General features: G+C 53.7%; 7 protein-coding genes across 17 annotated transcripts; 5 read left to right on the forward strand and 2 right to left on the reverse strand.

Moving 5' to 3' along the window:
* Window positions 1-1,126: 1,126 nt before the first annotated feature.
* KCNK3 (potassium two pore domain channel subfamily K member 3) lies at window positions 1,127-24,087 on the forward strand. Its single transcript, XM_054653007.2, has 2 exons — window positions 1,127-1,478; window positions 21,507-24,087. Exons 1-2 carry the CDS (start codon window positions 1,196-1,198, stop codon window positions 22,373-22,375), a joined length of 1,152 nt encoding a protein of 383 aa, XP_054508982.1. The 5' UTR covers window positions 1,127-1,195; the 3' UTR covers window positions 22,376-24,087.
* Window positions 24,088-30,364: 6,277 nt separating this feature from the next.
* SLC35F6 (solute carrier family 35 member F6) lies at window positions 30,365-39,521 on the forward strand. Of its 2 annotated transcripts, XM_077176427.1 has the most exons (6): window positions 30,365-30,520; window positions 31,854-31,926; window positions 33,443-33,650; window positions 33,748-33,963; window positions 37,011-37,121; window positions 38,397-39,521. In XM_077176427.1, exons 1-6 carry the CDS (start codon window positions 30,444-30,446, stop codon window positions 38,864-38,866), a joined length of 1,155 nt encoding a protein of 384 aa, XP_077032542.1. In that variant the 5' UTR covers window positions 30,365-30,443; the 3' UTR covers window positions 38,867-39,521. The 2 variants fall into 2 exon arrangements, 1 of the variants encoding a protein (XP_077032542.1); XR_013181709.1 differs by lacking the exons at window positions 30,365-30,520; window positions 31,854-31,926; window positions 33,443-33,650; window positions 33,748-33,963 and adding an exon at window positions 34,127-34,507 and having other exon boundaries at window positions 34,554-37,121; window positions 38,397-38,434.
* Window positions 39,522-40,957: 1,436 nt separating this feature from the next.
* Window positions 40,958-61,601, reverse strand: CLU (clusterin). 5 transcript variants are annotated; one of them, XM_077176423.1, is made up of 10 exons: window positions 61,478-61,595; window positions 54,331-54,350; window positions 54,171-54,244; window positions 52,795-52,943; window positions 48,415-48,585; window positions 44,059-44,476; window positions 42,660-42,773; window positions 41,613-41,839; window positions 41,194-41,375; window positions 40,958-41,116 (listed from the first exon to the last, which is right to left on the reverse strand). In XM_077176423.1, the coding sequence occupies exons 1-10, from the start codon at window positions 61,481-61,483 to the stop codon at window positions 41,110-41,112; spliced, it is 1,368 nt and encodes a 455-aa protein (XP_077032538.1). In that variant the 5' UTR covers window positions 61,484-61,595; the 3' UTR covers window positions 40,958-41,109. The 5 variants fall into 5 exon arrangements, with proteins under 5 accessions (XP_077032538.1, XP_077032539.1, XP_077032541.1 ...); XM_077176424.1 differs by having other exon boundaries at window positions 54,171-54,238; window positions 54,325-54,350; window positions 61,478-61,591; XM_077176426.1 differs by having other exon boundaries at window positions 54,171-54,238; window positions 61,478-61,590.
* A 12,066-nt stretch (window positions 61,602-73,667) lies between these two features.
* On the forward strand, window positions 73,668-82,469 carry LOC143693767 (uncharacterized). Of its 3 annotated transcripts, XM_077176430.1 has the most exons (3): window positions 73,681-73,786; window positions 75,544-75,665; window positions 75,798-82,469. In XM_077176430.1, the coding sequence occupies exon 3, from the start codon at window positions 76,315-76,317 to the stop codon at window positions 81,067-81,069; it is 4,755 nt and encodes a 1,584-aa protein (XP_077032545.1). In that variant the 5' UTR covers window positions 73,681-73,786; window positions 75,544-75,665; window positions 75,798-76,314; the 3' UTR covers window positions 81,070-82,469. The 3 variants fall into 3 exon arrangements, with proteins under 3 accessions (XP_077032543.1, XP_077032545.1, XP_077032544.1); XM_077176428.1 differs by lacking the exon at window positions 75,544-75,665 and having other exon boundaries at window positions 73,668-73,786; XM_077176429.1 differs by having other exon boundaries at window positions 75,544-82,469.
* An 8,485-nt stretch (window positions 82,470-90,954) lies between these two features.
* CCDC25 (coiled-coil domain containing 25) lies at window positions 90,955-115,454 on the reverse strand. 4 transcript variants are annotated; one of them, XM_054653912.2, is made up of 9 exons: window positions 115,221-115,450; window positions 111,557-111,604; window positions 110,462-110,501; window positions 107,473-107,524; window positions 106,001-106,076; window positions 103,000-103,103; window positions 97,325-97,527; window positions 95,496-95,541; window positions 90,955-91,144 (listed from the first exon to the last, which is right to left on the reverse strand). In XM_054653912.2, exons 1-9 carry the CDS (start codon window positions 115,243-115,245, stop codon window positions 91,115-91,117), a joined length of 624 nt encoding a protein of 207 aa, XP_054509887.1. In that variant the 5' UTR covers window positions 115,246-115,450; the 3' UTR covers window positions 90,955-91,114. The 4 variants fall into 4 exon arrangements, with proteins under 4 accessions (XP_054509887.1, XP_077032546.1, XP_077032548.1 ...); XM_077176431.1 differs by having other exon boundaries at window positions 111,493-111,604; window positions 115,221-115,236; XM_077176433.1 differs by lacking the exons at window positions 90,955-91,144; window positions 95,496-95,541; window positions 97,325-97,527 and adding an exon at window positions 97,914-98,046 and having other exon boundaries at window positions 115,221-115,454.
* A 5,502-nt stretch (window positions 115,455-120,956) lies between these two features.
* LOC143693670 (uncharacterized) lies at window positions 120,957-125,310 on the forward strand. The gene is made up of 4 exons (XM_077176330.1): window positions 120,957-121,990; window positions 122,743-122,797; window positions 122,930-122,981; window positions 125,197-125,310. Exons 1-4 carry the CDS (start codon window positions 121,430-121,432, stop codon window positions 125,300-125,302), a joined length of 774 nt encoding a protein of 257 aa, XP_077032445.1. The 5' UTR covers window positions 120,957-121,429; the 3' UTR covers window positions 125,303-125,310.
* Window positions 125,311-126,629: 1,319 nt separating this feature from the next.
* ESCO2 (establishment of sister chromatid cohesion N-acetyltransferase 2) lies at window positions 126,630-136,957 on the forward strand (the record flags this gene model as incomplete). The annotated part of the gene is made up of 7 exons (XM_077176369.1): window positions 126,630-126,647; window positions 128,337-128,468; window positions 130,110-130,199; window positions 132,095-132,262; window positions 135,062-135,084; window positions 135,169-135,330; window positions 136,792-136,957. Coding segments are annotated over exons 1-7 (759 nt in total), but the record flags the coding sequence as incomplete, so codon positions are not given.
* Between the last annotated feature and the right edge of the window lie 3,350 nt (window positions 136,958-140,307).

The following is a 140,307-nucleotide window of genomic DNA, read 5'->3' on the forward strand; positions in this document are numbered from 1 at the left end:
GAGCTGGGAGAGCTGGGAATGTGCAGCTGGATCAGGGGAATCCTTGGAGCCGCTTCCCCATCCCAAAGGGGCTCCAGGAGAGCTGGGATTGGGGCAAGGGCTGGAGGGGCAGGAGCCAGGGAATGGCTTCCAGTGGGAAAGGGGAGCTTGGGATGCTGGGATCCTGGGAAGGGATTCCTGGCTGGGCTGGGATTCCCAGAGAATCCCTGGTAGCATCCCAGGAAAGGTTGGATGGGTTGGGATAATGGGATGGGATAATGGGATAATGGGATGGGATGGGGTGCAGGTGGAGACACGGCCCTGGAGCAGGGTTGGGATTTGGAGTTTGGGATCTGGGGTTTGGAATTTGGGGTTTGGGAGCTGTTCCCAGGGCTGGGGTTGGGATCTGCGGTTTGGGAGCTGTTCCCAAGGCTGGGATTTGGGGTTTGGGGTTTGGAATCTGTTCCCGGAGTTGGTCTTTGGGGTTTTGGGAGCTGTTCCCAGGTTTGGGAATTGGGATCTGTGTTTTGGGAGCTGTTACAGAGTTGGGCTTTGGGGTTTGGGGTCTGGGAGCTGTTCCCAAGGTTGGGCTTTGGGGTTTGGGAGCTGTTCCCAAAGTTGGTCTTTGGGGTTTGGGAGCTGTTCCCAGGTTTGGGAACTGGGATTTTAGCTTTAGGAGCTGTTCCCAGAGTTGGGAGTTGGGATTTGGGGTTTTGGGACCTGTTCCCAGGTTTGGGATTTGGGGTTTGGGGTTTGGGAGCTGTTCCCAGGGTTGGGATTTGGGGTTTTGGGAGCTCTTCCCAGGGTTGGGATTTGGGACCTGAGCTTTGGGATCCATTCCCAGAGCTGGGAATCGGGATCTGGGCTTTGGGACCTGTTCCCGGCGCGGACTCGGCTCCCGGCACCGGGGAGGTCACCGGGGGTCACCCGGCCCCGTGCGACGCTCGGGGGCTCCCCGGGGGCGCCGGTGCTGAAGGACAGCTCCGCCCCCTCCCTCCTCCTCCTCCTCCCCCTCCTCCTCCTCCTCCTCCTCCCTCTCCCTCCCTCTCCCTCCTCCCGCTCCTCCGCCGGCCCCGCCGCCGCCGCGGCCGCCGCAGCCGCGCCTGGGCCGCCTCCCCCGGCCGCCCGCCCGCCCGCCCGCCCGCCCGCCGTGCCCGGGCGCTGCCGCCATGCCCCAGCCGGCCCCGCCGCGCCCCGCAGCCGCCGCCGGCGCACCATGAAGCGGCAGAACGTGCGGACGCTGGCGCTGATCGTCTGCACCTTCACCTACCTGCTGGTGGGCGCCGCCGTCTTCGACGCGCTCGAGTCCGAGGCGGAGACGGCGGAGAGGCGGCGGCTGGAGGCCAAGAGCGACGAGCTCAAGAGAAAGTACAACCTGAGCGCCGAGAGCTACGGCGAGCTCGAGCGGGTCGTGCTCAAGCTCAAGCCGCACAACGCCGGCGTCCAGTGGAAATTCGCCGGCTCCTTCTACTTCGCCATCACCGTCATCACCACCATAGGTACCGGCTGCCCCCGCCCCGCCCGGCAGATCCCGGTTCGGGTTTTTTCCCGGTGGGATCCACGCGGGAAGCACCGGGAAAGCCCCGCCTGTCCCCGAGGGAGCGGGGGGAAATCGAGAGCTCGGGGCTTTCGCCGCCCGGAGACCCCCCCGCCACCGCTGCCGCCGCCCGTCCCGCTGGGACCGCGGCGATCCCTCCGCTCGGTTCCTCCGGCACCAGGAAAAACCTGCCCGGACCCCCCTCTGTCCCATCCCTTGGGATCGGTGCGGTCCCCCTGCCCGGCTCCCCTTGTTTTCCATCCCTTGGGATCGGTGTGATCCCTCTGCCAGGACCCCCCTGTTTCCCCATCCCGGTGTTTTCGGTGCGATCCCTCTGCCAGGACCCCCCTCTTCCCCATCCCGGTGTTTTGGGGGCGATCCCCCTGCCAGGACCCCCCTGTTTCCCATCCCGGTGTTTTTGGGGCGATCCCTCTGCCCGGACCCCAGTGTTTCCCATCCTGGTGTTTTTGGGGCGATCCCTCTGCCCGGTGCCCCCTGTTTCCCATCCCTTGGGATCGGTGCGATCCCTCCACTCGGTTCCTCCAGCACCGGGAAAAACCTGCCCGAACTCTCCTCTCTCCCACCCCTTGGGATCGGGGTGATTCCTGTGCCCGAACCCCTCTCTCCCATTCCTTGGCATCGGGGCAATCCCTCCCCGGCTCCTCTAGAACCGGGAAAAACCTGCCAGGACCCCCCTGTCTCCCACCCCGGTGTTTTGGGGGCCATCCCCCTGTCCGGTCCCCTCCTCTCTCCCGTCCCGGTGGGATCCGGGCGATCCCTCTCCGGCTCCGGGAAAAACCTGCCCGGTCTCCCCTCTCTCCTATTCCGGTGGGACCGGGGCCATCCCCCTGTTCCCCATCCCGGTGTTTTGGGGGCGATCCCGCTGCCCGGTCCCCCCTGTCTCCCATCCCCTGGGATCGGGGCGATCCCCCTCTCTCCCATCCCGGTGTTTTGGGGCCATGCCGCTGCCCGGATTCCCGTTTGCCATCCCGGTGGGATTGGGGCAATCCCTGTCCAGCTCCTCCAGAACCGAGAAAAAAAACCCGGACCCCTTTCTCTCCCATCCCGGGGTTTTCGGGGTGATCCCCCTGCCCGGAATCCCCTGTTTCCCATCCCTTGGGATCGGGGCGATCCCCCTGCCTGGATTCCCATCTCTCCCATCCTTTGGGATCGGGGCAATCCCCCTTTTTCCATCCCGATGTTTTTGGGGCCACCCCCCTGCCCTGATCCCGTTTCCCATCCCGATGTTTTTGGGGCCACCTCCCTGCCCGGATTCCCGTTTCCCATCCCGATGTTTTTGGGGCCATTCCCCGCCCAAGCCCCCCCAAATCCCCGATCCCGCCGTGCCGAGGCTCCGCCCCACCCTTCTCCCACCGGGAAACCCGCGCGGGACCCCCGGGACCGGGGAACGCTCCCGGCCGGGACCCTCCCGACCCTGGGATGCGTCCCCAAGGCGCTGTCACCCCCCCCCGCCCGGTGGCTCTGCTGGCCCGGACCCCCCTGTGGGACCCCCAGCAGCCCCATAGGGACAGGGACGTGTCCCCGTAGGGTCCCCAGCCCCATGGGGACAGGGACATGTTCCTATAGGGTCCCCAGCCCATGGGGACAGGGACGTGTCCCTGTAGGGTCCCCAGCCCCATGGGGACAGGGACGTGTCCCCGTAGGGTCCCCAGCCCCATGGGGACAGGGATGTGTCCCTGTAGGGTCCCCAGCCCCATGGGGACAGGGGTGTGTCCTTGTAGGGTCCCCAGCCCCATGGGGACAGGGATGTGTCCCTGTAGGGTCCCCAGCCCCATGGGGACAGGGGTGTGTCCTTGTAGGGTCCCCAGCCCCATGGGGACAGGGGTGTGTCCTTGTAGGGTCCCCAGCCCCATGGGGACAGGGATGTGTCCCCGTAGGGTCCCCAGCCCCATGGGGACAGGGACGTGTCCCTGTAGCGTCCCCAGCCCCATAGGGACAGGGACGTGTCCCTGTAGGGTCCCCAGCCCCGTGGGGAGGGGACAGGGACGTGTCCCTGTAGGGTCCCCAGCCCCATGGGGACAGGGATGTGTCCCTGTAGGGTCCCCAGCCCCACGGGGACAGGGGTGTGTCCCTGTAGGGTCCCCAGCCCCATGGGGACAGGGACGTGTCCCTGTAGGGTCCCCAGCCCCGTGGGGACAAGGACGTGTCCCTGCAGTGTCCCCAGCCCTATGGGGACAGGGACGTGTCCCCGTAGGGTCCCCAGCCCCATGGGGAGGGGACAGGGACGTGTCCCCACCCTGCCAGGCTCTCCCAGGGGGTGTCACTGCTGTCCCCCACTCTCAAGGATGTCCCCAGCCCTGTCCCCACCCTGGGAGTGTCACTGGGGGTGCCTCCTTTGGGACCCATCCCTCTGTCACCTCCATTGTCACCCTCTGTCACCCCCATTGTCACCCCTCTGTCACCCCCATTGTCACCCCCTGTCACCCTCACTGTCACCCTCACTGTCACCCCCATTGTTGCCCTCCTGTCACCCCCATTGTCACCCCTCTGTCACCCTCACTGTCACCCCCTGTCACCTTCACTGTCACCCTCTGTCACCCTCATTGTCACCCTTCTGGCCTTTGGGTCCCCTCCAGGGGTGGCTGGGGTCACCCAATGTCCCCTGCTCCCCAGCTGTCCCCCAGACTCAGCCCTAGGGAGGGCCTGAGGGGTGGGGACAGCGAGGGGACATGGCGGGGACAGCAGTGACACAGGGCCCTGGCCGCCATTTCCATGGGTCCCATGGGGAGAGGGGAGGGATGGGATGGGATAATGGGATGGGGGACACCGGCTTAGGGACAGATTTTGGGGTGTCCCTGGTTCCCCAGGGCTGTCACAGATATTTTGGGGTGTCCCTGATTCCCCAGAGCTGTCACAGGGATTTTGGGGTGTCCCTGGGTCCCCAGAGCTGTCACAGGGATTTTGGGGTGTCCCTGGGTCCCCAGGGCTCTCACAGGGATTTTGGGGTGTCCCTGGGTCCCCAGGGCTCTCACAGGGATTTTGGGGTGTCCCTGGGTGCATTCCCAGGACTGGGACCGGGACTTTGGGGTGTCCCTGGGTGCATTCCCAGGATTGGGACCGGGATATTGGGGTGTCCCTGGGTGCATTCCCAGGATTGGGACCGGGATATTGGGGTGTCCCTGGGTGCATTCCCAGGATTGGGACCGGGATATTGGAGTTCCTCTTTGTTCCTGGGGCTCAGATCCGGGTATTGGGGTGCTCGTGGCTTCCCAGATTTGGGGTGTGGATGCTGGGAGGTTTCACAGGCCCTAAATCCCGGTGTGTGGAGGCAAAAGAATTCCCGGAGCTGAAACGCTGGGCTCGGGGTGCTCGTTATTCCCGGAGTTTTTATCCCGGTGTTTGTCATTCCCAGAGCCGTTATTCCAGTGTTGGTTGTTCCCAGGGCTTCCATCCCAGGTTTTTTTTTTATTCCCAGAACTGTTATTCCCACCCTCAGGGCGTTCATTATTCCCGGGGCTTTTATCCCTGTGTTTTACACTCCCACCCTCAGGGTGTTCGTTATTCCCGGGACTGTTTTCCCAGTGTTTGTTATTCCCATTATCCCGGTCTCAGGCTCTATGTTATTCCTGGGGCTGTTATCCCGGTGTTGTTATTCCCGGAGCCGTTATCCCAGTGTTTGTAATTCCTGGAGCTGTTATTCCCACTTTCTGGGTGTTCCTTATTCCTGGGGCTTTTATCCCGGTGTCAGGCTGTTATTCCAGGGCTTTTATCCCGGTGTTTGTCATTCCCACCCTCAGGGCATTCATTATTCCTGGAGCTGTTATCCTGCTGTTTCTCATTCCCAGAGTGGTTATTCCCACTCCCTTATTCCTGGGACTTTTATCAGGCTGTTATTCCAGAGCTGTTATCCCGGTGTTTGCTATTCCCTCAGGGTGTTCATTATTCCCAGAACTGTTTTCCCAATGTTTATTATTCCCCGTGTCAAGGTGTTTTTTATTCCCGGGGTGTTTATCCTGGTGTTTGTTATTCCCGGGGCTTTTATCCCGGTGTTTTACACTCCCACCCTCAGGGCGTTCCTTATTCCCGGGGCTGTTTTCCCAGTGTTTGTTATTCCCATTATCCCGGTCTCAGGGTGTTTGTCATTCCCAGGGCTTTTGTCCTGGTGTTTTTTATTCCCAGGGCTTTTATCCCGGTGTTTGTCATTCCCACCCTCAGGGCGTTCATTATTCCCGGGGCTGTTTTCCCAGTGTTTATCATTCCCAGTGTCAGGGTGTTTTTTGTTCCCAGGGTTTTTACTCTGGTGTTTGTTATTCCCGGGGCTTTTATCCCGGTGTTTGTCATCCCCGGAGTTGTTATTACCACTCTCAGGGTGTTCCTCATTCCTCGGGCTTTTATCCCAGTGTCAGGCTGTTATTCCCGGGCTGTTATCCTGGTGTTTGTCATTCCCATTATCCCGGTGTTGGTGTCAGGGTGTTCATTATTCCCAGGGCTTTTATCCCGGTGTTTGCCGTTCCCACCCTCAGGGCGTTCATTATTCCCAGGGCTGTTTTCCCAATGTTTATTTATTCTCATTATCCCAGTGTCAGGGCGTTCATTATTCCCAGGGCTGTTTTCCCAATGTTTATTTATTCTCATTATCCCAGTGTCAGGGCATTCGTTATTCCCAGCATTGGTATCCCAGAGTTTGTTATTCCCAGAGCTGTTATCCCGGTGTTGCCATTCCCAGTATCCCATTATCCTGGTATTCACTATTCCCGTTATCCCAGTGTTTGGTATTCCCTTTATCCAGGTGTTTATTATTCCTGTTATCCCGGTGTTTTCAATCCCATTATACTGCTGTTTGTCATTCCCATTATCCCATTATCCCATTATCCCATTATCCCATTATCCCAGCGTTTGCCATTCCCATTATCCCATTTTGCTGGTGTTTGCCATTCCCATTATCCCATTATCCCATTATCCCAGTGTTTGCCACTCCCATTATCCCGTTTGCCTGGTGTTTGCCATTCCTGTTATCCCGGTGTTTACCATTCCCATTATCCCATTACCCCATTATCCCAGTGTTTGCCATTCCCATTTTTCCAGTGTTTGCCATTCCCATCATCCCAGTCTTTTTCAATCCCATTATCCCATTATCCCAGTGTTTACCATTCCCGTTATCCTGGCTCCGGCCTCTCCTGGCTGCCAGGAGCAGCTGGAAAAGCTCTGGAATTGCGGCCGATCCTCCAGTGTTGGACAGGATGGGAGGAACTGGGAATCTCCAGTGGGATCCAGCAGGATCCAGTGGGATCCAGCCCATCCCAGGAATCCTGAAATGCCGGAGAGGGGCACAGATCCACTGGGATCCATCCCAAGGATCCCAGGATTCCCAATCCCACTGCCAGGAGCTGGGAATGCTGGAGCGGGGCTGATCCCAACCCAAAGGTTGCATCCCAAAAATTCCAGCCACTCCCAATGCTCCAAACCTTAAATCCTGGAGCTGGGCTCCACATGGGAGCCGCTTTGGGATTGGGACGAGGATTCCCAGTATCCCAAATGTTGGAATTGCAGAGGGAATGGCCCCAAATGGCTTTCGCTGTATCCAGCCTGATTTTCCTGGAATTTCCAGTGGGGAAGGGGCTGGGATGCCCGGATGTGCGGGAAGATCCCAGAATCCCGCAATCCCACAAAATCCATGATTTGGGTGGCTGCATATGGCAGCAACACTGGGATGGGGCTGGAATGAGAAGAGACCCCTCCAAATCCAGGGAAAAGGGGGAGAAAATCCCATTATTCCCATGGAATTGGATTTTCCAGGGCAGGAAAAAAAAGAGGGATTTTCCCAGGAATTCACCAGCCAGCTCTTGGTGGGACAGGGAAAAGCCAGACTGGGATTGGGAAGCGGCTCCTGAGGTGGGGGAGATCCCGGTGGGGGAAAATCTGGGATTACAGATCCTGGTGGGATAGGGGGAGGAAAATCCGGGATTACAGATCCTGCTGGGAAAAGTTCGAATCCATTTGGGGTTTGGGGTTTTTTTCCTTTTATCCTTGAAAAAAAAGCCGGGAGAGGAGCAGCTCCCGTCGCTGCTCCAAAGCTTTCCCGCGGCTCCCGAGAAATTCCCGGGGCTGGGATGTCCCCTCTGTCCCCATCCCGCAATTCCCGGGGCTGGGATGTCCCCTCTGTCCCCATCCCGCAATTCCCGAGGCTGGGATGTGCCCCCTGTCCCCATCCCGCAATTCCCGAGGCTGGGATGTCCCCTCTGTCCCCATCCCGCAATTCCCGAGGCTGGGATGTGCCCCCTGTCCCCATCCCGCAATTCCCGAGGCTGGGATGTCCCCCCTGTCCCCATCCCGCAATTCCCGGGGCTGGGATGTGCCCCCTGTCCCCATCCCGCAATTCCCGAGGCTGGGATGTCCCCGGGGTGGTGGCAGTGTCACCGGCAGTGTCCCTTGTCACCCCTGCCGCTGTCCCGAGCCAGGGCGGGCTGCTCTGGCTCTGGATGCCTCCCAAAAACCCCGATGCCAAAAGTGCCAATCCCAAAAACCCCGATCCCAAAGTCCCAATCCCAAAAACCCCGATCCCAAAAAAGCCAATCCCAAAAAAAACCGATCCCAAAAGTCCCAATCCCAAAAGTGCCAATCTCAAAAACCCTGATTCCAAAAACCCTGATCCCAAAAGTCACAGTCCCAAAAATCCCAATCCTAAAAGTCAGAATCCCAAAAACCCTGATCCCAAAAACCCCGATCCCAAAAATTCCAATCCCAAAAAACCAGATCCTAAAAAACCAGATGCTAAAAAAGCCAATCCCAAAAAACCCGATCCCAAAAGTCCTAATCCCAAAAACCCCGATCCCAAAAACCCCGATCCCAAAAATCCCGATCCTAAAAGTGCCAATCCCAAAAGTGACAGTCCCAAAAAACCTGATCCCAAAAACCCCGATCCCAAAAAAAACAGATCCTAAAAAAACAGATCCTAAAAAAGCCAATCCCAAAAAAACCAATCCCAAAAGTGCCAATCCCAAAAACCCCGATCCCAAAAAAACAGATCCTAAAAAAGCCAATCCCAAAAACTCCGATCCCAAAAACCCTGATCCCAAAAAACCCTGATCCCAAAAACCCCACTCCCAAAAACCCCGATCCCAAAAAACCCCGCTCCCAAAAACCCTGATCCCAAAAACCCCGATCCCAAAAATCCCGATCCCAAAATCCCGATCCCAAAAACCCCGATCCCAAAAAACCCGGATCCCAAAGTCCCGATCCCAAAATCCCCGCTCCCCAAGCCCCGATCCCCGCCCCCGCCGTCCCCTCGGCCGCGCGCAGCGGGAGCAGGTGGCGAATGTCCCCGCGGTGTCACCATCTGTCACCGCCGCCCGCCCCTGCCCCTGCCACGGGAACAGCGCCCGGCGGGAGGCCGGGCCCCTCTGTCCCCGTTTGTCACCTGCTGTCCCCTTTGGTCCCCCCCTGTCCCTTTCTGGCCCCGTTTGTCACCCCCCCCTTGTCCTCCTTCTGTCCCCTCTGTCCCCTCCTGTCACTCACCGTCCCCCGCTCTGTCCCCTCAGACCCCCCCTCTTCCCTTCTGTCCCCTCCTGTCACCCCCTGACCCCTCTGTCCCCTCTGTGTCCCTGTCCCCCCTTGTCCTCTCCATCCCCTCTGTCCCCTCTGTCCCCTCCTGTCACTCACCGTCCCCCGCTCTGTCCCCTCAGAGCCCCCCCCCTTCCCTTCTGTCCCCTCCTGTCACCCCCTGACCCCTCTGTCCCCTCAATCCTCTGTCCCCTCTGTCCCCTCTGTCCCCTCTGTGTCCCTGTCCCCCCCTTTTCCTCTCCGTCCCCCCTGTCCCCCCTGTGTCCCTGTCCCCCCCTTGTCCCCTTAATCCCCCTTGTCCTCTCCGTCACCTCTGTCCCCTCTGTCCCCTCTGTCCTTCTTGTCTCCCTGTCCCTCCTTGTCCCCTCTGTCCCCCCTGTCCCCTCTGTCCCTCTGTCCTCCTGACCCCCGTGTCCCCTCTGTCTCTTCTGTCCCCTCTGTCCCTCCTGTCACCGCCTGACCCCTCTGTCCCCTCAATCCCCGTGTCCCCTCTGTCCCCTCTATCCCCCCTGTGTCCCTGTCCCCCCTTGTCCTCTCCGTCCCCTCTGTCCCCTCAATCCCTCCTGTCCCCTCTGTCCCCTCTGTCCTTCTTGTCTCCCTGTCCCTCCTTGTCCTCTCCGTCCTCCATCTGTCCCCCCCGTCCCCTCTGTCCCTCTGTCCTCCTGACCCCCGTGTCCCCTCTGTCCTGTCCCTTCTGTCCCCTCTGTCCTCTGTCTCCTCTGTCCCCTCTGTCCTGCCCTGTCCCCCTGTCCTGCCCTGTCCCCCTGTCCTTCTGTCCGCCCTGTCCTTCTGTCCCCTCTGTCCCTCTGTCCCCCTGTCCCCTCTGTCCCCAGGCCGGTGACACCGCCCCTGTCCCCAGTCCGTGGCCGCCTCTGGTGTCGGGAAGGGTTTGGGGACAGCGCTGTCACCTCCTGTCACCCCCGGATGGTGGGAAAGGCACCAAACTCCCAGGATTTGTGGGGGAAAATCTCTGGGAATTGTTGGGAATTGCTGGGATAAGGAGCTCTCTCTGTCCCCTCGGGACATTCCTGCTCCCATTCCACAGAAAAAAAAAAAAAACATTTCCATGGAAATTGCTCCTTGGGATCAACAGGGAAAGGGGAAATCCAGGGAATTCCTGCCCCAGCTCCAGGGTTGGAATTCCTCCCAACCCCTTGGGACATTCCTGCTCCCATTCCACAAAAAAAAAACATTTCCATGGAAATCCATGCTGGCACCTCCCGAACCATCCACAGGCTTTGGAATTAGCAGCAGGAAAAGGAGAATATTCCTGGAATTCTCTCTTGGGTTTTCCTGAGAAAGTGATCCCGGCCATCCCAGGGGCTGTTGGAGCATCCCATCTATTGTTGGAATTGTTGGAAATTGTTGGAAAATTGTGGGAATTGTTGGAAAATCTGGATCGCTTCCCTCCCCTGTTCCACTCTGGGATTCCTGGATGTTCCTCCTGGCTCCTCTGCATCCAGGGGTTTTCCTGCTGGGAATGAGCAGGAAGGGGCTGGATAAGGATGAGGAGAATTCCCATTGGGATCAGAGCCGCTTCCCACTGGGATGGGGATTTAGGGGCACAATCCCAGCCCGGGTTGGATCTGGCGCCTTTTCCTGGGAATCTCTTCCCAAGGAGCCTCCGGCAAAACCCGAGGTGGGCAGGCCTTGGGGTTGTTTCCATGGGATTCAGGTCAGGGATTGGGATTGGGATCAAGATTGGGATCGGGATTGGGATCAGAATTGGGATTGGGATTGGGATCAAGATTGGGATCGGGATTGGGATCAGAATTGGGATTGGGATTGAGATTGGGATCAGGATCATGGTTAGGATCAGGATTGGGATCGGGGTCGGGATCAGATCAGGACTGGGATCAAGATTGGGATTGGGATTGAGATTGGGATTGGGATCAAGATTGGGATTGGGATTGAGATTGGGATCAGGATCATGGTCAGGATCAGGATTGGGATCGGGGTCAGGATCAGATCAGGACTGGGATCAAGACTGGGTTTGAGATCCAGATCAGGATCATGGTTGGGGTCAGGATTGAAATCAGCATCAGAGTTGGGATCAGGATCAGGATCAGGATTGGGCTCAGGATCAGGATTGGGATCAGGATCAGGATTGGGGCCCCTCTGGATCCTCCCTCCCCATCCCCCTCTCCTGCCCAGGCCATAAATTCCCGTCTTTTTTCCATCCAGGAGCGACACCATTAATTAATTCCCATTAATTCCCGCCCCTGGCCTTTCCCAGCTGATTCCTCCCAAAATCCCAGCAAGTCCCGACCAGGAGCGAGGAACGAGAACCGTGGGCCAGGGGGATCAGCACCAGGGAAAGTCACCCCACATTTCTGGAAGTTTGGGAGTTTTTCCTGTTTTTTCCCAAGCACCAGGCCTGGTGGCTCAGGCTCAGGGTGGATCCAAGAGCCTGGAATGGGATTTCTGGGATGGATGGTTGGAATCAGCAGCTCCCAGGGAAAGGGACTGGATCCATTCCTCTTTTCTGTCCTGCATCCTCATTCCCACCCTGAATTCCCACCCCATATCCCTGTCCCCATTCCCACCCTGAATTCCCACCCCATATCCCTGTCCCCATTCCCATCCTGCATTCCCATCCCATATCCTCATCCTGCATCCCCATCCCACATCCCAATCCCATCCTGCATTCCCACCCCACATCCTCATCCCATAATGTCCATCCCTCATCCCACACCCCCGTCCCCATCCCATAAAATCCATCCCAATCCCCATTCCATATCCCCATGCTACATCCCCATCCCATAATCTCCATCCCATCCCACATCCCCATTCCCATCCCACATTCCCACTCCACATCCCCATCCCATAATCTCCATCCTAGTCCCCATCCCATAATCCCCATCCCTCATCCTCATCCCAAATCCCCACTCCATATGCTACATCCCCATCCCATATCCCCACTCCACATTCCCATCCCCATCCCATAATCCCCATCCCCATCCCAAAATCCCCACCCCACATCCTCATCCCCATTTTCCCGGGAAGGGATTGGACACCCATCCCTGACCATTTTGGGACACAAATCCACCCCAAAATCCACCCCTAAATCCACCCCTAAATCCACCCTAAATCCACCCCAAATCCACCCCTAAATCCACCCCTAAATCCACCCCAAAATCCACCCCCAAATCCACCCCAAACTCCACCCCTAAATCCACCCCTAAATCCACCCCTAAATCCACCCCTAAATCCATCCCAAAATCCACCCCTAAATCCATCGCAAAATCCACCCCTAAATCCACCCCTAAATCCACCCCTAAATCCAGCCCAAAATCCACCCCTAAATCCATCCCTAAATCCACCCCAAATCCACCCCAAAATCCACCCCCAAATCCACCCCAAACTCCACCCCTAAATCCACCCCAAAATCCATCCCAAAATCCACCCCTAAATCCTTCCCAAAATCCACCCCTAAATCCATCGCAAAATCCACCCCTAAATCCACCCCTAAATCCGGCCCAAAATCCACCCCTAAATCCATCCCTAAATCCACCCCAAATCCACCCCAAAATCCACCCCAAAATCCCTGAGGGGTTTTTATTCGTGCCCCCTTTCCCGCTGTGGGCCCCCCCTTTTCCAGGGCCGGGCGAGGGCCGGCACGGGCGGGGGGGGCGGGAAGGGGCCTGGCGGGGCCCCAGAATCCAAGGAAAAATTGCCAGTTTTGGCGCAAACAGGGAGCTTGGCCGGCGCCGGGATTTTCCATGACTCCATCCCGACCCCCCCGGCCGCGGGAGGCGCTGGGGGAGGGGGAATCAGGCACCCCCCACACCCCAAAAAATCCCGGGGGAGGCGGGGGGGGATCCCACTGAGGAGCCAAATCCCTTTGGGAATGGCGCGGGAATGTGGGGGGATGTGGGAATAAAGGGGGGAGATCAGGGTCCGGCCCCACATCCAACCCCCCCACACACCCAAATCCCACTGGGAATGGGGGGTCCTGGGGGTCCCTGATCCTTGGGATCACATGGGGGGGATCCTGGAATGTTCCAGCACCCCCACCATGGAATGGGATCCCGATTTTCTGGGGGGGAATGTGGGAGAAGGAGGGAGATGGAGCAGAGGGGATTTGGGGATGGGGATGGATGGATGGATGGATGGATGATGGATGGATGGATGGATGGATGGATGGATGGATGGATGGATGATGGATGGAGGGATGGATGGATGGATGGATGGATGGATGATGGATGGATGGATGGATGGATCCATGGAACCATGGATGGATGGATGGATGGATGGATGGATGGATGGATCCATGGAACCATGGATGGATGGATGGATGGATGGATGGATGGATGGATGGATGGGATGGATGGATGGATGATGGATGGATGGATCCATGGAACCATGTCTCCATGGATGGATGGATGGATGGATGGATGGATGATGGATGGATGGATGGATGGATGGATGGATGGATGGATGGATGGATGGATGGATGGAGGGATGGATGGATGGATGGATGGATGGATGGATGGATGGATGGATGGATGGATGGATGGATGGAGGGATGGATCCAAGGAAGAGCTGGAACACGGGCAGTCAGAATTTTGGGAGTCCCAGGGGCCCCTCCAGCTCTTCATTCCCAGTTCAGCCCATCCCAGATCCCATCCCACTGCTCTGGCTGCAGGAGGTGTCCCCATGTCCCTTCCTGCTGCCCCCAGCCCCATCCAGGGATTTTGGTGTCCCCATGTCCCCTCCTGTGTCCCCAAGCCACACCCAGGGATTTTGGTGTCCCCATGTCCCCTCCTGTGTCCCCAAGCCACATCCAAGGATTTTGGTGTCCCCATGTCCCTTCCTGTGTCCCTCAGGCCCACCCAGGGATTTTGGTGGCCCTGCAGGACCCAGGAGTCCCCTGTCCATGTCCCCCTGCCTGTGTCCCCTGTCCACGTCCCCTGCCCGTTTCCCCTGCCTGTGTCCCCCTGCCTGTGTCCCCTGCCCATGTCCCCTGCCTGTGTCCCCTGCCTGTGTCCCCCTGCCCGTGTCCCCTGTCCGTGTCCCCTGCCCGTGTCCCTGGTCCGTGTCCCCTGTCCACGTCCCCTGGCCATGTCCCCTGTCCATGTCCCCTGCCCGTGTCCCCCTGCCCATATCCCCTAGCAATGTCCCCTGCCCATATCCCCTAGCAATGTCCCCCTGCCCGTGTCCCCTGCCTGTGTCCCCCTGCCTGTGTCCCCCTGCCTGTGTCCCCCTAACCATGTCCCCCTAACCATATCCCCTGCCCATGTCCCCTGGCCATGTCCTTCGGTGCCAGCTCCATGTTTTCCAGGACAGGCTGGAATTCCGCTGTCCCCAGCACCTGCTGCCATTCCCAGCCGCCATCTCCAGGCGCGTTTGCTCTTCCCGGGCACGCGGGGGTCTCTGGGCACAGCTGCGTCCCCTCCCCCGGCCTGGGGACAGCTGGGGTGGCCCCAGCACTGGGAACTGCAGGATCCTTACTGGGAGCAGCGGGATCCTTACTGGGAACAGTGGGATCATACTGGGAGCAGCGGGATCCTTACTGGGAACAGTGGGATCATACTGGGAGCAGCGGGATCCTTGCTGGGAGCAGCGGGATCCTTGCTGGGAACAGTGGGATCCTTGCTGGGAACAGTGAGATCATACTGGGGACAGTGGGATCCTTACTGGGAGCAGCAGGATCCTTCAGGATCCCTACTGGGAACAGCGGGATCCTTACTGGGAGCAGTGGGATCCCTACTGGGAACAGTGAGATTATACTGGGAGCAATGGGGCAATGATCTCTACTGGGAACAGTGGGAACATACTGGGAACAGTGAGATCATACTGGGGACAGTGGGATCCTTACTGGGAGCAGCAGGATCCTTACTGGGAACAGTGAGATTATACTGGGAGCAATGGGACAATGATCCCTACTGGAAACAGTGGGATCATACTGGGAACAGCGGGATCCTCACTGGGAACAGTGGGGTCCTTACTGGGAACAATGGGATCCTCACTGGGAACAATGGGATCCTCACTGGGAGCAATAGGACAATGATCCCTACTGGGAACAGTGGGATCCTCACTGGGAACAACGGGATCCTCACTGGGAGCAATGGGACAATGATCCCTACTGGGAGCAGATGCTGATCCTTACTGGGAGCAGTGGGATATGGGGAAGGGCTGCCACGAGGAGGCTCCTTCCATGCCCTTCCCCATTCCCTGCATCCCCTGCCCCATTCCCTGCATCCCCTGCCCCATTCCCTGCATCCTCTGCCCCATTCTCTGCATCCCCTGCCCCATTCCCTAAATCCCCCTTCCCCCTTCCCTGAATCTCCCTGAATCCCATCCCCTGCTTCCCTGATTTCCCTGTCCAGGTTCCCTAAACCCCCCCCCCCCATTCCCAAAACCCTCTGCCCCATTCCCAAAAGCCCCTGCCCCATTCCCTGCCCCATCCCCTGCCCCTCCCGGAGTCCCCATCCCCATCCCACCCTCCCCATCCCCATTCCCGCAGATCCTTCCCAGCCCGTTCCCGCAGCTGTCCCGCTAATCCCGGCCATCCATCGCCCCGACAGCCGGGATCCGCTCCAGGCCCGGGGCCAGCCCTGCACCTGCTCCGGGGCCGGATCCAGCCCCGCTCCTCCGGCCCTAAAAAGGCCAGGATCGGCCGCGTTCCTGCGGGACGTGTCATCCTCCCTCCCTGGGGACACGATCCCTGCTCCCGGCCCTGCCCGGAGCGGGATCCCGGCTCGTCCCGGCCCCGCTCGGCTCCAGGGACACCCCTGGGAGCTGGGAAGGGCCGGGGGGCAGGAGGTGGGGAACGAGCCGGAATTCCAGGGGTTATTCCCGGCGGATTTCCCGGCTGGGATGTGCCTTCCTCTCCAACACAATTCCTCGCCGCCCGCGGGTCCCGGAGGGATTTGGGGGTCGCCCCTTGGGCCGTTTTCCCGGGGTTTTCCCTCTCCTGCCATTCCCGACCTTCCCCCCACCCTCAGACGTGCCGGAGCTCAGGCAGCTCCTGCTAAAACCGGGAACGGGGGGGGATCGGGGGATTGACCGACGCTTGGAGAGCTCATAAACTCCCTTCCCTCGGGAAAGGGCGCTAAAAATAGCTCCGGGAGGCCGGGGAGGGATGGAGAGGCTGGAGGGGGCAGGAAAGGGCAGGAGGATGCTCAGGGAGGCTTTTGGAAAGGCACCCGTGGGCACTGCGGGAGGCTCCGTCCCAAAATCCATCCCAAACAGCCGGAACGGGGGATTGGGGAATTGCTGGGGAGGGGATGGGGAAGGGCAGGGTGAGGGCTCGGGATGTGGGACTGGGGGGAGAATGAGGGGCTGGGAGAGAGGGACACAGGGGTGGGACAAGAGGAGCAGGGAGAGAGGGACACAGGGAAGGGACAGAAGGAATTGGGAGAGAGGGACACAAGGGGCTGGGAGAGAGGGACACGAGGGGCTGGGAGAGAGGGACACAAGGAACAGAGAAGGGACAGAAGGAATTGGGAGAAAGGGACATGAGGAGCTGGGAGAGAGGGACATGAGGGGCAGGGAGAGAGGGACATGAGGAGCAGGGAGAGAGGGACGCAAGGGGCTGGGAGAGAGGGACATGAGGAACAGGGAGAGAGGGACACGAGGGACAGGGACAGAGGGACACGAGGGACAGGGACAGAGGGACACGAGGGGCTGGGAGAGAGGGACATGAGGAGCAGGGAAGGGACAGAAGGAATGGGGAAGGAACAAAAGGAACAGGGAAGGGACGCAGGGAATGGTCACGAGGAACAGGGATTGGCACAAGGAATAGGGAAGGGACATGAGGAACAGGGAGAGAGGGACACAGGGAACATGATGGGATATGAGGAACAGGGGAAGCGACACAGGGAACAGGGAAGGGACACAGGGAAGGGACACAATGCACTGGAAAGGGTCACAAGGAGCAGGGAATGACATGAGGAATAGGGAAGGGACACGAGGAATGAGAAGGACATGAGGAACAAGGAGAGAAGGACACAGGGAACTGGATGGGACATGAGGAACAGGGTAGGGACACAGGGAACAGGGAAGGGGCATGAGGAACAGGGACAGAGGGACACAAGGGGCAGGAAGGGACACAGGGAACAGGGAGGGGGCACACAAAGCAGGGATGGATCAGGGGATGCTCTCAGGTAATGCTCCAGTGATGCTGCAGTGATGCTCAGGTGTTTCTCAGGTGATGCTGCCAGGTGCTGCTCCAGTGATGCTCAGAGAATGCTCAGGTGATGCTTTCAGGCAATGCTCAGGTGTTTCTCAGGTGGTTCTCTCAGGTGATGCTGCCAGGTGATGCTTTCAGGCAATGCTCAGGTGATACTCTTAGGTGATGCTGCCAGGGGATACTCCAGCGATGCTCAGAGAATGCTCAGGTGATGCTTTCAGGCAATGCTCAGGTGATACTCTTAGGTGATGCTGCCAGGGGATGCTCCAGCGATGCTCAGAGAATGCTCAGGTGGTGATGCTGCCAGGTGGTTCTCTCAGGTGATGCTCAGGTGATGCTGCCAGGTGATGCTTTCAGGCAATGCTCAGGTGATGCTTTCAGGCAATGCTCAGGTGATACTCTTTGGTGATGCTGCCAGGGGATGCTCCAGCGATGCTCAGAGAATGCTCAGGTGATGCTGCCGGGTGGTTCTCTCAGGTGATGCTCAGGGGATGGTTTCAGGTGTTGCTCTTCAGCAAGGTCCAGATGATGCTCCCAGGTGATTCTCCCCAGGTGTTTCTCAGGTGGGGCTTCAGCGAGGCTGCAGTGATGCTCTCAGGTGCTGCTCAGGTGATGTTTTCTGGCGCTGCTCAGGGGCTGCTCAGGTGCTGTTTTCTGGTGATGGTCTCCGGCGTTTCCCAGGTGTTTCCCAGGTGTTTCCCAGGTGTTTCCCAGGTGCTGCTCTGTGATGCCCCGGTGATGTTTTTTGGTGATGCTCAGGTGTTGCTCTCCAGACATGATCTCAGGTGCCAATCTCAGGTGTTGCTCTCTCTCCCATGAGTCCCTTTCCATCAATTCCCTCCCATGGACTCCCCCTCCATGGACTCCCCCTTTGTGGATTCCCTCTCCATCGATTCCATCCTATTGATTCCCTCTCCATGTATTCCCTCTCCATCAATTCTATTCCATGGATTCCCTCTCTATCAATTCCCTCCCATGCATTCCCTCTCCATGGACTCCCCCTTTGTGGATTCCCTCTCCATCGATTCTATCCTATTGATTCCCTCTCCATGGATTCCCTCTCCATCAAATCCATCCCATGGATTTCCTCTCTATCAATTCCCTCCCATGCATTCCCTCTCCATGGACTCCCCCTTTGTGGATTCCCTCTCCATCGATTCTATCCTATTGATTCCCTCTCCATGAATTCCCTCTCCATCAAATCCATCCCATGGATTTCCTCTCCATCAATTCCAACCCATGGATTCCCCCTCCATCAATTCTATTCCATGGATTCCCTCTCCATGGATTCCCTCCCATGGATTTCTTCTCCATGGATTCCCTCTCCATCAATTCCATCCCATGGATTCCATCCTATCAATTCCCTCTCATGGATTCCCTCTCATGGATTCCCTCTCATGGATTCCCTCTCCATGGATTCACTCTCCATTGATTCCTCCAATTAATTCCCTCTCCATGGATTCCCTCTCCATGGATTCCATCCCATGGATTCCTTCCTATCGATTCCCTCTCCATGGATTCCATCCCTGTCTCCCACAGGGAGGATCCCACGGCAGCTCCTCCTTGTAGGAGATCCCACGATCCCGGTTTTCCCCTGGCTCCAGCTCCATCCGTGTCCCATCGAGGGTGGCAGTGAGGGGGACTCAGGACTGGGATTAGGGACGCAGGACCGGGATTAGGGACACAGGACCAGGATTAGGGATGGGAGGAGCTCCCCTCAGCATTCCAAAGGTTTGGGGACTGGTCTGGGATCACAGCTGGGATAGGCCTTGGAAAAGGGACTCAGGAATGCTCTGAGTCCAAGGGAAGAGGTTCAGACTCTCCTTCCTGTTCCTGTCCGCTCCTGGTTTTCCTGGGAAAGGGAAAGGGAAAGGGAAAAGGAGGAAAAGTTTAAAAAAATGAGAGGAAAGGGAAAGTAAGAAGAAGGAGGGAAAGAAGGAGAAAGAGGAAAATGTGAAAGAGAAGAAGGGAAAGTAGGAAAGGGAAGGTGAGGGAAGGTAAGAAAAAGAAGGAAAAGAGGAAAAACTTTTTAGAAAAGGAAAAGGAGGGAAAGGAAAATGAGAAAGAAGGAGAAACTAAGAAAGAAAAGGAATGGGAAAGCAATTGTAAGGGAAAAGGAAAAGGAAAAGGAAAAGGAAAAGGAAAAGGAAAAGGAAAAGGAAAAGGAAAAGGAAAAGGAAACGGAAAAGGAAAAGGAAAAGGAAACAGAAAAGGAAAAGGAAAAGGAAAAGGAAGAGGAAAAGGAAAAGGAAAATGAAAAGGAAAAGGAAAAGGAAAAGGAAAAGGAAAAGGAAAAGGAAAAGGAAAATTAAAGAAGAAGAAGAAAATAAAAAAAGATAAATTGAAAGAAAAATTATAAAGAAAGGGAAAGATAAAGGGAAAGGAGGAAAAGGAGAAAAAGGAAGAAATGGAGGAAAATATGGAAAAGGAAAAAACGAGAAAGAAGAGAGTGGGAAAGAAAGAGAGAAGGGAAAGAAAGGAGAGTGGGAAAGAAGGGAGAAGGAAAGAGAGAGGGAAGGGGACAGAACAAGAAAAGGAAAAGGAGGAAAGGGACAGGAAAAAGAAGAAAGGGACAGGAGAAGGAGAAGGAGAAGGAGAAGGAGAAGGAAAAGGAAAAGGAAAAGGAAAAGGAAAAGGAAAAGGAAAAGGAAAAGGAAAAGGAAAAGGAAAAGGAAAAGGAAAAGGAAAAGGAAAAGGAAAAGGAGGAAAGGGACATGGACAGGAAAAGGGACAGGAAAAGGGAGCAGCTGTTCCTGCCACCCCCATCCAAGGCCCATGCTGGCCCTGCCCGTGGCATCCCGGGATCCATCCGGGAGAGCCGATCCGGGGGCACGGGGCGGGATAAATCCCATCGGAACGGCGCGGGATTACGGGAGCGCAGCTGTTCCCGGGCTGGATGCGGATGCAGCCCCCGGATGGTGGGAACTGGGGCACCAGGACAGGGGACGGGGGTGACAGGGGACAGACGGAGCGCTCGGCCCCGGTGACCACCAAAATCCCTGATTTCCCCATCTACAGGGAGTCTGGGATGGGAATTTTGGGAATTTTCCCAAACCCAGGCATGGGGAAGGCGCCCCCATCCAAGGCTCCAACCAAGAGTTGTCACTGGCGCAGCATTCCCAGAGAAGCTGTGGCTGCCCCTGGATCCCTGGAAATGTCCAAGGAAATGTTGGAGGGAGCTTGGAACAACAACCTGGGATGGTGGAAGGAGTCGGGGTTGGAAGAGGATGGGATTTGAGGTCCCTCCTCACCCAAACCACCCCATGATTCCACGATGAAGGACACTCAGAATCCATTCAGAGGGATTTTTATGGAAAAGGGAGGAAAAGGGAAGGGAGACCCTTCCTCGAGTCCTGAGACTCCAGGTGAAGCCCCTGATTCCTAAAACTCTTTCTGGGAGAGGAGTTGGGATGGGGCTGGATCCAATGCCAGGCTGGGAGAGCAGCTGGGAATGCGCAGCTGGATCAGGGGAGGATCCAGGGAATCCTTGGAGCCGCTTCCCCATCCCAAAGGGGCTCCAGGAGAGCTGGGATTGGGGCAAGGGCTGGAGGGGCAGGAGCCAGGGAATGGCTTCCAGTGGGAAAGGGGAGCTTGGGATGCTGGGATCCTGGGAAGGGATTCCTGGCTGGGCTGGGATTCCCTGAGAATCCCTGGCAGTGTCCCAGGGTGGATTTGGATCACCCTGGGATGGTGGGAAGTGTCCATGGCATCATGGGATTGAGGGTCCGTGGATCCCATCCCAAACCATTCTGGGATTCTGGGATCAGGGACACTCAGGATCCATCACGAGGGATTTTTATGGAATTTAGGGATGGAAAAGAGAAGAGAGACCCTTCCTGGAGTCCCCAATTCCCAGTGAAGCCCCTGGATCCCGAAATTGCTTCTCAAGGAAGAATCAGGATGGGGCTGGATCCAATGCCAGGCTGGGAGAGCAGCTGGGAATGTGCAGCTGGATCAGGGGAGGATCCAGGGAATCCTTGGAGCCTTTTCCAGAGGGAAAGGAGAGCTGGGATTGGGGCAAGGGCTGGAGGGAGCCAGGGAATGGCTTCCAGTGGGAAAGGGGAGCTTGGGATGGTGGGATCCTGGGAAGGGATTCCTGGCCGGGCTGCAATTCCCAGAGAATCCCTGGATCCCTGGCAGTGTCCAGGGGTGGATTTGGATCACCCTGGGATCGTGGGAGATGTCAGGCTTGGGACGGGATGAGCTCTAAGCTCCCCTCCCACCCGAGCACTTTGGGACCCCGCACCCCTCCCGCCCTTCCCGCCGACATTCCCCACTCCCGATTCCCACCGGGAGCGCTGATCCGGCCCCGCTCTCCCTCTCTCCCCGCAGGCTACGGGCACGCGGCGCCCAGCACGGACGGCGGGAAGGTTTTCTGCATGCTCTACGCGCTGCTGGGCATCCCGCTGACCCTGGTGATGTTCCAGAGCCTGGGCGAGCGCATCAACACCCTGGTGCGCTCGCTGCTGCGCCGCCTCAAGAGGCGCCTGGGCATGCGGCGGCCGGAGGTGTCCATGGCCAACATGGTGACCATCGGCTTCTTCTCGTGCGTCAGCACGCTCTGCATCGGCGCCGCCGCCTTCTCGCACTACGAGAACTGGAGCTTCTTCCAGGCCTACTACTACTGCTTCATCACCCTCACCACCATCGGCTTCGGCGACTACGTGGCGCTGCAGAAGGACCACGCGCTGCAGACGCAGCCGCAGTACGTGGCCTTCAGCTTCGTCTACATCCTCACGGGGCTGACGGTCATCGGCGCCTTCCTCAACCTGGTGGTGCTGCGCTTCATGACCATGAACGCCGAGGACGAGCGCCGCGACGCCGAGCAGCGGGCGCTGCTCAGCCGGGCCGCTCGCCCCGGAGCCGTGGCCGCCGTCCCCGAGGCCTCCGCGGTGGCCCCGGCTGAGAGCGGCTTCAGGAACGTCTACGCCGAGGTGCTGCACTTCCAGTCGGTGTGCTCGTGCCTGTGGTACAAGAGCCGCGAGAAGCTGCAGTATTCCATCCCCATGATCATTCCCAGGGATTTGTCCAGCTCGGACACGGGCGTGGAGCGCAGCCACTCCTCGCCCGCCCGCTGCCCCGAGACTCCGGAGCACCGGTGCTTCTGCCGCTCCCGGCGCTCCGCCATCAGCTCCGTGTCCACCGGGCTGCAGAGCCTGGCGGCGTTCCCGGGATTCGCCAAGAGACGCAGCTCCGTGTAGCCCCCATCGCACCCTCCCATCCCAGACCCCTCCTGGAGCGGGAGGAAGCCGCTCTGGACTCGGGAGCGACGCCGGAGCGGGGCTGTGACGGTTGGCTCCGGAATGGATTTTAATTTAAAACCTCTTGGATTTGGATTTTAATTTAAAACCTCTTGGATTTTAATTTCACACACACACACACACAAGAAACCCAAACCACTCCTTGAAAATGTGAAACTTGGGAGAGCGGGAGAGCCTCGGAATCCGGCGGGGATTGAGGGGAGCACCTCCCGCTGTGGGCAGCCTCTCCACGCTCTGGATCCTCGGGAATTCCCCGGGAAGCGCAGAGGGACCCGGCGGCCGCAGAAATCAGGCTAAGAGGGGCTTAGCCGGAGCTTTTCCACATCAGCCGCCCGGAAAAGCAGCCGGGAGTCACGTAGGCTGCTCCAAACCCTGGGATTTGGGGCCGTCTTAACCCAAATTCGCGGCGGGGCAGAGCTGGGAGTCGTCGGGATTTAGCGGGAATCATCCGCGGGAGGCTGGCTGATCCCACAGGATTTCTGTGTCCGTCCACGCCGAGGGTCTGGGGATGGCATTGCTCCCCTCAGGAAGGTGTTTGGGGAAAATCTGGGATATTTTCCCCTGGGATCCCCCATCTCCATCCTCCCCAAGGCTCCAGGGATGGAATTATTTCCCTCAGAGTGCTTTTGTTGGGGATAATCGGGGTATTTTCCCCTGGGATCCCCATTTCTGTTCTCTCCAAAGCTCTGGGGATAGAGCTGTTCCTCCTGGAATGGTATTTCGGGGAAAATCTGGGATATTTTCCCATGGGATCCCCGTTTCCATCCTCTCCAAAGCTCTGGGGATAGAACTGTTCCTCCTGGGAAGGTATTTTGGGGAAAATCTGGGATATTTTCCCATGGGATCCCCCATCTCCATCCTCCCCAAGGCTCTAGGGGTGGAATTATTCCCCTCAGGGAGGTTTTTTTTTTGGGATATTTTCCCCTTGGATCCCCATCTCCATCCTCACCAAGACTCTGGGAATGGAATTTTTCCCTCGTGGAGGAATTTTAGGGACAATTATCCCCCCCGGATCCCCATTCCCATCCTCACCAGGGCTCCGGGGGTGGAATCTTTTTCCCTCAGAGAGAAATCTGGGATATTACAGCACTCCTCCATGCTTTCCTCCACACCCCTTCCCACCACCACCCTCACTCCCGGGACACTCCCGGAATTCCCTGGGATACCCCGGGGGTCACCTCTGTCACCACCGCCCCAGCAGGGGAGCAAAACTTCCCTCCTTTCCCATTCCCGCCCTTCCAGGTTGGAATTTTCCCCTCCCAGCACCCAAAGCCCCTGCAGGGGACACGGAGGGGACACAGAGGGGGGACCCTCCTGGAGCGCTGGAGGTGGCACTTTGGGGATGTTCCGTCACCTTTCCAGAGAGGAAAACAAACAAAAAAAAATCCGTGGATTTCTGATCCTCGAGCTGTGCATTTGTGAGATTCCTGAGGGTATTTATTGCCAACGGCGCTGTCCACGGAATTCCAGGAATATCCGTCGGAGAGGAGGCTCGGGAGACGCTTCCCGACGATTCCAGGGAGGAATTTCTGCATCTTCCTCGCCCAGGGGCGCCCGATTCCTACCAGGGAGGGGTCCCTGGTTCTCATGCCAAAGCCGGTTCGTCCCGCGGGGTTCGATTCCTTGGAGAGAGAAATAAAGGATTGTTGGAAGCTCGGGAGCGTCTGGGATCTTCCCGGGGGATCTGGAGAGGGAGGGAGGGCTGGGAAAGGAGGATCCCGATCCTCTGGAATCCTGGCTTTGCTTCCCATGAGGATTGGGAAAGGAGGATCCCGATCCTCTGGGATCCTGGCTTTGCCTCCAGAAATTCCCTTGGGATTGGGAAAGGAGGATCCCAATTCTCTGGGATCCTGGCTCTGCCTCCAGTAATTCCCTCAGGATCTAGGAAAGGAGGATCCCAATCCTCTGGGATCTTGACTTTAACTCCTGTAATTCCCTCGGGATCTGGGAAAGGAGGGTCCTGATCTTCTGGGATCTCAGCTTTGCCTCCCGTGAGGATTGGGAAAGGAGGATCCCAATCCCCTGGGATCTCAGCTTTGCCTCCAATAATTCCCTTGAATCTGGGATCTGGGATTGGAGGACCTCAATCCCTGGGACCTCAGAGCCTTCCCTTGGGATCTGGGAAAGGAGGATCCTGATCTCCAGGTTCTTGGCTCCTTCCCTCGGGATCTGCAGAGGTGGAGGGCTGGGAGAGAAGGATCCATCCATCCATCCCTCCATGCTTGGATCCATGGATCCATCATCCATCCATCCATCCATCCATCCATCCATCCATCCATCCATCCATCATCCATCATCCATCCATCCATCATCCATCCATCATCCATCCATCATCCATCCATCCATCCATCATCCATCCATCATCCATCCATCATCCATCCATCCATCCATCCATCCATCCATCATCCATCCATCCATCCATCCATCCATCCATCCATCCATCCATCCATCCATCCATGGATCCATCATCCATCATCCATCCATCCATCCATCATCCATCCATCATCCATCCATCATCCATCCATCCATCCATCATCCATCATCCATCCATCCATCATCCATCCATCATCCATCCATCCATCCCTCCATCCATGGATCCATGGATCCATCATCCATCCATCCATCCATCCATCCATCCATCCATGGATCCATCCATCATCCATCCATCCATCCATCCATCCATGGATCCATGGATCCATCATCCATCCATCCATCCATCCATCCATCCATCCATCCATCCATCATCCATCCATCCATCCATCCATCCATCCATCCATCCATCCATCCATCCATCATCCATCCATCCATCATCCATCCATCATCCATCATCCATCCATCCATCATCCATTGTCCCATCCATCCATCCATCCATCCATCCATCCATCCATCCATCCATCCATCCATCATCCATCCATCCATCATCCATCCATCCATCATCCATCCATCCATCATCCATCCATCATCCATCCATCCATCATCCATCCATCATCCATCCATCCATCCATCATCCATCCATCCATCATCCATCCATCCATCATCCATTGTCCCATCCATCCATCCATCATCCATCCATCCATCCATCCATCCATCCATCCATCATCCATCATCCATCCATCCATCCATCATCCATCCATCCATCCATCATCCATCCATCCATCCATCCATCCATCCATCCCTCCATCCATCCATCATCCATCCATCCATCCATCATCCATCCATCCATCATCCATCCATCCATCCATCCATCCATCCATCCATCCATCCATCATCCATCCATCATCCATCCATCCATCCATCATCCATCATACATCCATCCATCATCCATCCATCATCCATCCATCCATCCATCCATCCATCCATCCATCCATCCATCCATCCCCCCCACCCTTTTACCCCATCCCATTTTCCATTCCTCAATTCCCGATGGAGCAGAGGACAGAGCCGGTATTGTCCCAGCGCCAGGACACCAAGCTCAGCCCCCTCCAGCATTTGGGAATACAAAACATTCCCGAGGGATCCAGAGGGATCCACAGGGGCTGATCCAGGGATTCAGAGGAGTCTCCAGGCAGATTCCTGAGGGGTTCAGGGATCCTGAGTCATTTTTTTCCCTCTTAAAGCAATTAAATGTTCCCTGTCAGCCAATTCCCAAATATTTACAATCCATGGGACCGGCTCCAAATTCCAGCCTGGCGTTGGGTGGAAGCTCATCCCAGGGCTCATCCCAGGAGCGGGAGGGAGGTTGTTATCCTGGTGGGAAGGGGGGAAAAATTGGGGAAAAATCGGGGGAAAAATCGGGGGAAAAATCGGGGGGAAAATCGGGGTAAAAATTGGGGGAAAAATTGGGGAAAAATCAGGGAAAAAATCGGGAAGAAAATCAGGAAAAAATCGGGGAAATCCAGGGATTATTGGGGAAAAACCAAAGGAAAAATGGGGCCACATTTCCATCCCCTTCACCACGTCCCTCCTCAGGGCCACCCTTATGCCCCCCCCTAGGGCCACATTTTGGTGTCCCCCAAGGCCACATTTTTGTCCCCTTTAAGGCCACATTTTTGTCCCCTCCGGGTCACATTTTGGTGTCCCCCAGGGTCACATTTGGGTCCCGTCCAGGGTCACATTTCTGTCCCCATTTAGGGCTATGGCCTTGTCCTCTCCAGGGCCACATTTCTGTCCCCCAGGGCCACGTTTTGATTTGACACTCTGTCCTCCCTCAGGGCCACACTCTTGTCACCTCCAGGGCCACATTTCTGTCCCCCCCAGGGCCACATTTCTGTCCCCCCCAGGGCTACATTTTGGTGTCCCACCCTTAGGGCCATGATCTTGTCTCCTCTCCAGGTCACATTTTGGTGTCCCCCAGAGTCACATTTCTGTCCCCTCCAGGGTCACATTTCTGTCCCACTTAGGGCCATGCTCTTGTCACCTCCAGGGTGACATTTCTGTCGCCTCCAGGGTCACATTTTGGTGTCCCCCATGGTCACATTTCTGTCTCCTCCAAGGCCACAATTTGGTGTCCCCCAGGGTCACGTTTTGATTTGACATTCTCTCCTCCCTTAGGGCCACATTCTTGTCACCTCCAGGGTCACATTTCTGTCCACCTCAGGGCCACATTTTGGTGTCCCCCAGGGTAACATTTCTGTCCCCCAAGGTCACATTTCCATCCCTCCCCAGGGTCACATTTCTGTCCCCTCCAGGGTCACATTTCTGTCACCCCCAGGGTCACATTTTGATGTCCCCCCCTTGCCACACTCTTGTCCCCTCCAGGGTCCCACTTCTGTCCCTCTTCAGGGTCACATTTCTGTCATCCTCAGGGTCCCACTTCTGTCCCCCCCCACGGTCACATTTCTGTCCCCCAAGGTCACATTTCCATCCCTCCCCAGGGTCACACTTCTGTTCCCCCCAGGGTCCCACTTCTGTCCCTCTTCAGGGTCACATTTCTGTCATCCTCAGGGTCCCATTTCTGTCACCCCCAGGGTCACATTTCTGTCCCCCCCCTCAGGGTCCCATTTCTGTCCCCTCCAGGGTCCCATTTCTGTCCCCACTGCCCCCCGAGGTCACTCTCCCTTCCCCACTCTGCCCGACATCCCCAGCCATGGGAAGGGTTAATCCCAACTCAATCCCATCCCGATCCCATCCTGATCCAAACCCTTGGATTGGGAATTTCCATCCCAATCTCATCCCAATCCCAGCCTTGGCAAAACCCTTGGATTGGGAATTCCCATCCCCGGGCATGGGAAGGGTTAATCCCATCCCAATCCCATCCCAATCCCATCCCAATCCCATCCCAATCCTTGGCTGAGCCCTTGGATTGGGAATTTCCGCCCCCTGCCACGGGAAGGGCTGGAAAAAGGCTGGGAAAGGGCTGGGAAAGGCATGGGAAAAGGGGTGGAAACGGTGTGGGAAAAGGGTGGAAAAGGGAAAGAAAGGAGCGGAAAAGGAATGGAAAAAGGGGTGGAAAAAGGGATTGAAAAAATGGGTGGGAATGGGGTGGGCATGGGGTGGGAATGGGGTGGAAAAAAGGGGTGGAAAAGCTGCCTGGGATTATCCCGGGCAGGTTCATCCTGGGTTTATCCCAGGTTTATCCCAGGCAGGTTTATCCTGGTCAGGTTTATCCCGGGTTTACCCTGGTCAGGTCTTTCCAGACACATTTATCCCAGGCCGGTTTACCTCAGGCAGGCTTGTGCCAGGCAGGTTTATCCTGGGCAGGTTTATCCCAGGTTTATCCCAAACAGGTTTATCCTGGGCAGGTTTATCCCAGGTTTATCCCAAACAGGTTTATCCTGGGCAGGTTTATCCCAGACATGTTTATCCCGGGTTTATCCCAGACAAGTTTATCCTGGGCAGGTTTATCCAGGGTTTATCCTGGGCAGATTTATCCCGGGTTTATCCCAGACAGGTTTATCCCAGACAGGTTTATCCCAGACAGGTTTATCCCAACAGGTTTATCTCAGGCAGATTTATCCAAGACAGGTTTATCCCAGACAGGTTTATCCTGGTTTATCCCAGGAAGGTTTATCCCAGATTTATCCCAGACAGGTTTATGACAAACAGGTTTATCCCAGACAGCTTTACCTCAGGTTTATCTCAGGCAGGTTTGTCCCAGGTTTATCCCCGGCAGCTTTACCCCATGCAGGTTTATCCTGGGCAGGTTTACCCCAGTTTTATCCCAGGCAGGTTTATCCCAGTCAGGTTTATCCCAGTCAGGTTTTTCCCAGGTTTATCCCAGTCAGGTTTTTCCCGGGTTTATCCCAGTCAGATTTATCCCAGTCAGGTTTATCCCAGTCAGGTTTTTCCCAGGTTTATCCCAGTCAGGTTTTTCCCGGGTTTATCCCAGTCAGATTTATCCCAGTCAGGTTTATCACAGTCAGGTTTATCCCAGTCAGGTTTTTCCCGGGTTTATCCCAGTCAGGTTTATCTCTGGTTTATCCCGGGTTTATCCCAGTCAGGTTTATCCCAGTCAGGTTTATCCCGGGTTTATCCCAGTCAGGTTTATCTCTGGTTTATCCCGGGTTTATCCCAGTCAGGTTTATCTCAGTCAGGTTTTTCCCAGGTTTATCCCAGACAGGTTTATCCCAGTCAGGTTTATCACAGAGAGGTTTATCTCTGGTTTATCCTGGGTTTATCCCAGTCAGGTTTATCTCTGGTTTATCTCTGTTTTATCCCAGTCAGGTTTATCCCAGTCAGGTTTATCCCAGTCAGGTTTATCCCATTCAGGTTTATCCCAGTCAGGTTTTTCCCGGGTTTATCCCAGTCAGGTTTATCCCAGCTAGGTTTATCTCTGGTTTATCCCAGTCAGGTTTATCCCAGTCAGGTTTATCCCGGGTTTATCCCGGGTTTATCCCGGGTTTATCCCGGGCGGGCGCTGCGGGTCCCGAATGCCGGGAATGGATCCCGGCCGCGCTCCGACAGCGCCACCTGCCGGGAACCGGGGAGGGACACGGGGGGGACACGGGGGCGGTGGGGCCGGGACGGGAATCACCGGGATGGGAATTCCTGGGATAGAACTCCCGGGACAGAAATCCCAGGACAGAATCCCCAGGACAAAATCCCTGGGACAGAATCCCCGGGGCAGAATCTCGGGACAGAATCTCCGGGGCAGAATCCCCGGGACAGAATTCTCAAAATAAGATCCCCGGGACAGAATTCCCGGAACAAAATCCCCGGGACAGAATCCCCAGGACAAAATCCCTGGGACAGAACTCCCGGGACAGAACTCCCGGGACAGAATCCCCGGGACAGAATTCCTGGAACAGAATCTCAGGACAGAATCCCCGGGACAGAATCCCGGAACAGAATTCTCAAAATAAAATTTCCGGGAACAGAATTCCCGGGACAGAATCCCCGGGACAGAAATCCAAGGACAGAATCCCCAGGACAAAATCCCTGGGACAGAATTCCCGGGACAGAATTCTCAAAATAAAATTCCCGGGGACAGAACTCCCGGGACAGAAGTCCCCGGAAGAAAATCCCCGGGACAGAATTCCCGGAACAGAATTCCCGGGAGAGAATCCTCAAAGTAAAATCCCCGGAACAAAATCCCCGGGACAGAATTCCCGGGAGAGAATCCTCAAGACAGAATCCTCGGGACAGAATTCCCCGGATAAAATTACCTAGACAGAATTCCAGGGATGAAATCCCGGGAAAGAATTCCAGGACAGAATTCCCGGAACAGAATTCCCAGGATAAAATTCCCGAGACAGAATCCCCAGGACAGAACGCCCGGGACAGGATTCCCAGGACCGGCAGCATCAGAGGCTAAGGGCGTGGTTATGCAAATTAGGGGGCGTGGCGTCACACATTCCTTCCCATTGCTGCGCGGCCAGCAGAAGTAGGGGCGGAGCTTTTTCTTTAGGGGGCGTGGCCAGGGGGCGTGGCCCACATTCGGCTGACGGGGGCGTGTTCGATGGGCGTGTCCCTGTCGTGGGCGTGTCCCCTCGGTGTGGGCGTGTCCGGGGGCGTGTCCGCTCGGTGTGGGCGTGTCCCCGCGGACGGCGGTGCCGTTTTTGGGGGGGCCATGGCGTGGTCCCGGTACCAGCTGGGCCTGGCCGCGCTCATGCTCCTCACCGGCTCCATCAACACCCTGGCGGCCAAGTGAGTCCCCCAAAATCCCCCAAAATCCCCCAAAATCCCCCGGGCCCCGCCCCCCCGGTGTCGCGGTTGTGTCCCCGTGAGTGGCCTTGGGGACCCCCCCCCCGCCGAGGCTTTGGGGTCACCTCGGTGTCCCCACCCCCACAATGGGGAGGGGGGGATCCTTTTGGGGGGGATCCGGCTCCTTTTGGGGTCGGGGACGGAATTTGGGTTCCTCCAGCCCATTTTGGGCTGGAGCCCCGCCCCGGGTGCCCGTGCGGCTCCTCCCGCACCCCAAAATCCCGGGAAGCGCGGCAGTGACGTCATTGCCAACCGGCGGCGATCCCCAAAATGTGCCCGGGCAGGGCGGACCTGCCAGGCCGGCTCATCCCGGCCGATCCCAGCTCCGGAAGGGGAAACTGAGGCCGAGGGGACACGTGAGGTCCCAAAAAAGCCTCTTGCGACACCCCGGGAATGAGTCAGCCCCGAATCTGCCGGGATTGGCGGAAAACCGGGAGGGGAGGGGTCCCCTGGGGGTCGGGGATGTTCCCGGCTGGATTCGGGGGGACATTCGGGGTCTGTGGAATGGGAAATCCGCATCCAAAGGGTCCTGCTTTGGCCAGAGGGTGGTTGGAGCAGCCCAAAAAAAGGGGGATTTACCCCAAACTGGGGCTGGGGCCTCCAGCGATTTTATGGATCCGGTGTCCCTCGGGATCCGGAGTTTTGGGACAGGGGGTGTCCCATTCCCGGTGTCCCATTCACTCAATCCCGGGATCCCAGATCCGGATTTTTGGGACATGGGGTGTCCCATTCCCGGTGTCCCATTCCCGGTGTTCCGTTCCCGGCTGTCACTCAGGATCCAGATTTTTGGGACATGGGGTGTCCCGTTCCCGGTGTCCCGTTCCCGGTATCCCAATGCCGGTGTCCGGTTCCCGGCTGTCACTCAATCGCGGGATCCCAGATCCGGATTTTTGGGACATGGGGTGTCCCGTTCCCGGTGTCCCGTTCCCGGTATCCCGTTCCCGGTGTCCCGTTCCCGGCTGTCACTCAATCCCGGCATCCCAGATCCGGATTTTTGGGACATGGGGTGTCCCGTTCCCGGTGTCCCGTTCCCGGCTGTCACTCAATCCCGGGATCCCAGCCAGGGCTGCTCAGGCCGGGACAGCCCCGGCGGTGTCGCCTTCCCTGGGGACGTCCCGGCCCCGGCGCTGTCACCTGGGGGCGCTGCTGTCCCAGGGCACGGCCCGGTCCCGATTCCCCCATCCCGATCCCGATCCCGATCCCGATCCCCCATCCCCATCCCGATCCCGATCCCGATCCCGGTCCCGATCCCGATCCCTGCCCTGATCCCTCCCAGGTGGGCCGACAACTTCAGCGCTCCCGGCTGCGATGGGACGGAGGAGCACAAATTCCAGCACCCCTTCCTGCAGGTGAGATTCCCGACCCCAGCCCCATTCCCAATCCCAGCCCCATTCCCAATCCCAGTTCCATTCCCAATTCCAATCCCTTCCTGCAGGTGAGATTCCCAATCCCATCCCCATTCCCAATCCCATCCCCATTCCCAATCCCAACCCCATTCCCAATTCCAGTCCCATTCCTGATCCCAGCCCCATTCCCAATTCCAATCCCTTCCTGCAGGTGAGATTCCCAATTCCAGCCCCATTCCCAATCCCAACCCCATTCCCAATCCCAGCCCCATTCCCAATCCCAGCCCCATTCCCAATTCCAGCCCCATTCCCAATCCCATCCCCATTCCCAGTTCCAGCCCCATTCCCAATTCCAGTCCCATTCCTGATCCCAGCCCCATTCCCAATTCCAGTCCCTTCCTGCAGGTGAGATTCCCTGTCCCCGCCCCATTCCTGATTTGAGCCCCATTCCTGATCCAAACACCCCTTCCTGCCAGTGAGATTCCCAGTCCCAGCCCCATTCCCAATCCCAGCCCCATTCCTGATTCCAGCCCCACTCCCAATTCCGGCCCCATTCCCAATTCCAATCCCATTCCAGCTTCCAGCCCCATTCCTGATTCCAGGCCCTTTCCCCATTTCCAGCCCTATTCCTACAGGTGATTCCTCATTTCCAGCTTCCAGCCCCCATTCCTACAGGTGAACCCCATTATTCCCATTTCCATTCTCATTCCTACAGGCAAACCCCATTATTCCCATTTCTAACCCCCATTCCTACAGGTGATCACCCCATTCCAGTTTCCAGCCCCCAATCCTACAGGTGAACCCCATTATTCCCATTTCCAGCCCCATTCCTACAGGAAAACCCCATTATTCCCATTTCCAGCCCCCAATCCTACACACGAACCCCATTATTCCCGTTTCCAGCCCCATTCCTACACATGAACCCCATTATTCCCATTTCCAGCCCCATTCCTACAGGTGATCCCCATTATTCCCATTTCCAGCCCCATTCCTACAGGAAAACCCCATTATTCCCATTTCCAGCCCCCATTCCTACACACGAACCCCATTATTCCCATTTCCCGCCCCATCCCTACACACAAACCCCATTATTCCCATTTCCAGCCCCATTCCTACAGGTGATCCCCATTATTCCCATTTCCAGCCCCATTCCTACAGGAAAACCCCATTATTCCCATTTCCAGCCCCCATTCCTACACACGAACCCCATTATTCCCATTTCCAGCCCCCATTCCTACACACGAACCCCATTATTCCCATTTCCAGCCCCATCCCTACACACGAACCCCATTATTCCCATTTCCAGCCCCCAATCCTACACACAAACCCCATTATTCCCATTTCCAGCCCCATTCCTACAGGTGAACCCCATTATTCCCATTTCCAGCCCCATTCCTACAGGTGATCCCCATTATTCCCATTTCCAGCCCCCATTCCTACACACGAACCCCATTATTCCCATTTCCAGCCCTCACCCCCCCTCCCAGCCCCACATTCCCACATTCCCTGTGTCCCCCAGGCCGCCGGGATGTTCCTGGGGGAATTCTCCTGCCTCCCGGTGTTCTACCTGCTGCTCCTGCGGGATCGGCGCCGCGCGGATCGGGATCGGGATCGGCATCGGGATCGGGATGGGGATCCAGCCCCGGCCCCATCCCGACCCTTCAACGCCCTGCTGTTCCTGCCCCCCGCCCTGTGCGACATGGCCGGCACCAGCATCATGTACGTGGGTGAGTCCGCCGCGCAATTCCCGCTCTTCCCGTGAACCGCGGGATTTCCGGAAGTTTCCGTCGGGCCCTGAGCGCTTTTCCCGCCGTTTTCCCGCAGCTTTGAACATGACCAGCGCCTCCAGCTTCCAGATGCTGCGGGGCTCCCTCATCATCTTCACCGGGCTCCTCTCCGTGGCCTTCCTGGGCCGGAGGCTGGAGTGGAGCCACTGGGCGGGAATTGTGCTCACCATCCTGGGGCTGGCGCTGGTGGGAATGGCGGATCTGCGCGGGAACCCCGGCGGCGCCGGGCACGGGCTGGCCGACGTCATCACCGGTATCCCGGGAATGCCGGGGCATCAGGGATATCCCAGGGAATCCCGGGAATGCCGGGCAGGGGGCACGGGCTGGCTGATGTCATCATGGGTATCCCGGGAATGCTGGGGCATCCCAGGGAATCCCGGGAATGCCGGGGCAGTGGGACACGGGCTGGCATCGTGGTAATGCCAGGGCAGGGGGACACAGGCTGGCCAACGTCATCACCGGTATCCCGGGAATGCCGGGGCATCAGGGATATCCCAGGAATGCCGGGGCAGTGGGACACGGGCTGGCTGATGTCATCACGGGTGTCCCAGGAATGCCGGAGCATCCCATGGCATCCCAGGGAATCCCGGGAATGCCAGGGCAGTGGGACACGGGCTGGCTGGTGTCATCACAGGAATCCTGGGAATGCCGGGGCATCCCATGGCATCCCAGCGAATCCCGGGAATGCTGGGGCAGTGGGACACGGGCTGGCTGATGTCATCACAGGCATCCTGGGAATGCCGGGGCATCGCGGGGCATTGCGGGAATCCCGGGAATGCCGGGGCAGTGGGATACAGGCTGGCATTGCGGGAATCCCGGGAATGCCGGGGTGGTGGGACACAGGCTGGCATCGTGGGTATCCTGGGAATTCCAGGGCAGTGGGACATGGGCTGGCATCATCACAGGTATCCCAGGAATGCCAGGGCACTGGGACACAGGCTGGAATCCCGGGAATGCCGGGGCAGTGGGACAGTCTTGGGATGGCAGGGTCACTCTATAGGATGATGGCGTCACTCGTTGGGATGGTGGGATTATTCCTTGGAATGGCAGGGTCACTCCTTGGGATGGTGGGAAAGGTCCTTGGAGTGGCAGGAAGACTTCTAGGAATGGGGGGATCACTCCATGAAGCTGGTGGGGGAAATTTCTTGGGATGGGGGAATTTCTCCTTGGGATGGGGGGATCACTCCATGGAATGATGGGATCACTCCATGGAATGGTGGGAAAACCTTTTGGAATCTCTCCTTGGATTGGTGGGATCACTCCATGGAATGATGCGATCACTCCATGGAATGATGCGATCACTCCATGGAATGGTGGGAAAACCTCTTGGAATGGGGGAATCTCTCCTTGGGATTGGTGGGATCACTCCATGGAATGGTGGGAAAACCTCTTGGAACGGGGGAATCTCTCCTTGGGATGGGGGGATCACTCCTTGGATTGGTGGGATCACTCCATGGAATGGGGTAATCTCTCCTTGGATTGGTGGGATCTCTCCTTGGATTGGTGGGATCTCTCCTTGGATTGGTGGGATCACTCCATGGAATGATGGGATCTCTCCTTGGATTGGTGGGATCACTCCCTGGAATGATGGGATCACTCTTTGGAATTGTGGGATCACTCCCTGGAATGGGGGGATCGCTGAAGCACAGACGAACCAACTAAGGCTGGCAAGAAGGGAAGGAAGGGCGCTCATCACGCCAACGGGAGCAAGCGGAATATTGGAATTATTTCCCAAAGCCGTTCTTGGGCAGCCGCAGGCTCCCGCTCCCCGTTCATCCAAAAACGTCACACGGCTTTTAAGGCCACCTCATACATATTCATCACCCGTATTATAATCAGCTGAATATTCATTACGGCTGCGCAATTGCTCTCCCTTAATTGGGGTCGTGGGTGGGGTTTTGAAAATCATCTTCCTCACGGAGCTCTTCACCCGCGGCCAGTCCACTCACACCTCTTGGCCTGCTGGTCACCTTGGCTAAGCCTGTCCTAACTCTTGGGTTATTCTCAAGGCCAGGTTTTTTATGGCTCCTGCCCTCTTGCATGCTCCATCTCTCCCCCGTTCCCTTGGAATTTCACTTTTCCTGGTATTTCTGTCACTCTCGAACCAGAGTTTGTGATTCCTGCTAGCGGCATTCCTAACTTAACTCATTCATTTATTTAAAACCTTAACTAAAACGTGCGGTGTTTCGCCGTCTTAATTATAGTTCCGGCCGGCTCCCCGACTCTTCTGCACTTTTCAATTAGCCTAATTACATTTCCAGCTGGCCCCTGGGCTCATCACTCCTTGGAATGGGGGGAAAACTTCTTGGAATGGGGGGGGGTCACTTTTCCCCCATTTTCCTCCTCTCTTCCTTTTCCCTGTTGTTTTCCCTGTTGTTTTCCATGTTGTTATTCCTGTTTTCCCTGTCGTTATCCTGGTTTTCCCTGATCTTTTCCCTGTTTTTCCCTCTTGTTTTCCCCATTTTCCCTGTTGTTATCCGGGTTTTCCCTTTTGTTATCCCAATTTTCCCTCTTGTTTTCCCTCTTATTATCCCAATTTTCCCTCTTGTTTTCACTCTTATTATCCCAATTTTCCCTGTTGTTTTCCCTGTCGTTATCCTGATTTTCCTTGTTGTTTTCCCTGCTATCCCTGTTGTTATCCCTGTTTTCCCTTTTCTTTTCCCTGTTCTTTTCCCTGTTTTCCCTGTTCTTTTCCCTGTTGTTATCCCGGTTTTTCCTGTTGTTATCTCTGTTGGTATCCCTGTTTTTCCTGGTTTTTTCCCTGTTTTCCCAGTTGCTTGCCCTGTTTTATCCCTATTTTCCTTGTTGTTTTTCCTGTTTTCCCTGTTGTTATCCCAATTTTTCCTGTTCTTTTCCCTATTCTCTTCCCTGTTCTTTCCCCCATTTTCCCTGTTGCTATCCCTGTTTTCCCTGTTCTTTTCCCTGTTTTCCCAATTTTCCCCGTTCTTTTCCCTGTTTTCCTGGTTTTCCCCACATTTTTCCCCTTTTTTTCCTTGTTGTTTTCCTTGTTTTCCTTGTTGTTTTCCCTGTTGTTATCTGTGTTTTCCCTTTTCTTTTCCCTGTTCTTTTCCTGTTTTATCCCGATTTTCCTTGTTGTTATCCCCGTTTTCCCTGTTGTTTTCCCGTTTTTTCCTGTTGTTATCCCAATTTTCCCTTTTCTTTTCCCTGTTCTTTTCCCTGTTTTCCCTTTTCTTTTCCCTGTTCTTTTCCCTGTTTTCCCTGTTATTTCCCCTGTTCTTTTCCCTGTTCTTTTCCCTGTTCTTTTCCCTGTTCTTATCCCGGTTTTCCCTGTTTTCCCAGGTGACCTCCTGATCCTGCTGGCCCAGGCCATCGTGTCCATCCAGATGGTGCTGGAGGAGAAATTCATCTTCAGCCACGACGTGCACCCGCTGCGCGCCGTGGGCACCGAAGGTCCGCGGTTCCCCTGGAACCCCCGCCAGCGGGAATCCCACGGGGATCTCCTGCAGAAATCTGGGAATTCTCGGGGGTGGCAGAGGACAGGCACTGTCCCCCAGCAGGATTTGCCCTCGGGGATTGGGAATTGTCCCTGCAGGGAATGTCAGCCCGGGGTGGAGAGGCTGTGCCGGCTCTTCCCGATGGGATACGGACCCACAGCCGGCGCTCCCGGAGCTTCTGCCGCATTCCCAGGGGATTGGGATGGATTTGGGGCTGGATTGGGATTGGGATTGGGATCGGGGCCACAGCCAGCTCTCCCAGAGCCTCTGCCCCATTCCCAGGGGATTGGGATGGATTTGGGGCTGGATTGGGATTAGGATTGGGATTGGGATTGGGATTGGGGCCACAGCCAGCTCTCCCGGAGCCTCTGCCCCATTCCCAGGGGATTGGGATTGGGATTTGGGGTTGGATTGGGATTGGGATTGGGGCCACAGCCAGCTCTCCCAGAGCCTCTGCCCCATTCCCAGGGGATTGGGATGGATTTGGGGCTGGATTGGGATTGGGATTGGGATTGGGATTGGGATTGGGGCCACAGCCAACTCTCCCAGAGACTCTGCCGCATTCCCAGGGGATTGGGATGGATTTGGGGCTGGATTGGGATTGGGATTGGGGCCACATCCAGCTCTCCCGGAGCCTCTGCCCCATTCCCAGGGGATTGGGATGGATTTGGGGCTGGATTGGGATTGGGATTGGGATTGGGGCCACATCCAGCTCTCCCAGAGCCTCTGCCCCATTCCCAGGGGATTGGGATTGGGATTTGGGGTTGGATTGGGATTGGGACTGGGGCCACAGCCAGCTCTCCTGGAGCCTCTGCCCCATTCCCAGGGGATTGGGATGGATTTGGGGCTGGATTGGGATTGGGATTGGGGCCACAGCCAACTCTCCCAGAGCCTCTGCCGCATTCCCAGGGGATTGGGATGGGATTAGGACTGGATTGGGATTGGGATTGGGACTGGGGCCACAGCCAACTCTCCCGGAGCCTCTGCCCCATTCCCAGGGGATTGGGATGGATTTGGGGCTGGATTGGGATTGGGATGGGGATTGGGGCCACAGCCAGCTCTCCCGGAGCCTCTGCCCCATTCCCAGGGGATTGGGATTGGGATTTGGGGCTGGATTGGATTGGGATTGGGACCATAGCCAGCTCTCCTGGAGCCTCTGCCCCATTCCCAGGGGAATTCCATGGGAATCCCGCTCGGTCCGGTCCGTGATACAAGCAGGAATTCCCCGCAGGTCTTTTCGGCTTCTCCATCCTGGCGCTGCTGCTGGTGCCGCTGTCCTTCATCCCGGCGGGGCGGCTCTCGGGGAACCCCCGTGGCGTCCTGGAGGATCCCGCGGACGCCTGGTGCCAGATCCGCCGGGAGCCCCTGATCCTGGCGGCGCTGCTGGGGAACGTCGGGAGCATCTCCTTCTTCAACTTTGCGGGGATCAGCGTGACGCGGGAGCTGAGCGCGACCACGCGCACGGTGCTGGACAGCCTGCGCACGCTGCTGGTCTGGGCGCTCAGCCTGGCGCTGCGCTGGGAGCGCTTCCACGCCCTCCAGATCCCGGGATTTGCCCTGCTCCTGGCCGGGGCCGCGCTCTACAACGGCCTGCACCGCGCGCTGCGGAGCGCCGGGAACGCCGGGGGCAGCGGGAGCGACAGCCAGGAGAGGGAAGCGCTGCTGGGAGGGGACGGAGATGGCGGCAACATCCAGGGATGAGCGGGTGCTCCTTGGGATTGGGAATTGTCCCTGCGGGGAATGTCGGCTGTGCCGGCTCTTCCCAGTGGGATATGGACCCAGAGTTGGCTCTGCTGGAGTGTCTGCCCCATTCCCAGCGGGATTGGGGTGGAATTGGGACTGGATTGGGATTGGGAATGGGAATGGGATTGGGGTGGGATGGGGGCTGGGGCTGGATCCACCCATCCCCCAACCCATGTTCCCAATAAAGCCCCTCTGCCCATTCCATGGGGATCTCTGCGGGGATCCTGCAGAAATTCGGGAATTCTCAGGGAATTCTCTTTGGGATATCTCAGGGAGAGGACAGGGACTGTCCCCCAGGGTGTCCCAGCAGGATTTGCCCTTGGGAATATTCCCAAGGATTGGGACTGGGAATTATCCCTGCAGGGAATGTCAGCCAGGAGTGGAGAGGCTGTGCCGGCTCTTCCCGGTGGGATACGGACCCGCAGCCGGTGCTCCCGGAGCTTCTGCCCCATTCCCAGGGGATTGGGATTGGACTGGGATCGGTTTGGGATTGCGATGGGTTTGGAATTGGGATTGGAATGGGCTTGAGGCTGGATCCACTCCCTTCCCCAAATCGTGTTTCCAATAAAGCCCCTCTGCCCATGGCTCATTCCGTGGGGAGATCCTGCAGGAATTTGGGAATTCTCAGGAATGGCAGAGGACAGGGACTGTCCCCTAGGGTGTCCCAGCAGGATTTCTTCCCCAGGATCTCTTCCAGGGGGGATCAGGACCTGGCAGTTGCTTGGCAGGGAAGCTCTTCCCTGTCTCATGAGGGGCTGGAGATCCATTCCAGGAGGGATGGGGACAGGCCCTGGCACAGGGATCCGTGTCCATGGCACTGGGACAGGCCCTGGCACTGGGATCCGTGTCCATGGGATGGGGACGGGCCCTGGCACTGGGATTTGTGTCCCATGAACTGGGAGAAGCCCTGGCACTGGGATTTGTGTCCATGGCACTGGGATGGGGACAGGCCCTGGCACTGGGATTTGTGTCCCATGGGATGGGGAAAGGCCCTGGCACTGGGATCCGTGTCTGTGGCACTGGGACAGGCCCTGGCACTGGGATTTGTGTCCCACAGGATGGGGACAGGCCCTGGCACTGGGATCCATGAACTGGGACAGGCCCTGGCACTGGGATCTGTGTCCATGGGATGGGGACAGGCGCTGGCACCGGGATTTGTGTCCATGGCACTGGGATGGGGACAGGCCCTGGCACTGGGATCTGTGTCCATGGCACTGGGATGGGGACAGGCCCTGGCACTGGGATTTGTGTCCCATGAACTGGGACAAGCCCTGGCACTGGGATCCGTGTCCATGGCACTGGGAGAGGCCCTGGCGCTGGGATTTGTGTCCATGGCACTGGGATGAGGACAGGCCCTGGCCCTGGTATCCATGTCCATGGGATGGGGACAGGCCCTGGCACTGAGATTTGAGTCCCACAGGATGGGGGCAGGCCCTGGCACTGGGATCCATAAACTGGGACAGGCCCTGGCACTGGGATCCATGAACTGGGACAGGCCCTGGCACTGGGATTCGTGTCCATGGCACTGGGATCCATGAACTGGGACAGGCCCTGGCACTGGGATCTGTGTCCATGGCACTGGGACAGGTCCTGGCACTGGGATTTGTGTACCACAGGATGGGGACAGGTCCTGGCACTGGGATCCATAAACTGGGACAGGCCCTGGCACTGGGATCCGTGTCCATGGCACTGGGACAGGCCCTGGCACTGGGATTTGTGTCCCACAGGATGGGGACAGGCCCTGGCACTGGGATCCATGTCCATGGCACTGGGACAGGCCCTGGCACTGGGATTTGTGTCCCACAGGATGGGGACAGGCCCTGGCCCTGGTATCCGTGTCCATGGCACTGGGACAGGCCCTGGCACTGGGATTTGTGTCCCACAGGATGGGGACAGGTCTGCAATCCTGGGCAGCTCCTGCTGAATCAGATCTGGGACCGGATCCTGATTCCTCAACTCCACAATTCCGCAATGACGAAATTATGGAAAATTCCGAGGCTTGTTTTCCTTCTTTTTCCCACAGGATGATCCCAAAAACTCCGTAGGCAGTTCCAGGGTGTTCAACTCTACCTTTATTTTCCGTTTGGGGCCCAGCAGGGTCCTGGCAGCAGGAAGGGTCAGGAGGGGAGAGGTGGCAGCGATGCTGAGAATTCCCCCCGGGAAGGGGGATCCGGAGGGGCGGCAGCGGCGGCATTGCCCGGCTACTCTCTGGAAATGAGGGAAAATTCGGGATGAGCCCTCTGTTATCCCTCAGGGGGGGTTTGGGAAGGTCCCACAGGACTCACACGGCGTTTTCCTTGAAGTGCTGCAGCGCCTGCTGGGCCACGTTCTCCATGAACCGGGGGTCGTCCCAGGGGATGTCCCCGGGCACGGTCAGCGCCAGCGGCTCCGAGTCGAAGAGCTGCACGGTCACCTGCGTGTCCGGGGGCACCGAGGGGTCCTCGGGGTTCGGAGCCTTGGACAGCACCTGGAACGGACACCGGGGTCATCCCACGGGAAATTCTGAATTTCTGAGGTCGGAGCCGCCGCGGGAGAGCCCCAGGCGGGCCCCTGACCTTGGCTCCCATCCCGGCATCCGGCTCTGCCAAGAGATTCCCGGCCGGAGCACAAAGAGCCCTTTGTGGCCCTGTCCCACTTTCCGCCTTCCCGCCCCCGTCCCCGCTCCCATCCCGGCCCCATCCCGGCCCCATCCCGCCGGCCTCACCGTGGTGACCTGCAGGAAGCCGTCGGAGCCCATGGAGTGGTTGGCCAGGCGGGACACCCAGCCGAACTGGCGGTTCAGCTGGTCCAGCAGGCCGGAGGTGTTGAACATTTCCTCCTGGAATTCCCGGAGCAGGGAATCGTAGCGGCGCGTGAAGCGCTCGGCCACGCGCACGGCGTCCTCCAGCTGCTCCCGCAGCTCCTGCTGGGAGGGATCCTCCTGCCCGCAGTCTGGGACGGGGCGGGATGGGGTCAGCACGGCCCTGCGGGGTTCATCCCGCCCCATCCTATCCCCATCCCATGTTCCCCCACCCCAAAATGCACTCCAACCCCCCCCCGACCCACCCTGTGCACCCCAAACCCTGAATTGTGCCTCCCATCCCTGTTCCCATTCCCGTCCCCATCCACATCCCTGTTCCTGTTCTGTCCCCATTTCCATTCCCTTTCCCATCCCATTCCCACTCCCAGTTTTCCATCTCCTTTCCTGTCCCCATTCCTGTGTCCCCATTCCCATTCCTGTCCCTGTTCCCCATTCCCATCCCTGTTCCATCCCCATTCTCATCCCATTCCCATCCCCATCCCTGTTCCCATTCCCATCACCATTCCTGTCCCTGTTCCCCATTCCCATCCCTGTTCCATCCCCATTCCCATCCCCATGCTCGTTCCCATCCTTGTTCCTGTCCTGTTCCCGTCTCCATTCCCATCCCTATCCCTGTTCCCCATTCCCATCCCTGTTCCCTTCCCCATTCCCATCCCCACTCCCATCCTTGTCCCCATTCCTCATTCCCGTTCCCCCATTCCTCATTCCCATTCCCCCATTCCTGTTCCCATTCCCCCATTCCTCATTCCCGTTCCCCCATTCCTCATTCCCATTCCCCCATTCCTGTTCCCATTCCCCCATTCCTGTTCCCATTCCCCCATTCCCATCCCCACTCCCATCCTTGTCCCCATTCCCTGTCCCGATTCCCATCCCCGTTCCCATTCCCCCATTCCCAACCCCACCCCCATTTTTCCATCTCCTTTTCCATTCCCGTTCCCGTTCCCGGCTCACCCAGGGCCAGGATCTCCCGGCACTGCTCGCACTCATCCTTCATCCGCAGGCAGCCGGCCGAGTTCCGCCGGATCTCCCGGCAAACCATCCGGTCATTGCTGAAATTCCGGGATTCTGCGGGAATTCCGGGCCGGCCTCAGCTCCCCAAATCCCCCCCCAGCCCCGGCAGGTCCCCCCCAGGTGCCAGAAAAGGGATTTTTCCTTGGAATTTGGGCCCCTCCCGTCCCCAGGGCTGCGTTGGCAGACGGTGATGGCACCGGCTTCGACATTCCCAAAAAAAACAAACACCGAAAAGACATGAGCTGTAATCCCAAAGAAAAACAAACACCGAAAAAACATCGGCTGTAATCCCAAAAAAAAACAAACACCGAAAAAACATCAGCTGTAATCCCAAAAAAAACAAACACCAAAAAATCATCAGCACAATCCCAAAAACAACCTAACACCGGCAATATTCCCTGTAAAAACCACCTGCAATATTCCCATAAAAAATACCTGCATATTCCCAAAAAACCCAAATACCTCCAACATTCCTTAAAAAAACCTGCCTGCATTATTCCCAAAACCTCCAACATTCTCCCCCCCACAAAAGACCCATCAGCAGCATTCCCAAAAAACCCAAACACCTGCAAAATTCCCAAAAAAAAAAACCCATTCCCATGATGGCAGCCGGGATTGAAGTGGGACAACACCCCAAAATCCCAGCCCACCACCAGCGAAGCTCCTGATTCCCAGGTTTCCATGGGAACTCCCTTTAGGGAATCCTCCAACATTGCCAAGGATTTTCTGGGAATCTTTTCCCAGAATCCTCCAACGCTCCAAAGGATTTTCTGGGAATCTTTTCTCAGAATCCCCCAGATCCTCCAAAGTTGCCAAGGATTTTCTGGGAATCTTCTCAGAAACCTCAGAATCCTCCAAGATTGCAAAGGATTTTCTGGGAATCTTTTCCCAGAATCCTCCAACGTTGCCGAGGATTTTCTGGGAATCTTTTCCCAGAATCCTCCAACGTTGCTAAGGATTTTCTGCGAATCTTTTCCCAGAAATCCTCCAAATCCTCCAAAGTTACCAAGGATTTTCTGGGAATCTTTTCTCAGAATCCTCCAACATTCCAAGGGATTTTCTGGGAATCTTTTCTCAGAATCCCCCAAATCCTCCAACATTGCCAAGGATGTTCTGGGAATCTTTTGCTCAGAATCCTTCAAGTCCTCCAAATTTGCAAAGGATTTTCTGGGAATCTTTTCTCAGAATCCCTCAAATCCTCTAAACCTGCCAAGGATTTTCTGGGAGTCCTTTCTCAGAATCCCCGGAACTCCCGACGATTTCCTGCCACTCTTTTCCCCAAACCCCACCGGAATTCGGTGGATCCCCCACCCGCCGTCCCGCTCCCCTCCATTCCCACCTGTCCCGAACTCTCCGGTGGGATTCTCCCAGCTGCCCTGGGCGTCCTCCAGCATGCGCTGGGTCATCTGGAAGAGCGGCTGGAAGAGCTGCTGGAAGCCGCCGTGGCGGTGCGGGAAGAACGGGAAGAAGTCCCCGGAGAAGCGCCGGGAGCGGCGCGGGAGGCGCAGCCGCTGCACCGGCGGCCCCAGCGCCTCGCGGAAGCCGCCGAAGGGCACCTGGAAGAAGGGGTGGAGGCGGCCCTGGACCCGGGAGCTGTCGAGGAAGATGTCCTGGACGCCGTCCTCCATGAGGCCGAAGCGCTCCTCCAGGTCCTGCAGCTGCCGCTCCTGGCGCTCGTCGCGCTCCAGCAGCGAGTCCAGGCGCTCGCCGTCCACCCAGATGGAGATGGGAGACGAGTGGTTCAGGAATTCCTCCAGCTGGGAATGGGAATGGGAATGGGGTCAGGACCTGGGGTCTCCCCGGGCTATGTGGGATCCCCCACCTGAGACCCTCTGGGAATGGGAACAAAACCAGGGATCCCTGGGCCATGTGGGATCCTGCACCTGAGACCCTCTGGGAATGGGGTCAGAACCTGGGATCCCTGGACCATGTGGGATCCTGCACCTGAGACCCTCTGGGAATGGGATCAAAGCTTGGCCATTCCTAGGATCCCTGTGTGATGTGGGATCCCTCACCTGGAGACCTTCTGGGAATGGGGCCAGAATCCAGGATCCCCGGGCTATGTCGGATCCTGCACCTGAGACCCTCTGGGAATGGGGTCAGAACCTGGGATCCCCAGGCTGTGTGGGATCCTGCACCTGAGACCTTCTGGGAATGGGAACAAAACCCAGGATCCCTGTGTGATGTGGGATCCCTCACCTGAGACCCTCTGGGAATGGGATCAAAAGTTGGCCATTCCTAGGATCCCACACACGGAGACCCTCTGGGAATGGGATCAAAACCTGGGATCCCCGGGCCATGTGGGATCCCACAGCTGGAGACCCTCTGGGAATGGGGTCAAACCCCAGCTGTTCCCAGAATCCCACACCTGGAGACCCTCTGGGAATGAGGCCAGAATCCAGGATCCCCGTGCCATGTGGGATCCTGCACCTGAGACCTGCTGGGAATGGGATCAGAACCTGGGATCCCTGGGCAATGTGGGATCCTGCACCTGGAGACCCTCTGGGAATGGGATCAAAGGTTGGCCATTCCCAGGATCCCTGTGTGATGTGGGATCCCTCACCTAAGACCCTCTGGGAATGGGGTCAGAACCTGGGATCCCTGTGCCATGTGGGATCCCCCACCTGGAGACCCTCTGGGAATGGAACAAAACCCAGCCATTCCCAAGATCCCTGTGCCATGTGGGATCCCCCACCTGGAGACCCTCTGGGAATGGGAACAAAACCCTGCCATTCCCGGGATCCCTGTGCCATGTGGGATCCCACACCTGAGACCTTCTGGGAATGGGAACAGGACAAAATCCCCCTTTCTTGGTATCCCTGTGCCATGTGGGATCCCACACATGGAAACCTTCTGGAAACAGGATCAAAACCTGGCCATTCCTGGGATCCAGAACCTGAAACCTTTGGGAATGGGATCAAAACCCGGTGTCCTTGTCTGATGCAGGATCCCTCAGCTGGACACGCTCTGGGAACAGGATCAGGGCAAAATCTCCCTTTCCTGGTATCCCTGTGGGATTCCTCAGCTGCCAAACTTCTGGGAACGTGATCAAAACCCAGCCATTCCCAGAATCCCTCACCTGGAGATCCTCTGGGAATGGGGTCAAAACCCTGCCATTCCCGGGATCCCTGTGCCATGAGGGATCCCACACCTGGAGACCCTCTGGGAATGGGGTCAAAACCCTGCCATTCCTGGGATCCCTGTGCCATGAGGGATCCCACACCTGGAGACCCTCTGGGAATGGGATCAGGTCAAAATCCCCCTTTCCTGGTATCCCTGTACCATGTGGGATCCCACACTCTGGGAATGGGATCAAAACCCAGCCATTCCCAGGATCCCACACCTGGAGACCCTCTGGGAATGGGATCAGGTCAAAATCCCCCTTTCCTGGTATCCCTATGGGATGTGGGATCCCTCACCTGGAGACCCTCTGGGAATGCGATCAAAACCTGGCCGTTCCCAGGATCCCACACCTGGAGACCCTCTGGGAATGGGATCAGGGCAGAGTCCCCCATTCCCAGTATCCTTGTGGGATCCCTCAGCAGCCCAAGCCCTGGGAATGGGATGAGACCAAAGCCTGGCCCTTCCCAGTATTCCCGTGTGATGTGGGGTCCCTCCCGGGCAGTTTTCCAGTTAATGGGAACGGGAGTGGGGTGAGGCTGAGTTCCCCCTTTTCCCGTGTCCCGGTGCCCCTCACCTGCCTGGAGTCACTAACGGGAATGGGAATGGGAATGGGATCATCCCAAATCCCCTTTTCCTGTATCCCAGTGCCCCTGACCTGTGTGGGGTCACTAATGGGAATGGGAATGGGATCACCCCAAATCCCCTTTTCCTGTATCCCGGTGCCCCTCACCTGCCTGGAGTCACTAATGGGAATGGGATCAGCCCAAATGTGGGAATGGGATCAGCCCAAATCGCCTTTTCCTGGTATTCCTGTGTCCCTCAGCCGCTGACACTCTGGCTAATGGGAATGGGAAGGGGATCATCCCCAATCCCCCCGTTTTCCCGTTGTTTCCCTGACGTTTTCCTGGTACTTCCCCAGGATTTCCCCAGTGTTTGCCTGTTATTTCCCCATTATTTCCCCAGTGTTTCCCCATTGTTTCCCCTTTGTTTTCCTGGTATTTCCCCAGTGTTCCCCATTTTTTCCCCGTTGTTTTCCCCATGTTTCCCTGGTGTTTCCCCATTGTTTCTCTGTTGTTTCCCATTTTTTCCCCATTGTTTCCCCCAGTGTTTCTCTACTGTTTCCCCATTGTTTCCCCTGCATTTCCTCATTTCCCTGGTATTTTCCCATTACTTCCCTGTTGCTTCCCCGCTGTTTCCCCATTTTTTTCGCCGGTGTTTCTTTCCCCAGTGTTTCCATGCTGTTTCTCCATTGTTTCCCAATTGTTTTCTGGTTTCTCCCCACTGTTTCTCCACTGTTTCCCCATTGTTTCTCTGGTGTTTCCCTGCTGTTTCCCCATTGCTTCCCATTGTTTCTCTGTTGTTTTTCCAGTATTTCCCCAGCATCTCCTGTTGTTTCCTGGTTGTTTCCCCATTGTTTTTCTGGTATTTCCTCAGTGTTTCCCCATTATTTCCTGGTTTTTCCCTCCCTTTTCCCCACTGTTTCCCTGGTATTTTCCCAGTATTTCCCTGGTCTTTCCCCAGTATCTCTCCACTGTTTCCCTGTTGTTTCCCAATGTTTCCCCAATGTTTCCCCAATGTTTTCCTGTTGTTTCCTGGTTCTTTCCCCACTGTTTCCCTGGTATCTTCACGGTATTTCCCTGGTGCTCCCCCATTATTTCCCTGCTATTTCCCTGTTTTTTCCCATTGTTTCCCCATTGCTTCCACGCTGTTTCCCCATTGGTTCCCTGCTGTTCCCTTCTACGCTCCTGGTACTTCCCCATTTTTTCCCCTTGTTTCCCTGTTTTTTCCCTGGTACTTCCCCATTTTTTCCCCTTGTTTCCCTGTTTTCCCCCGGTGTTTCCCCAGTGTTTCCTCATTGTTTCTCGGCATTTCCTTGTTGTTTCCCTGTGTTTCCCCATTGTTTGTTTCCCCACTGTTCCCTCGTTATTTCCCTGTTGCTTCCCCATTTTTCCCTGGTGTTTCCCCGCTGTTTCCTCATTATTTCCCTGCTGTTTCTCCATTTTTTCCCCATTGTTTGTTTCCCCATTTTTTCCCTGGTGTTTCCCTGATGTTTCCTCATTATTTCCCTGTTGTTTCCCCATTTTTTCCCTGCTGTTTCCCCATTTTTTCCCTGGTGTTTCCCCACTGTTCCCTCGTTATTTCCCTGTTGTTTCCCCATTTTTCCCTGGTGTTTCCCCGCTGTTTCCTCATTATTTCCCTGTTGTTTCCCCATTTTTTCCCTGGTGTTTCCCTGCTGTTTCCTCATTATTTCCCTGCTGTTTCTCCATTTTTTCCCCATTGTTTGTTTCCCCATTTTTTCCCTGGTGTTTCCCCGCTGTTGCCTCATTATTTCCCTGTTGTTTCTCCATTTTTTCCCTGGTGTTTCTCCAGTGCTTCCCCGCTGCTTCCCCATTGTTTCCTGGTATTTCCTCATTGTTTCCCCACTGTTTCCTCATTATTTCCCTGTTGTTTCCCCGCTGTTTCCTTGTTATTTCCCCACTGTTTCGTCATTTTTTCCCCGCTGTTTCCCCGCTGCTCCCCCATTGTTTCCTCACTGTTTCCCCGCAGTTTCCCCGCTGCCGCGGCGGCTCACCTGTCGGCCCACGAGCCCGGCGCCGCTGCGGCAGGTGCGTGAGTAGAAGCGGAGGCAGCGCTGCCGCAGGCAGGGCTTGCAGCTCTCCCACAGCGCCTGCACCGAGGCGTTGCAGCGCTCGCCCCGCGCCGACAGCTCCTGCTCCTTCTGCCGCGCCAGCTGCACCGCTTCCTGCCGGGAATGCCGCCCTCTGAGCCGTGTGCCCGGGGCACCGGGGCCGGCCGGGTCCCAGCACGGCATTCCCAGAGTCCCGGGACACCCCAATCCCCGGCACGGCATTCCCAGATTCCCGGGACACCCCAATCCCAGCATTCCCAGAGTTCCGGGACACCCCAATCCCTGATCCCAGTATTCCCAGAGTTCCAGGACACCCCAGTCCCTGGCACGGCATTCCCAGAGTTTCAGGACACCCCGATCCCCGGCACAGCATTCCCAAAGTTCCAGGACACCCCAGTCCCTGGCACGGCATTCCCAGATTCCCGGGACACCCTGATCCCCGGCACGGCATTCCCAGAGTCCTGGGACACCCCAATCCCAGCATTCCCAGAGTTCCAGGACACCCCAATCCCCGGCACGGCATTCCCAGAGTCCTGGAACACCCCAATCCCCACATTCCCAGATTCCCAGGACACCCCAATCCCCGGCACAGCATTCCCAGATTCCCGGGACACCCCGATCCCCGGCACGGCATTCCCAGAGTCCTGGAACACCCCAGTCCCCACATTCCCAGATTCCCAGGACACCCCAACTCCCACGCAGCATGCCCAGAGCTCTGGGACACAGCAATCCCAATCCTGGCATTCCCAGATTCCTGGGACACCCCAAACCCCGGCACGGCATTCCCAGAGTCCTGGGACACCCTGATCCCCGGCACGGCATTCCCAGAGTCCCCGGACACCCCAATCCCCACGTTCCCAGATTCCCAGGACACCCCAAACCCCAGCACGGCATTCCCAGAGTCCTGGGGCACAGCAATCCCAATCCTGGCATTCCCAGGATGCCCCAAACCCCAGCATGGCATTTCCAGAGCCCTGGGGCACAGCAATCCCAATCCTGGCATTCCCAGATTCCTGGGACACCCCAAACCCCGGCACGGCATTCCCAGAGTCCTGGGGCACAGCAATCCCAATCCTGGCATTCCCAGGATGCCCCAAACCCCAGCATGGCATTTCCAGAGCCCTGGGACACAGCAATCCCAATCCTGGCATTCCCAGATTCCCAGGACACCCCAATCCCTGGCACGGCATTCCCAGAGTCCTGGGGCACAGCAATCCCAAGCACAGCATTCCCAGAGTCCAGGGAGCAGCCGAGTCCCGGCACAGCATTCCCACATTCCCAGAACACCCCAAACCCCAGCACGGCATTCCCAGAGTTCCAGGACACCCCAATATCCAGCACGGCATTCCCAGAGCCCCGGAACACCCTGAGCCCTGGCATGACATTCCCAGAGTTCCAGGACACACAATTCCCAAGCATTCCCAATCCTGGCATTCCCAGAGTCCTGGGATACACCAGTCCCCAGCACAGCATTCCCAGGTTCCTGGGACACCCCAATCCCAAGCACGGCATTCCCAGAGCCCTGGGAGCGGCTGAACCCCAGCATGGCATTCCCAGATTCCCAGATTCCCAACTCCTACAGGGCATCCCCTGTTCCCGGGACACAGCAACCCCTGGGATAACAATCCCTGTTCCTGGGACACCCCAAGCCCTGGGATAACATTCCCAATTCCCAGGACACCCCAAACCCTGACACAGCATTCCCTGTTCCCGGAACACTCCGATCCCTGACACAGCATTCCCAACTCCCATGACATCAAATCCCTGACACAGCATTCCCTGTTCCCAGGACACCCAACCCCTGACACAGCATTCCCTGTTCCCAGAACACTCCGATCCCTGACACAGCATTCCCTGTTCCCGGAACACTCCGATCCCTGACACAGCATTCCCTGTTCCTGGGACGGCATTCCCTGTTCCAGGACACATTGACCCCTGACACAGCAATCCCCATTCCCAGGACACCCAACCCCTGACACAGCATTCCCAGATTCTCGGGACGTTCCAGGACCCAGGACACACCATTCCCAGGACAGCATCCCCCATTCCTGGGATGGCATTCCCCATTCCCAGACCATCCCGTTCCCAGCCCATCCCCAGCCCAATCCCATTCCCATTCCATTCCCATCCCCAGCCCAATTCCATTCCCATCCCATTCCATTCCCATCCCCAGCCCAATCCCATCCCCAGCCCATTCCCATTCCCAGCCCAATCCCATTCCCAGCCCATTCCCAATCCCATTCCCGTCCCTTTCCCATACTGATCCCATTCCATTCCCATACCGATCCCATTCCTGTCCTGTTGCCATTCCCATCCCCATCCCTTTCCCATTCCCAGACCATTCTGATTCCATCCCCATTCCATTCCTGTTCCTGTTCCCATCCTCTTCCCATTCCCAGTCCCATTCCCATTCCTGATCCCAAATCCCATTCCCAAATCCCATTCCCAATCCTGACCCCATTTCCATCCCCAATCCCATTCCCGTTCCCACACCTCCTTCCCTCACCGCACCTGCTGCAGGGAGCGCAGCAGCTCCTGGGGCCCGCGGCCACTGCGCTCCACTCCCGTTCCTGTTCCTGATCCCAATCCTGTTCTCAAATCCCAATCCTGATCCCAAATCCCAATCCCAATCCCAATCCCAAATCCTGATCCCAAATCCCATTCCCAATCCCACACCTCCTTGCTGCGCTGGGCCTGCTGCAGGGAGCGCAGCAGCTCCTGGTGCCCGTGGCCACTGCGCTCCACTCCCATTCCCATTCCCGATCCCGATCCCAATCCCAATCCCAATTCCATCCCCGATCCCAATCCCATTCCCGCTCCCACACCTCCTTTCCGCGCTGGGCCTGCTGCAGGGAGCGCAGCAGCTCCCAAATCCCAATCCCGATCCCAAATCCCAATCCCGATCCCAATCCCAATCCCAAATCCCAATCCCAATCCCATTCCCACACCTCCTTTCCGTGCTGGGCCTGCTGCAGGGAGCACAGCAGCTCCTGGTGCCCACGGCCGCTGCGCTCCACTCCCATTCCCATTCCTGACCCCAATCCCGATCCCAAATCCCAATCCCAATCCCGCTCCCACACCTCCTTCCCTCGCCGCAGCTGCTGCAGGGAGCGCAGCAGCTCCTGGTGCCTGCAGTCGCTGCGCTCCACTCCTGTTCCCATTCCTGACCCCAATCCCAATCCCAAATCCCAATCCCGTCCCCGATCCCAATCCCAATCCTGTTCCCACACCTCCTTCCCTCACCGCACCTGCTGCAGGCAGCGCAGCAGCTCCTGGTGCCTGTGGCCACTGCGCTCCACTCCCGTTCCCGTTCCTGATCCCAATCCTGTTCTCAAATCCCAATCCTGATCCCAATCCTAATCCCAATCCCAATCCCAATCCCAAATCCCATTTCCAATCCCGATCCCAAATCCCAATCCCATTCCCGCTCCCACACCTCCTTTCCACGCTGCGCCTGCTGCAGGGAGCGCAGCAGCTCCTGGTGCCCGTGGCTGCTGCGCTCCACTCCCATTCCTGATTCCATCCCATTCCCAAATCCCAATCCCAATCCTGATCCCAAATCCCATTCCAAATCCCATTTCCACACCTCCTTGCCGCCCTGCGCCTGCTGCAGGGAGCGCAGCAGCTCCCAAATCCCATTCCCATTCCCAGTCCCATCCCAAATCCCAATCTGGATCCCAAATCCCATTCCCACACCTCCTTGCCGCGCTGTGCCTGCTGCAGGGAGCGCAGCAGCTCCTGGTGCCCGCGGCCGCTGCACTCCACTCCCGTTCCCATTCCTGACCCCAATCCCAATCCCGATCCCAATCCCAATCCCAATCCCAAATCCCAATCCCTCTCCCACACCTCCTTGCCACGCTGTGCCTGCTGCAGGGAGCGCAGCAGCTCCCAAATCCCAATCCCAATCCCAAATCCCATTCCTGATCCCAATCCCAAATCCCAATCCCAATCCCAAATCCCAATCCCTCTCCCACACCTCCTTTCCGCGCTGGGCCTGCTGCAGGGAGCGCAGCAGCTCCCAAATCCCAATCCCAATCCCAAATCCCAATCCCAAATCCCAATCCCAATCCCTCTCCCACACCTCCTTGCCACGCTGTGCCTGCTGCAGGGAGCGCAGCAGCTCCTGGTGCCCGCGGCCGCTGCGCTCCACTCCCGTTCCCATTCCTGATCCCGATCCCAATCCCAATCCCAATCCCAACCCCATTCCCTCTCCCACACCTCCTTGCCACGCTGTGCCTGCTGCAGGGAGCGCAGCAGCTCCCAAATCCCAATCCCAATCCCAAATCCCGATCCCAAATCCCAATCCCATTCCCGCTCCCACACCTCCTTGCCGCGCTGGGCCTGCTGCAGGGAGCGCAGCAGCTCCTGGTGCCCGCGGTCGCTGCGCTGCAGCAGCTCCTGCATCCTGCGCACGCCCTGCAGCGCCCGCTCCACCTCCGCGTCCACCACGCGGCTGCCGGCCGCAGACAGCTCTGCAGGGCAGGGAGAATATTGGGGCAAAATTGGGGAAAAGTGGGGAAAAAGCGGGGGGAAAGGTGGGGGAAAATTGGGGGAAATATCCGGGGGAAATTGGGGAAAAATTGGGGGGAAAAGTGGATGGAAAAGTGGAGGAAAAGTGGAGGAAATATCCGAGGGAAAGCGGGGGGAAAGTGGGGGGGAAATGGGGGGGAAAAATGGGGGAAAATTGGGGGGAAATTGGGGGTAAAGTGGGGGAAAAGTGGATGGAAAAGTGGAGGAAAAGTGGAGGAAATATCCGAGGGAAAGCGGGGGGAATGTGGGGGGGAAATGGGGGGGAAAATTGGGGAAAAATTGGGGGAAAAGAAGGGGGGAAATAAGGGAGAAACACAGAGAAAAGATGGGGAAAATTGGGGGGAAATTGGGGGGAAATTGGGGGGAAAGTGGGGGAAAAGTGGGGGAAAAGTGGGGGAAAAGTGGGGGAAATATCCAGGGGAAAGTGGGGGGAAAGAAGGGGGAAAAGAAGGGGGAAAAGAAGAGAGAAACACAGAGAAAAGATGGGGAAATTTGGGGGAAAAGTGGATGGAAAAGTGGAGGAAATGTGGAGGAAATATCCAGGGGAAATTGGGGAAAAGAAGGGTGAAAAGAAGGGGGAAACACAGAGAAAAGATGGGGAAATTGGGGGAGAAGTGGGGGAAAATTGGGGAGAAAATGGGGAAAATTCGTGGGAAAAGTGAGGGGAAATGGGGGGGAAAGTGGGGAAAATTGGGGAAGAGTGGGCAAAAGATGGGGGAAAATTGGGGGGAAAAGTGAGGGAAAATTGGGGGGAAAAGATGGGGGAAAAGTGAGGGAAAATTGGGGGGAAAATTGGGGGAAAAGTGGGGAAAATATGGGGGAAATACAGAGAAAATATGGGGAAAATTGGGGGAAAATTGGGGGAAAATTACCCCCCCTCCCCAAACCCCCCAAAATTAAAACCTGTGACCCCTCCCAGCATGCGACCCCCCCCAAATGAGACCCTCCCCAACCCCCCCAAAATTAAAACCCATGACCCCCACCACTGTCCCCAACCCCCCAAACCCCCCCAAATTTAACCCCAAACCCCCCAAATTTAACCCCAAACCCCCTAAATTTAACCCCAAATTTAACCCCAAACGCCCCAAATTTAACCCCAAACCCCCCCCAAATTTAGCCCCAAACCCCCCAAATTTAGCCCCAAACCCCCCCAAATTTCCCCTCCTCACCTCGGAGCTCCCCGGGGGGCAGCAGTGCCCGTGCCCCCCCCAGGGCCAGGAGCGCCAGCAGCGACAGCGACAGCGACAGGGACAGGGACAGCGCCATGGCCTGGGGACAGTGACAGGGACAGGGTGAGGGGACAGGGACAGGGACAGGGACAGGGACAGGGACAGGGACAGCGCCATGGCCTGGGGACAGGGACAGGGACAGGGTCAGGGGACAGGGACAGGGTGAGGGGACAGGGACAGGGTGAGGGGACAGGGACAGGGACAGGGACAGGGACAGGGACAGGGACAGGGTGAGAGGACAGGGACAGTGCCATGGCCTGGGGACAGGGACAGGGTGAGGGGACAGTGACAGGGCCTGGGGACAGCGAGAGGGACAAGGGTGAGGGGACAGTGACAGTGCCATCGCCTGGGAATAGGGACAGGGTGAGGGGACAGTGACAGCAACAGGGACAGTACCATGACCTGGGGACAGTGAGAGGGACAGGGACAGGGTCAGGGGACAGGGACAGTGACAGGGCCATGGCGTGGGGACAGGGACAGGGGACACTGACAGCAACAGGGACAGTGACATGGTCCGGGGACAGGATGAGGGGTCAGGGGACAGGGACAGCGCCATGGCCTGGGGACAGGGACAGGGACAGGGCCAGGGCCAGGGCCATGGCCTGGGGACAGGGACAGGGTGAAGGACGGGGTGAGGGGACAGTGACAGGGACAAGGACAGTGCCATGGCCTGGGGACAGGGAGAAGGACAGGGGACAATGACAGCACCATGGTCTGGGGACAGGGACAAGGATGGGGACAGGGGGGTCAGGGACAAGGGACAGGGGGCTCAGGAGGGGACAGCAACGGGGGAGACAGGGGGGGACAGGGACAGAAAGGGCCAGGGGGCCAGGGGACAGGAGGGGACGGGGGGACAGGAGTGACAGGGTGGGACAGGGGGCTCAGGGACACTGACAGGGATGGGGGACAGGGCCAGGAGGGGCTGGGGTGTTGGGGACAGGGATTGGGGACAGGGACAAGGGGGGCTGGGGTGTCAGGGACAGGGATTGGGGACAGGGACAAGGGCGGGGTCAGGAGGGGATGGGGACAGTGCCATGGTCTGGGGGAGGGGACAGAGACGGGCATGGGGGGACAGGGGGGGACGGGGGGGGGACAGCAACAGGGGGGTCAGGGGGGGACAGGCACAGGAAGGGACATGGGGGGGACAGGAGGGGACAGGAGCGACAGGGGGGGACAGGAGGGGACAGGAGTGACAGGGATATGGGGGAACAGGAGGGGACAGGGACAGGGACTGGGGACAGGAGGGGACAGGGGGGACAGGGGGGACAGGGGGGGACAGGGAGGGGACAGAGGGGACAGAGGGGATGGGGGGGACAGAGGGGACAGGGAGGGGACAGAGGGGACAGGAGGGGGACAGGGAGGGGACAGAGGGGACGGGGGGGGTCACGGGGGGGTCAGGGCCGGGCCTGCCCCTCCCCCACCCTCACGGGACTGTGACTCATCCCCTCCCCCCCCTCCCCGCCCCCCCCAAACCAAACAAAGCCGGGAGCGGGAAACGGGGGGGGAGGGGAGGGAGGGGGATTGGGGGGGGCATGGGGGGGGTTGGGGGTTTTGGGGGGGTTATGGGGGGCACGGGGGGGGATTTAGGGGTCCGGGGGGGGGGGAAGGGGATTTAGGGGCGTTTAGGGGCGCACTTGTGGGGTTCCTGAGCATGGGGGATCAGAGGGGATTTAGGGGCGCACTGGGGGATTTAGGGGCGCACTGGGGGGGTTCCCTGAGCATTGGGGGATCAGAGGGGATTTAGGGGCGTTTAGGGGCGATTTAGGGGGTTTAGGGGCACACTGGGGGGGTTCCTGAGCATTGGGGATCAGAGGGGGTTTAGGGGCGCACTGGGGGGGATTTAGGGGCGTTTAGGGGCGCATTGGGGGATTTAGGGGCGCACTGGGGGGGTTCCTGAGCGTTGGGGGATCAGGGGGGATTTAGGGGCGCACTGGGGGGGATTTAGGGGCGTTTAGGGGCGTTTTAGGGGGTTTAGGGGCACACTGGGGGGGTTCCTGAGCATTGGGGGATCAGAGGGGATTTAGGGGCGCACTGGGGGATTTAGGGGCGTTTAGGGGCACACTGGGGGGGTTTAGGGGAGCACTTGTGGGGTCCCTGAGCATTGGGGGATCAGAGGGGGTTTAGGGGCGCACTGGGGGGTCCCTGAGCATTGGGGGATCGGGGGGGATTTAGGGGCGTTTAGGGGCGCACTTGTGGGGTCCCTGAGCGTTGGGGGATCAGAGGGGATTTAGGGGCGCACTGGGGGGGTTTTGGGGGTTTAGGGGCGATTTAGGGGGTTTAGGGGCACACTGGGGGGGTTCCTGAGCACTGGGGGATCAGAGGGGATTTAGGGGCGTTTAGGGGCGCACTTGTGGGGCTCCCTGAGCATTGAGGGGTCCCTGAGCACTTTTGGGGGGGTCTCTGAGCATTGGGGGTGTTTGGGGGGGCCCTGGGGGTTTAGGGGGGCTCTGGGGGGGTCCCTGGGCACGGGGGGGGTCTCGGGGGGCTCTGGGGGGTTCCGGCCGTGCCCCCCCCGGGCCCGGGCACCGCGGGCGGAATTTCGGAATTTCCCGGGCGGGGCCCAAACCGCAACCCCCCCCCCCCCACACCCCCCCCAAAAAAAGGAGCGGCCCCGGTCCCTTCCCCTCCCCCCCCCCAAAAAAAGGAGCGGCCCCGGTCCCTTCCCCTCCCCCCCCCCAAAAAAGGAGCGGCCCCGGGTCCCCCCCCCGCCCCCCCCCTGGGAGCCGCCGCCGCCCCCTCCGGGATTGTGCAATTCCCAAATGAAACCCAAACACACCCAAAATAACCCAAATAAAACCGAAGGAATCCGGAATTTAACACCAAAAAAAAAACAACCCCGAATAAAACCCAAATAAAAACCGAATAAAAACAGAAATAAAACCGAATAAAACCCAAATAAACCCCGAATAAAACCCAAATAAATCCAAATAAGAACCAAATAAAACCCGAATAAAAGCCAAATAAACCCTGAATAAAAACCGAACAAAACCTGAATAAAACCCGAATAAAAACCGAATAAAAACCGAATAAAACCCAAATAAATCCAAATAAACACCGAAATAGAACCTAAATAAACCCAAATAAAACCCAATTAAACCCAAATAAAAACAAAATAAAACCCAAATAAAACCCAAATAAAACCCAAGTAAACCCAAATAAAACCTGAATAAAACCCGAATAAAAGCCAAATAAACCCTGAATAAAAACCGAATAAAACCTGAATAAAAACCAAATAAAAACCGAATAAAACCCAAATAAACCCAAATAAAAACCGAATAAAACCCAAATAAAAACCGAATAAAAACTGAATAAAACCCGAATAAAAACCGAAATAGAACCTAAATAAACCCTGAATAAAAACCGAATAAAACCCAAATAAAATCCGAATAAACCTAAATAAAAACCGAATAAAACCCAAATAAAATCCGAATAAAACCCAAATAAAGCCCAAATAAACCCAAATAAAACCCAAATAAAACCCAAATAAAAACCCAAATAAAAACGAAATAAAACCCAAATAAAACCCAAATAAAACCCAAGTGAACCCAGCTAAGCCCGGCCCAGCCCCCCCTTCCCTCCCCAGCCTTGTGCAATGCGGGCCCAGCCCGGGGGGGCCACTGTCCCCAACCCCCCCTGCAGGGTGACACTGCAGGAAAACAGCCCCGAAACCAAACAAACACAGCCTAAAACACAGCCCAAAACCCCAAAAACACACAGCCCAAAACACAGCCCCAAAACCCAAAAAAACACGGCCCAAAACCCCAAAAACACAGCCCAAAAACCCCAAAAACACAGCCCAAAACACAGCCCCGAAACCCAAACACAGCTCAGAAACCCAAAAACACAGCCCAGAAACCCAAAAAAACACAGCCCAGAAACCCAAAAACACAGCCCAAAACACAGCCCCGAAACCAAACAAACACAGCCCAAAAACCCAAAAAACACAGCTCAGAAACCCAAACAAACACAGCCCAAAAACCCCAAAAACACAGCCCAAAACACAGCCCCGAAACCCAAACACAGCTCAGAAACCCCAAAAAAACACAGCTCAGAAACCCAAAACCCCAAAAACCCAAAAACACAGCCCCGAAACCCAAAACCCCAAAAACACAGCCCCGAAACCCAAAAAAACACAGCCCAAAACCCCAAAACACAGCCCAAAACACAGCCCAGAAACCCAAAACACAGCCCAGAAACCCAAAAACCCCAAAAATCCAAAACACAGCCCCAAAACCCAAAAACACAGCCCAAAACACAGCCCAGAAACCCAAAAACACAGCCCAGAAACCCCAAAACCCCAAAAACCCAAAACACAGCCCAGAAACCCAAAAAACCACAGCTCAGAAACCCAAAAAAACACAGCTCAGAAACCCAAAAACACAGCCAGAAACCCCAAAAACACAGCCCAGAAACCCCAAAACCCCAAAAACCCAAAACACAGCCCAGAAACCCAAAAAACCACAGCTCAGAAACCCAAAACACAGCCCAGAAACCCTAAACACAGCTCAGAAACCCAAAAACCCCAAAAATCCAAAACACAGCCCCAAAACCCAAAAACACAGCCCAGAGACCCCAAAACCCCAAAAACCCAAAACACAGCCCAGAAACCCAAAAAACCACAGCTCAGAAACCCAAAAACACAGCTCAGAAACCCAAAAACACAGCTCAGAAACCCAAAAACACAGCTCAGAAACCCAAAAAAACACAACCCAAAAACACAGCCCAAAAACCCAAAAACACAGCCCAGAAACCCCAAAAAACACAGCCCAGAAACCCCAAAACCCCAAAACACAGCCCCGAAACCCAAAAATCCATCCCACAGCCCAAAACCAGAGCCCACGTCCCAAACCCACACCCTGCAGCCCAAACCCACTGGCCAAATCCCAAATACCTCCCCAAATACCCCCAAAATCCTAAAATCTCCATCCCACAGCGCCCCAAATCCCAAATAAACCCCCATCCCAAATAAACCCATCCCACATCCCAAATAATTCCCCCAAATCCCAAAAAAAACCCACCTGAAATCCCCAAAACCCCATCCCAAACAACCCCCGCAAATCCCAAATAAACCCCATTGCCACAGCCCCAAAACCCCATCCCACATCCCAAATAACTCCCTCAAATCCCAAAAAACCCAATCTGAAATCCCAAAAACCCCATCCCAAACAACCCCCGCAAATCCCAAAAAAAACCCCATCCCAAATAACCCATCCCACATCCCAAATAACCCCCCCAAATCCCCCCCAAAAAATCTGAAATCCCAAAAACCCCATCCCAAACAACCCCCCCAAATCCCCAAAAAAACCCCATCCCAAATAACCCATCCCACATCCCAAATAACCCCCCCGACACCCCAAAAACCCCATTGCCACATCCCAAATAATCCCCCCATTCCAAACGGCCCCCCCAAATCCCAAATAACTCCGTACATCCGAAATCCCGAACAACTCCCCCCAAATCCCAAACAAGCCCCACAAAATCACCCCCCTGTCCCAAATAACGCCCCCAATCCCAAATCCCAAAGAATCCCGCATATCCCAAATCCTAATTTACCCCCCATCCCAAAATATCCCCCAAATCCTAAATAAACCCCCCCCAAATCCCAAAACAACCCCACGTACCCCAAATCCCAAATCACCCCCCTGCAGCCCAAATCCCAAATAACCCCCCTCGAAATCCCAAATAAACCCCAAATCCCAAATAACTCCCCATCCCAAAAAAAACCCCGCAAATCCCAAATAACCCCCCTCGAAATCCCAAATAAACCCCAAATCCCAAATAACTCCCCATCCCAAAAAAAAACCCCGCAAATCCCAAATAACCCCTCCCTGCACCCCAAATCACCGCCCTCAAAATCCCAAATCCCAAATCATGGCCCCAAATCCCAAATCCCCGTTGGGTCCTGCCCGGCGCGGGGAATTGTGGGAAATTCCCGCCGAGCCTCCGCCCGCTCCACCCCCGCCCCCACCCCAAAAACCGCCCGGGGGGACCCCAAAACTGGGGGGGGGAAAGGGAAAAAAATGGGGAAAATTGGGGGATTTGGGGTTCAGGATTTGGGATTCGAAGATTTGGGGGTTCGGGGATTCCGGAATTTGGGGTTTGGATGTTTGGGGGGTTTTGGAATTTGGGGGTTCCGAGATTTGGGGGTTCGGGGGTTCGAGGATTTGGGGTTTTGGGATTCGGGGAGTTCTGAGATCCGGAAATGTGGGGGTTCGGGGATTTGGGGGGTTCTGGGATTTGGGGGTTCGGGAATTCAGAGTTTGGGGATTTGGGGCTTCGGGAATTTGGGATTCAGGGATTTGGGGGTTCGGGGTTCGAGGATTTGGGGATGGGAGTTCAGGGATTGGGGAGTTTAGGGATTCAGGGATTTGGGAATTTGGGGGTTCGGGGGTTCGAGATTTGGGGATTTAGGAATTCGGGATTCAGGGATTTGGGGTTTGAGGGTTCGGGATTCAAGGATTTGGGATTCGGGGGTTTGGGGGTTTGGGATTTGGGGGTTCGGGATTCAGGGACTTTGGATTCGGGGGTCAGGGATTTGGGGGGTTCAGGGATCCGAGGGTTCGAGTTGGGGATTCGGGGATTTGGGAATTTGGGGGTTGGGGGATTTGGGGATACGGGGTTCAGGGATTTGGGGGTTCAGGGGTTTGAGGGTTCGGGGATTTGGGGATACGGGGTTCCGGGATTTGGGATTCAGGGATTTGGGATTCGGAGGTTCAGGGGTTTGAGGGTACAGGGTTTTGGAATTCAGGGGTTCGGGGATTTGGGGATTCGGGGTTCAGGGGTTTGGGGATTCGGGGGTTCGGGGATTTGGGATTCAGGGGTTCAGGGGTGGGGTTCAGGGGTTTGAGGGTTCAGGGTTTTGGGATTCAGGGATTCGGGGATTTGGGAGTTCAGGGATTTTTCAGGGATTCGGGGATTCGGAGATTTGGGGGTTCGGGGATTTGGAGGTTCAGGGGTTTGGGGGTTCGGGGATTTGAGGGTTCAGGGATTCGGGATTCGAGGTTCGGGGATTCGGGGATTTGGGATTCAGGGGTTCAGGGATTTGGGGGTTCGGGGATTCAGGGATTCAGGGATTCGAGGGTTCGGGGTTCAGGGGTCTGAGGGTTCAGGGAATCAGGGGTTCAGGGATTCAGGGATTTGGGGATTCAGGGATTTGGGGGTTCGGGGATTTGGAGGTTCAAGGGTTTGAGGGTTCGGGGATTTGGGATTCAGGGGTTCAGGGATTTGGGGTTCCCGCAGTCCCGTACCCGCATTCCCGCTCCGGTGCCGGGGCCGGGGCCGCTCCGGTGCCGCTTTATCCTCGGGCCGGTCCCGGTCCCGCCCCGTTCCCGCTCCCGTTCCGCTCCCGGAGCTTTCTGGAACGGCCCCGGCACCGCCCCGGCCTGGCCGCGGGCCCGGGGCCCCGCTAATTAATTAATGCATTCATTAATTAACTCCCAGCACCGCCCCCGGCCCGGCCGGGGGACCGGGGCCCCGCTAATTAATTAATGCATTCATTAATTAACTCCCGGCACCGCCCCCGGCCCGGCCGGGGGACCGGGGCCTCGCTAATTAATTAATGCATTCATTAATTAACTCCCAGCACCGCCCCCGGCCCGGCCGGGGGACCGGGGCCTCGCTAATTAATTAATGCATTCATTAATTAACTCCCGGCACCGCCCCCGGCCCGGCCTGGCCGTGGGCCCGGGACTGCCCCGCCCCGGGGCTTCGCTAATTAATTAATTTCTTCATTAATTAACTCCCGGAACTGCCCCAGGAATTCCTGACCCGCACCGAGGAAGTTCGCAAATTAATTAATTTGTTAATTAATTCCCGACCTGGCCCGGTGAGGGGGAGGGGGGGTGTTTGCAAATATTAATGAATTTATTCATTAATTAACTCCCGGAACTGCCCCGGGGATTCCCGAGCCGGTCCGGGGGAATGGGGGGGGGGGGGGGGGGGGGTAGGGGGGGTTTCGCAATTAATTTAAAAATTAATTAATTAATTAATTAAATCCCGGAATTGCCCCGGGGATTCCCGAGCCGGCCCGGAGGGGGGGGAGTTGGCAAATATCAATTAATTTATTAATTAATAAATTTATTAATTAATTCCCGCCCCGGCCCGGGGGGTTCGCCCCGCCCCCTTCCTCCCCAGGTGGGCGTGGCCACGGCTGAGCCTCGCCCCGCCCCCAAAACAGCCCCGGATCCCAACCCGGGACCCCCGAATTGCCCGGGGGAAACTGAGGCACAACCCCGCCCCCTCCCTATACTGGGACCCCCCCCCCCAAATCCCCGCCCCCAAATCCCCGCCCCCCGAATTCCCGCCCCTTCCTGGAACTGCCGCATTCCAGGGGAAACTGAGGCACAGCCCCCCCCACCTCATTCTGGAAACCCCCGGAATTTCTCCCCGCCCCCCGCCAAAGCCCCGCCCCCAAATCAAATCCCCGCCCTCAAATCCCCGCCCCCAAATCCCCGCCCCCAATTTCCCGCCCTTTCCCGGAGCTGCAGAATTCCTGGGGAAACTGAGGCACAAAATCTCCCCCTCCCCATCCTGGGACCCCCCAAATCCCCGCTCCTTCCTGGAGCTCCAACATTCCGGGGGAAACTGAGGCACCAATCGCCCCCTCCTCATCCTCGGATCCCCCCGCCCCAAATTCCCGCCCCAAATTCCCGCCCCAAATTCCCGCTCCTTCCTGCAGCATTCCAGGGGAAACTGAGGCACATCTCACACACACCCCCCCCCCCCCATCCTATGACCCCCGAAATTCCCACCCCAAATTCCCACCCCAAATTCCCACCCCAAATTCCTTCTCCTTCCTGGAGCTGCCTCATTCCAGGGAGGGAAACTGAGGCACGAATCCCCCCTATCCTCAGACCACCCCCCCTCCCCCAAATTCCCCGCTCTTTCCTGCAGCATTCCGGGGAGGGAAACTGAGGCACAGACCCGACCCCACCCCCTCCCATCCTGGGATCTCCCCTATTCCCACCCCAAATTCCCACCACCAAATTCCCTCCCCAAATTCCACGCTCCTTCCTGGAGCTGCCTCATTCCAGGAGGGAAACTGAGGCACGAATCCCCCCCAAATTCCCACCTCAAATTCCTTCTCCTTCCTGGAGCTGCCTCATTCCAGGGAGGGGAAACTGAGGCACGAATCACCCCCATCCTCAGACCACCCCCCTCCCCCAAATTCCCGCTCCTTCCTGCAGCATTCCAGGGAGGGAAACTGAGGCACGAATCCCCAATCCCCCCCCCAAATTCCCACCCCAAATTCCCCCCTGTGGGAAAAACGCCATTCACTTGTGTTAACATTTTAGAGGTTTGATAGTAATGAAAATAATAATGAAAATTGTAATAAAAATGGTAATGAAATAGTAACAAAATGGTAATAATAGAGTAATAAAAATGGTAAAAAATTAGTAACAGAATAGTAATAAAATAGTAATAAAATGGTAATAAATTAGCAACAGAATAGTAATAAAATAGTAATAAAATGGTAATAAATTAGCAACAAAATAGTAATAAAATTGTAATAAAAATGGTAATGAAATAGTAACAAAATGGTAACGAAATAATAATAAAAACAGTTATAAAAATGGTAAAAAATTAGTAACAAAATAGTAATAAAATAGTAATAAAAATGGTAATAAATTAGTAACAAAATAGTAACAAAATAATGAAAATAGTGAATAAAATTGTAATGAAATAGTAACAAAATAGTAATGAAATAGTAACAAAATGGTAATAATATAGTAATAAAAATGGTAATAAATAGTATCAGAATAGTAATAAAATAGTAATGAAATGGTAATAAAATAGTAACAAAATAGTAATAAAATAGTAATACAATCATAATAAAATAGTAATGAAATAGCAATAAATTAGTAATAAAACAGCAATAAAAATAGTAACAACATAGTAATAAATTAGTAATAAAAATTGTAATGAAATAGTAATGAAATAGTATTAAATTAGTAACAAAACAGTAATAAAATAGTAATAAAAATGGTAATAAAATAGTAACAAAACAGTAATAAAATAGTAATAAAATGGTAATAAAATAGTAACAAAACAGTAATAAAATAGTAATAAAAATGGTAATAAAAGAGTAACAAAATAGTAATAAATTAGTAATAAAAATTAGGATGTTAAGAATATGAAAAGTACAATACAATATAAATAAACAATAAAACAATAGAAAGTAAAGAATTTTACTCAAAAATTGACTTTAAAATAGGAAACAATAAGAAGTTTTTTATTTGAAAATTTACTTGAAAATTTACTTGAAAACAGGAAACAATAAAAAGCTTTTTTACTTCAAAATTGACTTTAAAACAGGAAACAATAAGAAGTTTTTTACTTTAAAATTTACTTGAAAACAGGAAACAATAAAAAGCAAAGAATTCCGGCTCTCCGGGTGCCTGGGACTCGGCCAAAAAGGATTTTTACATCTTGGATAACAAAGGATTTAAAGGAATCATTTATTGCATCTTTATACATTTCTACATGATTTAATTTTTGTTTTTTTAACTAAAGGTGTTTCTGCTTAATTTCAGCCCCGCCCCATGTTGTAAATGAAGTTTTTGTTCCTCCAGGTCTGGGTGTTGCTGATAAGGAGAAAATGAATTCTTGTCTCAGGCCTTGGTGTCCGCTGCTGTTATCTCTGGCCAAGAGTGAAGAATTCTTGGTTATCTCATTAAATTTTCGTGCTCCTTACAGAAATTATCACAGAGCTCGGATGTTAATGGGATTTTATAGCCTAAAAACTGTACCCACCTCACTGCTTGAAAGAGATGAGTACAGCAAAACGCTCCAACAGAACACGGACAGCACTCGTGGTAATTACTATGCAATCCTAATTGAGTTTTGTTAATTGTAATGATTAATTGAATGTTTGCCAAGAGCCAATCAGATCAGGTGTGTTTTCCACACTGTTCATATGCTGGATGCTGAGAGATGTTCATCAATAGTGCCCTGTAAATCTGCTCCCATTTTCGGTTCTGGAAATAATCTATGCTGTACCATATAATATGTGCTGTAAAATATAAATGATGTAGAGTATGGAATGTACTACATATATAATGCATAATATGCTATATATATGTAATATACAACATATAATATATAATATATAATATATAATATATAACATATAATATATAATATATAATATATAATATATAATATATAATATATAATATATAATATATAATATAGAATATAGAATATAGAATATAGAATATAGAATATAGAATATAGAATGTATAATATATGTATAACATAAAATATTTAATAAATAATATATAATATATGTAATATATATGTATTACACTATATCCATAATATACAATGTATAGTATATATAGTATACAATATATATTATATATTATATATTATATATTATGCAATATATATTATACAATATATATTATACAATATATATTATATATTATATATCATATATTATATATTATATTACAGATTACAGATTACATATTATAGATTGTATATTATAGATTATAATACTATACTATATATACTATATATACTAAATAATATATAATACATAATATGTATAATATAAAATATTTAATACACGATATATAATATATGTAATATATATGTAATACACTATATCCATAATATACAATGTATATTATATATATAGTATATAATATATAATATATAATATATAGTATATAATATATAATATATAATATATTATATATTGTATATTGTATATTATATTACATATTACATATTACATATTGTATATTATAGATTGTATATTATAGATTATAATACTATACTATATATACTATATATACTATATATTATACTATAATAAAGTATATTATATACTAATTACAATACATAATTAAAATACGATTATAATAGTAATATATTATATATAAGATATAGTCTACTGTAATAGATTATATATAATATATAATATTATCATATATATAATATCATTTATTATCTAAATAATTAATTATATCTATAATATGCTGTATATATAATCTATTATGTACTATCTATAACATATCTAATCTACAATATACTCTATATATAACATATTATTTTTATAATATATACTATACTATATCTGTAACAAACTATATAATATATAATAGGCTATATATATAATATACTATTTATATAATATAAAGTGCTATATATAATACACTATCTGTAATATATATAATATTCTATATATAACAAACTGTACCCATAATCTACAATATATTATATATATAATGTACTATAAATATTATATACAACATAACACAACATATGTAATATGCTATTTATATAATATATAAGTGATTTTTCCTTTTGTTCTCTTCCTTTTCTAGTGAATTGCCTCAGCAAAACCTTTTCTCCTCTGTCGAATTAACAACTCCAAATTTCAAGTGAAATCGTGAAAGTCTCACTAATTGTCTTTTTTAAATCAAATTTAAGAAAGAAACCTCGGAGTTGTTTTCCTTTTTGAGCAAACAGAAGAGAATTCAGTCACTGCCTGCAAGGAGCACGGTCCTGCATCCTGGATTTTGGGGGCTCCTGGATTTTTGGGGAACCTGGATTTGGGGTGATCCTGGATTTTTGAGGATCCTGGAGTTTGGGGTCCATTCCTGCACCTGGATTTTGGGCGATCCAGGATTTTGGAGGTCCTGGATTTTTGGGGTCCAATCCTGCACCCTGGATTTTGGGGCTCCTGGATTTTGGAGGCTCTGGAATTTTGGGCTCCTGGATTTTGGGGCTCTGAATTTTGGGGCTCTGGAATTTTGGGCTCCTGGATTTTGGGGCTCTGAATTTTGGGGCTCTGGAATTTTGGGCTCCTGGATTTTGGGGCTCTGGATTTTGGGGACCTCGGATTTTGGGGAGTCCTGGATTTTGGGGCTCCTCGATTTTGGAGCTCCTGGATTTTGGGGTTCCTCGATTTCGGAACTCCTGGATTTTAGGGGGTGCTGGATTTTGGAACTCCTGGATTTTAGGGGGTGCTGGATTTTGGGGCTCTGGATTTTGGGGCTCTGGGATTTTGGGGCTCTGGATTTTGGGGATCCTGGATTTTGGGGCTCTGGATTTTGGGGACCTCGGATTTTAGGGTTCCTCGATTTTTGAACTCCTGGATTTTGGGGTTCCTCGATTTTGGAACTCCTGGATTTTAGGGGGTGCTGGATTTTGGGGCTCTGGATTTTTGGGCTCCTGGATTTTGGGGCTCTGGGATTTTGAGGATCCAGGATTTGGGGGGGATGCTGGATTTTGGGGTGTTTCTCTCCCTCGCTGCCCCCTGGATAACCTTTCCGGGCTGCGCATGCGCACTGAGCTCTGAGTTACGTAATTAAGCAATTATGCCCCAATCAAGCCTCATTATTTCAGAGATAAAATCACAGCTTGGATTCCAAACCCGGAATTGTCCCGACTTTGTCCGTCCCAAGGCCAGGATCAGAACTGGGATCTTGTTTTTCCCAATATTCCGTCCTGTGTCCTGATTTTCACACGAAACATCTGTGATTTTATTATAAGTAATAAAGGAAAAGTGTTTTTTATTTATATTATATTATATTATATTATATTATATTATATTATATTATATTATATTATATTATATTATATTATATTATATTATATTATATTATATTATATTATATTATATTATATTATATTATATTATATTACATAATTTTTTTCTAATATATCTATAATTATATTTTCCATAATGTATATTTTAATCCATATATAAAACAAATTTAATATATTATATATATATCTAATATATACATCTTAGAATACATATTTTTATATATATTTTTATTTTCTAAAATACTGATGTAGTTACAATTTAGTCAGCACGAATCATATCCATTTATCACACTAATTAATCCCATATACTTTTCCTTTTCTACTTTATAACAAGTAATAACAAAAAAGTATTTTATATATATTACATTAGAATGTATTTTAAAATATTAAAATATATATTTTAATATATCATATATTATATAATATATATTTTTATCTAGCTATAATATAGATAATATAGATTAAAATATTTCTGTTAATATGTATATAATAATACATATAAAATATATATTTCTTTATATTCTAAAATATTGATATAATTACAATTTAGCACGAATCACATCCATTTATCACCCCCGCCCCCTCCCTCCAAATTCCCACCCCAAATTCCCGCTCCTTCCTGGAGCTGCCGCATTCCTGGGTGTTATAAATGACCAACAAGTGTAGCCATGATATTTTCTGGAAAATCCTTTCCTTGGGATTCTTCGTCCTGAGAAGCTGAGAGGCCTCAGGAACAAACTGTGACCGTTGATTATCTGCTGCTGTGGGATGCAACAGGAACAAAAACTGTGACCATTGATTATCTGCTGCTGTGGGATACAACAGGAACAGAATGTGACCGTTGATTATCTGCTGCTGTGGGATGCAACAGGAACAGAATGTGACCGTTGATTATCTGCTGCTGTGGGATGCAACAGGAATAAACTGTGACCGTTGATTATCTGCTGCTGTGGGATGCAACAGGAATAAACTGTGACCATTGATTATCTGCTGCTGTGGGATGCAACAGGAACAGTGACCGTTGATTATCTGCTGCTGTGGGATGCAACAGGAACACAAACTGTGACCGTTGATTATCTGCTGCTGTGGGATGCAGCAGGAACAAACTGTGACCATTGATTATCTGCTGCTGTGGGATGCAACAGGAACAAACTGTGACCATTGATTATCTGCTGCTGTGGGATGCAACAGGAACAAAAACTGTGACCGTTGATTATCTGCTGCTGTGGGATGCAACAGGAATAAACTGTGACCGTTGATTATCTGCTGCTGTGGGATGCAACAGGAACAGAACGTGACCGTTGATTATCTGCTGCTGTGGGATGCAACAGGAATAAACTGTGACCGTTGATTATCTGCTGCTGTGGGATGCAACAGGAACAGAACGTGACCATTGATTATCTGCTGCTGTGGGATGCAACAGGAACAGAATGTGACCATTGATTATCTGCTGCTGTGGGATGCAACAGGAACAGAACGTGACCATTGATTATCTGCTGCTGTGGGATGCAACAGGAACAGAACGTGACCATTGATTATCTGCTGCTGTGGGATACAACAGGAACAAACTGTGACCATTGATTATCTGCTGCTGTGGGATGCAACAGGGGGATCTGGGATTGGTCCCATGTTGGATGTTTCTAATCAATGGCCAATCACAGCCAGCCACAGCCGCGAGCCATTGTTATTCATTCTTTCTTTTTCTATTCTCAGCCAGCCTTCTGATGAAATCCTTTCTTTTATTCTTTTCGTATGGTTTTAATATAATATATATAATAAAATAATAAATCAAGCCTTCTGAAACATGGAGTCAGCATTCTCATCTCCGCCCTCTTCCTCAGACCCCTGCGAACGCTGTCACAAACAAGAAATCCAAATTAATAAATGCAAAGGATTTGATTTTTGTGATTAAAATTTCAGTTCTCAAAAGCCCCAGCCAAAGGGGCAGCGTGGAGCCCGGAATCGGTGCTGGGTGAACCCAGATCCGACCTCTATATATAACATATTATTTTTATGTTATAAAACCTCTATTGCATTGAATCCCCCTCTGTTCATGTTATAAATGACCAATGAGAAATCCAAATTAATAAATGCAGAAGATTTTAATTTTGTGACTAAAAATACGGTTCTCAAAACCCAAATTCAGTTCTCAAAACCCAAATTCGGTTCTCAAAACCCAAATTCGGTTCTCAAAACCCACAGCCAAAGGGAAGCGTTGAGCCCGGGATAGGCCCTGCATGAACCCAGATCCAACCTCGATTGCATTGAATCCCCCTCTGTTCATGGTATAAATGATCAACGAGAAATCCAAATTAATAAATGCGAAAGATTTTATTTTTGTGACTAAAAATTCAATTCTCAAAACCCACAGCCAAAGAGGCAGCGTGGAGCCTGGGATCAGCGCTGGGCGAGCCCAGATCCGACCTGTATTGCATTGAATCCCCCTCTGTTCATGTCATAAATGACCAATGAGAAATCCAAATTAATAAATGCGAAAGATTTTTATTTTTGTGACTAAAAATTTGGTTCCCAAAAGGTGCAGCCAAAGGAACAGAGTTGAGGCCGGGATCGGCGCTGGGTGAACGCAGATCTGACCTCGATTGCATCGGATCTCCCTGTGTTCATGTCATAAATTATCAATCAGAAATCCAAATTAATAAATGTGAAAGATTTTATTTTTGTGACTAAAAATACGGTTCTCAAAACCCAAATTCATTTCTCAAAACCCAAATTCAGTTCTCAAAACCCACAGCCAAAGGGACAGCATGGAGCCTGGGATGGGCCCTGCATGAACCCAGATCCAACCCCTATCACATCAGATCCCCCTCTCTTCATGTTATAAATGATCAACGAGAAATCCAAATTAATAAATGCAAAAGATTTTATTTTTGTGACTAAAAATTCAATTCTCAAAACCCACAGCCAAAGGGACAGCGTGGAGCCTGGGATCAGCGCTGGGTGAGCCCAGATCCGACCTCTATTGCATTGAATCCCCCTCTGTTCATGTTATAAATGATCAACGAGAAATCCAAATTAATAAATGCGAAAGATTTTTATTTTTGTGATTAAAAATTCAATTCTCAAAAGTCACAGCCAAAGAGGTAGCGTGGAGCCCAGGATGGGCGCTGGGTGAGCCCAGATCCGACCTCTATTGCATTGAACCTCCCTCTGTTCATGTCACAAATGATCAGTCAGAAATCCAATTTAATAAATGTGAAATATTTTTATTTTTGTGATTAAAAATTCAGTTCTCAAAACCCAAATTCATTTCTCAAAACCCAAATTCAATTCTCAAAACCCACAGCCAAAGGGGCAGCGTGGAGCCCGGGATGGGCGCTGGGCGAACCCAGATCCGACCCCTATCACATTGGATCCCCCTCTGTTCATGTTATAAATGATCAATAAGAAATCCAAATTAATAAATGCGAAAGATTTGATTTTTGTGATTAAAATTTCAGTTCTCAAAAGTCACAGCCAAAGGGGCGGCGTCAAGCCCGGAATCGGTGCTGGGTGAACCCGGATCCAACCCCTATCACACAGGATCCCCCTCTGTTCGTGTTATAAATGACCAATGCGAAATCCAAACTAATAAATGCGGAAGATTTTATTTTTGTGACTAAAAATACGGTTCTTAAAACCCAAATTCAGTTCTCAAAACCCAAATTCGGTTCTAAAAACCCACAGCCAAAGGGACAGCGTGGAGCCTGGGATGGGCCCTGCATGAACCCGGATCCAACCCCTATCACACAGGATCCCCCTCTGTTCATGTTATAAATGACCAATGAGAAATCCAAATTAATAAATGCGGAAGATTTTATTTTTGTGACTAAAAATACGGTTCTCAAAACACAAATTCAGTTCTCAAAACCCAAATTCAGTTCTCAAAACCCAAATTCATTTCTCAAAACCCACAGCCAAAGGGACAGCGTGGAGCCTGGGATGGGCCCTGCATGAACCCAGATCCGACCTCTATCACACAGGATCCCCCTCTGTTCATGTTATAAATGATCAGTCAGAATTCCAATTTAATAAATGCAAAAGATTTTATTTTTGTGACTAAAAATTCAATTCTCAGAAGTCACAATCAAAGAGGCAGCATCGAGCCCGGGATGGGCGCAGGGCGAACCCAGATCCAACCTCTATTGCATTGAATCCCCCTCTGTTCATGTTATAAATGACCAACGAGAAATCCAAATTAATAAATGCGAAAGATTTTAATTTTGTGACTAAAAATTTGGTTCCCAGAAGTCGCAGCCAAAGGAACAGAGTTGAGGCCGGGATCGGTGCTGGGTGAACCCAGATCTGACCTCGATTGCATCGGATCTCCTTTTGTTCATGTTATACATTATCAATCGGAAAGCCAATTTAATAAATGTGAAAGATTTTATTTTTGTGACTAAAAATACGGTTCTCAAAACCCAAATTCAGTTCTCAAAACCCAAATTCAGTTCTCAAAACCCAAATTCATTTCTCAAAACCCACAGCCAAAGGGGCAGCGTGGAGCCCGGGATGGGCGCTGGGTGAACCCAGATCCAACCTCTATCAAACAGGATCCCCCTCTGTTCATGTTATAAATGATCAGTCAGAATTCCAATTTAATAAATGCAAAAGATTTTATTTTTGTGACTAAAAATTCGGTTCCCAGAAGTCGCAGCCAAAGGAACAGAGTTGAGGCCGGGATCGGCGCTGGGTGAACGCAGGTCTGACCTCGATTGCATCAGATCTCCGTGTGTTCATGTTATAAATTATCAGTCGGAAAGCCAAATTAATAAATGCGGAAGATTTTAATTTTGTGACTAAAAATACGGTTCTCAAAACCCAAATTCATTTCTCAAAACCCAAATTCATTTCTCAAAACCCACAGCCAAAGACACAGCGTGGAGCCCGGGATGGGCCCTGCATGAACCCAGATCCGACCTCTATCAAATCAGATCCCCGTCTGTTCATGTCATAAATTATCAATCAGAAATCCAATTTAATAAATGCGAAAGATTTTATTTTTGTGACTAAAAACTCAGTTCTCCGAAGTCCCAGCCCAAGGGGCAGCACCGAGCCCCGGGATCGGCGCTGGCTGAGCCCAGCTCCGGCCTCAGTGGCCTCGGATCCCGCTCTGTTCACCCGCGCCGTTTCCCCCAGGGCTGTTTTGATCCCGTTTCTCCTGCCTGGGCCGGGGGTGCCCCGGGTTCTTTTGTCCCCCCACGCACGATCGTGAATTTCCTTTCACCGGGCGGGGCTGGGCAATCGCTGCGTTATTTTACAGCCGCAGCGAACTCTGACGGTGTCGGGGCAAGGGGAATATTCGGATTTGTGCTCCTCACGACTTCTCTGGTCCCGATCGATGGCGTTTATCCAGCGATGATCGCCCTCGGCTGTTCCCCGATGGCTCCGAGCCCGTCCTTTTGTTATTAAATGAGGAATTGTTCTCCTGCCGCCCCCGGGAATTCGGGAATTCCACTGCGGCAATCTGTCCCTGGGCTGTCCGCGCTCAGAGGCCCGGTGGGTGTTAAATTTATTTTATAATTTTTATTTTATACATTTCCCGCCTAAGCATGGGTTACTTTACATCACGTATTACACTGGGATCCCCCAAATTCCTGGGGGGAAACTGAGGCACAAAATCCCCCCCACCCCTCATCCTGGGATCCCCCAAATTCCTCCTGGTTCCTGCGGGATTCCAGGGGGAACTGAGGCACAACTCCACAATTTACCCCCCCCATCCTTGGACTCCCCAAATTCCCGCTTCTTCCTGCGGTATTCCTGGGGAAACTGAGGCACGGCTCCCCCGCCCCCGGGTCCCGCCCGATCCGTCCGTCATTCCCGGAGAACGATGGGAACCGGGAACGCGGGACGGGGGCGGGGCGGCTCCGGGACCGCCCCCGGCCCGCGGGGACTCGGACCCGGGTCGGGGCCGGGATCGGGACCGGGACCGGGATCGGGACCGGGATCGGGATCGGGATCGGGGAGCCCCGGCCCGGCTGCGGACCCCGGAGCGGGTACGGGACACTCGGGGGGCTGCGGGATCCGGGAATGGGAACGGGAGTTCCGGGAATGTGGGGGGGATCCCGGGAATGGGAGCGGGACCCTCGGGGAGCTGCGGGACCCCGGGGATGCGGGAGGGACCCCGGGATAGGGGCGGATCCTGGGAATGCGGAGGGGGGACCCCGGGAATGGGAGCGGGACCCCGGGAATGGGAGCGGGATCCGGGAATGGGAGCGGAACCCTGGAAATGGGAGCGGGATCCCGGGAATTTGGGAGGATGCCGGGAATGCGTGCGGGACCCTCGGAATGGGAACGGGACCCCGAGAGTGCGGGGGGATCCCGGGAATGCGTGCGGGACCCTCGGGGGCCTGCGGGATCCGGGAATAGGAGGGGGAATTCCGGGAATGGGAGCGGGATCCTGGGAATGTGGGGGGGGGGATCCCGGGAATGGGAACGGGACCCCAGGAATAGGAGGGGGAATTCCGGGAATGGGAGCGGGATCCGGGAATGCGGGGGGGGATCCCGGGAATGGGAACGGGACCCGGGAATGGGAACGGGATCTGGGAATGGGAACGGGACCCGGGAATGGGAACGGGTTCCGGGAATGTGGGGGGGAATCCCGGGAATGGGAACGGGACCCTGGGAATGGGAACGGGACCCCAGGAATGGGAACGGGATCTGGGAATGGGAACGGGACCCCGGGAATGGGAACGGGACCCGGGAATGGGAACGGGATCTGGGAATGGGAACGGGATCCGGGAATAGGAACGGGATCCGGGAATAGGAACGGGACCCAGGAATGGGAACGGGACCCCGGGAATGGGAACGGGATCCGGGAATGCAGGGGGGGATCCCGGGTCGCGCTCCGCGGGGGCCATGTCGCGACACGTGTGTGGGGCCATGTCGGGACATGTCGGAACACGTCGGGCCGGGTTTCCCCGGCGTTTCGCGCCTTCTCCCGGGGGTTCCTTTTCCCTCCCCGCATCCCGGGGGTCGCTGCCCCCATTTTGGGGGGTCCCAGCCCCACAGGAAGGGGGGGGGGAGGGGAAATTTGGGGTGCAGCGCGGGGATGGGGGAGGGGCGGCCGGGGAGGGGGGGGGGTCACTGCCGGCTCTGCTGATTTATTAAAAATATAAAAATATGGATATGGATATGGATCGAGTACCGATATCCAGCGGGGAGGGACTAAAACTGACAGTGTGGAGTTAGAAAATAATTTTATCCATATTTGGGTCTCGAATACCCAAAATACAAACATTCATAGCTTTGGTAATTAGTTCGAAAGCCATTAAGCACGGTAATTAGTTCAGAAGCCGTTAATTCCTTAAAATGGGTCTGCGATCCCTTCCATGGGGAGGGGTCCCAAAATGAGGAAGTGAGTGAGGTTTTCTTCGTTGTGGCCTTTTCAATGCAAATGGGACAAACGAACCCTTGGCAGGACTCCCATTCCTCCTCCCCCCGTCTTCGTTTGGTTTCAGAACAGAAGAATTTGCCTTGTGCTCCTACAATTGTCTTACACTTATCAATTTACATTTATCAATATTTCTATTTATCAATTTCTATTTATCAATTTCTACTTATCAATTTCTACTTATCAATTCCTACTTATCAATCAAAAGCTATTTATCAGTTTCTAAATCCTTCATTATGAACCCAGCCGACCAAACATCGTGCTGACAAACAATCAATCAATTATTAGTTAACTACCAACTCTTAACTTCATCAAGGCCTACCCATTTATTTATTTTATTTTTTTTTTAATTAACTCCAGCAAAGCTTATCTGCGACTAAAAGCTCCTCTAAAACCTCGGAATTCATTGAAGTTTGTGTCTCGCTGCTCCCGCGGCTCCGGACATTCCCTGGGATCGGGAATCCCGGCCGGGAATCAGCGGGGTGGGCGCAGTGACCTCGGTGGCCCCAGAAAGGGCGCGCACCTTCCTCCTCCTCCTCCTCCTCCTCCTCCTCCTCCTCCTCCTCCTCCTCCTCCTCCTCCTCCTCGTGCCCAACTTCCTCTTCCTGCCCCAGGCACGGAACCGTCGGGCCCACGCTGCGGCGACACTGCGGGGACATCCCGGCACCGACACAGAATTCCTGGGACATCCCGGCGCTCACGGAATTCCCGGGACACTCCTGGGACTGAGAAAATCCCCTGGACACCTTTGGGACTGAGAAGGTTCCCAGGACACCCCCGGGACGCTTTTGGGACCTCCCCGGGACTACCGGAATTCCTGGGACGCTCTTGGGACTGAGAAAATTCCTGGGACACTCTTGGGACATCCCTGGGACATCCCGGGACACTCTTGGGACTGAGAAAATTCCTGGGACACCCTTGGGACATCCCTGGGACATCCCGGGACACTCTTGGGACTGAGAAAATTCCTGGGACACTCTTGGGACACTCTTGGCACTGAGAAAATTCCCTGGACACCCCCGGCACTGCCGGAATTCCCGGGCCGCTTTTGGAATTTCCAGGGCAGTTTTGGCACCACCGGCAGCCCCAGCGAGGTGAGGAGGCCCCGTTCCTGTCCCGCTTTCCGGGGCCATGTTCCGCTGCCTGTCCCGCAGGAGGAGGCGCCCTGAGGATGCCCCCGGAGCTGGGAATCGCGGAGCTCTCCCGGAGGGTCCCTCTGGAGCCGGGGATCGCGGAGCTCTCCCGGAGGGTCCCCCCGGAGCTGGGAATCGCGGAGCTCTCCCGGAGGGTCCCCCCGGAGCTGGGGATCGCGGAGCTCTGCCGGAGGGTCCCCCTGGAGCCGCGGATCGCGGAGCTCTCCCGGAGGGTCCCTGCGGAGCCGGGAATCGCGGAGCTCTCCCGGAGGGTCCCCCCGGAGCCGGGGATCGCGGAGCTCTGCTGGAGGGTCCCCGCGGAGCCGGGGATCGCGGAGCTCTCCCGGAGGGTCCCCCCGGAGCCGGGGATCGTGGAGCTCCTCCAGAGGAGTTTTCCACCCAGTCCTGGCACCGGCAGCCCGGGCAGGGCCGGGCCTGGCTGTGGGGTCAGGACGGGACGCGGCATTCCCCAGGAGCCGGGCACACCGGGAGAAACGCCGGGATACCGGGAGAGGCGGGAGACGGGCCCGGGTGTGCGCAGGTGAATGGGAAAGAGCCGGGGGGCCACCAGAACGGTGGAGCCCAGCGGGAGCAAACGGAGGTGGGGAACAGCCCCAGAGGAATCCAAGCCCTCGGGAAGGAGTTTGGGGACAAGGCTGGTGTCCCACGGCAAGCCAGGAATGGGAATGTGCCCAGGGAAGGGACGGATCGGCCTCGGCGTCGGGCCCCGCTCCCACCCCGGGCTGGGAACAGGGAGGATGAGGAAGGAAAGGCCAGTGGCAATTCCCAGAGCAGGGACACTGGCACTGCCACCCGGAATGGGAATGTGCCCAGGGAAGGGACCGATGGGCCCGTGTGCATTCCCACAGTCTGGGTGGCCAAAAGGGAGGATGAGGAGGGAGAGGCCAGCAGCAATTCCCGGAGCAATTCCCAGAGCCGGGACACTGGCACTGCCACCCGGAATGGGAATGTGCCCAGGGAAGGGATGGATCGGCCTCGGCGTCGGGCTCCGCTCCCACCCCCGCTCCCACCCCGGGCTGGGTGCAGGGAGGATGAGGAAGGAGAGCCCAGCAGCAATTCCCAGAGGCAGGAGAGGGACAAGGACAAGGACAGTGCCACCTGGAATGGGAATGTGCCCAGGGAAGGGACGGATCAGCCCGTGTGCATTCCCACAGTCTGGGTTTGCAGCGGGGAGGATGGGGAGGGAGAGGCCAGAGGCGATTCCCGGAGCAATTCCCAGAGCCGGGACACTGGCACTGCCACCCGGAATGGGAATGTGCCCAGGGAAGGGATGGATCGGCCCCTGCGCCTGCCCTCGGTCTGGGTTTGCAGCGGGGAGGATGGGGAGGGAAAGCCCAGCAGCCATTCCCAGAGCCAGGAGAGGGACATGGACAAGGACACTGGCACTGCCACCCGGAATGGGAATGTGCCCAGGGAAGGGACGGATCGGCCTCGGCATCCGGCTCTGCTCCCACCCCCGCTCCCACCCCGGGCTGGGCGCAGGAAGGATGAGGAAGGAGAGCCCAGCAGCAATTCCCAGAGCCGGGGGAGGGACACGGACAAGGACAAGGACACGGACACTGCCACCCGGAATGGGAATGTGCTCAGGGAAGGGACGGATCAGCCCGTGTGCATTCCCACAGTCTGGATTGTCAGTGGGGAGGATAAGGAGGGAGAGGCCAGCAGCGATTCCCGGAGCAATTCCCAGAGCCGGGACACTGGCACTGCCACCCGGAATGGGAATGTGCCCAGGGAAGGGACGGATCGGCCTCGGCGTCGGGCTCCGCTCCCACCCCCGCTCCCACCCCGGGCTGGCTGCAGGGAGGATGAGGTAGGAGAGCCCAGCAGCAATTCCCAGAGGCAGGAGAGGGACAAGGACAAGGACACTGCCACTGCCACCTGGAATGGGAATGTGCCCAGGGAAGGGACGGATGGGCCCGTGCGCCTGCCCTCGGTCTGGGTGACCAAAAGGGAGGATGAGGAGGGAAAGCCCAGCAGCCATTCCCAGAGCCGGGGGAGGGACACGGACAAGGACAAGGACACGGACAAGGACAAGGACAAGGACACTGCCCTCCGGAATGGGAACGTGCCCAGGGAAGTGATGGATCGGCAGGTGCGGCTGCCCACGGTCAGGGTTGTCAGCGGGAAGGATGAGGAGGGAGAGGCCAGAGGCTGTTCCCGGAGCCAGGACAAGGACAGTGCCACCCGGAATGGGAATGTGCCCAGGGAAGGGATGGATCGGCCTCGGTGTCGGGTCCCACCCCCACTCCCGCCCTGGGCTGGGAGCAGGGAGGATGAGGAGGGAAAGCCCAGCAGCAATTCCCGGAGCCGGGGGAGGGACACGGCCGCTGCCGCCACCACCGCTCCCAGAAGGGACAGACGGACGGAGCCTCCGTCGGGAGCGGAGTGCAGGGAGTGGCTCTGGCAGAGGCTGCTCCAGCTGGGAGAGGACATGCAGAGCTGGCAGGGGAGGCCCACGGCGGAGCTGGCGGCCGGGCTGGTGCGGCGCATTGCGGGGACCCGGCCCCTCTGCAGCGCCCGGCAGCGGGAGCGGGGCTCCGGAGCCAGCCCAAACCACGGCATTCCCAGCAGGAATTACCGGAACCTGCTCGGAATGCTGAGGGCCAGCGGGAGCACTGAGAACGTGGAGGAGGACTCAGGCTCCAGCTCAGGCTCAAGCTCGGACCAGGAGCAGGGCTCTGGGGCCATCCCAGATGGCGACATTCCCAGTGGGAATTATGGGAGCCTCAGAATGCTGAGGGCCAGCAGGAGCACTGAGAACATGGAGGAGGACTCGGGCTCAAGCTCAAGCTCCAGCTCCAGCTCAGGCTCGGACCAGGAGCAGGGCTCTGGGGCCAGCCCGAACCGCGGCATTCCCAGTGGGAATTACCGGAACCTTCTCGGAATGCTGAGGGCCAGCGGGAGCACTGAGAACGTGGAGGAGGACTCAGGCTCCAGCTCAGGCTCCAGCTCAGACCAGGAGCAGGGCTCTGGGGCCAGCCCAGATGGCGACATTCCCAGTGGGAATTATGGGAGCCTCCTCAGAATGCTGAGGGCCAGAGGGAGCACTGAGAACGTGGAGGAGGACTCGGGCTCAAGCTCAAGCTCCAGCTCAGGCTCAAGCTCAGACCGGGAGCAGGGCTCTGGGGCCAGCCCAGATGGCGACATTCCCAGCAGGATTTACGGGAGCCTCCTCAGAATGCTGAGGGCCAGCGGGAGCACTGAGAACGTGGAGGAGGACTCAGGCTCAAGCTCAGGCTCCAGCTCAGGCTCAGGCTCAGACTGGGAGCAGGGCTCTGGGGCCAGCCCAGATGGCGACATTCCCAGCGGGAATTACGGGAGCTTCGTCGGAATGCTGAGGGCCAGCGGGAACGCCGAGAGCGCGGAGGAGGACTCGGGCTCGGAGCAGGAGCAGGAGCAGGAGCAGCCTCCCAGCCGCCTGGAGCTGCGGTTCCCGGAGGTGTGGGCGCGCTCCCGCATGGACTGCGGGCGGGTGGCCCAGGAGGAGGATCTGGACGGGGACCCGGTGCCCTTCCAGCGGCAGCGCCGGCTGCGCCCGCACGAGGAGAGGCAGATGGCGGAGCTGCTGCAGGAGTACCTGGAGCAGGGAATCGTGGTGGAGGGCACCTCCCAATCCAACAATCCCTTGATTCTCCACCCGAAACCGCACGGGCGCGGCGTCTACCTGAGCCTGGACTGCGCCGCCCTCAACGACGCCACCCCCGCGGTGCCCCGGGAGTCGCTGGACCGGGACGGGCTCCTGACCTCCATCAACCCCCGGAGCCGCTTCTTCTCCGTGCTGGATCTGTGCAGCGCCTGCTTCGCCATCCCGCTGGCCCCCAGCTGCCGGCACCGCTTCGCCTTCACCTTCCAGGGCCGGCAGTTCCTGTTCACGCGGCTGCCGCCGACGTTCCGCGGCGCCAGCTCCATCCTGCACCGCCGCGTGGCCGCCATGCTGGCCCGGCTGGACCCCGGCGTCGCCCGCGGCGTCTTCCACTGCTACGACGACATCCTGGTCACCGGGAAGCGCCGGCGGCAGCTGCGGTTCCGGACCCGCCGCGTGCTGCGGCTGATCCAAAGCACCGGCTTCAAAGTGAACCGGCACAAGGCGCAGCTGGTGCAGCCCAAGGTGAATTACCTGGGCATGACCCTGAGCGCCGCGGGGCGCCGCGTGCCCCACGAGAAGCTGCTGCAGATCTGCCAGGAGTGCGACCCTGCCGGGCCCTGGGGTCCCGCCCGGCTCCGCTCCGTCCTCGGCAAGTTCAACCATTTGAGGGAATTCATCGCCGACTACTTGGAGCTGGCGCTGCCGCTGCAGAGCCTGGCGGTGCCGGAGAAGTGGGAAGGGCGGCGGGGACGGGAGTGGCAGCAGGAATGGGATCGGGAAGGCCGGGAGCGACTGCAGCGGCTGAAGGAGGCTCTGAGGACGGCGCCCACCCTGCTCCTCCCATTTAAAACCCGGCCCTTCGTGATCCGGCTGTCGGTGCACGAGCGCTCGGTGGGAGCCGTGCTGCTGCAGGAGAAGGCGGGCGCGCTGCTCCCGGTGCGGCACGGCTCCTTCAGGCTCAGCGGCCAGAGCCGGACCCTGCAGGACGCCTCGTGCCTGGCGGCCGTCCGGGCTGTGCAGGCCTTCAGGAAACTCACGGGGCCGGCTCCCATCTTCATCCAGGGCCCCGCCGGGCGTTACCTGCTCCGGGGCGAGCAGGGGCTCGATGGCTACACCGGCAACACCGAGCTCCCGGAGCGATGGTGACCACCAAGGGCCCGGGGCTGCAGGAATCCCAAACCGTGTCCATCCCAATGGCTCCAGGGCTGCAGGAATCCCAAACCGTGTCCATCCCAATGGCTCCAGGGCTGCAGGAATCCCAAACCGTGTCCATCCCGCTGGCTGCAGGAATCCCAAACCGTGTCCATCCCATTGTCTCCAGGGCTGCAGGAATCCCAAACTGTGTCCATCCCAATGGCCCCGGGGCTGCAGGAATCCCAAACCGTGTCCATCCCGCTGGCCCTGGGGCTGCAGGAATCCCAAACCGTGTCCATCCCAATGGCTGCAGGAATCCCAAACCGTGTCCATCCCAATGGCTCCAGGGCTGCAGGAATCCCAAACCGTGTCCATCCCAATGGCTGCAGGAATCCCAAACCGTGTCCATCCCAATGGCTGCAGGAATCCCAAACCGTGTCCATCCCAATGGCTCCAGGGCTGCAGGAATCCCAAACCGTGTCCATCCCGCTGGTCCCAGCGCTGCAGGAATCCCAAACCGTGTCCATCCCGCTGGCCCCGGGGCTCCGGCAGCTGCCTGCCGACATTCCCAAAGCCAAGGTTTGGCCGTGGAGAAGGGATCCTCTGGAAAACAGTCAGGCTGGAGGAGCGGTGGCGGCTGCAGGGGCTGCAGCGGGGCCCTGAGGAAGAGGAGGAGGCGGCACCGGAGGCGGCACCGGAGGCACTGCAGGAGCAGCCCCGGAGCTGCCGCCCGCTGCTCCTCTGCTCCAGCCGGAACGGATGCAGAACGCGCTCCGGCAGGAGCTGGGATCGGGAACCAAGATCTGGGAGCTGGGATCGGGATCAGGATCTGGGAGTTAAGGATCGGGATCTGGGAGCCGAGATTGGGATCTGGGATTGGGACCAGGAACCAAGATCAGGGAGCTGGGATCTGTGATCAGGATCTGAGAGCTGGGACTAGGGAGCTTGGATTGGGATCCAAAGCCAGAACTGGGAGCTGGGATCTGGGATGAGGATCTGAGGTCAGGAGCCAGGACTGGGAGCTGGGATCAGGATCTGGAAGCCAGGACTGGGAGCTGGGAGCTGGGATTGGGAGCAGGGATCGGGATCTGATCTTGGGATCCAGGAGCCAGGATTGGGATCCAAAGCCAGGCTCGGGAGCTGGGATCTGGGATTAGGAGCTGGGATCACAATCTGGGATTGAGATTCTGGATTCTGGATTGGGATCTGGGAGCCAGGATTGGGATCAGGAACCAAGATCTGGGAGCTGGGATCAGGAGTGGGATCTGGGACTGATATTGGGATCTGGGATCCAGGATTGGGATCTGGTGTCCAGAGACGGGATTGGGATCTGGGATCCAGGATTGGGGTTTGGGATCCGGGATTGGGATCTGGGATCCAGGATTGGGATCTGGGATCCAGGATTGGGATTTGGGATCTGGGATCCAGGATTGGGATCTGGGATCTGGGATCCGGGATTGGGATCTGGGATCCAGGATTGGGATCTGGGATCCGGGATTGGGCTGCACTGGATCGGGGCCCCACTGTGAGGGGCTGGGGGAGGTTGGGCTGTGCCGGGGGATTAAGGTGGGACGGGGGCTGGGTTTAAGCAGGGCTAGGAGAGGTTTTAGGCTCAACTGGGAGAGGTTTTAGGGCTGGTGAAGCTTTTAGGCAGGACCGAGAGGCTTTTGCGTGGGGCTGGGGCCTTTAGGGCAGGGCTGAGCAGAGCTTTGGGCCTGGGAGAGGTTTTAGGCAGGACCGGGGCTCTTTTAAACCGGACTGGGTGGGGTTTTTAGGTGGGGTTTGGGACCTTTTAGAACTGGTGAAGATTTAAGTCAGGACTGAGGGACTTTTAGGCCAGGGAGAGATTTTAGGTGGGACTGAGCGAGGTTTTGGGCCTGGGAGAGGCTTTAGGCTGGACTGAGGAGCTTTTAGGACTGCTGAAGCTTTTAGGCTGGACTGGGACAGGTCTTAGGCTGGGTTTGGGACCTTTTAGGACTGCTGAAGCTTTAAGCCAGGACTGGGGCACATTTAGGCCCGGGAGAGATTTCAGGCTGGACTAAGCCTGGCTCAGCCTCCTGCTCCGCTGGCAGGGAAATGTTTTTCCCCAGGAATGTTTTTTATGGAATGTTTTCACTGGAATTTTTCCCATGGAATGTTTTTTTTATGGAATGTTTTTCCCCATGGAATGTTTTTTATGGAATGTTTTCACTGGAATTTTTCCCACAGAATGTGTTTTTTATGGAATGTTTTTTTATGGAATGTTTTCCCTCCTTTTTCTACCTCTCGTTGCTTTCATTAAAACCGAGTTTAAACTCCGGCCTTGACTTTTCCTGCTTCTCCCGTCCCGCTCCCGTTGGCTCCGGGCAGGATGGGGTTAAATCCTTGGAGATGAGCGGGAATTCTTCGGGAATTCTTTGGGATATCTCCACAGCCCCAAGGTCCTTCCTCCCCTTCCTCCTCCTCACATTCCAGGGGGAGTTTTTAGTGAATCCATCCCCAGATCCAGGGAATTTTGGGGCCTGAATCCCAATCTTAAATCCAATTAAAATCCCAATCTGAATTCCAGTTAAAATCCCAATCTTAATTCCAGTTAAAATCCCAATTAAAGTCCCAGTTAAAATCCCAGTCTTAATTCCAATTAAAATCCCAATTAAAGTCCCAGTTAAAATCCCAATCTTAATTCCAATTAAAATCCCAATTAAAGTCCCAATACGAATCCCAATCTGAATTCTGATTAAAATTCCAATCTGATTTCAAATTAAAATCCCAATCTTAATTCCAATTAAAATCCCGATTTGAATTCCAATTAAAATCCCAATTAAAATCCCGATTTGAGTTCCAATTAAAATCCCAGTTAAAGTCCCAGACTGAATCCCAATTAAAATTCCAGTTTGAATCCCAATTAAGATCCCGATTTGAATTTTTCCAGGGGCTTTTCCCGAGGCTCCTTCCGAAGGTTCCGGATCCTCCTTTCCCATTTTTCCCACTTCAGGCTCCTGAGCCCCTCTGACCCCTGAGACCCCGGAATTCTGGAAAAAAATGGGGCGGGAAAAGAGCCCTGAGGGGTCAAAATCCCAGGAATCCCAAACCGGGATCCGCCAGCTGGGAAATCCCGGAGCGGGGATTTGGGATCAGCTCCAGGGAATTCCCAGGGATGGGGATGGGGATGATGAGGAGGAAGATCCCGGGATCCCCAAAATGTGGGAATGAGCTGGGGACACAGCCCGAGGGGGGCTCTGCTCCTTCAGATTCCCGGGAATTTTAAATTCCCTGGGTGGGATGGGGGGGCTGAGGGACCCCGGGATGGCCCCGATCCCGTGGGAATCCCATCCCTGCCCTGGGATCACCGGAACCGCCCCGGGATCCGGGAGGGACCCGGCCCCAGGTCCAGGGAATGTTCCCAGGATCCCTGATCCAAGGCCCAGATCCCTGTCCCAGATCCAGGAATCCCAATCCCAGTTCAGGGATCCAATCCCAGATCCAGGAATCCCATCCCAGACCCAGGAATCCCATCCCAAACCCAGGAATCCCAATCCCAGTTCAGGGATCCAATCCCAAACCCAGGAATCCAATCCCAAACCCAGGAATCCCATCCCAGTTCAGGAACCCCATCCCAGATCCAGGAACCCCATCCCAAACCCAGGAATCCCAATCCCAAACCCAGGAATCCCATCCCAAACCCAGGAATCCCACCCCAGATCTGTCTCCCACATGGGCTCCCAGGATCCACATTCCCAAATCCAGGGGTTCATTCTCAGCGTCCCCATTTTCCAACGCCTGCCCCAAACCCAGAGATCAGAGCGCGAATCCAGGGATCAGACCCCGAACCCATTCCCCATTCCCGCCCCAAATCCAGGGATCAGACCCCAAACCCATTCCCCATTCCCACCCCAAATCCAGGGATCAGATCCCAAACCCTTCCTGGCCCCAAATCCAGGGATCATCCCCATTTTCCATGGCCCAAATCCAGGGATCAGACCCCAGTCCCATCCCCTATTCCCGCCCCCAATCCCAGCCCCGTTCCCGATCCCGCCCCCATCCCAGCCCCGTTCCCAATCCCATTCCCAGGCCCGTTCCCGATCCCATTCCCGATCCCGCCCCCATTCCCAGGCCCGTTCCCAATCCCATTCCCGATCCCATTCCCGGTCCCGCCCCCAATCCCATTCCCGTTCCCGCCCCCATTCCCAGCCCCGTTCCCAATCCCATTCCCGGTCCCGCCCATTTGCCCTCCTTGGGGGCGGGCTCGGGCTCGGCCGCTCCTTTTCCAGCCCCGATCCCAAATCCCGGTTTTTGGTGGCCGCTGTCCAGCCCGGCCGGGCCGCGCTCCTCCGGCTTTTCCCACTTTCTCCTTTTTTCCTTCTTTTCCCTCTTTTCCAGCTTTCCCCGTTTTCCCTCTCTTCCCACTTTCCCCCCTTTTTCCACTTTTCCCGCTATTCCCGCAATTCCCGTTTTTCTTTCCCGCTATTCCCGGGGTTTTTTCCCCCGTTTTTCCCCCTGTTCCCTTTTTTTCCGGATTTTCTCGCTATTCCCAGTTTTTCCCGGTTTTTCCCGCTCGATCCCGCCGGGAATTCCGCGGGTTTCGGGGCCGCTGCTCCCGGAGCTGCTCCGGGCGGGGAATTCCGGGAATTGGGGGCGCTGAGCCCGGCCCGGGGGCCATGAGAGGTGAGCACCCGAAATCCCAACCGGAGCGGATCCCAAAAATCCCACTCGGGAATCCCAAAACCGAGCCGGGAGAATCCCAAAATCCCATTGGGAGGGGATCCCAAAATCCCACCCGGGAATCCCAAAATCCCACTGCGGGACAATCCCAAAATCCCACTGGGAGGGGATCCCAAAAATCCCATTCGGAAATCCCAAAACCCAGCGAGGAGAATCCCAAAATTCCATTGGAGGGGATCCCCAAAATCCACCCGGGGAGAATCCCAAAATCCCATTTGGAGGAGATCCCAAAAACCCCCAGGCGGAATGGGGGGGGAGAATCCCAAAATCCCACTGGGAAGGGAATCCCAAAATGCCAAGGAAGGGGAACCCAAACCCCAAAAACTTACAGGAGGGAATCCCAAAATCCCACTTGGGAATCCCAAAATCCCACTTGGGAAATCCCAAAATCTCACTCGGGAATCCCAAAATCCCACTCGGGAATCCCAAAACCTAGCTGGGAGTATCCCAAAATTCCACTGGGAGGGGATCCCAAAATCCCATTGGGGGGGGAGAATCCCAAAATCCCACCGGGGAGAGTCCCAAAATCCCATCAGAGGGGATCCCAAAAACCCACTTGGGGAGAATCCTAAAATCCCACCCCAGAATCCCAAAACCTAGCCGGGAGAATCCCGAAATTCTGCTGGGAGGGGATCCCAAAAAGGCACTTGGGGGGGAGAATCCCAAAATCCCTTCAAAGGGGATCCCAAAAACTTCCAGGAGGGAATCCCAAAATCCCGCTCGGGAATCCCAAAATCCCACCCGGGAGAATCCCAAAATCCACACCCGGGAGAGTCCCAAAATCCACACCCGGGAGAGTCCCAAAATCCCACCGGGAAGGGATCCCAAAAATCCCACTGGGGTGGGGAGGGAATCCTGAGCACGCGGGGAGCCCGGGGGACAGTGGGGACACTGGGGGACAGTGGGGGACACCAGGACAGCGGGGACAGAGGGGGGACAGACGGGGGGGGACAGAGGGGACACAGCGGGGACAGTGGGGACAGCGGGGACCCAGCGGGGACAGCCGGGGGACATTGGGGACAGCCGGGACAGAGGGGACAGAGGGGACACAGCGGGGACAGTGGGGACACTGGGGACAGAGGGGACACAGCGGGGACAGCAGGGACACAGCTGGGGACACTGGGGACAGCCGGGACAGCGTGGGGACAGCGGGGACAGTGGGGACACAGCGGGGACATTGGGGACAGTGGGGGACAATGGGGACCCAGCGGGGACACAGCGGGGACATTGGGGACAGCCGGGACAGAGGGGACAGAGGGGACAGAGGGGACACAGCGGGACAGCGGGGACAGACGGGGGGACAGAGGGGGGGACAGCTGGGACAGCCGGGGGACAGTGGGGACAGCGGGGACAGACGGGGGACAGCGGGGACACAGCAGGGACACAGCGGGGACAGACGGGGGGACAGAGGGGACAGCGGGGACAGCGGGACTGCCCGGGCCACCGGGACCATCCGGGCCACCGGGACTCTGACCGGGGACAGGGGACAGTGACAGGGACAGCCCGGAGAGAGGGGACCCTCGGGGACACCGGGACCGCGACAGGGACAGGGGGACAGGGACAGGGACAGGGGGACAGCCCGGAGAGAGGGGACCCCCGGGGCCACCCGGACACCCGGGACAGCGATGGGGACAGGGGGACAGCAGCGCCACCCCGGGGACCCTGAGCGGGACAGGGACACGGAGAGGGGGACACGGACAGAGGGACAGCGACACGGACAGGGACAGAGGAGAGTGGGACAGCAGCGCCACCCCCGGGACAGGGACGGCGACACAGGGACACGGCCGTGTGTCACACGGGGTGGCAGGGACAGAGCGACAGAGGGACAGAGGGACAGAGGGACACGGCCGTGTGTCACACGGGGACAGAGGGACAGGGACAGCAGGGTCCCAGTGCCACCCCCGCCGTGTCCCCGCCGTGTCCCCGTCCCCTCCCAGCCGCTCCCCGCCCCCGGGAATTCCTTGGGAATTTTTTTTGGGAATTTTTCGGGAATCCGAGGGGGTCCCCGCAGGCCAGGGGGTCCCGGGCGGGCCTTGGGGTGTCCCCAAGATGTCCCCAAGGTGTCCCCGAGGTGTCCCCGAGGTGTCCCCGGGGTGTGGTGGCTCAATAAAGGCCCCTGTGCCTCCTGAACTGGGAATCCTGGGAATTCTGGGAATTCCGGGAATACCGGGACAGCCCAGTGGGAACTGGGAATGCTGTGAGCCCCGGATCCCAAATCCCGGCTTGGGGGATCCCAAATCCCGGCTTGGGGGGATCCCAAATCCCGGCTTGGGAGATCCCAAATCCCAGTTTAGGGGATCCCAAATCCCGGCTTGGGGGATCCCAAATCCCGGCTTGGGGGATCCCAAATCCCGGCTTTGGGGGATCCCAAATCCCGGTTTAAGGGGATCCCAAATCCCGGCTTGGGGGGATCCCATCCCCTTTCCCAAATCCCAGTTTTAGGGAATCCGAAATCCCAGCTTTGGGAAATCCCATCCTGAATCCCAAATCCCACACCCTGGTTTTAGGGGATCCCGAATCCCAGCTTTAGGGGACCCCCCAATCCCGGTTTTAGGGGATCCCAAATCATCCTGGATCCCAAATCCCGGTTTTAGGGGATCCCAAATCCCAGCTTTGGATTCCCACTCCCCTTCCCTCATGCAGGATCCCAAATCCCAAATTTAGGGGCTCCCAAATCCCAAATTTAGGGGCTCCCAAATCCTGGCTTTAGGGGAATCCCATCCCCCCCTGTTCCCTTATCCCAGATTTGGGCAGGGATTCCCAAATCCCAAAATTCCAATGGAAGGAGCACAACAAGGCCCCAAATCCCGGCTTTAGGGGATCCCCAAATCCCGAATTTCGGGATTCCTGTTCCCCTTTCCCTCATCCCAACCCTGGATCCCAAATCCAGATTTCAGGGGATCCCCAATCCCAGCCACTGGGAAAACATCGGGGGGAGGAAATTTGGGAATTTTGGGGGAAAAATTTGGGGGATTTTTGAGGATTTGGGGGCCGGGATTTTCGGGGGTATTGGGGGGAGAATTTTGGAATCTTGGGGGGATTTTTTCGGGTTTTTTTGGGAACCTGGGGAGCGGTTTGGGAATTTTCAGGAATTTGGGGACATTTTTGGGAATTTGGGGGATTTTTGGGAATTGAAGGGGATGGGGGCATTTTCTGGGGGGGGATTTTTGGGAATTTGGGGTGGGATTTGAGGGGGGCTCAGACCGGGAACTCATTGCAGGGACGGGACCGGGTTGGGATCATCCCAATGGGATTTGGGGGAATTTCGGGGGGGGCTGAGCCCCGGGAAGGGTTGGGATCATCCCAATGGGATTTGGGGGGGAATTTCGGGGGAATTTTGGGGAATTTTGGGGGAATTTGGGGGGCTGAGCCCCGGGAAGGGTTGGGATCATCCCAGTGGGATTTTTGGGAATTTGGGGAGGATTTGGGGGAATTTCGGGGGAATTTTGGTGGGGCTGAGCCCCGGGAAGGGTTGGGATCATCCCAATGGGATTTGGGGGAATTTTGGGGGGGCTGAGCCCTGGGAAGGGTTGGGATCATCCCAATGGGATTTGGGGGAATTTTGGGGGGGCTGAGCCCTGGGAAGGGTTGGGATCATCCCAATGGGATTTTTGGGAATTTGGGGAGGATTTGGGGGGGATTTTGGGGGATTCTGGGAGAGCTGAGCCCCTGGGAAGGGTTGGGATCATCCCAATGGGATTTGGGGGAATTTTGGGGGAATTTTGGGGGGGTTAAGCCCCGGGAAGTGCCGGGACCATCCCAATGGGATTTTTGGGAATTTGGGGAGGATTTGGGGAAATTTTGGGGGCGCTGAGCCCTTGGGAAGTGCCGGGACCATCCCAATGGGATTTGGGGGAATTTTTTGGAAATTTTTGGGGAGCTGAGCCCCTGGGAAGGGTTGGGATCATCCCAATGGGATTTTTGGGAATTTGGGGAGGATTTGGGGGAGATTTTGGGTGAATTCTGGGGGGGCTGAGCCCCGGGAAGGGTTGGGATCATCCCGATGGGATTTGGGGGAATTTTGGGGGAATTTCGGGGAACTGAGGCCCTGGGAAGGGTTGGGATCATCCCAATGGGATTTGAGGTGATCCCAAAAGGGGACGTTGGGAATGGGGGGGGGAGGGGAACCCCCCAAAATCCCCCCTGGGCTGGGCTGGGGACCCCAAAACCTTCCTGAGTTTGGGGATGGGGGAAAAGGAGACCCCGAATCTCCCGGATCTTTGGGAATGGGGGGAGCTTGGGACACCCCAAGGATCCCAGGAAAGCTCCGGGAAAAATTCCGGGAATGCTCCCGGTCGGTCGGAGCCATGGACGGAGCGCTGGGAGGGCTCTTGCCCACATTCCCAGATATTCCCAAATATTCCCAGATATTCCCACATTCCCAAATCTTCTCCCATTCCCATGGGGAAGCAGCCCCGGTTTTCCCGCCCTTCCCAAATCCCAAAAATCCGGAGCCATCCAGGGATCCAGGGCAGCTCCTGAACCCCATTCCCGATCCCATTCCCGGCCCCATTCCCGATCCCTGGGATCTCTGGGAATCCTCTTTTCCCTGGAATATTCCTGGATTTCTGCCAAGCCCGCCAGGATCCCAGCCCTGGAGAGAACTCTTCCCTTTTCCCAGGGTTTTTCCCTCTTTTTCCCTCTTTTTTTCCCATTTTTCCCAGTTTTTCCTGTTTTTTTTTCCAGTTTTTTTCCCACTTTTCCCAGGTTTGCCCCCAGTTTTCCCGGTTTTTCTCGGTTTTCCCCCGTTTTTCCCAGCTTTTTCCCCGTTCTTCCCATTTCCCCCACTTCTTCCTGGTTTTTCCCACTTCTTCTGAGTTTTTCCCAGTTTTTCCCCCCTTTTTCCCCATTTCTCCCCCGTTTTTTCCCAGTTTTTCTCTGTTCTTCCCATCCCCCCATTTTCCCACGTTTTTCCCAGTTTTTCCCAGTTTTTCTCTGTTCTTCCCACCCCTCCCCATTTTCCCAGGTTTTTCCCGTTTTTTCCCAGTTTTCCTCTGTTCTTCCCACCCCCCTCCCCATTTTTCCAGGTTTTTCCCAATTTCCCCGTTTTTTCCCCCAATCCCCTCCCGCTCCGGGGATTCCCCCCCCCCCTCGCCTTCGGGAATTCCGCGCGATCCCGAAGGAAAATCCCAGAAATCCCAAAGCCCGGCCGGCTCCATTCCCGAATTTTCCCATTGGAAGAATTCCAGAGGCGGCCCCGGCCAATCCCAGCCTTTGTTGGCTCCGACATTCCCGGGAATTCCCCCCCCAAAGTCCGGGAGCGTTCCCGAGGTTCCCGCGGGGCCGGAGCCCGAGTTCCTTTTCCCGGGAATTCCGGTTTTCCTGGGAATTCCGGGAGGATCTTCCGGAGGGATCCTCACATGAAATCGTCGGAGTCGTTGCCGTCCTGCAGGGAACAGCGGGAATTCGGGAATGGGGGAATTGGGAATGCTGGGAATGGGGGAATTGGGAATGCTGGGAATGGGGGGATTGGGAATGCTGGGAATGGGAATGTGGGATTTGGGAACAGGAATTGGGAATGTGGGAATTGGGGGATTTGGGATTTGGGGAATGTGGGAATTGGGGGGAATTGGGGGGAATTTGGGGATGGGAATGTGGGATCTGGGAATTGGGATTTGGGAACAGGAACTGGGAATGGGAATGTGGGAATTTGGGAATGTGGGAATTTGGGATTTTGGGAATTGGGGGGAATTTGGGGAATTTGGGAATGGGAATGTGGGATCTGGGAATGGGAATTGGGAATGTGGGAATTGGGGGATTTGGAATGTGGGATTTGGGAACAGGAACTGGGAATGGAATGTGGGAATTCGGGAATGGGGGAATGCCGGGAATGGGGGAATTGGGAATTTGGGAATTGGGGGATTTGGGAATTGGGAATTTGGGATTTTGGGAATTGGGGGGAATTTGGGGAATTTGGGAATGGGAATGTGGGAATGTGGGAATTGGGGGATTTTGGGAATGTGGGATTTGAGGGAATTTGGGAATGGAATGGGCATTGCTGGGAATTCCCGCGGGCCGGGGTTTCCTGGGAATTGCGGCGATTCCCGGGAAATCGGAGCCGTGGGAACGGGGGATGCCGGGGTGGTTTGGGGGGGGGGAGGGGATTTCGGGATGTTCCCGTTCCAATCCCAAAATTTCCCGGGATCCCGGGGGGCTCCGGCCCGGCCTTTCCCTCCTGGGCACCTCGGGGTCTGCAGCTCCGGGAATTCCCATCACTCCCATCATTCCCATCATTCCCATCATTCCCAATCCCATCATTCCCATCATTCCCATCACTCCCATCATTCCCATCACTCCCATCATTCCCATCACTTCCATCATTCCCAATCCCATCATTCCCAATCCCATCATTCCCACCAATCCCATCATTCCCATCATTCCCATCATTCCCAATCCCATCATTCCCATCATTCCCATCACTCCCAATATTCCCAATCCCATCACTCCCAATCCCATCATTCCCATCATTCCCATCATTCCCATCACTCCCATCACTCCCATCAATCCCATCACTCCCATTCCCATCATTCCCATCATTCCCATCATTCCCATCATTCCCAATCCCATCATTCCCATCATTCCCATCATTCCCATTCCGTCCCCATTCCCAATCCCATTCCCATCTTTCCCATGATTCCCATCATCCCCAATCTCATTATTCCCATTCCCATTAATGGCATAACTCCCATAATTCCCATTCCAATTATTCCCAATCCCATTCCCACGAATCCCATTATTCCCCTTATTCCCATTCCAATTTTTCCCAATCCCATCATTCCCATCATTTTCAATCCCATTATTCCCATGCCCATCATTCCCATTAATCCCATTATTTCCATCCCATTCCCATCATTCCCATTATTCCAAATATCATTATTCCCATTCCATTCCCAGTCCCAGTCCCATTCCCATCATTCCCATTCCAATTATTCCCAATAATCTCATTATTCCCATTTTTACCATTCCAATTATTCCCAATCCCGTCATTCCCATCATTCCCAATATTCCCAATCCCATATTTACCATTATCCCCATTATCCCCATTCCTGTTAGTCCCAATCCCATCGTTCCCATTAATCCCATCATTCCCATCCCATTCCTGTCATTCCCAATTCCGTTATTCCCATCCCCATTCCCATTATTCCGAATCTCATTATTCCCATTCCATTCCCAGTCCCAATCCCATTCCCATCATTCCCAATCCCACTTTTACCATTCCAATTATTCCCAATCCCATCATTCCCACCATTCCCAATATTCCCACTCCCGTATTTACCATTATCCCCATTATCCCCATTCCCGTTAGTCCCAATCCCATCGTTCCCATCATTCCAATCCCAATCCCATCGTTCCCATTCCAATCATTCCCATCATTTTCAATCCCATCATTCCCATTAATCCCATCATTTCCATCCCATTCCTGTTATTCCCATTATTCCAATCGCATTCCCATCACTCCCATTCCCGTTATTCCCATCCCCATTCCATTCCCATTATCCCCATCCCTCCCGTTATTCCCATCCCCATTCCCATTATTCCGAATCTCATTATTCCCATTCCATTCCCAGTCCCAGTCCCATTCCCATCATTCCCATTCCCATCATTCCCAATATTCCCAATCCCATATTTACCATTATCCCCATTATCCCCATTCCCGTTAGTCCCATTCCCATCGTTCCCATTCCAATCATTCCCATCATTCCCAATCCCATCATTCCCATTAATCCCATCATTCCCATCCCATTCCTATCATTCCCAATTCCATTATTCCCATCCCCATTATTCCCATTCCAGTCCCAGTCCCATTCCCATCATTCCCAGTCCCATTTTTACCATTCCAATTATTCCCAATCCCATCATTCCCACCATTCCCAATATTCCCAATCCCATATTTTCCATTATCCCCATTATCCCCATTCCTGTTAGTCCCAATCCCATCATTCCCATTCCAATCATTCCCATCATTTTCAATCCCATTATTCCCAATCCCATCATTCCCATTAATCCCATCGTTTCCATCCCATTCCATTCCTATCATTCCCAATTCCGTTATTCCCAGTCCCATTCCCATCATTCCCATTCCCATCATTCCCATCATTCCCAATATTCCCAATCCCATATTTACCATTATCCCCATTATTCCCATTCCCGTTAGTCCCAATCCCATCGTTCCCATCATTCCAATCCCATCCCCGTCATTCCCAATCCCATCATTCCCATGCCCATCATTCCCATCCCATTCCTATCATTCCCAATTCCATTATTCCCATCCCCATTATTCCCATTCCAGTCCCAGTCCCATTCCCATCATTCCCAGTCCCATTTTTACCATTCCAATTATTCCCAATCCCATCATTCCCATCATTCCCAATATTTCCACTCCCGTATTTACCATTATCCCCATTATCCCCATTATCCCCATTCCTGTTAGTCCCAATCCCATCATTCCAATCCCATCATTCCAATCCCATCATTCCCATCATTTTCAATCCCATCATTCCCATTAATCCCATCATTCCCATCCCATTCCTGTTATTCCCATTATTCCAATCGCATTCCCATCACTCCCATTCCTGTTATTCCCATCCCCATTCCATTCCCATTATCCCCATCCCTCCCGTTATTCCCATCCCCATTCCCATTATTCCGAATCTCGTTATTCCCGTCCCATTCCCATCATTCCCATTCCAATTATTCCCATTCCCATCATTCCCAATATTCCCAATCCCATATTTACCATTATCCCCATTATCCCCATTCCTGTTAGTCCCAATCCCATCGTTCCCATTCCAATCCCATTCCCATCATTCCCATGAATCCCATCATTCCCATCCCATTCCCATCATTCCCAATTCCATTATTCCCATCCCCATTATTCCCATTCCATTCCCAGTCCCATTCCCATTATTCCCAGTCCCATTTTTACCATTCCAATTATTCCCAATCCCATCATTCCCATCATTCCCAATATTCCCACTCCCATATTTACCATTATCCCCATTATCCCCATTATCCCCATTCCTGTTAGTCCCAATCCCATCATTCCCAATCCCATCATTCCCATTAATCCCATCATTCCCATTCCATTCCTGTCATTCCCAATTCTGTTATTCCCATCCCCATTATTCCCATTCCATTCCCAGTCCCATTCCCATCATTCCCATTAATCCCATCATTCCCATGCCCATCATTCCCATCCCATTCCTATCATTCCCAATTCCGTTATTCCCATCCCCATTCCCATTATTCCGAATCTCATTATTCCCATTCCATTCCCAGTCCCAATCCCATTCCCATCATTCCCAATCCCATTTTTACCATTCCAATTATTCCCAATCTCATCATTCCCATCATTCCCATCATTCCCAATATTCCCAATCCCATATTTACCATTATCCCCATTGTTCCCATTATTCCAATCCCATTCCCATCATTCCCATTCCAGTCCCAATCCCATTCCCATCATTCCCAATCCCATTTTTACCATTCCAATTATTCCCATTCCCATCATTCCCATCATTCCCAATATTCCCACTCCCATATTTACCATTATCCCCATTATCCCCATTATCCCCATTCCTGTTAGTCCCAATCCCATCGTTCCCATTCCAATCATTCCCATCATTCCCATGCCCATCATTCCCATGAATCCCATCATTCCCACCATTCCCCATCCCATTTATCCCCACTATTCCCGTTTTCCCGAGGAATTCCCGGAATTCCGGGTTCCCGCTCACCTGGTTGGAGGACATGTTCTCGGCCTTCATCAGGGACGAGTAGCTCCTGCAGGGACAATTCCCAGAATCATCCTGGAATTCCCAGGGAATTCCCACGGAAAACCGGGAGCGGATCCCAGAATTCCCCCCAGGATTTTCCCCCTCCGGAATTCCGCCCCTCCTGGATTATCCCGGAATTCCTTTCCCCCCCCCCCCCCCCCACTCCGAGGTTTTTCTCTGGGTTCTCCCAGCTGGAAAATCCCAGGATTTGGGATCCCGATCCCAGATTTCCCAGCCTGGATCCCAGGAAATTCCCAGATTTCCTTCAATCCCAGATTTTGTGCAGCTCAGAGAGGCTCCCGAGGGAATCCTGGGAATCCCAAATTCCTTGGGCAATTCCAGAGGGAATTCCAGAGGGAATTCCAGGGAAATTCCAAAGGGAATTCCAGGGGTAATTGGGGCAATTCCAGAGACAATTCTAAAGGGAATTCCAGAGAAAATTCCAGGATCGTTTCCAGAGGGAATTCCAGGGAAATTCCAAAGGGAATTCCAGGGGTAATTGGGGCAATTCCAGAGGTAATTCCAGGATCAATTCCAGAGGCAATTCCAGAGGGAATTCCAGAGGGAATTGGGGCAATTCCAGGGGCAGTTCCAGGCTCTCTCCCCCAGCATTCCCAGCCCCCATTCCCTGCCCGAGGCCGAGGATTCTCCTTGGAAAACCCTCAGGAGTTCAGATCCCGGAAATCCCAAACATTCCAGGAATTCCCACCAAACATTCCAGGAATTCCCACCAAACATTCCCAATATTCCCTGCATTCCCAACATTTCCACCAAGCATTCCCAACATTCCCACCAAACATTCCCACCAAACATTCCTGGCACTCCCAGCAAACATTCCTGGGATTCCCAATATTCCCAGAAATCTCGCCAAACATTCCCACCAACCATTCCCAACATTCCAACCAAATATTCCCAGAATTCTCACCAAACATCCCCATCAAACATTCCCACCAAACATTCCCAGCATTCCCACCAAGCATTCCCACCATTCCCAGCATTCCCACACCCATTCCCAACATTCCAGCCAAACATTCCCAGAACTCTCACTGAATGTCCCCAGTTAAACATTCCCGGCATTCCCAACAAACATTCCCAACGTTGCCACCAAACATTCCTGGAATTCCCAATATTCCCAGAAATCTCGCCAAACGTTCCCACCAACCATTCCCAACATTCCAAACAAATGTTCCCAGAATTCCCACCAAACATCCCCATCAAACATTCCCAGCAAACATTCCCACAAAACATTGCCCAAATTCCCAGCAAACATTCCCAACATTCCCACCAACCATTCCCAGCATTCCCACCAAACATTCCCAACGTTGTCACCAAACATTCCCAGAACTCTCACCGAACGTTCCCACCAACCATTCCCGGCACTCCCAATTAACCATTCCCGGCACTCCCAATTGAACATTCCCAGCATTCCCAATTGAACATTCCCGACATTCCCAATTCAACATTCCCGACATTCCCAATTCAACATTCCCAACATTCCCAATTAAACATTCCCGGCATTCCCAATTGAACATTCCCGACATTCCCGGCATTCCCAATTAACCATTCCCGGCATTCCCAGCATTCCCAATTGAACATTCCCGCCATTCCCAATTGAACATTCCCAGCATTCCCAACTGAACATTCCCAACATTCCCAACTAACCATTCCCGCCATTCCCAACTGAACATTCCCGCCATTCCCAATTAACCATTCCCAATTAACCATTCCCGGCATTCCCGATTAACCATTCCCGACATTCCCGGCATTCCCGGCATTCCCGCCATTCCCACCTGAGCTCCTCCATCTCCTTTTTCCGCCGCTGCTCCTCGCGCTGCTCCCGGCGCTGCTCCTGCAGCTCCATCCGGCGCCGCCCCCGCTCCTCCCGGTCCCGGCATTCCCGCTCGGCCGCCAGGTCCGGGAACCGCTCCACGCGCGTCCGCTCCAGCCGCCGCAGCTGCTCCGCCCCGCGCCGCTCCACCGTCACCGAGCGCACCTGGAACATGGGGTTAGGCTGGGCTTAGACTGGGGTTAAACCGGGTTTGAACTGGGATTGAACCGGGGTTAAACTGGGATGGAACTGGGGATTGAACTGGAGATTGAACTGGGGTTAAACTGGGATTGAACTGGGATAACGGGAGTGCGCTGCTCCGCCCCGCGCCGCTCCACCGTCACCGAACACACCTGGAACATGGGGTTAAACTGGGCTTAAACTGGGGTTAAACCGGGATTGAACTGGGGATTGAACTGGGGTTAAACTGGGGATGGAACCGGGGTTAAACTGGGATTGAACTGGGATTGAACCAGGGTTAAACTGGGATAACAGGATTGCGCTGCTCCGCCCCACGCTGCTCCACCGTCACCGAGCGCACCTGGAACATGGGGTTAAACCGGGCTTAAACTGGGGTTAAACCGGGCTTGAACTGGGGATTGAACCGGGGTTAAACTGGGATGGAACTGGGATAACGGGATTGCGCTGCTCCGCCCCGCGCCGCTCCACCGTCACCGAACGCACCTGGAACATGGGGTTAGGCTGGGCTTAGACTGGGGTTAAACCGGGCTTAAACTGGGAATTGAACTGGGATTGAACCGGGGTTAAACTGGGGTTAAACTGGGATTGAACTGAGAGTGCGCTGCTCCGCCCCGCGCCGCTCCACTGTCACGGAACGGACCTGGAACACGGGGGGTTAGGCTGGGTTTAAAGTGGGGTTAAACCAGGCTTAAACTGGGGATTGAACTGGGATTAAACTGGGATTGAACTGGGATTGAACCAGGGTTAAACTGGGATAACGGGATTGCACTGCTCCACCCCGCGCCGCTCCACTGTCACCGAGCGCACCTGGAACATGGGGTTAAACCGGGCTTAAACTGGGGTTAAACCGGGCTTAAACTGGGATTGAACTGGGGATTGAACCGGGGTTAAACTGGGATTGAACTGGGATAATGGGAGTGCGCTGCTCCGCCCCGCGCCGCTCCACCGTCACTGAACGGACCTAAGGGAGGGTGAGGCTGGGCTTAGACTGGGGTTAAACCAGGCTTAAACTGGGGATTGAACCAGAGATTAACAGGGCTTAAACTGGGATAATGGAGGAGTTAAACCGGGATAATGGGAGTGCGCTGCTCCACCCTGCGCCGCTCCACCGTCACAAGAATGCACCTGGAATATGGGGTTAGGCTGGGCTTAAACTGGGGTTAAACTGGGATTGAACCGGGGTTAAACTGGGATTAAACTGGGGATTAGACCGGCGTTAAACTGGGAATGACACAGGGAATTACAGGGATTAAACTGGGATTAACGGGAGCGCGCTGCTCCACAACCCCCCCATGACCGGGAGCACCTGGAAACCAGGGAATGAACCGGGAGTGAAACCGGGAATTGAACCGGGAATTAAAGCAGGGATTGAACCGGGAGTGAAACCGGGAATTGAACTGGGAATCAAAGCGGGCATTGAACTGGGAATTAAAGCGGGAATTGAACTGGGAATTGAACCGGGAATTGAACCGGGAATTAAAGCGGGGATTGAACCGGGAGTGAAACCGGGAATTAAAGCGGGAATTGAACCGGGAATTGAACCGGGAATTGAACTGGGAATTAAAGCGGGAATTGAACCGGGAATTGAACCGGGAATTAAAGCGGGAATTAAACTGGGAATTAAAGCGGGAATTGAACCGGGAATTGAACCGGGAATTGAACCGGGAATTAAACTGGGAATTAAAGCGGGAATTGAACCGGGAATTGAACCGGGAATTAACGCGGGAATGGGGCTGCTCCCAGCGGGAGACGCGTCCCGGTGCTGCTCTCTGCTGGCGGTGGCGGGAATTGCGGGAAAAGCGGGAATTGCGGGAAAAGCGGGAATTGCGGGAAAAGCGGGAATGGGGGCTGCTCCCAACGGGAAAAACGTCCCAGTCCTGGTTTGTGTTGGGAATTGTGGGGAAACCGGGAATGCGGAATGTTCCTGGTGTTCCCATTCCCGGATTCCCAAGGTTCCCATTCCCACATTCCCGCTGTTCCCATTCCCGGATGGATTCCCACTGTTCCCATTCCCACATTCCCACTGTTCCCATTGTTCCCACATTCCCGTTGTTCCCATTCCCACATTCCCGCTGTTCCCATTCCCACATTCCCGCTGTTCCCATTCCCAGCTCCCGCTGTTCCCATTGTTCCCACATTCCCGCTGTTCCCATTCCCAGCTCCCGCTGTTCCCATTCCCACATTCCTGCTGTTCCCATTCCCACATTCCCACTGTTCCCATTGTTCCCACATTCCCACTGTTCCCATTGTTCCCACATTCCCGCTGTTCCCATTCCCACATTCCCGCTGTTCCCATTCCCACATTCCCACTGTTCCCATTCCCACATTCCCGCTGTTCCCATTGTTTCCACTGCCAGATTCCCAATGACCATTCCCAAATTCCTGAGGTTCCTATTCCCAAACTGATTCCCGATGTTCCCCCTTCCCAGTTCCCGCTGTTCCCATTCCTACATTCCCATTTCCAGTCCCACATTCCTCTGTTCCCAAATTCCCAGATTTATTCCCATTCCCACGTCCCTCACGTCCTTGCTGCGGTGGGAGCCGATCTGCTCCCATTCCCATTCCCACATTCCCAAATTCCCATATCCATTCCCATATCTCTCACTCATGTCCCATTCCCAATCCCAATCCCAATCCCACATTCCCAGATTCATTCCCAAATTCCCAGATTTCCCATTCCCTCCTCTCTCACTCACATCCTTGCTGCAGTGGAAGCTGATCTGTTCCCAATCCCATTCCCAAATTCCCATCCCCACATTCCCAGATTTATTCCCATCCCCACACTCCCATATCCATTCCCCATCTGTTCCCATCCCCATTCCTGCATTCCCATTCCCAGATTCATTCCCAAATTCCCAGATTCATTCCCAGATTTTCCATTCCCATCCCTCACATCCTTGCTGTGGTGGAAGCCGATCTGATCCCATTCCCATTCCCATTTTCCCAATCCCCACTCCCACATCCCCAATTCCCACTCCCACATTTCCCATTCCCAGATTTATTCCCAAATTCCCAGATTGATGCCCAGATTTATTCCCATATCCATTCCCATCACTCACGTCCTTGCTGCGGTGGGAGCCGATCTGTTCCCATTCCCACATTCCCAGATTTATCCCCAAATTCCCATTCCCACATTCCCTTACATCCTTGCTGCGGTGGGAGCCGATCTGTTCCCATTCCCAAATTCCCAGATTTGATCCCAAATTCCCAGATTTCATTCCCACATTCCCAGATTTTATTCCCACATTCCCATGTTATCCATTCCCATTCCCACTCACGTCCTTGCTGCGGTGGGAGCCGATCTGATCCCATTCCCAGATTCATTCCCAGATTCATTCCCAAATTCCCAGATTTTATCCCCATTCCCAGATCCCCTCACTCACGTCCTTACTGTGGTGGAAGCCGATCTGTTCCCATTCCCAAATTCCCAGATTCATTCCCATATTATCCATTCCCATTCCCACTCACGTCCTTGCTGCGGTGGGAGCCGATCTGATCCCATTCCCAAATTCATTCCCAGATTCATTCCCACATTCCCCCCTCACTCACGTCCTTGCTGCAGTGGAAGCTGATCTGCCCCAATTCCCAAATTCACAGATTTTATTCCCACATTCCCAGATGTTATTCCCACATTCCCTCACTCACATCCTTGCTGCGGTGGAAGCCGATCTGTTCCCATTCCCAGATTCTCTGATTTGATCCCAAATTCCCACATTTCATTCCCAAATTCCCAGATTTCATTCCCACATTCCCAGATTTCATTCCCAAATGCCCTCACTCACGTCCTTGCTGCGGTGGAAGCCGATCTGCCCCCATTCCCAGATTCATTCCCAGATTTCATTCCCAGATTCCCAGATTCATTCCCACATTCCCAGATTTTATTCCCACATTCCCAGATTTCATTCCCCCATTCCCAGATTCATTCCCACATTCCCAGATTCCCATTCCCAAATCCCCTCACTCACATCCTTGCTGCGGTGGAAGCTGATCTGCCCCCATTCCCAAATTCCCAGATTTTATTCCCAAATTCCCAGATTCATTCCCAGATTTTATTCCCACATTTCATTCCCACATTCCCAGATTTTATTCCCACATTCCCAGACTTCATTCCCACATTCCGAGATTCATTCCCACATTCCCAGATTTTATTCCCAGATTCCCTCACTCACGTCCTTGCTGTGGTGGAAGCCGATCTGCCCCCATTCCCGAATTCCCAGATTGATTCCCAAATTCCCATTCCCACATTCCCAGATTTCATTCCCAGATTCCCAGATTTTATTCCCACATTCCCAGATTTTATTCCCACATCCCCTCACTCACATCCTTGCTGCGGTGGAAGCCGATCTGTTCCCATTCCCAAATTCCCAGATTTTATTCCCCCATTCCCACTCACGTCCTTGCTGTGGTGGAAGCTGATCTGTTCCCATTCCCAGATTTTATTCCCACATTCCCAGATTTCATTCCCACATTCCCATCACTCACGTCCTTGCTGCGGTGGGAGCCGATCTGTTCCCATTCCCAGATTCATTCCCAGATTTCATTCCCACATTCCCATATTATCCATTCCCAAATTCCCAGATGTTATTCCCACATTCCCAGATTCATTCCCAGATTTTATTCCCACATTCCCAGATGTTATTCCCCCATTCCCACTCACGTCCTTGCTGCAGTGGAAGCTGATCTGTTCCCATTCCCACATTCCCAGATTTTATTCCCAAATTCCCAGATTTTATTCCCACATTTCCCCCTCACTCACATCCTTGCTGCGGTGGAAGCCGATCTGCCCCCATTCCCACATTCCCAGATTCATTCCCAGATTTTATTCCCAAATCCCCTCACTCACATCCTTGCTGTGGTGGAAGCCGATCTGTTCCCATTCCCACATTCCCAGATTCATCCCCACATTCCCAGATTTCATTCCCACATTCCCTCACATCCTTGCTGCAGTGGAAGCCGATCTGTTCCCATTCCCAGATTCATTCCCAGATTTCATTCCCAAATTCCCAGATTTCATTCCCACATTCCCAGATTTTATTCCCACATCCCCTCACTCACGTCCTTGCTGCGGTGGAAGCCGATCTGTTCCCATTCCCACATTCCCACATTCCCAGATTCCATTCCCACATTCCCAGATTCCATTCCCACATTCCCTCACTCACATCCTTGCTGCGGTGGAAGCCGATCTGCCCCCATTCCCAGATTCCCAGATTCATTCCCAGATTTCATTCCCACATTCCCATATTATCCATTCCCAAATTCCCAGATTTCATTCCCACATTCCCAGATTTCATTCCCACATTCCCATATTATCCATTCCCAGATTCCCAGATTTCATTCCCACATTCCCAGATTCATTCCCACATTCCCAGATTTCATTCCCACATTCCCATATTATCCATTCCCACATTCCCAGATTTCATTCCCACATTCCCTCACATCCTTGCTGCGGTGGAAGCCGATCTGCCCCACGTCCATGTCGGGCGTTTTGCGCAGGTTGCTCCAGGGCGTGTAAACCACAGTGACCGAGCTCAGCTTGCAGCCTGCAGGGAATGGGGAAAAACGGGGTGAAAATGGGGTAAAAACGGCTAAAAATGGGAAAAAATGGGGGGTAAACCACAGTGACCGAGCTCAGCTTGCAGCCTGCAGGGAACGGGGAGAAATGGGGAAAAAATGGGGTAAAAACAGCCAAAAATGGGAAAAAATGGGGGGGAAACCATGGTGACCGAGGTCAGCTTGCAGCCTGCAGGGAATGGGGAAAAACGGGCAAAAAGTGGGGTAAAAACAGCTAAAAATGGGATAAAATGGGGGGTAAACCACAGTGACCGAGCTCAGCTTGCAGCCTGCAGGGAATGGGGAGAAATGGGGTGAAAACAGCAAAAAATGGGAAAAAATGGGGTAAAGTGTGGTCACTGAGCTCAGCTTGCAGCCTGCAGGAAACGGGGTGAAAATGGGAAAAAATGGGGTAAAAACAGCTAAAAATGGGAAAAATGGGATAAAATGGGGGGTAAACCACGGTCATTGAGGTCAGCTTGCAGCCTGCAGGAAATGGGCCGAAAATGGGAAAAAATGGGAAAAAAACAGGTAAAAATGGGAAAAAATGGGGTAAAATCAGGTAAAGCACAGTGACTGAGCTCAGCTCGCAGCCTGCAGGAAACGGGGTGAAAACAGGGAAAAATGGGAAAAAAACAGCTAAAAATGGGATAAAATAGGGTAAAATCAGGTAAAGCACCGTCACCGAGCTCAGCTTGCAGCCTGCAGGAAATGGGGTGAAACCAGGGAAAAATGGGAAAAAATGGGAAAAAATGGGGTAACCACCTTCAGCAAGCTCAGCTTGGAGCCTGGAAATGGGGAAAAAATGGGGAAAAATGGGAAAAAATGGCATCAAATGGGATCAAATGGGATCAAATGGGGTAAACAGCAGTCACTGAGCTCAGCTGGCAGCCTGCAGGAAATGGGGTGAAAATGGGGGAAAATGGGAAAAAATGAATGAAATGGGGTAAAGCAACGTAACTGGGATCAGCTTGCAGCCTGGGAATGGGGGAAAACCAGGGGAAAATGGGAAAAAATGCATCAAAACAGCTTAAAAATGGGAAAAATGGGGTAAAGCACCATCACTGAGCTCAGCTTGCAGCTGGAAATGGGGGAAAATGGGCAAAAATAGGAAAAAATGGGGAAAATAAATGGAAAAGACAGGGAAAATAAATGGAGGAAAGAGGTAAAATGAGGAGAAAATAAGGGAAAAGTAGGGAAAAACAGGAAAACCCTGGGTTTTTCTGGGGTTTTCCCAGGATTTTCTGGCATTTCCAGGGGATTTCCCAGAAAATTCCCAACATTTTCCGGGATTTTCTGGGGCAGATCCCAACCCTTTTCCTGGGCATTTCCTGTGGTTTTTCCTGGTTTATTTTCAGGTTTTTTTCCCCTCAGAATTTCCTGTTTTTTTCCAGAATTTCCCATTTGACTTCTTGGATTTCCCATTTTTTTTTCCTGGGATTTCCCTTTTTTTTTTTTTTTTTTTTTTTTTCTTTTTCCAGGATTTCCTCCCTTTTTTTTTTTTCCTGGGATTTCCCAGAATTTCCTGGTTTTTTTGTTTTGTTTTTTTTTCATCTTTTTCCATGATTTCCCTTTTTTTGTTTTCCTGAGATTTCCCAGAATTTCCCTTTTTTCCCCCCAGAATTCCTCAGGCTTTTCCCCAAGAATTCCCAGGTTTTTTTTCCCAGGATTTCCCAGGAAATTCCCCAGTTTTTTTTCTGGGATTTCCCAGAATCTCCCATTTTTCTTCTTCTAGAATTTCCCATTTTCTTCCTGGGATTTCTCCTTTTTTTCCCCAGGATTTCCCAGAATTTTCCATGTTTTTTTTTGGTTTTTTTGTTTTTTTGGTTTTTTTTGTATTTCCCATTTTTTCCCATTTTCCCCCATTTTTTCCCAATTTTTTTTCATTTTTTCCCATTTTCCCCCCTTTTTTCCCATTTTTCCCCCATTTTTTCCCATTTTTCCCATTTTCCCCCATTTTTTCCCATTTTTCCCCATTTTCCCCATTTTTTCCCATTTTTTTCCATTTTTTCCCATTTTTCCCCATTTTTTCCCATTTTTCCCCATTTTTTCCATTTTTTCCCCATTTTTTTCCATTTTTTCCCATTTTCCCCCATTTTTTCCCATTTTCCCCATTTTTTCCCATTTTTCCCCATTTTCTCCCATTTTCTCCCATTTTTTCCCATTTTTCCCCATTTTTCCCAATTTTTTCCCATTTTTTCCCATTTTTCCCATTTTTCCCCATTTTTCCCAATTTTTTCCCATTTTTTTCCCATTTTTTTCCCATTTTTCCCCATTTTCTCCCATTTTCCCCATTTTTTCCCATTTTTCCCCATTTTTTCCCATTTTTCCCCATTTTTTCCCATTTTTCCCCCATTTTTTCCCATTTTTCCCCCATTTTTTCCCATTTTTCCCATTTTCCAAATTTTTTCCCATTTTTTCCCATTTTTCTCCCATTTTTCCCCATTTTTTCCCATTTTTCCCATTTTTCCCCATTTTTTCCCATTTCTCCCCATTTCTCCCCATTTTTCCCATTTTTTCCCCATTTTTCCCATTTTCTCCCATTTTTCCCATTTTTCCGCATTTTTTCCCATTTTTCCCCATTTTTCCCCCATTTTTTCCCATTTTTCCCATTTTTTTCCCATTTTTCCCCATTTTTCCCATTTTGTCCCATTTTCCCCCATTTTCTCCCATTTTTCCCATTTTCCCCCATTTTCCCCCATTTTTCCCCATTTTCCCCCCATTTTCCCCCATTTTTCCCCATTTTCCCCCATTTTTTCCCATTTTCCCCCATTTTCCCCCATTTTCCCCCCATTTTTTCCCCCATTTTCCCCATTTTTTCCCATTTTTCCCCATTTTTTCCCATTTTTCCCCATTTTTTCCCATTTTTTCCCATTTTCCCGGGTACCTTGGATGCTGTTGGCCTTCACCAGGTGGGCGCAGTCGCTCAGCACCTCCTTGGGGATGTCATCCATGCTCTGGCCCTGCAGGGAATTCCCAAATTCCCACCTCAGCCCACACTCACACCCCCTTTTCCCAACTGGCCCGAACTTTTGCCTGATTTTCCCAATTTTTCCTCATCAAAATCCCAATTTTTCCTGATTTTTCCTCATGAATGTCCCAATTTTTCCCCATGAAAATCCCAATTTTCCCTCATGAAAGTCCCAATTTTTTCCTGATTTGCCCAACTTTCCCTCATGAAAATCCCAATTTTTCCTGATTTTCCCAACTTTTCCTCATGAAAATCCCAACTTTTCCTCATGAAAATCCCAATTTTTCCTCATGAAAATCCCAATTTTTCCTGATTTTCCCAACTTTTCCTCATGAAAACCCAAATTTTCCCTCATGAAAATCCCAATTTTTCCTGATTTTCCCAACTTTTCCTCATGAAAATCCCAATTTTTCCAGATTTTCCCAACTCTTCCTCATGAAAATCCCAATTTTTCCTCATGAAACTCCCAACTTTTCCTGATTTTCCCAATTTTTCCTCATGAATATCCTGATTTTTCCTCATCAAAACCCCAATTTTTCCTGATTTTCCCAACTTTTCCTCATGAATATCACAATTTTTCTTCATGGAAGTCCCAATTTTTCCAGATTTTCTCAATTTTTCCTCATGAAAATCCCAATTTTACCTCACGAAAATCCCAGTTTTTCCTCATGAAAAATCCCAATTTTTCCCCATGAAAATCCCAATTTTTCCTGATTTTCCCAACTTTTCCTCATGAAAATCCCAATTTTCCCTCATGAAAATCCCAATTTTTCCTGATTTTCCCTGGTTTTCCTCAAGATAAATCCCAAATTTTCCTCATGAATATCCCAATTTTTCCTGATTTTCCCAACTTTTCCTCATGATTATCCCAATTTTTCCTCATGAAAATCCCAATTTTTCCTCATGAATATCCCGATTTTTCCCTTATGAAAATCCCAACTTTTCCTCATGGAAATCCCAATTTCCCCTGGTTTTCCCAAGGTTTTTCCCGAGGTTATCCCCATTTTCCTGCTGGTTTTCCTGAGTTTTTCCCAAGGTTTTTCCTGATTTTCTTGAGCTTTTCCCCTGCGTTTTCCCCAAGGTTTTCCCCACACTTTCCCTGGGGTTTTCCCTGAGGTTTTTCCCTGAGATTTTCCCCAAATTTTCCTGGGGTTTTTCCTGAGGTTTTTCCTGAGATTTTCCCAAATTTTCCTGGGGTTTTTCCCGAGATTTTTCCCAAGCTTTCCCCAAGGTTTTTCCTGTGGTTTTCCCAGGGGACATCCCGAATTTTTCCTGCTGTTTTTCCCGAGATTTTTCCCGAGATTTTTCCCTGAGGCTTTCCCAAGATTTCCCTGAATTTTCCCCAGGATTTTCCCGAATTTTCCCCCATGTTTTTCCCTTGGAATCACCTGGTGCAGCCGCAGGTAGACGTGGGCCGAGGAGAGTTTATCCACATGGAACCTGCGGGGACGGCGGGAATGGCGCTGGGAATCCCGGGAATTCCGGGAATTCCGGGAATTCCAACCCAGAGCCCAGCCCTGGGAATTCCCGATCCCGAATCCATGGGAATGGCGCTGGGAATCCCGGGAATTCCGGGAATTCCGGGAATTCCAACCCAGAGCCCAGCCCTGGGAATTCCCGATCCCGAATCCGTGGGAATGGCGCTGGGAATCCCGGGAATCCCGGGAATTCCGGGAATTCCAACCCAGAGCCCAGCCCTGGGAATTCCCGATCCCGAATCCGTGGGAATCCGGGATAATCCCAGACCCTTTCCCACAGAGGGGGAGAATTCCTGGGAATCCTGAGGGGAGGAGGGGGGGGATTGGGGAAAATGGGAAAAAAGTTGGGAATAAAGCGGGAAACAGGGAAAGGAATGGAGGAGTCAGGGGGGAAATGGGATCCAGGGGGATCCAGGGGAAGAAATGGGATCCAAAGGGGATCCAGGGAAAAACGGGATCAGGAAAACAAAAAAAAACCAAAAATGGGATCAGGGGAACAGAGGGGATCCAGGGAAATCCAATGGGATCCAAATGGGATCCAGGGGAATCCAAATGGGATCCAGGGAACAAAGAGGATTGGGGGAAATGGGATCCAGGGGAACAAATGGGATCAGGGAAAACAAACGGGATCCAGGGAAATCCAATGGGATCCAAATGGGACCCATGGGAATCCAATGGGATCCACGGGAAAAAAGGAGATCAGGGAAAAAGGGGATCCATGGGAATCCAATGGGATCCAGGGGAAGAAATGGGATCCAAATGGGATCCAGGGAAAAAAATGGGATCCAAATGGGATCCAGGGGAAGAAATGGGATCCAAATGGGATCCAGGGGAAAACGGGATCAGGGAAAACAAAACAAAACCCCAAAATGGGATCAGGGGAACAAAGGGGATCCAGGGAAATCCAATGGGATCCAAACAGGAGCAGGGAAACCAATGGGATCCGAATGGGATCCAGAGGGACCAACAGGATCCAAATGGGATCAGAGGAACAAATGGGATGTGGGGAAACAAACGGGATCCAGAGGAATCTGGGATCCAGGGGAAAAAAGGAGATCAGGGAAAAAGGGGATCCATGGGAATCCAATGGGATCCAGGGGGAAACGGGATCCAAATGGGATCAGGGGAACAAACGGGATCAGGGGAAATGGGATCCAGATGGGATCAAGGGAATCCAATGGGATCCAGGGGGACAAACACGATCCAGGGAAACCCAATGGGATCCAGATGGGATCAGGGAAACAAACGGGATCCAGGGAAAGGAACAGAGTCAGGGGGGAAATGGGATCCAGAGGGGATCCAGGGGAAGAAATGGGATCCAAAGGGGATCCAGGGAAAAACGGGATCAGGGAAAACAAAAAAAACCAAAACCCCCAAAAATGGGATCAGGGGAACAAAGGGGATCCAGGGAAATCCAATGGGATCCAAACAGGAGCAGGGAAACCAATGGGATCCGAATGGGATCCAGGGGAATCCAATGGGATCCAGGGGGAAACGGGATCCAAATGGGATCCAGGGGAACAAAGAGGATCAGGGGCAAATGGGATCCAGATGGGATCAAGGGAATCCAATGGGATCCAGGGAAACCCAATGGGATCCAGGGAAAAATGGGATTCAGATGGGATCAGGGAAACAAACGGGATCCAGGGAAAGGAATGGAGTCAGGGGGGGAAATGGGATCCAGAGGGATCCAGGGAAAGAAATGGGATCCAAAGGGGATCCAGGGGAAAACGGGATCAGGGAAAGAAAAACCCAAAATGGGATCAGGGGAACAAAGGGGATCCAGGGGAATCCAATGGGATCCAGGGGGACCCATTGTTTCCCTGGATCCCCTTTTTTCCCCTGATCCCTGGGAAAAACGGGATCCAAACAGGATCAGGGGAACAAAGGGGATCCAGGGAATCCAATGGGATGAGGGAAAAATGGGATCCAGGGAAACAAACGGGATCCAGGGGGACCCAATGGGATCAGGGGAATCTGGGATCCAGGGGAACAAAGGGGATCAGGGAAAAATGGGACCCAGGGGAATCCAATGGGATCCAGGGGGACCAACAGGATCCAAATGGGATCAGAGGAACAAAGGGAATCCAGGGGAATCCAATGGGATCCAAATGGGATCAGGGAAGCAAATGGGATCCATGGGAACAAAAAGGATCCAAGGGACAAACTGGGATCGGGGGGAAATGGGATCCAGGGGAATCCAATGGGATCCAGGGGGACCAACAGGATCCAAATGGGATCAGAGGAACAAAGGGGATCCAGGGGAATCCAGTGGGATCCAAATGGGATCCAAGGGACAAACTGGGATCAGGGGGAAATGGGATCCAGGGAAATCCAATGGGATCCAGGGAACAAACAGAATCCAGGGAAAAATGGGATGTGGGGAAACAAATGGGATCCAGGGGAGTCCATTGGGATTCACAGGAACAACCGGGATCCAAATGGGATCCAGGGGAAGAAATGGGATCCAGAGGAAAATGGGATCCGGGTAACAAAGAGGTTCCAGGGAAAAATGGAATTCAAACAGGATCAGGGAAAAATGGGATCCAGGGGGAAATGGGATCCAGAGGAACAAACGGGACCCAAATGGGATCAGGAAATCCAATGGGATCAGGGAAACCCAAAGATCCAGGGAACAGAGAGGATCCAGGGAAAAACGGGATTCAAATGGGATCAGGGCAAAATGAGAGCCAGGGAAATGGGATCAAGGGGAACAAACGGGATCCAGGGAACCCAAAAGGAACCAGGGGAAGCCAATGGGATCCAAATGGGATCCAGGGGAAGCCAATGGGATCCAATGGGATCCAATGGGATCCAGGATCCCTGCCCCCACCCCACTGCAGCCCCCCCGGGTCCCCATTCCCGTTTCCCGTTGGAATTCCGGGATCCCGGCGCTCACCAAACGTCCTCGGGCCACCCGTACTTGATCAGGTCCTCGTCTGCGGGAACGGGCACGGGGTCAGACCCAAATCCCGGGAATCCAACCCAAATCCAGCCCAAATCCCAGAATTCCAACCCCAAATCCAACCCCAAATCCCACAGTCCCCACCCCAAATCCCACAATTCCCACCCCAAATCCAGCCCAAATCCAGCCCAAATCCCACAATTCCCACCCCAAATCCCAGAATTCCCACCCCAAATCCAACCCAAATCCCACAATTCCCACCCCAAATCCAGCCCCAAATCCCACAGTCCCCACCCCAAATCCAACCCAAATCCCAGAATTCCCACCCCAAATCCCAGAATTCCCACCCCAAATCCAACCCCAAATCCCAGAATTCCTGCCCTAAATCCCAGAATACCCGCCCCAAATCCAACCCCAAATCCCAGAATTCCCACCCCAAACCCCACAATTCCCATCCCAAATCCAACCCCAAATCCCAGAATTCCTGCCCTAAACCCCACAATTCCCATCCCAAATCCAGCCCTAAATCCCAGAAATCCCACCCCAAATCCAATCCTAAATCCCAGAATTGCCGCCCTAAATCCAGCCCCAAATCCCACAATTCCCACCCCAAATCCAGCCCCAAATCCCAGAATTCCCACCCCAAATCCAGCCCCAAATCCCAGAATTCCCACCCCAAATCCAGCCCCAAATCCCAGAATTCCCACCCCAAATCCCAGAAATCCCACCCCAAATCCAGCCCGAAAATCCCACCCCAAATCCCAGAATTCCACCCCAAATCCCGGAATTCCCACCTCAAACCCAGCCACAAAATTCCCCCAAAAATCCCTGAAATTCTGAAAAGAGTCCTTGAAATTCCCATAACAATTCCCGCAATTCCCCAAAAACCCAGAAATTCCAAAAAACCCCTCCCAAACAATTCCCAAAATAAATCCCAAAATTCTCAAAACATCTCCATAGTTCCCAAAAAAAATTTCCCCTAAAATCCCCAAAATTAAGAAATTTCCCCAAATTCCTGAAATTACCAAAATAATTTCCAAACATTCCAAAATATTCCCAAAATTCCCAGAATTCCCAGCGGTCACTCACTCTCGTACTTGTCCTTGCCCATGTAGATGGTGTAGACAGCGGCAGCGGCTGCAGGGAAAACCAGGAATGGATCCATGAAAAACCGGGAAAAACCCGGGAATGGATCCATGGAAAACCCAGGAATGGATCCATGGAAACCCAGGAATGGATCCATGGAAAACCCAGGGAAAACCCGGGAATGGATCCATGGAAAACCCAGGAATGGATCCATGGAAACCCAGGAGTGGATCCATGAAAAACTGGGGGAAAAACCCGGGAATGGATCCATGGAAAACCCAGGAATGGATCCATGGAAAACCCAGGGAAAACCCAGGAATGGATCCATTAAAAACCGGGAAAACCCGGGAATGGATCCATGGAAAACCTGGGGAAAACCCAGGAATGGATCCATGGAAAACTCGGGGAAAACCAGGAATGGATTCATGGAAAACTGAGAGTGGATCCATGGAAAACCCGGGGAAAACCTAGGAATGGATCCATGAAAACCCAAGAATGGATCCATGGAAACCCTGGGGAAAACCCAGGAATGGATCCATGGAAAACCCGGGGAAAACCCAGGGATGGATCCATGGAAAACCCGGGGAAAACCTGGGAATGGATCCATGGAAAACCTGGAGTGGATCCATGGAAAACCCGGGGAAAACCTGGGAACGGATCCATGGAAAACCCAGGGAAAACCCGGGGAAAACTTGGGAATGGATCCATGAAAAACTCAGGACTGGATCCATGCAAAACCCGGAATAGAGCCAGGAGAACTGGGAGTGGATCCATGGAAAACCTGGGAAAAACCTGGAAATGGATCCATGGAGAACCAGGAGTGGATCCATGGAAAACCGGGAAAAACCCGGGAATGGATCCATGGAAAACTCGGGGAAAACCCAGGAATGGATTCATGGAAAACTGAGAGTGGATCCATGGAAAACCCGGGGAAAACCCAGGAATGGATCCATGAAAACCCAAGAATGGATCCATGGAAACCCTGGGGAAAACCCAGGAATGGATCCATGGAAAACCTAGGAATGGATCCATGGAAAACCCGGGGAAAACCCAGGGATGGATCCATGGAAAACCTGGAGTGGATCCATGGAAAACCCGGGGAAAACCTGGGAACGGATCCATGGAAAACCCAGGGAAAACCCGGGGAAAACTTGGGAATGGATCCATGAAAAACTCAGGACTGGATCCATGCAAAACCCAGAATAGAGCCAGGAGAACTGGGAATGGATCCATGGAAAACCTGGGAAATACCCAGGATTGGATCCATGGAAAAGCCAGGAATGGATCCATGGGAAACTGGGATTGGATGCATGGAAACACCCCAGGAATGGATGCATGGAAAACCTGGGAATGGATCTATGGAAAAACCAGAAATGGACCCACAGAAAACCCGGGAATGGATCCATGGAAAACCTGGGGAAAACCCAGGAATGGATCCATGCAAACACCTCGGGAATGGATCCACGGAAACCCAGGAATGGATGCATGGAAAACTGAGAGTGGATCTATGGAAAACCCAGGGAAAACCCGGGAACGGATCCATGGAAACCCAGGAATGGATCCATGGAAAACCTGGGGAAAACCCAGGAATGGATCCATGGAAAACCCAGGAATGGATCCATGGAAACCCAGGAATGGATCCATGGAAAACCCGGGGAAAACCTGGGAATGGATCCATGGAAAACTGAGAGTGGATCCATGGAAAAGCCGGGGAAAATCCGGGAATGAATCCATGGAAAAGCCGGGGAAAACTTGGGAATGGATCCATGCAAACCCCAGGAATGGATCCATGAAAAACTCAGGACTGGATCCATGCAAAACCCGGAATAGAGCCGGGAGAACTGGGAGTGGATCCATGGAAAACCCGGGAAAAACCCGGGAATGGATCCATGGAAAACTCGGGGAAAACCCAGGAATGGATTCATGGAAAACTGAGAGTGGATCCATGGAAAACCCGGGGAAAACCCAGGAATGGATCCATGGAAACCTAGGAATGGATCCATGGAAAATCTGGGGAAAATCCGGGAATGGATCTATGGAAAACCTGGAGTGGATCCATGGAAAACCCAGGGAAATACCCAGAAATGGATCCATGGAAAAGCCAGGACTGGATCCATGGGAAACCCAGGGAAAACCCGGGGAAAACTTGGGAATGGATCCATGAAAAACTCAGGACTGGATCCATGCAAAACCCGGAATAGAGCCAGGAGAACTGGGAGTGGATCCATGGAAAACCTGGGAAATACCCGGGATTGGATCCATGGAAAAGCCAGGAATGGATCCATGGGAAACTGGGATTGGATGCATGGAAACACCCCAGGAATGGATGCATGGAAAACCTGGGAATGGATCTATGGAAAAACCAGAAATGGACCCACAGAAAACCTGAGAATGGATCCATGGAAAACCTGGGGAAAACCCAGGAATGGATCCATGGAAACCCAGGAATGGATCCATGGAAAACCTGGGGAAAACCCAGGAATGGATCCATGCAAACACCTCGGGAATGGATCCACGGAAACCCAGGAATGGATCCATGGAAAACTGAGAGTGGATCTATGGAAAACCCAGGGAAAACCCGGGAACGGATCCATCGAAACCCAGGAATGGATCCATGGAAAACCCAAGGAAAACCCAGGAATGGATCCATGGAAACCCAGGAATGGATCCATGGAAAACCCGGGGAAAACCCAGGAATGGATCCATGGAAACCCAGGAATGGATTCACAGAAAACCCGGGAATGGATCCATGGAAACCCAGGAATGGATTCACAGAAAACCCGGGAATGGATCCATGGAAAACTGGGAGTGGATCCATGGAAAACCCGGGAAAATCCGGGAATGGATCTATGCAAAACCTGGGATTGGATCCATGGAAAACCCGGAATGGATCCGTGCAAACACCTCGGGAATGCATCCATGGAAATCCTGGGAAAAACCCAGGAATGGATCCATGGAAAACCCGGGAAAAAGCCCCAAATCCCCCAGAATTTCAGGAATTCTCAGCCCCAAATTCCCAGAAATTCTCTCCTGGAAACTTTTTCCCAGGTTTTTTGGAGAGCCCAAATTCCCTCCCTGGGCTTTTCAAGGGAAATCTGGGAATTCCCACGGGCTTGAATTCCCGGGAATTCTGGCACATTCCAGCTGGAATTCCCAAAATTCCCAAATTCCTCCCAAAATTCCCCAAATCCACCTTGCTCCTGCCTTTTAATTTGGAATGTTTGCATCATAAAATGCCCAAAATCCCAAAAAAAATCCTCATGGGAAAATGGGAATTGTATAGTCCCGGATTGGGTGAGAAAATGCAGGAAAAATCCAGGAAAAATGAAGGAAAAGTCCTGGAAAATTCCAGGAAAAGTCAGCTCCTGAAATTCGGTCCCAAATTGGGAATTCAAGGAGAATTCCCGGATTTTGTGGAGCCATTCCCGCTTTTTGCCAGGAACATTCTCTGGATTTGTTTTCCCGCGGGAATCCCGAAGACTCGCGGGAAAAATCCCGAAGGAAAACCTCGGGAAAAGGAGAAATCCCGGGAATTCGGAGATTCCAGGGGGGGATGCGGGAAAAGGGCGGGAACTTGGGAGAAGGGCGGGAATTGCAGCGGGAATTCGCGGGAAAAGGGGATTTGGGCGGGAATTCCCCGAGAATTCCCGGGAATTCCCTCTCTCACCGTTGGAGGTGAAGTAGAACACCATGGCTGCGGCGGCGCGGGCGCTGCGCTGATCCCGCTGCTCCCGGTTAGCCCGGGTTTATCCCGGGTTTATCCCGTTTTTCCCTTTTTTTCCCGTTTTTATCCCGCGTTTTCCCGGGCCCGTCCCGGGGCTCCGCCGCCTCTTCCGCAGGGAAGGCCCGGCCGCGAAGGGGCCGTGCGTGATGACGTCAGGGCTGCGTGCGGAGAATGCGCATGCGCAGAGCAGCTATGGAGCGGCGGGTAACGGCAGCGGCGCGTGTGCGGGCGGCCATGACACTGTACGGAAATCTCAGTGCGCATGCGCGATGGCCGTCATGCTGCGCATAAACGTCACTGCGCATGCTCAGAGCCGCCATGACAGCGTACGGATCATAGGACTGCGTATGAGAGGGCGGCCATGATATCGTACGGAAAATAGAACTGCGCGTGCGCAGAGCGGCCATGATGGCGTACGGAAAATAGAACTGCGTATGAGAGGGCGGCCATGATAGCGTACGGAAATCGTATTGCGCATGCGCAGTCTTGTCATGACACTACGGTAGTGTATCGCGCATGCGCAGTGCCATGGGAGATATCTAATTTTCTGGTTTTTCCTTTTCTTTCCTTTTTTTTCTCCCCTTGGCTTTTCCCCTCTTTCCTTCACTGTCTCCCCTTTTTTTTCCTTACCTTTTCCTCTTCCCCTTTCCCCTTTTTTCCGCTATTCCCTTCGGTTTTTTTCCCTTTCCCTTTTTTCTTTCTCCTTCCCTCTTTTTTCTTTCTCCTTCCCTCTTTTTTCGCCTCCTTCCCTTTCACTTTTTCCCTTTTTCCTTTTCCTTTTTCACCCCTTCCCTTTCCTCCTCCCCCTCCCCCTCCCCTTTTTTCCCTCTTTTTAGCCCCAAAACTGCAGGAAAACCAGAGGAACGATTAGAACCGAATGAACATCCCAGGCAAGGGATCGATCACCAACAGGGAACCAAACCGTCCCAGCTGGGCCATTTCAGAGCAATAAAGGAGAATTTGCTTTGGTTTTTTGGTGGATAAAATGTGAAAGATCCTTTCAAGAGACGCCTTTTCTCCTTTTACCCGTTTTTTTTCCTTTTCCCAGGCTGGCCATTGGTGCTTGGAGCACCCCGGGGCAGTGGAAGGGATCTCCGCCCCCGGAGCAGCTCCCCGGTGCCCTAATTAACACAAGAATCCTTAATTAGCACCTCGTTACCCGCCCATTAACTCCAACCCCTCTGCATTCTTTCCCTTCCCTCAGAATCTCCCGCGCCCGCCCGGGACGCGCGGAGGCGAGACTACAACTCCCATCAGCCCCCGCGCGCCGCAGAGCTCATGACTGGCTCTGTGTTCTCGCACAGCACGCTGGGAGTTGTAGTTTAATGGCGGACCCGCGCGGAAAGGCGCGCTCTCTGATTGGCTGCAAAGCAGCGGAGGCGGGTACAACCCGGAGCCGCGCGCTGTTCAACCAATGGCAAGGGAGCACAGCTGGATGACGCGGAGCTCAGCCAATGGGAGCGCAGGGCGGGCGGTTCGAAGGCGCGAGGCTGAAGGCGGGAAGCAGCCATGGCGGAGGCGGCGCTGAGGTGAGGAAGCGGCTCTGAGGGGGCTGTGAGGAGGCTGTGAGGAGGCTCTGAGGAGGCTGTGAGGGGGGCTCTGCTGGAGTTCTGAGGGGGCTGTGAGGAGGCTGTGAGGGGGGCTCTGCTGGAGTTCTGAGGGGGCTCAGAGGAGGCTCTGAGTGCATTCTGGTGGAGCTCTGAGGGGGCTCCGAGGGACCTCCAAGGGGGCTCTCTGCGGGAGCTCTGAGAAGGCTGCGAAGGCGCTCTGAGGCGGGAGCTATGTGGAGGCTCTGAAGGAGATCTGGAGGAGCTCTGCGGGGACTCTGAGGGAGCTCCAAGGGGGCTCTGATGGAGCTCTGAGCGGGCTCAGAGGGGGCTCTGATGGAGCTCTGCGGAGGCTCCGATGGAGCTCTGAGGGGGGCTCCGAGGAGGCTTTGAGGAGATTCTGAAGGGGCTCAGAGGAGGCTCTGAGTGGATTCTGGTGGAGCTCTGAGGAGGCTCCGAGGGACCTCCAAGGGGGCTTTCTGAGGGAGTTCTGAGAAGGCTGCGAAGGAGCTCTGAGGCGGGAGCTATGTGGAGGCTCTGAAGGAGATCTGGAGGAGCTCTGCGGGGACTCTGAGGGAGCTCCAAGGGGGCTCTGATGGAGCTCTGAGGAGGCTCCGATGGAGCTCTGAGGGGGGCTCCGAGGAGGCTTTGAGGGGATTCTGGTGGGGCTCAGAGGAGGCTCTGAGTGGATTCTGGTGGAGCTCTGAGGAGGCTCCGAGGGACCTCCAAGGGGGCTTTCTGAGGGAGCTCTGAGGAGGCTGCGAAGGAGCTCTGAGGCGGGAGCTATGTGGAGGCTCTGAAGGAGATCTGGAGGAGCTCTGCGGGGACTCTGAGGCAGCTCCAAGGGGGCTCTGATGGAGCTCTGAGGAGGCTCCGATGGAGCTCTGAGGGGGGCTCCGAGGAGGCTTTGAGGGGACTCTGAGGGAGCTCCAAGGGACTTTGAGGGGCTCTGAGGGAACTCCGAGAGGGTTTTGCGGGAACTCCGAGCAGCTCTGATGGGGACTTGGAGGAGGATCCGAGGCAGCTCAGAGAGAGCCCCGAGTGGGCTCCAAGGCACTGAGGAGCTCCGAGGGGGCTCTGACGGAGCTGTTGTTTTGCGGGGACAAACAAAATTCCACAACTTTTGTGAAAGTTGTAAACCCGGGGTGTTTATTATTATTTGTAAAGCCGGGGTGTTTATTATTACAGCGCTGGGCGCATGCGGAGATTACTCTCCTTAAAAGACACGCGTACCTCTGGGAACTCCAGATCCTTTTTTATCCCCCTCTTAAATACTTATGCACGCAATTTCACAATAGGTTCATGCATATTCATTTTTGCAAATTTCGCGTGACATTTGCCGCTCGCTCTTCTTTATCAGAAACAATTCCCAGCTCAGGCTGGCCTGCTCTCACTGCACTTTCTCTGTCTCTCTCTGATTCCCCCCCTTATCTCTGGCCTTCGGCTGAGGCAGTTTCTCCGAGCCTGGGCTTTTGACGAGAACAGGCAGTCAGACTAAAGACAGACTGAAAACAGACTCAGGCTGTGTTCAAACTGCAGCCTTAGCTCAAAGATTTCACCTGAGTTCACCTGCATTTCACCTGAATCCAAAGGGATTTCTACTCTGGAGAATTTCTGCTCTGTCTCACTGGGAGGGAACTCCAAGGGGCTCTGAGTGAGCTCTGTGTGGCTCCGAGGGGGCTCAGAGAGGGCTCCGAGGGAGCTTTGAGGAAGCTCTGAGGGGATCTGACTGGGCTCCAAGGGGCTCTGAGAGAGCTCTGATGGAGCTCCGAGGGGGGCTCTGATGGAGCTTCGAGGGCTCTGAGCTGGGATTTGGGGCTCTGGTGGAGCTCTGAGGGGGCTCTGATGGAGCTCCGAGGGCTCTGGGCTGGGATTTGGGGCTCTGGTGGAGCTCCGAGGGGGCTCTGATGGAGGAGCTCCAAGGGGGCTCTGATGGAGCTCCGAGGGCTCTGGGCTGGGATTTGGGGCTTTGATAGAGCTCAGAGGGCTCTGAGCTTGGATTTGGGTCTGTGATGGAGCTCCGAGGGGGGCTCTGGTGGAGGAGCTCCGAGGGGGGCTCTGATGGAGGAGCTCCAGAGGGGGGCTCTGATGGAGTTGCTCCGGGGGGGCTCTGCTGGAGCTCCAAGGGCTCTGAGCTGGGATTTGGGGCTCTGGTGGAGCTCCGAGTGGGGCTCTGGTGGAGCTCCGAGGGCTCCAGGCTGGGATTTGGGGCTCTGAGGATGGAGCTCCGAGGGGGGCTCTGATGGCCCTTCGAGGGGGCTCTGGTGAAGCTCCGAGGGCTCTGAGCTGGGATTTGGGGCTCTGATGGAGCTCCAAGGGCTCTGAGCTTGGATTTGGGTCTGTGATGGAGCTCCGAGGGGGGCTCTGATGGAGGAGCTCCGAGGGGGGCTCTGAGCTGGGATTTGGGGCACTGATGGAGCTCCGAGGGGGGCTCTGGTGGAGCTCCAAGGGGGGCTCTGGTGGCGCTCCGAGGGCTCCGGGCTGGGATTTGGGGCTTTGATGGAGCTCAGAGGGGGGCCCTGGTGGAGCTCCGAGGGGGCTCTGATGGAGCTCCGAGGGGGCTCTGATGGAGGAGCTCCGAGGGGGGCTCTGATGGAGCTCCGAGGGGGCTCTGATGGATGGAGCTCCGAGGGGGCTCTGATGGATGGAGCTCTGAGGGGGCTCTGATGGAGGAGCTCCGAGGGGGGCTCTGATGGAGCTCCGAGGGGGCTCTGATGGAGCTCCAAGGGCTCTGAGCTGGGATTTGGGGCTCTGATGGAGCTCCGAGGCCTCCGGGCTGGGGTTTGGGGCTCTGTGGGGAACTGGAACCCCTAGCTGGGGATTTGGGATTTTGGGGGGTTTTTGGGGGTTTTTGGGGTTTGGGTTTTTTTTGGGGGTGTTTGGGGGTTTGGGGTTTGGGGTTTTTTGGGGGGATTTTTGGGGGTTTGGGGTTTGGGTTCCCTGGAATTCCCTCCCAAGCCCTGAACTCCCTCCTGGATTTGCAGCAGCCCCGGAACGCCCCGGAAACGGAGCCGGGAGCCCGACAGGTGAGAGCCCAAAAAATCCCCTAAAAATCCACCCAGAATCCCAAATATCCCAAAATCTCAACGACCTGAAACCCAAAAAACCCCGAAATTCCCAAATCCCCAACAAATCCCCCCAAATCCCAAAAATCCCCCCCAAAATCCAAAAACTCCCAAAATCTCCCCCGAAACCTCAAAAAACCTCCAAAAATCCCCCCCCAAAAATCCAAAATTCCAACAAAAAAACCCCCAAAAAATCACAAAAATCCCTCCCAAAATTCCATAAAGTCCCCAAAGAAATCCTTAAAAAAAACCCCAAAATCCCGAAAAAACCCCACAAATTCCAATAGGATCAAAATCCCAAAAACTCAGGAAAACGCCCCAAAAAAATCCTTGAAATTTCCAAAAATCCCCAAAAACCTCCACAGCCCCGAGTCCGGAATTCCCGGAATTCCACCCCCGCCCTCATTCCCGGTTTTATTTTTCCAGCTCCTGCTCGGAATTCCGGACCCCGCTGCGCAAACGGCCCCGAGCTGCTCCGGGATCTGCATCCCAGAATTCCCAACATTCCCAAAATTCCCGGAATTCTCACAGTCCCGAGCTGGAAATCCGGGAGAAAGCGGCGCCATCCCGGAAACTGCGGCTCCCAGAGGGAAATTCGGGAATTCCAGCAGGAAATTTGGGAATTCCAGCAGGAAATTCGGGAATTCCCAGGAATTCCCACTTTTCCGTGGGGGTTTTCTATGGGCAGAGGAATTACCTGGATCCCCTGGAGAGGAAACGGCTGCGGGAGCTGCTGGGGGGGGAGGGGAAAATCCCGGAAAAATCCGGGAATTCCGGATCTGGGAATTCCAGGAATTTGGGATCTGGGAGGTTTGGTGGGAAATCCAACAAAAAATCCGGGAATTCTGGGGGGAAATCCGGGAATTCCAAGAAGAATTCCAAAGGCAATGCCAAGGGGAAAAGCAGTGGGAATTCCTGGAATTCCAAGGTTGGGAATTCCCAGAAATCCGGGAATTCCCGGAAATCTGAGCTCAGGAATTCCCAGATTTTCAATGGTGGGAATTCCCAGGATTCCAAGCTCAGGAATTCCCTGATTTCTGAAGTTGGGAATTCTGAGCTCAGGAATTCCCAGAATTCTGGGCTGGAGAATTCCCAGAATTCCAGGGACTCCGAGCTTGGGATTTCCCAGAATTCTGGGATTTCTGGGATTGAGAATTCCCAGATTTCCAACATTGGAAATTCCCAAATTTCCAATGTTGAGAATTCCCACAATTCCAGGGACTCCAAGCTTGGGATTTCTGGGAATGGGAATTCCCAGATTTCTGAGCATGGAAATTCCCAGAATGCCAAGATTGGCGTCAATTCCCGGATTTCCAACGCTGGGAATTCCCAGAATTCCCAGATTTCTGGGATTGTTGGGAATTGCGGGAATTCCCGGCCGGGCCCGTTCCGGGTGCTCCTGGCCGGGGTTCGGCCGCGCCTGCGCCTCCCCCGGGGCTGCGCCTTCTTCAGCAGAGCCCGGAAAAAAACGGGAAAATCCCAAAAAATCCCCGGGGAGGAGCCCCCGGAAACGGCGGGAACGGAGAGGGAACTTCCGGAAATGGGGAGGAAACTTCCGGAAATGGAGCTGAAACTTCCGGAAATGGAGAGGGAACTTCCGGAAATGGAGAGGGAACTTCCGGAAATGGAGAGGAAACTTCCGGAAATGGAGAGGAAACTTCCGGAAATGGAGCAGGAACTTCCGGAAATGGAGAGGAAACTTCCGGAAATGGAGAGGAAACTTCCGGAAATGGGGAGGAAACTTCCGGAAATGAAGAGGGAACTTCCGGAAATGGGGAGGAAACTTCCGGAAATGGAGAGGAAACGTCCGGAAATGGAGAGGGAACTTCCGGAAATGGAGGTGAAACTTCCGGAAATGGAGAGGGAACTTCCGGAAATGGAGAGGGAACTTCCGGAAATGGAGGTGAAACTTCCGGAAATGGAGAGGAAACTTCCGGAAATGGAGAGGAAACTTCCGGAAATGGAGAGGGAACTTCCGGAAATGGAGAGGGAACTTCCGGAAACGGCAGGAAATGAAGAGGGGAAGGAAAACCGGGAATGCTTCAAGGGATGGGAGCAGGGAAAAAACGGGAAAAAAGCCCAGGAATGCAACGGGAATGAGGTGAGGAAATGGGGGATTCATGGAAATATTGGGGGATTTCTTTGGGAATTTCTGGGGGAATTTCCAGGGGATTTTGGGGAATTTCTTGGGGAATTTCTTGGGGAATTTCTTGGAATTTCCTTCGGAATTTCCAGGGAATTTCTGGGAAATTTTCTTGGGAATTTTGGGGATTCTTTTGGAATTTCTTGGGAAATTTCCCCAGGAATTTCCTTGGGATTCCAGGGAGCTTCTGGGGATTTTCTGGGAATTTCCTCAGAATTTTAGGGAAATTCCAGGGGATTTTGGGGAATTTCTTTGGAATTTCCTTGGAGTTTCGGGGAATTTCTAGGAATTTTTCTTGGAATTTTGGGGGATTTCTAGAAATTTCTTTGGGAATTTTCAGGAATTGCTTTGGAAATTTCCTTGGAATTTTGGGGAATTTCTGGGAATTTTTCTTGGGAATTTTTGGGGAATTTCTTTGGGAATTTTAGGGAATTTCCAGGGGATTTTGAGGAATTGCTGGGAACTTCTTTGGGAATTTTGGGGAACTTTGGGGAATTTCCTTGGGAATTTTTCTTGGGAATTTCAGAGAATTTCCTGGGGAATTTCTGGGAACTTCAGGGAATTTTCTTGGGAATTTCCCTGGGGGGGATTTCAGGAAATTGTGGAGAATTTCAATGGATTTCTGGGAATTTCATGGAATTTCTGGGAATTTCTTTGGGAATTTCTGGGAATTCCCAGGACACCCCGCAATGGTTCCCATTTTCCCCCAGGCCCCCTCTGCTCCGTGCCCGCATTCCCCGGATGCCCCGGCCCAGCAGGACTTGGGTGAGTTGGGAAAACCTCGGGAATTCCCTGGGAATTCCTGGAATTTTCCTGCTGGGAATCCCTGAGCTCCCAATTCCGGGATTTTTCTGGGATTTTCCAGAATTTTTCCGGAATTTTCCCGTTGTTTTCCAGGCTCTCCGTGCCCGGCCGGGCTCTTCCCCATTTTCCTGCCCAGCAGGAGGAGGTGAGGTCCCAGTGCTGCTCTTCCCCCTTTTCCCACTTTTTCCCCATTTTCCCCCTTTTTCCCCCATTTTTTCCCTTTGTCCCCATTTTCCCATGTTCCCCCCATTTTTCCCTATTTTTCCTGATTTTTTTTCCTACTTTTTCCTTATTTTTTTCCATTTTTTTTCCCCTTTTCCACCCTTTTTTCCCCCTTGTTTTCCCCATTTTTTCCCAATCTTTTCCCCCATTTTTTCCCTTTTCTCCCTTTTTCCCTTTTTTTCTTTCCATCTTTCCCCACTTTTTCCCATTTCCCCCCATTTTTTCCCACATTTTCCCCACTTGTTCAATTTTTCCCCTTTTCCCCCATTTTTTCCCTTTTTTTTCATTTTCCCATTTTTCCCACTTTTCCTCTATTTTTTCCCATTTTTCCCCCATTTCCTCCCCCTTTTTCCCCCACTTTTCCCCAATTTTTTCCCACACTTTTTTCTCTTTTTCTCGCACTTTTTTCCCATTTTTCCCTTTGTCCCCATTTTTCCCATGTTTCCCCCATTTTTCCTGATTTTTTCCCTACTTTTCCCCCTTTTTTTTTCCCATTTTTTTCCCATTTTTCCCCCATTTCCACCTTTTTTCCCCCCTTGTTTTCCCCATTTTTTCCCAATCTTTTCCCCCCTTTTTTCTTTCCATTTTTCCCCACTTTTTCCCATTTTCCCCCTTTTTTCCCCCATTTTTTCAATTTTTCCATTTTTTCCCTTTCCCCCCTCTTTTTTCCCATTTTTCCCTTTTTTCCCCCACGTTTTCCCCATTTTCCCAATTCTTTCCCCCAATTTTTCCCCCAATTTTCCCCCCCTTTTTTCCCATTTTTCCCATTTTCCCCCATTTTTCCCCTTTCCCCCATTTTCTCCATTTTTCTCCATTTTTCCCATTTCCCCCCATTTTTTCCCATTTTTTCCATTTTTCCTTCCACTTTTTCCCCATGTTTTCCCCATTTTCCCACTTCTTTCCCCCTTTTTTCCCATTTTTCCCATATTTTTCCCCCATTTTTCCCAATTTTTTCCCTTTCTGCCCCATTTTTCCCTTTTTTTCCATTTTCCCCCTTTTTCTCCCTATTTTTTGCCATTTTTTCCCATTTTCCCCACTTTTTCACTTTTTTCCCATTTTGCCCCATTTTCCCCCTTTGTCCCCCATTTTTCACCAATTTTTCCCAATTTTTCCCTTTTCCCCCCATTTTTTCAATTTCCCTTTTTTTTCCCTTTTTCCCTGATTTTTCCCCTGTTTTTTCCCTGATTTTCCCTTATTTTTCCTATTTTTTCCAATTTTTCCCCTGATTTTTCCCAGTTTTTTCTCCATTTTTTCCTACTTTTTCCTCATTTTTTCCCCATGTTTTTCCCACTTTCCCCAGTTTTTCCCCTGATTTTTTCCATTTTCGCTGTTTTTTCCCAGTTTTTCCCCTGCTTTTTCCCAGTTTTTTCTCCATTTCTTTCCCAGTTTTTCCCTATTTTTTTCCCAGTGTTTTCCCAAGTTTTCCCCCTGATTTTTCCCATTTTTTCCCCATTTTTTCCATTGATTTTCCCCATTTTTTCCCCTGATTTTTCCCAGGTTTTTTTCTCTGATTTTTCTTATTTTTCCCCTGATTTTTCCCAGTTTTTCCCCATTTTTTCCCCAGTTTTCCCCCTGATTTTTCCCTTATTTTTCCCCAGTTTTTTCCCTGTTTTTTCGCAATTTTTCCCCTGATGTTTTCCACTTTTTCTTCATTTTTTTCCCCATGGTTTTCCCATTTTCCCCCTGATTCTTCCAGTTTTCCCCCTGATTTTCCCTTATTTTTCCCCTGTTTTTCCCCCTGATTTTTCCCTTATTTTTCCCAGTTTTCCCCCGATTTTTCCCTTATTTTTCCCAGTTTTCCCCCTGATTTTTCCCTTATTTTTCCCAGTTTTCCCCCGATTTTTCCCTTATTTTTCCCAGTTTTCCCCTTGATTTTTCCCTTATTTTTCCCCTGTTTTTCCCCCTGATTTTTCCCTTATTTTTCCCAGTTTTCCCCCTGATTTTTCCCTTATTTTTCCCAGTTTTCCCCCTGATTTTTCCCTTATTTTTCCCCCTGATTTTTCCTTATTTTTCCCAGTTTTCCCCCTGATTTTTCCCTTATTTTTCCCCTGTTTTTCCCCCTGATTTTTCCCTTATTTTTCCCATTTTTCCCCTGTTTTTCCCCCTGATTTTCCCCCATTATTTTCCCCCTGTTCCAGGCCCCTGGAGCAGCTCCCAGGTCCCTTTGGCCCCTCTGGAAAAGCCCCAGGGGCTGCCGGGAGCAGCAACAACAACAACAACAACAACAGCAGGAGCAGCAGCTGATCATTGTGAGCGGGAACAGTGGGAACGGGGATTCCGGAACGTTCCGTGGGGAACGGGGATGGGAAACGGGAATGGGATACGGGGGAGTTCTCCGGAACGTTCCATGGGGAACGGGGGAGCTCCAGAACGTTCAATGGGAAACGGGGAATGGGGGAGCTCCAGATCGTTCAATGGGAAACGGGGGAATGGGAAATGGGGGAGTTCCAGATCGTTCCATGGGAAATGTGAACGGGGGAGCTCCAGAAACATTCCATGGGGAACGGGGGAATGGGAAATGGGGGAGTTCCAGATCGTTGAATGGGGAATGGGGGAGCTCTGGAACATTCCATGGGAAACAGGGAATGGGAAATGGGGGAGTTCTCCGGAATGTTCCATGGGGAACAGGGAATGGGGGAGCTCTGGAATGTTCCATGGGAAATGGGAAATGGGGGGGCTCCGGAACATTCCATGGGGAACGGGGAACGGGGCAGCTCTGGAACATTCCATGGGAAACGGGAATGGGAAATGGGGGAGTTCCGGAACATTCCATGGGGAATGGGGAACAGGGGAATTCCAGAACATACCATGGGCTGGGAAATGGGGGCCTTCTGGAACATTCCATGGGAAATGGGAAACAGGAAACTGGGGAATTCCGGAACATTCCATGGTAAACAGGGAATGGGGGAGCTCCGGAACGTTCCATGGGAAACGGGAATGGGAAATGGGGGAGTTCCGGAACATTCCATGGGGAATGGGGAACAGGGGAATTCCAGAACATTCCATGGGAAATGGGGAACAGGGGAATTCCAGAACATTCCATGGGCTGGGAAATGGGGGCCTTCTGGAACATTCCATGGGAAATGGGAAACAGGAAACTGGGGAATTCCAGAACATTCCATAGGAAATGGGAAATGGGGGAATTCCGGAACATTCCATGGTAAACGGGGAATGGGGGAGCTCCAGAACATTCCATGGGGAACGGGGAATGGGGAATTCCAGAACATTCCATGGGATATGGGGGAGTTCCAGATCGTTCCATGGGGAACGGGGATGGGAAATGGGGCAGATCTGGAACATTCCATGGGAAATGGGGAATGGGGGAGCTCCGGAACGTTCCATGGGAAATGGGGGCTTTCTGGAACATTCCATGGGAAATGGGGAATGGGGGGAGTTCCCGAACATTCCATGGGAAATGGGAAATGGGGGAGTTCCGGAACATTCCATGGGGAATGGGGAATGGGGAAATTCCAGAACATTCCGTGGGATACGGGGGAGTTCTCCAGAACGTTCCATGGGAAACGGGGATGGGAAACGGGGCAGATCTGGAACGTTCCATGGGAAACGGGGAATGGGGGAGCTCCGGAACGTTCCATGGGAAATGGGGGCTTTCTGGAACATTCCATGGGAAATGGGGAATGGGGGGAGTTCCCGAACATTCCGTGGGAAATGGGAAATGGGGGAGTTCCGGAACATTCCATGGGAAACAGGGGAGCGGGGGAGTTCCGGAACATTCCATGGGAAACAGGGGAGCTCCAGAACATTCCATGGGAAATGGGGAAAGGGGGAGTTCCGGAACATTCCATGGGAAACGGGGAATGCGGGAATTCCAGAACATTCCATGGGAAATGGGAAATGGGGGAGTTCCGGAACGTTCCATGGGAAATGCAAACGGGGGCATTCCGGAACATTCCATGGGGAACGGGGATGGGAAACGGGGGAGCTCCAGAACATTCCATGGGAAACGGGGAATGGGGGAATTCCAGAACATTCCATGGGATATGGGGGAGCTCCGGAACGTTCCATGGGAAACAGGGAATGGGGGCGCTCCGGAACATTCCATGGGGAATGGGAAATGGGGGAATTCCGGAACATTCTATGGGAAATGGGAAATGGGGGAGTTCCAGACCATTCCATGGGCTGGGACATGGGGGCCTTCTGGAACATTCCATGGGAAATGGGGAATGGGAAATGGGGGAGGTCTGGAACATTCCATGGGATATGGGGGAGCTCCAGATCGTTCCATAGGGAATGGGGATGGGAAACGGGGCAGATCTGGAACATTCCATGGGAAACAGGAAATGGGGGAGTTCCAGAACATTCCATGAGAAATGTGAGAATTCCGGAACATTCCATGGGAAACGGGGAATTGGGGCAGTTCCCGAACATTCCGTGGGAAATGGGAAATGGGGGAGTTCCGGAACATTCCATGGGAAACAGGGAATTGGGGCAATTCCAGAACATTCTGTGGGAAATGGGAAATGGGGGAGCTCCGGAACATTCCATGGGGAACGGGGAATGGGGATGGGAAAAGGGGGATTTCCAGAACATTCCATGGGAAACAGGGAACGGAGGAATTCCAGAACATTCCATGGGAAACGGGAATGGGAAACAGGGGAACTCCGGAACATTCCATGGGAAATGGAGGAATTCTGGAACATTCCATGGGGAATGGGAAACGGGGAATGGCAGAGTTCCGGAACATTAGCATGGGAAATGGGAAATGGGGGAATTCCGGAACATTCCATGGGAAATGGGGGACGGGAAATGGGCTGAGGAAACAGGGGCGTTCCAGAACATTCCATGGGCTCTTGGCTTCTCCCATTCCCGGCATTCCCTGTGTTCATTCCCAGAATTCCCATTTTTCCCGTTTTCCCCCCATAGGACGCGGGGCAGCATTCCCTGTTTTCCCGTCAGTGCGGATCCTGCGGGATGCTCTTCCCAGCATTCCCATTTTTCCCAGCATTCCCGTTTTTCCCCCATAGGACGCGGGGCAGCATTCCCTGTTTCCGCAGTAGTGCGGATCCTGCGGGATGCTCTTCCCAGCATTCCCAGCATTCCCATTTTTCCGATCAGGACGCAGGGCAGCATTCCCTGTTTCCCCGTCAGTGCGGATCCTGCGGGATGCTCTTCCCAGCATTCCCATTTTTCCCAGCATTCCCGTTTTTCCCCCATAGGACGCGGGGCAGCATTCCCTGTTTCCCCAGCAGTGCGGATCCTGCGGGATGCTCTTCCCAGCATTCCCATTTTTCCCAGCATTCCCATTTTTCCCCCATAGGACGCGGGGCAGCATTCCCTGTTTCCGCGGCAGTGCGGATCCTGCGGGATGCTCTTCGCTCCCGGCGTTCCCGAGGATCGGCTCCAGCACCTGCGGCACCACCGGAGAATGCGGCAGAGCCTGAGACACGCGGTGAGCGGGGAAACGGGAATGGTGGGAATGGGAACGGTGGGAATGGGAGCTGGAATTCCAGGGGAATGGGAAAATGGAAATGGTGGGAATGGGAGCGGGGATTCCATGGAAATGGGAATGGTGGGAATGGGAGCAGGGATTCCAGAGAAGTGGGAATGGGAATGGTGATAATGGGAGCGGAAATTCCAGGGGAAATAGGAATGGTGGGAATGGGAGTGGGAGTGGGAATTCCATGGGAATATTCCATGGGAGTGGTGGGAATGGGAGCTGGAATTTCATGGGAAAATTCCATGGGAATGGTCGGAATTAGAGCTGGAATTCCAGGAGAATGGGAATGGTGGGAATGAGAGTGGGAATTCCAGAGGAATGGGAATGGTGGGAATGGAAGCTGGAATTCCATGGGAATATTCCGTGGGAATGAGAGCGGGGATTCCATGGGAAATGAGAATGATGGGAATGATGGGAATGGGAGCAGGAGTTCCATGGGAAAATTCCATGGGAATGGTGGGAATGAGAGCAGGGATTCCAGGGGAAAATTCCATGGGAATGGTGGGAATGGGAGCAGGGATTCCAGAGAAGTGGGAATGGGAATGATGGGAATGGGAATGGGAAGGATGGGAATGGAAGCGGGAATTCCAGGGGAAAGTTCCATGGCAATAGTGGGAATGGAAGTGGGGATTCCATGGGAAATGGGAATGATGGGAATGGGAGCTGGAATTCCATGGGAATGATGGGAGTGGGAATTCCATGGGAAATGGGAATGATGGGAATGGGATCAGGAATTCCATGGGGAATATTCCATGGGAATGGTGGCAATGGGAGCAGGGATTCCATGGGAAATTCCATGGGAATGGTGGGAATGGGAATGATGGGAATGGGAGTGGGAATTCCATGGGAATATTCCATGGGAATGGTGGGAATGGAAGCTGGAATTCCATGGAAAAATTCCATGGGAATGGGATCGGGAATTCCAGGGAATGGGAATTCTGGGAATGGTGGGAATGGGACTGCGGCACCCAGGGAAGGGAGAGAGGGAATTCCAGAGGAATTATGGGAATGCGGGAATGTGGGAATTGCAGGAATTCTGGGAATGGGGGAATCTGGGAATGAGGGAATGGAGGGTGTGGGAATTCTGGGAATGGGAAATGGGGGAATGATGGGAATGGGAATATGGGAATGGGAATATGGGAATGGGAACGGGAAATTGGGAATGGGAATGGGGGAATTGGGAATTCAGAATGGGAATGTGGGAATGCTGGGAATTGCCGGATAAATTCCTGCCCTGGACTCGTTTCTGGTATTCCCACCTGCAATTCCTGCCCGGGATTCCCCCCTGGAATTCCAGCCCTGGCCGGGCTCTCTGGGAAGAGCTGGGATTGATCCCAGTCCCCAGACCCGGAGCCCTGAGATTCCCCAAATCCTGGGATCCCAAATCCCCCAATCCTGGGATCTCCCAATCCCAGAATCCCTGAGATTCCCCAAATCCCCCATTCCTGGGATCTCCTAATCCTGGGATCCCCAATCCTGGAATCCCAGGATCCCGAGCTCCCCCAGTCCCAGATCCCCCACTCCTGGAATCCCAGGATCCCCCAATCCCGGGATCCCCCAATCCCGCGGTGATTCCCGGCATTCCCTCGGCAGGGCTGGAAGCAGGAGCGCGTGGTGGCGGAATTCTGGGATGGGAAAATCCTCCTGATCCTCCCCCAGGATCCCAAATACGCCCTCAGGAAGGTACCGGCACTTCCTGGGCTTTCCTGCGGGAATGGGAGCTGGAATCCCAAATCCCAGTGGGATCTGAGCCCAAAATCCCAACGGGAGCTGATCCTGAAATCCCAAATCCCAATGGGATCTGATCCTGAAATCCCAAATCCCAACGGGATCTGATCCTGAAATCCCAACAGGGTCTAATCCCAAATCCCAGCGGGAGCTGATCCTGTAATCCCAAATCCCAATGGGATCTATCTGATCCCAAAATCCCAAATCCCAATGGGATCTGATCCTGAAATCCCAAATCCCAATGGGATCTGATCCCAAAATCCCAGCGAGATCTGAGCCCAAAATCCCAAATCCCAAATCCCAATGGGATCTGATCCCGAAATCCCAGGAGGAGCTGATCCCCAAAATCCCAATGGGATCTGATCCCCAAACCCCAGCGGGATCTGATCCCGAAATCCCAATGGGATCTGACCCCAAAATCCCAGTGGGATCTCATTCTGAAATCCCAAATCCCAGCGGGATCTGATCCTGAAATCCCAACGGGGTCTAATCCCAAATCCCACTGGGAGCCAATCCCTAAATCCCAAATCCCAATGGGATCTGATCCCAAAACCCCAGCGGGATCTTATCCTGAAATCCCAAATCCCAATGGGATCTGAGCCCAAAACCCCAGCGGGATCTTATCCTGAAATCCCAAATCCCGGTGGGAGCCAATCCCTAAATCTCAAATCCTAATGTGATCTGATCCTGAAATCCCAACCCTAAATCCTAAATCCCAATGGGATCTGATCCCAAAATCCCAAATCCCAATGGGATCTGATCCCGAAACCCCAGCAGGAGCTGATCCCCGGAATCCCACCCCAATCCCTAAATCCCAATGGGATCTGATCCCCAAATCCTGAATCCCAGCAGGATCCGATCCCTGATTCCCACCCCGGTCCCTAAATCCCGATTCCCTGTGCAAACCCAGCCTTTCTTGGGAACAAATCCTCTTTTCCTGGGAATTCCCACCCCATTTCTCTGAGAATTCCCACCCCTATTTTCCCAGAATTCCCACCCCATTCTCCCGGAATTCTCCCCCCCCCCCCCCCCCCCCCCGTTTTCCCAGGAATTCCCCCAGTTTCTCCTGGAATTTCCACCCACCCCATTTCTCCCAAAATTCCCACCCCATTTTTCCTGAAAATTCCCACCCCGCTTTTCCAAAATTCCCACCCATTTCCTCAGGAATTCCCACCCCGTTTTCCTGGAATTCCCACTCTGTTTCTCCTGCAATTCCCACCCCATTTTCCCAGCAATTCCCACCCCATTTCTTCCAGAATTCCCACCCCATTTTCCTGGAATTCCCACTCTGTTTCTCCTGCAATTCCCACCCCATTTCTCAGGGAATTCCCACCCTGTTTTCCCAGCAATTCCCACCCCGTTTTCCCAGCAATTCCCACCCCATTTTTCCCAGAATTCCCCCCCTGTTTCTCCTGGAATTCCCACCCCATTTTCCTGGAATTCCCCCCCCCGTTTCCCCTGGAATTGCCATCCCATTTTCCCAGCAATTTCCACCCTGTTTTTCCCAGGAATTCCCACCCCATTTTTCCCAGAATTCCCACCCCGTTTCCCCAGGAATTTCCATCCCATTTTCCCGGAATTCCCATCCCATTTCCCCAGCAATTCCCACCCATTTTTCCCACCAATTCCCACCCCGTTTCTCCCCGGAATTCCCACCCCGTTTCCCCACCAATTCCCACCCCATTTTCCCGGAATTCCCACCCCATTTTCCCGGAATCCCCACCCCATTTCCCGCAATTCCCACCCCGTTTCCCCACAATTCCCACCCCATTTCCCCACAATTCCCACCCCATTTCCCCCGCAATTCCCACCCCGTTTCTCCCCACAATTCCCACCCCGTTTCCCCGCAGGCCGAGGAGGTTTTGGCCGTGGTGGATTCCGAGCTGGGTTTCCCGGAGCATTCCCGCGGTTTCCCGGAGCAGCGTTCCCGGATTTTCCCGGCGCATTCCCGGGTGTACCTGTTTGTCAGCCCCGGGCAGGGCGTGCTCGGCTGCCTGGTGGCGCAGCCCATCAGCCAGGTGGGCGATCCTCAGGGATCGGGGGCATTCCCGCTCTCCCGTTCCCACTTTTCCATCCCCAGTTCCCCCTTTTCCCACTCCCATTCCCATTCCCCATCCCCAAATTCCCAGTTCCCCATTCCCAGTTCCCCATTCCCAGTTCCCCATTCCCATCCCCATTTCCCAGTTCCCACTCCCATTCCCATTTCCCATCCCCAAATTCCCAGTTCCCCATTTCCCAGTTCCCGATTCTCATTCCCCATTCCCAGTTCCCCATTCCCATTCCCATTCTCAGGTCCCAATTTCTGTTCCCATCCCCATTCCCAGTTCCCGATTCTCATTCCCCATTCCCAGTTCCCATTCTCAGTTTCCCATCCCCACTCCCATCCCCATTCCCCATCCCCAAATTCCCAGTTCCCCATTCCCAGTTCCCCATTCCCAGTTCCCCATTCCCATCCCCATTTCCCAGTTCCCACTCCCATTCCCATTTCCCATCCCCAAATTCCCAGTTCCCCATTCCCAGTTCCCCATTCCCATTCCCATTCTCAGTTCCCAATTTCCATTCCCATCCCCATTTCCCAGTTCCTGATTCTCATTCCCCATTCCCAGTTCCCATTCTCAGTTTCCCATCCCCAGTTTCCCATTCCCAAATTCCCAGTTCCCCATTCCCAGTTCCCCATTCCCAGTTCCCCATTCCCAGTTCCCCATTCCCGTTCCCATTCTCAGTTCCCAATTTTCATTCCCATCCCCATTCCCAGTTCCCGATTCTCATTCCCCATTCCCAGTTCCCATTCTCAGTTTCCCATCCCCATTCCCATCCCCAGTTTCCCATCCCCAAATTCCCAGTTCCCCATTCCCATCCCCATTTCCCATTCCTATCCCCCATCCCAGGTTTCCCATCCCCATTCCCACATTCCCATCCCTATTCCCAGTTCCCATCCCAGTTTTCCATTCCCAGTTCCCCATTCCCACATTCCCATCCCTATTCCCAGTTCCCATCCCAGTTTTCCATTCCCAGTTTCCCATTCCCACGTTTCCATCCCCATTCCCGTCCCAGTTCCCATTCTCAGTTCCCAATTTCTGTTCCCATCCCCATTCCCAGCTCCCCTTCCTCATTCCCAGTTCCCCATTCCCAGTTCTCCATTTCCCATTCCCCATCCCCAAATTCCCAGTTCCCCATTCCCAGTTCTCCATTTCCCATTCCCATCCTCATTCCCAGTTCCCCATTCCCAGTTCCCCATTCCCAGTTCCCATTCTCAGTTCCCCATTCCCAGTTCTCATCCCCATTCCCAGTTCACAGTTCCCAATTCCTGTTCCCATCCCCATTCCCAGTTCCTGATTCTCATTCCCCATTCCCAGTTCCCCTTCCTCATTCCCAGTTCCCATTCTCAGTTCCCTATTCCCAGTTCTCATCCCCATTCCCAGTTCACAGTTCCCAATTCCTGTTCCCATCCCCATTCCTAATCCCATTCCCAGTTCCCAGTTCCGATCCCCATTCCCAATTCCCAGTTCCCCATTCCCAGTTCCCATCCCCAGTTCCCATTTGCAGTCCCCATTCCCAGTTTCCTATTCCCAGTTTCCCATCCCCATCCCCATCCCTGTTCCCATCCCAGTTTCCATTCCCAGTTCCAATTCCCACATTTCCATCCCCATTCCTGTTTCCCATTCCCAGTTCCCCATTCTCAATTCCCAGATTCCCATTCCCAGTTCCCAACCCCATTCCCAATTCCCAGTTTCCGATTTCCCATTCCCAATTTTGAGTTCCCCATTCCCGGTTCCCATCATCCCCAGTTCCCCATTCCCAGTTCCCCATTCCCAGTTCCCTATTCCCAGTTTCCTGTTCCCATCCCTATTCCCAGTTCCCATCCCTGTTCCATTCCCAGTTCCCCATTCCCAGTTTCCCATTTCCCATTCCCACGTTTCCATCCCCATTCCCAATTGCCATTCCCAGTTCCCCATTCCCATCCCTGTTCCCCATTCCCACATTCCCAGTTCCCCATTCCTATCCCAGCTCCCATCCCCAGTCCCCATTCCCAGTTTCCTATTCCCAGTTTCCCATTCCCATCCCCATTCCCAGTTCCCCATTCCCATCCCCATCCCCCATTCCCAGTTCCCCATCCCCATTCCCAGTTCCCATTCTCAGTTCCCCATTCCCAGTTCTCATCCCCATTCCCAGTTCACAGTTCCCAATTCCTGTTCCCATCCCCATTCCTAATCCCACTCCCAGTTCCCACTCCCCATTCCCAGTTCCGATCCCCATTCCCCATTTGCAGTCCCCATTCCCCATTCCCATCCCCATTCCCATCCCCATTCCCATCCCTGTTCCCATCCCAGTTTCCATTCCCAGTTTCCCATTCCCAGTTCCCCATTCTCAATTCCCAGTTTCCCATTTCCCATTCCCAATTTCGAGTTTCCCATTCCCAGTTCCCATCATCCCCAGTCCCCATTCCCACATTCCCAGTTTCCTGTTCCCATCCCTATTCCCAGTTCCCATCCCTGTTCCATTCCCAGTTCTCCATTCCCAGTTCCCCATTCCCAGTTCCCCATTCCCATCCCAGTTCCCATTCCCACTCCCAGTTCCCATTCCCTGTTCCCAGTTCTCCATTCCCTGTTCCCAGTTCTCCATTCCCAGTTCCCATTCCCACATTCCCATCCCCACTCCCAGTTCCCATTCCCAGTTCCCAGTTTCCATTCCATCCCCCATTCCCAGTCCCCCATTCCCACATTCCCAGTTCCCCATTCCCAGTTCCCCATTCCCACATTCCCAGCTCCCCATTCCCAGTTCCCCATTCCCACATTCCCATTTTCCCATTCCCACAGGCGTTCCGGGTGCTGCCAGAGCCGGGCTTGGCACCATTACCAGAGCCCCAGGACCCCCAGCATTCCCGGGACCCCCGGCATTCCCAAGATCCCGTTGACCCCTTCGATCCCGCCGTTCCCGCCATTCCCGGTGATCCCAGTGATCCGTCGCTGCGTGCCTGGCGCTGTTCCCTGGAGCCGGAGCCGGCGGCGTGCGGGATCAGCCGGCTCTGGGTGCTGGGGTCGCGCCGGCGCCGCGGCATCGCCCGCAGGATGCTGGACGCGCTCAGGTGGGAAACCGGGAATGGGAAAAGGGGGGAAACGGGATTGGGGAAAGGAGGGGAATGGGATTGGGGATGGAGAACTGGGATTGGGGATGGGGGGAAATGGGATTGGGGATGGGGAAATGGGATTGGGGATGGGGAACTGGGATTGGGGATGGGGAAATGGGATCTGGGGATGGGAAATGGGATTGGGGATGGGGAACTGGGATCTGGGGATGGGGAACTGGGATTTGGGATTGGGGATGGGGAACTGGGATTGGGGAAACAGAAATGGGATGTGGGATGGGATAACAGGAAAAGTGGGATTTGGTTTGGGGGAAAACTGGGATTGCCAGGTCTGGGAGTGCTGGATGTGCTCAGGTGGGAAACTGGGAATGGCCGGGAATGGCGGGGGGAAAATGGGGAATGGGGATGGGGAACTGGGATTGGGGAAACAGAAATGGGATTTGGGGAATGGGGAACTGGGATTGGGGACGGGGAACTGAGATTTGGGATGGGATAACAGGAAAAGTGGGATTCGGTTTGGGAAATGATGGAAAACTGGGATTGCCAGGTTTGGGGATGCTGGATGTGCTCAGGTGGGAAACTGGGAATGGCCGGGAATGGGGATGGGGAACTGGGATTGGGGATGGGGGAACTGGGATTTGGGATGGGATACCAGGAAAACTGGGATTCAGAGAGGAATGGTTTTCCAGGGTTTTCCATTTCCTGTGATTTTTCCTGGTGTGTTCCCAGTGTTTTTCCCTGGTGTTTCCCATTTCCCGGTGTTCCCCATTGTTCTCCCGTTGTTCTCCCGTTGTTCCCCGTTGTTTCCCGCTGTTGATTTCCCGTTGTTTATTTTTCCCGTTGTTTATTTTCCCCGTTGTTGATTTTCCCCGGTGCTGATTTCCCGTTGTTTATTTTCCCCATTGTTTATTTTTCCCATTGTTTATTTTCCCTGTTGTTTATTATTTCCCCCGTTGTTTATTTCCCCCGTTGTTTATTTTCCCTGTTGTTTATTATTTCCCCCGTTGTTTATTTTTCCCATTGTTTATTTTCCCTGTTGTTTATTATTTCCCCCGTTGTTTATTTCCCCCGGTGTTTATTTTCCCTGCTGTTGATTTCCCGTTGTTTATTTTTCCCGTTGTTTATTTTTCCCGTTGTTTATTTTCCCCGGTGCTGATTTCCCGTTGTTTATTTTCCCTGGTGTTTATTTTCCCTGCTGTTGATTTCCCGTTATTTTCCCCGTTGTTTATTTCCCTGTTGTTTATTTCCCCCGTTGTTTATTTTCCCTGCCGCTGATTCCCCGTTGTTGATTTTCCCCATTGTTGATTTTCCCCATTGGTTATTTTTTCCCATTGTTTATTATTTTCCCTGCTGTTGTTTATTATTTTCCCTGCTGTTGTTTATTATTTTCCCTGCTGTTGTTTATTTCCCCCGGTGCTGATGTCCCCCCCCTGTGCCGCGGTTGCTGCGGTGCCGTTCCAGGCGCACGTTCGTGTTTGGGGCGGTGCTGAGTTCCCGGGATTTGGCCTTTTCCGACCCCACCGCCGACGGCAGAGGCTTCGCCGCCCGCTACTGCGGCCGCCACGACTTCCTCGTCTACAGCCCCCTCGCGCCGGCGGGGTGGAAACCGCGATCCAAACCGGGATCCACAGCAACGGGATCCACAGCAACGGGATCCAAACCGGGATCCACAGCAACGGGATCCAAACCGGGATGGAAACTGGGATCAACACCGGGATCTGCACCGGGAGCCGCAGCAACAGGAGCCAAACCGGGATGGAAACCGGGATCAACACCGGGATCAACACTGGGATCTGCACCGGGAGCCACAGCAACGGGATCCAAACCGGGATCCACGGCACCGGGATCCACAGCTCCGGGATCTGCACTGGGATCCACAGCACCGGGATCCACAGCACCGGGATCCAAACTGGGATGGAAACCGGGATCAACACTGGGATCAACAGCACCGGAATCCACAGCACCGGGATCAACACCGGGATCAGCACCGGGAGCCGCAACAGGATCCACACCGGGATCCACAGCACCGGGATCCAAACTGGGATGGAAACTGGGATCTGCACCGGAATCCACAGCACCGGGATCCAAACCAGGATGGAAACCAGGAGCCACAATGGGATCCACACCGGGATCCACAGCACCGGGACCCAAACTGGGATGGAAACTGGGATCTGCACCGGAATCCACACCGGGATCAACAGCACCGGGATCCAAACCAGGATGGAAACCAGGAGCCGCAACAGGATCCACACCGGGATCCACAGCACCGGGATCCAAACTGGGATGGAAACCGGGATCCAAACTGGGAGCCACAACGGGATCAGCAGGATCCAAACCAGGATCCAAACCAGGATCGGCACTGGGATCGGCACCGGGATCAGCACCGGGAGCTGCACTGGGATCCACACCGGAATCATTGGGATCTGCACCAGGATCAACAGGATCTACACCGGGAATTGCAGCGGGATCAGCACCGGGATCATCGGGATCAACAGGATCAGCACCAGGATCTGCACTGGGATCCACAGCACCGGGAGCCACAACGGGATCAGCAGGAGCTGCACTGGGATCAGCACCAGGATCCAGACCGGGATCGGCACCAGGATCACCGGGATCTGCAGCAGGAGCTGCACCGGGGTCCGGACTGGGATCAGCACCGGGATCAGCAGGATCAGCACCAGGATCCGGACTGGGATTGGCACCAGGATCAGCAGGATCCACACCGGGATCAGCAGGATCTGCACTGGGATCTACAGCTGGATCCGGACTGGGATCAGCACGGGGACCTGCAGGATCTGCACTGGGATCCGCACCAGGATCGGCACCGGGATCACCGGGATTGGCACCGGGATCCACACTGGGATCACTGGGATCGGGATCATTGGCATCATCGGGATCGGGATCAGCATCGGCATCACTGGGATCGGGATCAGGATCGGGATCATCGGGATCACTGGGATCAGCAGGATTGGGACCAGCAGGACCAGGAATCCTTCCCTAAATCCCTTCCTTCCCAAGTCCTTCATTCCCTTGGGAATCCTTCCCTTCCTGTCTGGGAATCTTTCCCTCTCTCCCTTGGGAATTCTTCCTTTCGTGGAAAACTTCCCTCAATCCCTCCCCTCTGGAATCCCTCATTCCCTTCTTTTCCTCGGGAATTCTTTCCTTCCCTCCCCTCTGGAATCCCTCATTCCCTTCTTTCCCTCGGGAATTCTTTCCTTCCTTTAGGAATTCTTCCTGAAATCCCTTCCCGAAATCCCTTCCCTTCCCTTGGGAATCCTTCCCTTCCCTTCCCTTTGGGATTCCATCTTTTCCTGGCGTCCTTCCCTTCCTTTCCTTGGGAATGCTGAGCTCCCTTGGGAATCCTTCATTCCCTCCCTCCTTCCCTTGGGAATCCTTCCCTCCTCTTCCCTCTGGAATCTCTCATTCCCTTGGGAATCCTTCCCTGAATCCCTCCCCTCACCCACCCTTCCTTCCCTTGGGAATCTCTCATTCCCTTCCTTCCTTTGGGAACCTTTCCCTTCTCTTCCCATGGGAATCCTTCCCTAAACCCCTCCCAAATCCTTCATTCCCTTGGGAAAGTTTCCCTTCCTTGGAAATCTTGAGCTCCCTTGGGAATCCTTCCCCAGATCCCTTCCCAGTCTTTCCAAATCCTTCGTTCCCTTTGGAATCCCTCGTTCCCTTCCTTTCCCTCGGGAATTCTTCCCTTCCCAGAATCCTTCCATCCCCTTCCCTTGGGAATCCTTTCCCAAATCCCATCCCTTCCAAATCCACCATTTCTGGGGAATCTTTCCCTTCTTTTCCCTTGGGAATCCCTCCCTAAATCCCTTCCCTAAATCCCTCATTCCCTTGGGAACCTTTCCTTTGGGAATCCCTCCCTTCCCTTCCCTTTGGAATCCCTGATTCCATTGGGAATTCTCCTTTCCCTTGGGAATTCTCCTTTCCCTCTGGAATCCCTCATTCCCTTGGGATCCCTGATTCCCTTGGGAATTCTCCATTCCCTTGGGAATCCCTCCCTTCCCTTCCCTTCCCTTTGGAATCCCTCATTCCATTGGGAATCCCTGATTCCTTTGGGATCCCTGATTCCCTTGGGAATTCTCCTTTCCCTTGGGAATCCCTCAATTCCCTTTCCTTTGGAATCCCTCATTCCCTTGGGAATTCTCCTTTCCCTTGGGAATTTTCCTTTCCCTCTGGAACCCCTCATTCCCTTTGGGATCCCTCATTCCCTTGGGAATCCCTGATTCCCTTGAGAATTCTCCTTTCCCTCTGGAATTCCTCATTCTCTTGGGAATTCTCCTTTCCCTTTGGAATCCCTGATTCCTTTGGGATCCCTGATTCCCTTGGGAATTCTCCTTTCCCTTGGGAATTCTCCTTTCCCTTGGGAATCCCTCCCTTCATTCCCTCATTCCCTTGGGAATCCCTCATTCCCTTGGGAATTCTCCTTTCCCTTGGGAATGTCCCTGCCAGCCCCTCCCCTCTCCCTTCCTGCCCAGCTGCTGCTGAATTCCACTGGAAATCCTGGGATTCTCCAGGATCCCCCACAATTCCTGCTTTTTTCCCGGGCGTTTTTTGGGATTTAAGTTAATTGGGGTCGGGGCTTCGTTAATGGGAATCGGATTTTCCCCATTCCCTTGGAATTCTGGGAATTCTGCCCGAGGGTTTTCCCACCTGGAGCCTCCCAGGCAGGGAATTCCAGGGCTTTGTGGGAATATCCCAAAGTTTTCTGAGGATATTCCATAAATTCCTGACAATATCCCAAGTTTCTATGATGATATCCCATAAATTGCAGTCAATATCCCAAGGTTTCCCAGGGCTTTGTGGGAATATTCCAAGATTTTCTGTGGATATTCCATAAACTTCTGAAATATCCCAAGTTTCTATGAAGATATTCCATAAATTTCTGTCACTATTCCAAGGTTTTGTGATGCTGTTCCAAAGGTTTTCTGATATTCCATAAATTTCTGAAAATACTCCAAAGTT

Source organism: Agelaius phoeniceus, chromosome 3 (genome assembly GCF_051311805.1).
Source record: "Agelaius phoeniceus isolate bAgePho1 chromosome 3, bAgePho1.hap1, whole genome shotgun sequence".
In the NCBI taxonomy this organism is placed as follows: domain Eukaryota; kingdom Metazoa; phylum Chordata; class Aves; order Passeriformes; family Icteridae; genus Agelaius; species Agelaius phoeniceus.

What these genes read in the sequence shown, in the direction of transcription:
- KCNK3 (XM_054653007.2), top strand. Translation starts at nt 1,196, where the DNA reads ATGAAGCGGCAGAACGTGCGGACGCTGGCGCTGATCGTCTGCACCTTC. An exon ending in CACCGTCATCACCACCATAG is followed by an intron (nt 1,479 to 21,506) that starts GTACCGGCTGCC and finishes CTCTCCCCGCAG; the next exon opens with GCTACGGGCACGCGGCGCCC.
- SLC35F6 (XM_077176427.1), top strand. Translation starts at nt 30,444, where the DNA reads ATGGCGTGGTCCCGGTACCAGCTGGGCCTGGCCGCGCTCATGCTCCTC. An exon ending in TCCAGCACCCCTTCCTGCAG is followed by an intron (nt 31,927 to 33,442) that starts GTGAGATTCCCG and finishes TGTGTCCCCCAG; the next exon opens with GCCGCCGGGATGTTCCTGGG. An exon ending in GCGCGCCGTGGGCACCGAAG is followed by an intron (nt 37,122 to 38,396) that starts GTCCGCGGTTCC and finishes AATTCCCCGCAG; the next exon opens with GTCTTTTCGGCTTCTCCATC.
- CLU (XM_077176421.1), bottom strand. An exon ending in CCGGGCTCGTGGGCCGACAG is followed by an intron (nt 44,477 to 48,414) that starts GTGAGCCGCCGC and finishes TCCCATTCCCAG; the next exon opens with CTGGAGGAATTCCTGAACCA. An exon ending in GCTTCCTGCAGGTCACCACG is followed by an intron (nt 41,376 to 41,612) that starts GTGAGGCCGGCG and finishes TGTCCGTTCCAG; the next exon opens with GTGCTGTCCAAGGCTCCGAA.
- LOC143693767 (XM_077176428.1), top strand. Translation starts at nt 76,315, where the DNA reads ATGTTCCGCTGCCTGTCCCGCAGGAGGAGGCGCCCTGAGGATGCCCCC.
- CCDC25 (XM_054653912.2), bottom strand. Translation starts at nt 115,245, where the DNA reads ATGGTGTTCTACTTCACCTCCAACG. An exon ending in TCTACCTGCGGCTGCACCAG is followed by an intron (nt 106,077 to 107,472) that starts GTGATTCCAAGG and finishes AATTCCCTGCAG; the next exon opens with GGCCAGAGCATGGATGACAT. An exon ending in GCTTCCACCGCAGCAAGGAT is followed by an intron (nt 97,528 to 102,999) that starts GTGAGGGAATGT and finishes CCCATGTTCCAG; the next exon opens with GTGCGCTCGGTGACGGTGGA.
- LOC143693670 (XM_077176330.1), top strand. Translation starts at nt 121,430, where the DNA reads ATGGGGAGGAAACTTCCGGAAATGGAGCTGAAACTTCCGGAAATGGAG. An exon ending in AGGAATGCAACGGGAATGAG is followed by an intron (nt 121,991 to 122,742) that starts GTGAGGAAATGG and finishes ATTTTCCCCCAG; the next exon opens with GCCCCCTCTGCTCCGTGCCC. An exon ending in TTCCTGCCCAGCAGGAGGAG is followed by an intron (nt 122,982 to 125,196) that starts GTGAGGTCCCAG and finishes CCCCTGTTCCAG; the next exon opens with GCCCCTGGAGCAGCTCCCAG.